The following is a 129,956-nucleotide window of genomic DNA, read 5'->3' on the forward strand; positions in this document are numbered from 1 at the left end:
CTCTCTCTCTCATACACAGACACATGCACACACTTACATACATGTATGTGCATCTGTATATCTGTGTGTATGTGTGAGTGGGTGTGTGTGTGTGTGTGTGTGTGTGTGTGTGTGTGTATATCTCCTGCATTCTACTGGTTCTGTTTCTCTGGTAGAATACTAATATAGATTTTAGTATCCTTATATATTGATATCACACTACAGTAAATAATTGAGACATTGAGTCAGCTCTAGAAAGTAATGAAACCCATAATCTGTTTCTAAAATGGTTTATTATCATTATCTCTTAAGTGCTTTGAACAAGTTGCCAATGGAGGTGATTCAAAAACTATCAGGGAATATGGCAAGATTTGTAATTTTGTGTTTTTCCAATCAACTAGAGCATAAAATGGTATAATATGTTTTGAAGGTGCTAGAAGCCCACAAAACAATCAGAGCCCTGACAGCTGCCATGCCTTGGATCCCCTGCTCAGATGGTATGATACTGATGCTCATTCACTGTGTGATATTAATTTTGTGATGTGATAAGCTATGACTTAAAGGTAGTGTTCCTTTCCCACATCAACATAAATTCCCGGTTCCTAAGTTTTAATCAAGATTTTTATCCTATAGGACCTAATCAGTAGGTAGGTACATAGATAGATAGATACAGATAGATAGATGATAGATAGATAGATAGATAGATAGATAGATAGATAGATAGATAGATAGATAGATAGATAGATAGATAGACAGATAGATACACACATACATACATACATAGGTACATACATACATAGTATAGAGAGATAGCTTTTAGCCTGGGGGCAGGTCTAGAACAATGATTTGAAAGCTCCCTACTGCTCATCAGGAAAAAATGGAGCCATAAGACAATGTAACAAGATCTTTAAAATGCTGAAAGATAAAAACTGCAAACCCAGACGAACACTCTATCCAATAAAAATATACTTTAAAAATTAAAGCAAAATAAAGACATTTTCATACAAAAGGAAACAAGATCATTTTTCAGCAGATTTACACTACTAGAAATTCTAAAAGTAGGGTTTTGTTTTTGTTTTGTAATTAATTTGTACAATCATTATATGTATATGTAAAAAAAAGAAATGATACCAGATGGAAACTCAGATCTTTAGAAGGAGGAACACTAGATATAGTAAATAAATGGGTAAATATAAAACATATTTTGCTTTTTTTATTTTGTTTTTAAATTTATTTTTAGTTTGTCTAAGTTTCAGGGTCCACGTGTAGGATGTGCAGGTTTGTTACATCGGTAAATGTGTGCCATGGTGGTTTGCTGCACAGACCGACCCATCACCTAGCTATTAAGCCCAGCAACCATTAGCTATTCTTCCTGATCGAGTCCCTCCCCCCACCCCAACAAGCCCCAGTGAAAAACACATTTTTCTTAATTTAAAATGAATAGAACTGTTTAAAACAAAAATTTATAACATTGTATTTTGGAGTCCAGAATCTTTGCAGATGTAATACATATGACAACTATTATACAAATGATTGAGGAGAGGGTAAATAGACCTGTACAATTACACGGTATATTTTATGCAACAGGTTACAATATTAACTCTCACTGGACTGAAAATTGAAGATTGTACAGTGAAATCCCTAGGGCAACCACTACAAAGATAACATAAAGAGGTACAGCTAAAAGGCAACAGATAAATTAAAATGGAATTCTAAAAAATATTCAATTATCCAAAAAGAAGGCAGGAAAAGAGGAGCAGAGGAATACAACCGGAAGGAACAAGCAGGAGAAAACTAAAATTATAGACTTAAAGCAACCATATTAATAACGAGCCAAACATACCATTTAGAAGGCTGGAATTGTCATAATAATTTTTTTTAAAGCAAGACTTGGCCCAGTGCAGTGGTGCACATCTATAATCCCAGCTACTCGGGAGGCTGAGGCAGGAGAATTGCTTGAACCTGGGAAGCAGAGGTTGCAGTGAGCTGAGTTCGTGCCACTGGACTCCAGCCTGGGTGACAGAGAGAGACTCCATTTCAAAAAAAAAAAAAAAGTTAAACTGAAGACTGTTAAAGTTGTTTTATAAAAATCAGATATCTGTGGATTAAAAAGGGGACAAAACCAAGATTATTATCAGGTAAAGCGGGACATTTCATTGGCCAACTCATGAGAAAGACATAACAATCATAAATCTGTACGCATCTAATAACAGAGTTTCCAGATGTATAAAGCAAAACTGGCCAAATTAAACAGAGAAATGTACAGTTTACAGTCATAGTCTGAGATTTTAATACCCCTTTCTCAGCAACTGATACGATTACCAGGCAAACAAAAACAAAACAAAAACATTAAAGATGCAGAACTTCTGAACAACACCAGCAACTACCAAGACCTCATCAATATTTGTAGAACATTCCACTCAGCAACTGTAGAATACACATTGTTTTCAAGTGCAAATGGCATATTCACCGAGATAGACCATATGCTGGGCTATAAAACAAGTCTTAATAAATTTAAAAGCTTTGGAATCTTACCATTTATGTTCTCCTACCACAATGAAATTAACCTAGAAAGTAATTTCAACCATATATTTTAAACCTCAAATATATGGAAATTAAACAATGCGCTTGTAAATAATTCATTGGCCATTGTCATTGCTCAAAATATTTCAAAGCCATTTAGCAGGTACAAGCTATGATGTGAAACAGGTTGTGATTTGAACAAAGCACTAGAGGCCATATTGGCAAAGTGAACAGTTTTTCTAAAATCCATGAAAAAACTTTAAGGTTGGTCCAAAGCAAGATAAATAATCAAATATTTCATATGTTATTTTATCCTCAGTATCAGAATTTTAAAATCCTTTGTTGCAAGCTAGTTAGCCTGGTACCCTCCTATCTAGACTGCTAGAAGCATATACACAGAAAATTCATCTTTCCCTACTCGGTAGCCTGTGTTACTCTCTATTCTCTGAAAGTTTTAGATATGTTGTAAATAGTCATCTCTTAGATTTTCTTGTATTTAGAAGTTGTTGTTTGGTACTACAACAAAAATTGTTGTTTAGTTGTAATTGTGAGCACACTGGAAAAAAGAAAAAAAGCTAAATACATTTTCACTTTATTGCTCACTAAGATAAAAAAATCAAGAAAGACCAGTTTTAGGACTATTACTTTTCGTAGTGTTCCCACACACTTGGGAATGAGTTCAGATTAGCTGTCATATAGCTACAGGGCACTGACGTCTTCTAACCTCTTACATCAGGTAAAACCCACTGAAGGATGCCAGGACATCTTGCCCCAAGAGATATTTGCCAGACTTTAATCAGCTTTCAGGAAAAATGAAATCTACTATCTCACTAATCCCTTATCCTGTGCCAAAGCCTGGTCCTGCTTGTCTTTATGTCTTGTCTGCTTGCCTTTATGTCTCCTTGGGAATGTGTTCCAAGATGTTTTGACACCTGAAGTTTGGGTTAGGTCAGTATTCTTAAGCCTAAGCTTGCATCCGAATCACCAGGAGGGCTTGTCAAAATAGATTGCTCGGTCCACCTCCAGAGTTTCTGATTTTGCATGTCTTGGGGGGATCCTGACAGTCTTCATGTCCAGCTAGCCCCCAGGGAATATCCGTGCTGCCAGTCTGGAGACTACACTCAGAAAACCATGAGGATTTCCTGCTAAAAAGAAAAGATAATGTTACAAAAAGGTCTAAGATTCCTCAAAGGATTTAGTTGGTTGTAAAACATCAAGGACTGCTTCTTCCCTGGGGACTAAAAAATTTTTTTAAAAAGTCAAGACTATTTGAATTGAGATATTTCCCACCCTCCTGTACCTCTTAAAATACTTTAAAATACTTTAAAAGTGTTTTGTTTTATTTTATTTTATTTTGAGACAGAGTCTGGCTCTGGCACTCAGACTGGAGTACAATGGCTCAATCTTGGCTCACTGCAACCTCTGCCTTCCGGGTTCAGGCTATTCTCCTGCCTCAGCCTCCCAAGTAGCTGGGACTACAGGTGTGAGCCACCACACCTGGCTAATTTTTGTATTTTTAGTAGAGATGGGGTTTCACCATGTTGGCCAGGCTGGTCTTGAACTCCTGACCGCAGGGGATCCACCCGCCTCAGCTTCCCAAAGTGCTGGGATTACAGGCGTGAGCCACTGCGCCTGGCTGAAAAGTATTTTTAAAAATACAAAATAAAAATACTTGAAAATACTTAAAAAGTAAAAAAAAAAAAAAACTTTAGGATTTTAGGGAAAAAAAAACCCCTCAGAAACAGAAAGTCAAATATCACATGTATTGACTTTCACAAGTGGGAGCTAAACAATGGGCACACATGGACATAGAGTGGAAGAATAGACACTGGAGACTACAAAAGGCAGGGGTGGGACTGAGGGGTGAGAAATTACCTGTCAGGTACAATGTATACTATTTGGGCGGTGAGTACACTAAAAGCCCAGACTTCACCAGTGTACAATCTATTCACCTAAGAAATCTGTACTTGTACTCCCTAAATATATAAAAATTTGAACAACTTTTAAAAAAGAATAAGTGGCATTGTTACAGAACCTGGTTAGACAATCCTCACAGTAAAGTTCTTTTGGCTCCGTTTGAAAACAAATAATAAAAGAAAGTGTCAGGAATATTTTGTAAATAAATTATGGGCCCACATTGTATTGGCTCTGTTCCAGAGAATGACACAATCAATAATGATGCGTTTTTATTTAGTGCATTAATCCAAATTCTCGTGAAGTAACAGCCAGGCTGTGGCTCCAATGCCGAAATTTTTAAAGAAGGTATAGGACAAATTTAGGATGAATTTATGATTAGCTCTTTAAAAAGGATTTCTTTTTTTTTTTTTTTTTTTTTTTTGAGATGGAGTCTCACTCTGTCTCGCAGGCTGGAGTGCAGTGGGGCAATCTCGGCTCGCTGCAAGCTCTGCCTCCTGGGTTCACACCATTCTTCTGCCTCAGTCTCCCGAGAAGCTGGGACCACAGGTGCCCGCCACCACGCCCGGCTAATTTTTTTATTTTTAGTAGACGTGGGGTTTCACCGTGTCAGCCAGGATGGTCTCGATCTCCTGACCTCATGATCCGCCCGCCTCAGCCTCCCAAAGTGCTGGGATTACAGGCGTGAGCCACACCACGCATGGCCTAAAAAGGAATTCTTAATACACATTCGCTCATTTAGACATTCAAACTTTATGGGACACCAACTTCCTGCCAAGCTATGTGCTACACTATAAGGCAATTGAAGATACAGAGTTGAACAAAATACATTTGTCTCCTTAATTGAAGACATAATGGACTTCAGAAAGTTAGCGCAGAAATGGAGCTTAGTAACCATTTGGCCCTGCGGTTCTCCAAATGTGGTTCTGACACAGAATAGTGTCATCTGGGGACTTGTTAGACATGCAAACCCTTTGACCCAGACCTACAGAGTCAGACACACGCTGGCAGGGGTGCAATCAACCGTAACAAACCCTTGGGTGATCCTGATGCATGCTGAAGTTTGAGGATGAGCAAGGTAGCCCCGTCATATTTTACTTTCCTTAAGTCACAGACCACTGACAATCTGATGAAAACAGAGTTTTGCAGATTACTTTGGGTGGCTCACACTATTGGTTTAAGGCTGAACCTTGTCCAAGCTCTTATTTTTACAATTAAGCAAAGTAAATACCAAGAGTTAAGTGGCTAATTAGTTTAACAGCAAATTAAGTGGCAGAATGGTGTCTACATGCTCAAGCCAATCAATTCCAAGTTCCTATCTCTACCTTTCTACTTACACAGCCACAAAAGCCAAAAGTGGAATGAAGTCCAGAGGACTGAAGTCACAGTAGTTTATGATTTCATTTAAAAAAATCTATCTTGTCCATAAAGATGTGACTACTCTTCCAGAGAAGACACGGATGATTTTTTTTTGTAATGAGGAAAAGCATGTGCTCCAAAGATTATCTCCGAAAAACAGGTATGTACCTAGAAATTATTCTCTGCCAAGAACATAGTGCAACATTCAGGCTCGTTAAAAAATAATGTTCTCATTTCACAGGTTTCTGCTGAAAGAGCTGGGCATTATTGTTGGTAGGTCAACTGTGTCTACTTAATCACACACCAGAAAACAACTAAACACAAAGAACAACAAAAAAGGTAAAACAAGGTTGAGTAAAAGAAGACATTAACAAAATAATATTAAATGCATCCATTTCAAACACAGGCAAAAAGAATCCAGGATCATGATTTCTCAGGTGGAGGCTGAGGTTGGGAGAGGCAGAAGGAGGCTAATGTTCCATTTCTTCATTGGATCGCTGATTATGCAGGTGTGCTATTTCCATTCAAGCCAAAGACTTAGATGCACTTTTCTAGATGCTGTATGTCAATAAAATAGTTAAAACACACATAAAAACAAGATGTAAAGGTTTCGATCATGCAAAGATTAGTTCTAAAAAGGTGTTTTATGTGGAAGAAGCATTTTACACCCATGTATTTCACAAGAAAAGGCATACCAGGGTATATATCAGGTGTAGGGTATACCAGGAGGGACTTCGAAGTCTATGATTCCTCAAAAGTAGAGACAGCAGAAAGGAAATGATCTCCATTAGTTCAGAGAAGATGAGGTCAGAAACACTGAATGAGCATGAGCTGGGAGGTGTTTTAGAATTAGTAATGGGACACACATTGTCTCAAGCCAAACAATTCTATGACTATGCAAGACATGATACGTTTCACGACTGTTGGTTTCTTGGTTTGAAAATGAAAGATTTTTATTTCCCTCTACCTACCCCAACAAAATTTTGCAAATTGGAAACTGCTGAATTCCAGAAGTTTCGAAGTGTAGTGTTCTATTTTTAGACAGTAACACATAATTTTTAATTTCTTATTGAAATGATATTGCCTTGAACTATGTCCAAAATGGGAGTAAAATGTATTTAAATGTATAAATGCAAATGCAGAAAGTGAGATCACATTGTGTTAAAATGTTCAAACCCTTTGACTCAAATTCCATGTTTTTTCTAAATAACCACACATGAACAGAAATTTATATAAAGGTATATTTTAAATGGTAATTTTTAAAAGCAAAAAGTTAAAGATACCTTATACAGAATTCTGGAATAATTAAATAAATTGTGACCCTTCTGGATGAAGAACACATGTTTTTGAAGAATAGTTATTGATATGGTAAAAATACAGAGTATGATTAAGGAGCAGGATATATAAATAATATAGAATGGACTTAATTTTTTAAAGAATTAAGCAAAACTGTATTTGCAAAAATATAAGAACATTAAAAGTTCTCATTTTTCTGATTGAATACTGTGTAATGTCTATTTTTTTCCTAAAGCTTTTTGATGTTTTCCAAAATAAACACATTAATTTTAAAATTATAAATGTATCAGATACTCTTTCTAAGGAAATCTAAATAGGTATGAAGAATAAAAAGAAAAATTATTCTTTCCCTTTCCTCATCCCATCACTGTCCAAGATACATGCAAAAATAACATTTATAACAATTATTAGATAGTATTTCTTTTCTCTTTTTATGTATTTATAAGGGTAAAGTATACATACACATAACTTTTTTGATGAAAAAACATTCTTTAAAACTTGCATTTTTCCTTGAATAATATATTATTAACATCTTTTTTAGTTTACCTTAACTTAAAATCACTATCTCAAGTTTTGTTTGGGAAAAATACTTTGTGCTAGAAAACGTCAAGCAGTATTCTAAAATTGTTGAGTCATAGATTGATAGAAATGCATATATGGGACCACCCTGCTAAGCTGCTTCCAGATTCCTGACCCACAGGAACTATGGCAGAAAAAATGTTTTAAAAATGTTCATTATTTAAAGCTGCTAAATGTTAGGATAATTTATTCCACAGGAAAAAAAAATTGTTCCATGATATAGACTCATGATATTTTTAAGGTAGTCATTTCCTTGCTTCCTTCCTTCCTTCCTTCCTTCCTTCCTTCCTTCCTTCCTTCCGTTCTTTCTTGAGGCAGTTTCTCTCTTGTTGCCCAGGCTGGGGTGCAATGGCACAATCTTGGCTCACCAGGCTGGTCTCAAACTCCTGATCTCAGGTGATCCACCTGCCTTGGCCTCCCAAAGTGCTGGGATTACAGGCGTGAGCCACCATGCACAGCCAGGTGGTTTTTTTCTTGTACACATTTTACATCTACCAGCCTATCACTAATACAGTGATCAGTGCACATAGGTCTTTGGGTACAACTGTGGAATGATTTCTAGAAATAGAGTGGTGGATCAATGGACATGCATTTAAAAAATCTTGACATTTATTGCCAGATTATAACTGTAAAGGCCATATGTGAAAATAACTCACTTTTCATACAACCAACGTTATTGATTTTAGTAATTTTTTTTCTGACTTTATTAAGTTGTACATCTCCAATTAACAGTAAGGTTGAGCATCTTTTCATTTTAATTATCCATTTGAATTGACTCATCATACTCTTTGTATATTTTCAGTTACATTCTTTTTCTTATTAATTTATAGAAGCTGTTTATATTGTATTAACTCTTGTTATTTTTATCCATCTGTTGAAGCTCTACTGATCTCATATGTATTTGGTGTTTATCATTCATATGCCTTTCAGTATAGACACATTTTAAACTTTCCATATTCAGAGCTTTTTATTTTTTGCTTTTGTGTCTTGTTTTCTTTATGTGAAGGCTATAAAGACATTTCTCTGTTTTTTTTTTTTTAGTGCTTTGTTTTACCATTAGGTGAAAATTTTAATTTTTAATTTTTTTTTTTTTAAAGACAGGGTCTCACTCTGTCACCCAAGCTGGAGTGCATAGCATGATCACACCTCATTGCAGCCTCGACCTCCAGGTCTCAAGCAAATCCTCCTGCCCCAGGCTCGAGAGTAGCTGGAACCACAGGTGGTGCCACCATGCCCAGGTTTGTTTGTTTAACTTTTGTAGATATGAGGTCTCACTGTGTTGCCCAGGCTGGTCTTGGACTCAAGGGATCAAGGGATCCTCCAGCCTCGGACACCTAAAGTGTTGGGATTACAGGTGTGAGCCACCATGCTGGCAAGGTGAACGTTTTTAATTTATCCAGAAATTATTTTTGTGTATGTACTAACTACTGTGGTAGCCAGTCTCCAGGTTGGCCTTAAATTATCCTGATGTCTTGGTATTCACACTCTCATTCAGTTCTCTTATACATTATATAGGGTTGGTCTATGTAACCAATAAAATATAGCAGAAGTGATGTTATGTCACTTCCAATATTAGGTTATTAAAGATGACTTCCTTCTTGGGCTCCTTGTCTCTCAGATCACTCAATCTGGAGGAAGTCAGCGATTATGTCATGAGGTCACTCAGGCAGTTGAGGTACTGGCTAAAAGTCAGCAAGAACTGAGGTCCACCAACAACCTTGTGAGTCCCCTGAAAGCAGATTCTACAGCCCTGGGAAGACAGTGGCTCCAGCCCATGGCCTGATGGCAACCTCATGAGGCTGAGCTGAAGCCACACAGCCAAGCCAGTCCCAGATTCCAGATTCCAGACCCACAGAAGCTGTGGCATCACATATGTTTATTGTTTAAAGCTGCCAAATGGCCAAATGTTAGGGTAATTTGTTCCACAGCAATGGATAACTAACTTAACTACTTTTAAAATAGAAACTGGTTTTACATAAAAACAAAAAACAGGAAATTGTCTTTCAGAGAAAGACAGGGCTTTTGGTTTGAGGATTCATTATTGAGTCCCTGCTGTTTGAGCATTCATCTCCCTTCCCGATGCGTGCTGACCTTACAATCGCTATCTCCAGTTTTGTTTGGGAAAAATACTCTGTGCTGGAAAATGTTAAGTAGTATTCCATAGACTTCTAGTTCCATGTTGGTTCCATTCTAAGCCCTTGGATGACTATGCTTTTTGGTTACCTTGGAAATGCTGGAGCCAACAAAGTTGTTGGCTCACATTTTTTACTCCTATTCTGCTAAAGTGGAGGAATAACTCTCTTACACATTGACATGTAAAAACACATAAAAGTTGACATAACATTTGTAGCATGTTGTCAATATTTCATCTTTAAATTTTGTCAATATATTAGATATGATATTTAACTTTTTCAATTTATAGAATATTCTAGCCATGTATCCTAACTGGCAGTCAGGATGTGTCAAATTAGTTGGCCAAGTTTATTTTTCAGTTAAAATTTTGCATTTTTTCATTTCAAATAAGCACATTAATAGACATACATGGTGTAATTACTATTTATCTTCAAAATTATAATTTTTAGATATATGGAAGGGGGCCAAGAACAGTGGCTCGCGCCTGTAATCCCAGCACTTTCAGAGGCCGAGGTGGGTGGATCACCTGAGGTCAGGAGTTCGAGACCAGTCTGGCCAACATGGTGAAACCCCCACCTCTACTAAAAACACAAAAATTAGCTGGGTGTGGTGGCTCCCGCCTGTATCCCAGCTACTCCGGAGGCTGAGGCAGGAAAATCGCTTGAGCCCAGGCAGAGGTTGCAGTGAGTCAAGGTAGTGCCACTGCACTACAGCCTGGGTCACAGAGCAAGACTCTGCCTCTAAAAAAAAAAAAAGATAGATGGAAGAGTAGACAGATAATGGGATAATGGAGACTTGCCACGAATTGATGGCCTGTTAGAAATCAGCCACCTCTCCCATCAGTTTCCAGCTTTTCTCTCAAGGGACTAGCCTAAAAGAGCCACACATTCTACAACTGTCCCTTTGTTTAGTGCCATCTGCCTGTCATCCTTGGGGCAGTGTACCATATTGGAACGGATGCATTAGTATTTTCTTTTATAAAATAGGAGGAAGGCAACCGTAAAGGAAAATCAGGATATAAAAAAGGGACATTATCTAGTAGGTCAATTTTAGGAAAGAAAACGTATGTTACCTCCAGGGCTATGCTAAGCACTCCAAGGTGACATAAGCTTTTTATTCTATGACTTTCTTCTTGACCACAGTTGTCCTGTCATTATTTCTTGTGCAATGAAAATAGCATTCTCACATATAGATGATTTTTCAAAGGGAGGCTGAGGCAGGAGAATCGCTTGAACCCAGGAGGTGGAGGTTGCAGTAAACCGGTATCACACCACTGCACTCCAGCCTGGGCAACAGAGCAAGACTCAGTCTCAAAAAAACAAAACAAAACAAAAACATATCTATTTAAACAGATATTACTTTGTCCATAGCTGGGACAGAGAACTTGACAGTGCTCTAACTACGCAGAAAGAAAGACATTTATCAAATGTTTAATATTTAAAAGATGGGAAGACTGGTCCAGTACAGTGGCTCATACCTGTAATCCTAGCACTTTGGGAGGCTGAGGTGGGCAGGTTGCTTGAGCTCAGGAGTTCAAGACCAGCCTGGGCAACATGGTGAAACCCCATTACTACAAAAAACTTAAAAATTAGTTGGGTGTGGTGGCACGTGCCTGTAGTCCCAGCTACTTGGTAGGCTGAAGTAGGATCGCTTGAGCCTGGGAGGTTGAGGCTGCGGTGAGCTGTGATCATGCCACTGCATTTCAGCCTGGACCACAGAGGGCGCCAGCCCCTCTCAAAAAAAGAGAAAATGATCTTCTATCATTTTATGGTTATAAATAGTGGTCAAGTCATAGGGAAAATATTTTTCTTTCCTGAAGACAAACAGGAAATCAGAAAACCCTCTTTAGATACAGGATGATGATGATACAATGACAATTTTCCTTTTGCTTATCTGAATGAGTACAAGGGTTACTGATGTATCATCCTTTTGCTTCTAGTCTTAGATAAAATGTTTCCTTCTTAAGAGATTACCATCAGGCTAGCACCAGGCAGTACCTTAAGCTTTTCAATAGTTAAAAAAAAGAAAAAAAAGACTTCTGTATAAAGTTTTCTGAAATGTTCAGATGTTTTGTACTGTTATTAATACTATTGAGAGAAGAATAACTTAAAGGATAAAATAACTTAGTCATAAATAAATATAAACAAAGACCTAAACCTATATACATAAATCTTTAGCTCTCCTCTAAGTGGGGAGAAAATAGTGCTGAGAAAAACATGAGCAATGTGGAACATATATTTATATGCTTAATTATTAATAATATAACCATGGTATTATTAATAAGACCAATGTGCATGTATTTTGGGGTTAATTTCTCCTTTGCCATGATGATAACTGAAATGTATTACTCATGAGATGAGAGAAATAGCACAGTTTTTTTTTTTTTTTTTTAATTTTTTTTTATTTGAGACAGAGTCTTGCTCTGTCTCCCAGGCTGGAGTTCAGTGGCGCGCTCTCGGCTCACTGCAAGCTCCGCCTTCCGGGTTCACGCCATTCTCCTACCTCGGCCTCCGGAGTAGCAGGGATTACAGGCGCCCGCCACCTCGCCCGGCTAATTTTTGTATTTTTAGTAGAGACGGGGTTTCATCGTGTTAGCCAGGATGGTCTCGATCTCCTGACCTCCTCGTGATCCGCCCGCCTCGGCCTCCCAAAGTGCTGGGATTACAGGCATGAGCAGAATAGTTTTTAATAGATGACAAGAAATATAACCATTCAATATTGTGGATGGGAAGAGAAAAAAACACCGAAATACCATCTGTGTAAGAAGTCACGTACAGGAAAGAAATTAAAGCTCTGACAATATAAGCCCAGATTTTTAAAAAGCCATTTATTTTAAAAAACTGGTTTGTCAAATCACATACATGAGCAGATACACAACTACCAAAGTGGCCTGTAATAGACACCAGTGGGGCGGGCACCACACAGTACCTGAAAAATACAGCTAAAAAAAGAGGAGTCTGTTGAGTATTTAATTTCAGATTCCTACTTGACTCCTTGTTGAATGGCTTTAAGTTAGCATATAGTGAGTGAGAGGTAGAGTCCCAAGTATAATAGGTGATGCCTCAGGGCTCCATTTAAAAACAAAACAAAAACAAAACCATTTCTCCCTCTGCACAAGAGAAGCCTATCCTATATTTTTTCCTTTGCGAAAACAGAAGCCAAGTTTCTCTTCTCAAATGGTTCAGCATTCCCAATCAAAAAGTGGTGTGTGGTAACCTAGGTATTGTGCTTGTTGAGCCATTTAATTTTCCTCACCCTCCGATTCAGATTCTAGGAGAGAAGAAAGAAAGAATTTAGGTATTTCCCCCGAGATTCCTCTAATAAAGGTCATAAATTACTACAGTCACCAACCCAGAACCCTGCCATTGCGCCAGCATACTTTTACCCGAGGCACCCATTATTAGGTAAAATAGTCACATGAAGGCAGATGGCAAACTCTTGCTCTTTTCTGCTTTCAGGTAAATTTTGCCTGTCTAAAAATGCAACATGCATATATATACGAATACTTATAAATGAATACATTATATATATATTAAATTTATACATATAAATTATATAAAAATTATATGTATATAAATTACATATAAATTATATAAAAATAAATTTATACATATAAATTATATAAAAATTACATAAAAATTTATACATATAAATTATATAAAAATATACAAACATATATACATATAAATTATATAAAAATTTGAATATATATAAAATTAAACAATACAACTTTTCTTCTTTGGATCACCTAAGATAAACTTTTTATTCTTTGTTTTTTTTTTTTGAGGCAGAGTCTTGCTCTGTTGCCCAAACTGGAGTGCAGTGGCACGATCTTGGCTCACTGCAAACTCTGCCTCCCAGGTTCACGCCATTCTCCTGCCTCAGCCTCCCGAGTAGCTAGGACTACAGGTGCCTGCCACCTCGCCTGGCTAATTTTTTATATTTTTAGTAGAGACGGGGTTTCATTGTGTTAGCCAAGATGGTCTCGATCTCCTGACCTCGTGATCCGCCTGCCTCGGCCTCCCAAAGTGCTGGGATTACAGGCATGAGTCACTGCGCCGGGTCTAAACTTTTTATTCTTAATTAAATTCACTCTATTTATTTATTTATTTATTGAGATGCAGTCTTGCTCTGTCATCCAGGCTGGAGTGCAGTGGCGCGATCTTGGCTCACTGCAACCTTCGCCTCCTGGTTCAAGCGATTCTCCTGCCTCAGCCTACCGAGTAGCTGGGACTACAGGCATGTGCCACCATACCTGGCTAATTTTTTTTGTATTTTTAATAGAGACAGGGTTTCATTATGTTGGCCAGGCTGCTCTCGAACTCCTGACCTCAGGTGATCCGCCCTCCTCAGCTTCCCAAAGCACTGGGATTACAGGTGTGAGCCACCACACCTGGCCTGAATTCACTCTTATCCATTATTATCCTTCCATCTTACATTTCCATTATTTAAAATTGCCAGTTAATTGGTAAAGGTGTCATAAAAATCTATAGAATTCCATAATGTGTGATTAAGCTAAATGTATTTTTCTCCTTTCACATCTACTGATCATTTCTTCTTTACTGTCCTCCATCAGAGTGGATAATTTAAGCCCTTCATTTCGTTCTTTGTTTTTACATGTAGAGATTTTTATTGCCGTGATTTCAGAAAGGAAAGCTAAGATGTCGGCAAAATGTTTGATACAAAAGATAACTCAAGAATTTTAGTTTTAGGAAAGCAAGTAAAATCTGTGGTAAATATTTTGACATATAATGAGACAGTGTTTAAAGGTCATCAAAATTTTTAAACAGAATCATACCTTCTTCTGCATTTTGTAACCACTCAACAAATTTCTTCATCTGGTCAAGAAAAACACTTTTGCCTTTAGCAACATGTGCTTCCTTATACCATTTCAGTATTGCTTCTTCGCTCAGAACATCAGCTGCAATTTGAAATCAAAGATTTCAAAGTTACTACACAAATGTCATGTTTCAAAACAACTTCATGTCTTACAGTTTAATAGAAAGCAATCGTTTTTAATATAAAGCATTCTGTTACTTATCAGAAGAGAGGAACCAAGTTGATTTTCATGTAGCACAGTGCCCTATTTTGATAGCTTACTAAAGGCTTAAGTAGGCATCTTAGGCATGATATAATGCAAGCCTATAGCTCACTACTAGGACTTGGAAATCTCTCACAGTGCTAATTTGCTGGTAGGAAATAGAATTATTTTGTAATTTGGCAAATGAATCAGCAATTCCAGCATTTTAGAACATTTTGTGTCCTGCCAAGTTCAACCATATCTTGATTAAAGAGCAACCTCAAATCACCAGTGTCTTTTAAGGGGATTGGGATTTTCTTTTTTAGGAGAAAAATGGCAAAGGAAAAAAATGTAGATAATATGCAATAATGTTAGCAATTAGATATAAAAAGGAACTTCTGGGTTGTGGGAGTAATACACACATAAACTGAAGTTCCACACTTTCTCCATCACTAAATCACGACTTATTTTCCCACAGTATATCAAATTACAAGAGTAATATTTTTCCTCTACTACATTAAGGGAAAACAGACACATTAGCTAGTTTCCTACAGGTTTCTGACAACAACAAAAAAATGTTAACTATCTTTTGTCTAAAACTCTAAATTCCACAAATGTGCCTTGATATTCTCAAGATACCATTAATTGAGAGTATTTAATGTTAAGAATGAGAATATAAAAATAAGTGTACATATTCTCCCAATGTTCTAATGTCCTAATGGGTTGTTGTTTGGGAATTTGTAGTGGGAAACGAGATAGAAAACAGGTACAAAGCATTTATTATTGTCCCCGAGATGTGCTCAATTCAGTACAAATACTGATAAAGCCATATAATGTTAATAAATTACTCGAATGATATATTTTCAGTTAAAATGTAATTTCAACTTATGAAAATGACAGAAACAGTTTAATACTGTTTTCATTTAAAACATCACTGATATTTTCATAACAAAAACACTGGCTTTTTATTTTTAAAGAATTATTGGCTCTTGGAAAATGTTCTTGGATTAAATTGAAGAGACTGACCTGACTAAAATGAACAAGATTTGTTTATGAAAATAAAAGTTGTTTTTTTTTTAAACTTGTTTATTATTATCACTAAAAACACTACATTTTGCAAAGGAAGCAAGAAGTCTGAATTTACTTATAGAGACTGGATGCAAGAGTTACAATCAGGGGTCCTATAGAATTACTCTTAGCTTCTAATTATTTTAGCTCTTTGTTTCCAGCTCTCCACTGAGATAAAAGAAATTTCTACCAGCCATCAGAGCCTAACTGTCATAGAGTTGAGGAGCAGGCAGTTGTGTCCCAAGGAATTGACCTGTTATTATGCAAGACTGCCTTGCAGAGACTTTTAAAGAACATTAACAGAGATTTTAAAAGTCCCTTTTACGTAATTTGTAATTTGTCTTTAAGATGCTTGTGATTAGATCCGTAATTATCAAACTGGATCATGTCTTCCTGTCTGTAGAATAATTTTGGGCATATACACCCAACGTATGTATATTTTTGAGTTTATAAATTATATTCATGCACTACTGAACTATCGTTATTAATGTTCTAAACAAACAATATAATTTTAAACTGTGACAAACATGGAAAGGAGAATTGATTTTTTTCTCCACACCTTACTGAACTGAGGATGATACAAAGTACAGGTTGGAAAGCTGATGTAGACTGCAGTTTAGTGATACTATTTGTCTGAGCTTTCCTTTTGAAGGTTGAGAGCTCATTCCTGTGTTTTATTGCCCCACAGAGGCTGAAAGAGACCATGCAACTACTGAAATGCTTGTCGACGTCAGTGCTTGTGAAAAGCACACTAAATGATAGGCAAAACCTATCAAATGCATTGTTTACTGCAAATCTTGTGCCTTGATATTCTTAAATTGCCATTAATTGAGAATATTTAATGTTAAGAATAGGAAGGAGAATTTAAAATAAGAGGAGTCTACATATTAATGGTGCAATGTTGAGTTCTTAGAAGAACCCAGTTTGGTAATAACTACTTGCTGAAAGATCAAACTTCTAGCACCGGAGAATTATTAACTAAAAGCTACTGAAGTATCTACATGGAACACCATAGAGGTAAAGCATTAACATCAAAGAGTGTAAGAAGAAATTCAACTTCTATTTAGTGAAAGGAAAGGTCTGAAAAGGAAAGAACTCCTTGAGGGATAAAGAATCAGACAATTTTTTCCCTCGCTAAGGATAAAGTGGGGAAAAGAGTTAATTAAAACTGAGAAATCATGTTTGGTGGGATATTCCACAAATGCCTCTTAGGAATACAGAATAACAGTAAAAGACAGTAAGAAAGGAAGACATTGTATGATGGCACATAGAGACTGGAATATATGTTTCCCCTTCTATCTGGCCAACTTCTTCACAATGTTTGGTGAGATGCATGCACCTCGAGAGCCTTCACTTCTCCCCCTCCAAATTAGCTTTAACAAGTTAGGTGCCCTTCCTCTGTGGTCCTATCCCTTCTGACACCCTCTGTGTGAGGCTTATTTCAGCAATTGACATGGTGACTGTAATTCTTTGTTTTCTTCTACATCCTGAAATTCAGGAAGTCAGGCACTATATTTTGTTCATCTCATTTCCAGCATTTAATGAAACACCTGCCCCATAGTATCTATTCAACACATGTATAAGGAATAAATTTGTTAACTTGATGAGGAAAAAAATAAATATTTCTCAATTTGTAGAGTTCTAATGTATTCATGAGGATCAAAGAGACAATATTGTAAAAGTGGCTTGAGAACTGCTAAATTTTAGATCATGTTAGTTATTTAGAAAGTTAGTCTAAAACTATGTCACTTGAAACTCTTGAAATTCAGAATTTTTTTATTAGGAATGTCACATAGGGACACAAGTCAAAAATAATTTACCCTAAGAATGCTGGGAATATATGCTGAGAAGGGCACTCACCCTTTTTTAGAACTAGAATAAAAAACTCCTTTTAGAAAAATTTGCATGCAGGATAGAATTTAACCTAAAAAACTTCTGCAAACAAGAAAACCCATGACAGAGATAATAACAGTACTTGACAAGGTAGTTTTATACGTTTTAGACCATGCTGAGTCTATGGGACTTATCTTCGGGGAAAAAAGAAGAGAAAATTATTTTTAAAAGTCAATAATGTGATGCTTGAAAGTTAGCAATGGATTTACTCTTTCTTACTGCCTGAAATATACAAATCTAGATTTTAATACAGAAAGAGAATCTTTGCAAAATGACCCATCACCACTTTTTTCTTTGCTGACTAGTATTATTTAATTTGCTTTTATTCCACTGTTATTTATATAAAAGATTCATAAATCTTTCAATAATGATATTCAATTAAGTAATTGGATTTGCCATGGCTAATCATATGCCCAAGTTTCTGTTATCCTCAAGTTCTGGACATGTTGGGAAAGGGGAGCTGTGTGTGTGTATGTCCATGTATGTGTTTGTGTGTGCTGTGTGTGTAAGAGAGAGATAAAAATGAAAATTAAAAAGGAGCAACGGTTTCCATTACATTTTAAAAACCACATTTTAAAAACTATGTTCCTTATGACAAACTAAAGGAATCCACAGAAACTTGGTAAAAGCAGCAGAGAAGACACTATTCCGTATTTGTAAGATGTGGATATGTACATGAAATCAAAGGTAAGTATAATCTTGAACATGTTACTGGAGTTCATAGCATCTGTTGCTTCTTGAATTCTATATACTTTACACCAGTGGTCCTGGTACAACAGTCAGAGCATCACTTTGGAAACTTGCTAAAATGAAAATTCTCAGGCCCAATCCTGGCCCTACTGAATCAGAATCTCTCGGGGAGCTGTGTTTTATACCAAGCTCTCTGGGTAATTCTTAGGCATATTAGGAAAAGAGTGCTTTAACACTCACTGTTTATTAAGTCTTTCTAGGCATATAAAACACAGAATGAGAGCATCAGATCTTTACAGAAACAAATCAAATACATGTCTCCTGGTGCACAAGTGTTTGGTGGACAAAATAAGGTGAAAGTAAAAATCTGGCAAAAAAGAGACAAGACGGTAAACATAGTTAACACAGTAATGCTCTTAACGTGGTATGGAACAATCATTCCTCAGGGATTCCATGTTCTCAAGAGAAAACATGGAATTATTTCACTTAGGAAAACAGACTATATATATCATTTTGTGGAAAATTACAAAATTACCTAGAAAATGGTATTTAAAATGTTAGTTCAGTGATGTATTTTAGGTTTCCACTTTTAAAAAAGTTTCCCAATTTCATTTCCAAAAATAACTAAGGCAGAATTAAAATTGATGTTGACACTCACCCTTCCTGTGTTCCCTGGGGCCAGGTCATACTTGCCACAGACCTAACTAATTTTAGGTTATTTAAATGCTGATTACCTAGTTAATCAATAAGCCTAAGAGCTCATGCCTCTTCTTTTTACTTCCCAGTGCTTACTTCTTGAGTTATTTTATAATTTCGGGTCATACTGACCCTTAGCATCTGGGGCTGATGAATGAGAAAAAACTCAAAGTAGCCAGTTTTACTACCTGTCAGTAGTTGTTATAAGAAGTCTAAAGGAAAAGGAGGTTGGCATTAGTGGTTAAAATAGAGAAATCTGCAGGATTTTAATAGTTCATATGCCACCTAGATGCCATTTCCCATAACAAGGGGTTTGCTGATTCTTTGTGATTTCATTGCAATAACAAGATAGGGTGCTCCTGAAGATGAGACTCAAACAATGATGTCTCAGTTAAAAAAAAAAATTTGGTGAGAAACACTGGTTGAGTTATCTTTTAAATGACAAGAAAGCAAACTATGTTCAAGTAACTAGTTTATGAATAGTTTGGTTTTCTGTAGTGGAAAAAATTTACCACCCTCAAAACAGTGAAACCTGTTCCATAAGTCTCTCTGCCAGTTTTACAAATGGAGCCAGCTGTGGCCACGGAAGGTTGGGCCCCACATCTCATTCTTGGCTGCTGGGTGCCATCTATGAGTTGGTAACACAGCTTGCAGGTTTGGTTCTGATGGGTAGATCGCTTTGGGTATCATTGGGTGGGGCCTAGTTTTAGGACACTGCTATCTTATGACTAAATCCAGGAAGACCCAACTCAGATCTGGTTGGAGAAAACACCAATTACTGAACCTCAAGTGGTAATGGGTGGCCATCATATTTTCCTACTGACTATTATAATTGTTGCTGAATACTTTGTGCTCTGAAAAAGTAAAATATCACCCAAACACCTGTGGACAAGATTCATTCATTTGAAGAATCTATGTGGCCAATTAAAATTCATTGTGAAATGCTATTAAGCATTTTTAAAAGAGCTATTATTTATGTAAAACTTTTATTTTCCAAATTCCCAAGATATAATTCAAAATAGACAAATTTAGGAACACATCAAAGAGAAAATAAACATTTGGCTGGTATTAACTTTTCTGATATCATGATATTTATGAATATAATAACATAAACATATTACAATGTTCAAAATGTATCATTTCTTAAGTGTTCCTTTTTCTCCCTCACAAAACTATACAAATTTAGGCCCAAAAAATAGCCTAGGACATTTTTGTATGCTGTAGGTATACAGATTGAGATCAGTTAAAACCTTTAGCATTCATTTTTTAGTGCCAGTTGTCATGGCAACCTAATCCTTATAAATACAATGAAAAGACAGTAAATGTGAAAACCTAAAAATAGCCATTCCCTTGGAAAATAGAAGAATGGCTGGGCCAAGTAACTAAAATACAAAGTAAAAAGGCTAATTACTTCAGTAATTTTAAAGTCAGATATATGGTACCTAAAAGGGTCTGAACATAATATATATAGCATTTTGATAATCATTGTTATTAGAGCTAATCCTTACAATTCAAAAACAGGCTCAATTTTATATAATTACATTTTTTTCCACCATCCCCAAGAAACAATTACCAGTTCATCTACCAATGAGAAGTGCCCAGGGGCCTAAGCAGGGTTTCCAAGCCAACGCATATGTGGCGTGTATGCCTCCTCTCTCTACGTGGTATGGTTGCCTCAATAAAACTTCCACAAATTAGCATCTTGCTGTCCATCTCTAAACAGAGCCCCACAACCTCCTCTGCCTCATTCCCTGCTCTGCCCCTCAAAGAGCTTCAGCAAAACACAGAAGCACAGCAGTGGCACATGGATGGATACCTTTGTAAAAGAGAACCACAATCTTCTGAAAGGCTTTCATGAAATGGATGTTGTCGTAGCAGTATTCCTGAACCTTCTGGAGGAGGATCAGCTCTGACTGGCCTTGGGAGCTGAACACGGCCAGCAGGGGAGCATATTGCTAGAACAGAAGTGGAGAGTAAAAGCCATCACTTGCGTGGGAGGTACACAGCTGACACTGCTGGAACCATAACAATAACCTGGAGGGTTGCTTAGAAAAGACTGACTTTAGGATTAATACCTTGTTATCATCATATTGTGTCCAACAGCGTGAGGGGAACAGAACAGTAGGAACAAAGCAGTATGGCAGACCTGTGAGGGAACTGGGAAGAAGATTCACACTTTCTCAATGGCAGAGCTACAGTCCAGTAATACAATGGATATTGTATGAGGATATGACTGCATTTTCACAATATCTCTTAGACATAGCAGGCATAGCAATTATCTTTAATATAGGCAGATTCTCATATTTGGACTCTTAGTGGGTACAGAGAAAGAATCTTGATGGGTTGCTGGGATAAAAAGCATTCATTTAGAAATATCCTTGACTTTCTGACACTGATGCACAGCCATTGTTTTTCTGAGACTTACTCAATTCAATACTTATCTCTTCTAAAGGGCCTTCCCTAATCAAAGTAACATGGATAGTTTATTCACTGCTATGTTCTCATGAACGGTGGGTGCAAACTTGAAAAAAATTAGAAAGTATATGTTTAGTCTGAGTCTGGGGTAATTGTAGTTGGAACCCATTTGCCATACTCTCAATTAAGACAAATGTGGGCCAGGGGTGATGGCTCATGCCTGCAATCCCAACATTTAGGGAGGCCGAAGCAGGAGGATAGCTTGAATGCAGGATTTCAGGACCAGCCTGGGCAACATAGCGAAACAACAAGTCTCTACCAAAAAATGAAGAAATTAGCCAGATGTGGTGGCAAGCACCTGTAGTCCCAGCTAGCTGGGAGGCTAAGGAGGGAGGATGGCTTGAGTCCAGGAGTTCAAAGTTGCAGTGAGCCCAGATTGTGCCACTGCACTCTAGCTGAGGCAACAGAATGAGACTCTGTCTCAATAAAAAAAAAAAAAAAAAAAGCTGCAGTTTGCCCTTGGCTGGGTCAGTTCCTTGCTAAGGGCTGTTACCTTCAGGTGCTTCAGAGCCTGCTCTGCAACAAGTTCTTCCTTCTTGTTCCACTCAACGGCGTTCATTATACAGGTCCACAGAAGACCAATCACTGCTGTTTCTGGAAGATCATTCCTCTTCATTTCTTCTTTGACATAAAGCACCACCTACATTTCATGGAAATGGGGTCAGAAAGTAACAGGCAGATGGAGAGCTCCCTCCTCCCTCCTAGCTGCCCAGTGAGTCAACGTTTTGGGGCAGCTAAGAAACAATCTGCTTGGTTTCTCCTTTCCTTGTCTGCATTCTCAGACTGGAAGAGGGAGAAAAAATACAATGATTTGTTCTCAAGCAGACTTATTTTTAGTACCAAAATTAATAGGCTTAGCTCTGGTCAGGAGCTGCTGGATAATGTGGAGTAAGAGAGGATTTTTGTTTCCTCATAGAGAAACCCCTTTGAGTCTAGTAGAGTAGGGATACTTGGGCCAGTTTGACTTTTTGGAGATTTAAAGAAGGCAATAGAGTTGTGAACTTTTATTTCCATCCCTAAACTTTAAAACCTCTTGATGGATACCATCTTGGGTTTGTACAGGTCCATTCTCCACAATTTATTCTTCAATCATTACTTTTGATGATCGTTATGCCCCATCTCAGTGAAAAGTTAATTTGTAAATAAATTGTAAAGTGCAAAGGTAATTTTTAGATTTCATATACATCAATTCAGCAGTATTCAGTAACTTATTTTCCCTTTTGAATTATGTATAAACATGCAAATTTATACTCAACCCTGACAGTATGGAATATAGGCTTGCCTAACAATGTATTTTATATCAAATTTATTTGAAAGGCTTTTTCCTTTTAAAATAAAATAATAAATAGAGGTTTGGGCCTCAGAAATGATTAAAAGTCATCATGATATCTCCAGTATACTAGTTTGCAAGTAGTAGTAAAACCTTTTTCTCCTCCCTTTTCTTGTTTAGTGGAAACACATTGCTTTCTTTACCTCTGGCCTGGTGTGCAGAAATGCCAGCAGTGACCTGAGTAGCCTTTGAAAGCAGAAGGAGCTGGGCAGTCCCAGTCCCTGTGCTGGCTGGAGGAAGCCACATGAAAGTGTGACATCCTGGCATCTACAAGCATCACAAGGCTTTTTATGTTTCCTTCTTTTCCCCATGGAAAATCATGTACAAATTCTTGCTTGGAGAAATATGACTGAATACACTGTTATCCTTAATATCATGAGACTTAAGAATATTTGTCATTCCAACACCTCCACCTGCTGGATAGTATCAGTCCTACATTCTCCAGCCTTCAACCACGTGAGGTGCCATGCAGGGCTTGGAGCATGGAAGTAGGTGCAGGTCAGGCATTTTGGAGCAGGTGGAAAAAAAGAAAGGATGCTTTATATTAATTTTTAGATTGTTGTGTGAAAGATTTGAAACTTCAAATAGAAAGCTTTCTCCAGATACATTAAAAATAAAAAAAGGATATAGTCATAGCTTTGTGAACTATAGCATGTATATATGAACTATGCATATGCATATTATAAAAAAGATAGCTTTTACATTATAGGGAAACACAGCTATTTCAAGTGTGAGTGGGATTAAACAAGTCACACATTCAACTAGTCTTTTCCCATGATAGGAATTCAAGCTTTTTTCAAATAAAAAGCCTACATATTCATACAGAGTGATGAACAAAAAATCCAGTGTTAATTCCAAACACTAGGCAGATGCTTAATCAGGTTAGATAATCTGCAACAAAATTTTAAAACTACCATATAATGGGCTATACTGATAGTGGATAGTCAAATCTATTTGACAGATGACATATTTTGAAAATCACAGCAGCCTGGTAAAATGTCATTTGTGTGAAAATCACTATTAATTTCTGGACCATCCTAGAGTATTAACAAAAATGGAGGATTCTAAATCTATACTTTGAAGCTGAGTTAATTTAAATGGTAGGAATAAGTGGATAAATTTACAGCAATAAGCATAGGGCAGACTTTTTAAGGAAAGCCTTTGCTACACAGCCCATGTAATTCCTCCCATTCATGTATATTGCAGTGATGCCTGCCCGTGTTCTCCCACCTCCTTGATCGGGCATTCCTGAGAAAGACGCTCCTGGAGCTCCTTCTGCAGTTCCTTCCTGGTGCCCAGGGACTGCTGGACTCGAAGGAAGTCGGAAAGCTCCTTAAGACCTGCGTCAGTGAAGTATTTAGCAAAATGATCCACACTCTGTCTGTTAACTGGAAAGAGTTCCTGAAAGAGAGAAAGGGAGACTGTTATACACAAAGCTATTCAAATTTCGGCAAGCATAAAGGACAAAATCTTCATTTCACTTAGAATATCTCGTATTTCGAAGAAAAGAATAAGACTGTTTTACAAAACAACAAATCACTGGTCTATTTATTGAGCTATTGAGCTAAACATCTTCTGAAATTAGGCAGTTTCACAAAGAAAAAGAAAAAAAGGTAAGCAATTGAGATAAATTTGGACTCTATTGTGCCAGTATTGAGAGGTGAGGCTTTTAAAGAGTTACTGGATTATAAGGGCTCTGCCCTCATGAATGGATTAATCCATTCATGGATTAATAGGTTATGTTGGGAGGGGACCTGGTGGCTTTAAAAAAGAGGAGGGGAGACCTGAGCTAGTACACTCAGCCCTCTCGCCACGTGATACTCTGAGCCTTCGTGGGACACTGCAGAGTCCCCACCAGCAAGAAGGCTCTCACCAGATGCAACCCCTTGACATGGGACTCCATAACTGTAAGAAATAAGTTCCTTTTCTGTATAAATAACCCAGTTTCAGGTGTTCTGTTGTAAGTAATAAAAAAGGTCTAAGACACCCACCATACCAATTCTAGTTTATTACATAATTCTGATGGAAATTTTCAAAAAGAGCAATATACCATAGCTGCTCTCATATTTTCACCTCATTTCCATTTTACCCTACACAGTTTGGCAGAATCTCAGTAACACTTAGTCACGATCTAATCCTGGGTGAGTTCAACACCCATCTATGAAATTAAGATGATTTTCAAAGCTCTCACATTTTTCAGACTGCTGCAGTGTCTAAAAAATATATACAGGCTTTTGTATTGGTTAGATTTGCATACATATGGCCAATGGCTATGTGGTTCCAGGAAAAGCCTCAGTAGATCTGTAATGGGTTTGCCACCACCTATAGGAACACAGCTGGAGGGCTCCTATGTCAGGATTCAAATTTCAATGTTCTATCATCCTATTAATTTCCCCTGTTGAGTCATATGTTTCAAAATGTCAGAAGAGAGCTGGTGGGAGCAGCTATCAAACATGCATTCATAATAAAGCAAACATTTTATACCACACTGAAACTGCATCACTGATATTTCCTCTACCACTCCACATCTTCCAAATCTCCAGGGCAGGGAACTAATGTACTTTTATTGAGTTTCTTCTATGAATCAAAATGTACTGGCACTTTCCTCATAACAACTGGGTAAAGCAGACATTTTTTGTAGATGATAAACTAAGTTTCAACAAGGTTAAGCAGCTTGACCCAATTTATGCTGCCAAAAATATTTAAGAATAGAGCTGTGTGCCCCAAAGTCAATACTTATTCCATTACTCTGTGCTAGCACTCAATATTCTATTTAGGAAGAGTGTGACTGCAAAGTTTGATTTAAAGTTATGTTCATATCACTCATACATATCACTTATGAACTACATTCCAAATTCTTATGAATAGTATAGAATATATTGAAAATTATTATTCAGATTAAGTTGAGGGGAAGCCAGTCTGAATCATACCATGTCATTTTTTGACTTGGAACATGGTTTGTATTTATTAGAGAAACCCTACCGTGGTACAAATCTCTATCATCTCATCCCTAGATTAAGGTCTCCCTGCTTTTGCTCTTGCTCCTGAGTCTATTCCCAAAGTGACAGCAAGAGTGATCCTGTTGAGACTCAAAATCACATTACACACCATTCTGCAGAGAATTTCCAAAAGCTTTCTATCTCATTTGGAATACAAGCCAAAGCCCTAGATGATACGGGCCTTGCTACTTCTCTGAGCTTATCTAAACTTTCGCTCTTACCTGCTCTCCCCTTGCTGTCCCCAACGTGGGCCTTCCCATTCCCTATTCCCTTTGCCTGGAATGCTCTATGTGGAGATACTTAAACAGTTCGCTCCACACCTCCCTCAAGTCTTTACACCAATGTCATCTTATCACAGAGAGCTTTCCACCACTGAAAATCACAGCCCACATTTGGAAGCTCTCTAACTCTTTCCTACTTAATTTTGTTTTGAGATGGAGTCTTGCTCTGTCATCCAGGCTGGAGTGAAGTGGCGTGATCTTAGCTCACTGCAACCTCCACCTCCCGGGTTCAAGCAACTCTCCCGCCTCAGCCTCCCGAGGAACTGGGATTACAGGTGTGCACCATCATGCCCAACTAATTTTTTGTATTTTCAGTAGAGATAAGGTTTCACCATGTTGGTCAGGCTGGTCTTGAACTCCTGATTTCAAGTGATCCACCTGCCTCTGCCTCCTAAGGTGCTGGGATTACAGGTGTGAGCCACCACACTGGGCCCCTACTTAATTTTTACCTTTATTATAATACATGTTTTACGGGTTTTAGTTTATGGCCCACTCTCCTGAAATAGAATATAAGCTTCATGAAGGAAAGGGTCTGTTCGTTTGGTTCCTTTCAATCTCCCCAGCTCTTGGAAGTTTCCGGCATATAATATAATCAATACATACTTATTGAATAAATAAAGGAAGAGAGCAATATCTTTAATTTCTTAATCACTACTTGCTTTGTCAGTAATAAGGGTTGTTTTTTCCCATTCCCTCTCCTCTCTGAGTTGCTATAAATTGTTCTTTCTTCTGTGTTATAATAGTGGGTGAGAGCTAAAGTCTGGTAATACACTAATTTTCCTAAAATGTAGTAGTTCAGAGTTAAAGAGAATTTTGTTGTATATGTTCATGAAACAAAATTTCCTCCTAAAGAGTGGGAACTGACTCACTAGTTCCTCATTCTCTTATTGATTCAACAAATATCAGGCAGGCATAGTGCATAGGTAACTACCCTGTTCTCACCCAGTTTATGTGTTTCTCGCAGAAACCACCACCTATGTTCCACGTATACACACAAACACACACAAACCTAGTAAAAACAGCTAGATGGCATGTGTTTCCAAAAAGAAAATGAATTTTCTAAATGAAGCCACCTAATTAAGCTAACCGGGCTATAGTTGTGAATATCTTTAAGAAAATTACTGCTTTAAGAAATAACCGGATAGACTGTATCTTTTTTCCCAATCATCCACCTCCTCTGCTTCAAAAGAGTATTAAGAGAACCCCCTCCTTGCTATGTCTATCTGCAGAGGTGGAGATGCAGCCTATTAGTGGACTGGATTTTCCCAGTCTATTGCCAGGCATGGCAGCATCCATAGGTGAGTTTTTAAGATACTTGAGAGGTTCAGTTCAGTCTCTGTGTTCTGGTACTCTGCTGTGAAGACAGAATGGGCCAGATGGGAGCTGCTCCCTCAGCCTGTGCCCGAATGAAAAGGCATGTGGAACTAAGTCAGGCTTAGCCAAGATAGAGCTAACCTATAGACAACCCACAGCCTCATGGACAACAAATATGTTCCCTCTGTATGAACCTCCACCTTCCTCAGCAACCTATTCACTTATCTTCTATGACTTTTGCTTCTGTTTACAGGGATTTGCCCTAAGTCCACTAGAAAGTAGGTTTCACAAGGGCAGGCAACTTTTCTGTCCTGTTCTCTACTGGCTCTGCAGCTTGTCGTACCATGCCCAGCACAGGGTAGGCATTCAGTAAACATATGAGGAATGAAAATTATTATGAGCTAGAACCTAGACTTTTACCATAATGTAAAAACTGTAAACACACAAATCTATTTAAGGTAAACGTCAAGAAACAAAGTATTCTTAAGTGATTTAAATTGCAAGTATTTACATTTAAAATTACTTTCATGTGTTCTTGAGGAAGAGAGAGAGTCTTAGAAATATCTCATGGGATTGGACCCTTGCACACTGAAACACACTGGAAGAGAACAACAGAGAAAAGGCCAGGTGAAAAGAAGATGGCAGGGATGTGTCTTATTTTTACACTTTATCCTAGAACTGTAAAAGCAATTCCACCTGGAAAAATCTTGGCATTTCACAGCTGCTGCATCAAGAAGAAAGAAATTGTAGGGAGCACATAGAAAATAATAATAAAATGAGATATTGCGTGGCAAAAAAAAAAAAGACATTATAAAAACAAAACATTTTTCTGGATTTTCTTAGAAATACACAAAGATGGAGAAATAAAAATATAATCAAGCAACTGTGACACAATTAACTTGTTTACTTTCTGTAACAGCTTAAGTATTTCCAAGGCAATCTTGTTTAAACTTTTTTTTTTAAGCAAACTATTTAACACACATTTGAGATGAGCACAGTCTGACTGCTACTCAAAATAGAGATCACAAGTATTTGATTAAGTGAGATTGATGAAATTTTTATCATATTAAAACCTTAAAATGTCTAGAAGGTTATGTCTATAGGCTGGGTGCGGTGGCTCACACCTGTAATCCCAGCACTTTGGGAGGCTGAGGTGGGCGGATCACTTGAGGTCAGGAGTTTGAGACTAACCTGGCCAACATGGTGAGACCCCACCTCTACTAAAAAAATCCCAAAATTTGCTGGGTGTGGTGGAGAACGCCTGTAATCCCACCTACTCAGGAGACTGAGGCAGGAGAATCGTTTGAACCCAGGAGGCAGAGGCTGCAGTGAGTGAGATTGTGCCACTGCACTCCAGCCTGGGTGACAGAGCCAGACTCTGTCTCCAAAAAAAAAAGTTATGGCTATAAAAGAAAGTCTTAATTCTGATTAAATATTAACATTATGTCAACAAGCTTACAAATTTGGAAGTCTATATTCCTCACAATTCTTTAATTTTATTGTGCCATTTGGTGACAAAACAAAGATTAAAATGAAATCAGTTTCTATTAACAATTACACAGAAATAAAAGGAACAGTGCTCCAAGTCAACATAGATCCAGGGATATTACTCATATACTACATTGCAGGCATTGCTTAAGCTCCAAGAAAGGCATCATACATACAACCCTTTCACCAGAAAACACTTACAAGCAGCCTCTTGTCTAAGTTGGCTTTTCTCAAAGACGAGGTAACAGAGTTGGCATCTTTTTCTGCCATCCATGCTTTGAAAAGCTTGACAGCAAATGAGGCCGCAATGCCTGTTCAAAAACAAAAGAGAATTTCATTCCTTTTATGAGCAAAACCAATTGTGATGGTGTGCAAAGCACCCAGGTTTCCTGAAGTGGGTAAATAACTAAAAGACTAAATTTGGTACAAAGGAAAAGTCAATAGACCTCTAGGCAAATTCTCCTCTTCTCGTTACTCAAAATAGAACATTTTCAGGAAAAGGAAAATAAATTAAAATATTTTTCAAATTTGGACTCTTTGAATCCAACCTGGTCTAACTGTAAGTTATTTTACCTTGGTCAAAAACATATTTAACACCCAGTATCTTCGGTGTTATTGCCTTTATTTCACCCTCTGGTTCATATGTATTTCATGTTTATAACAGTGATCTTGAGGCACAAGAAAATTAGGAGACACAAAACTGTAATGTCACCTTTATCAAGTAATTTGCTAATCAAGGATGCCAGTACAAGAACACTGATAGTGATAGATATAATAAGTACTGCTACGAATAGATGAACACATATCATGTACCTTAGTTTTACTTTTTATAAAAAGCATTTTATTTATTTATTTATTCCTATTTTTATTTTTGGGGGGATGGAGTCTCACTCTGTTGCCCAGGCTGGAGCGCAGTGGCACGAGCTCAGCTCATTGCAATCTTCACCTCCTGGGGTCAAGTGATTCTCCTGCCTCAGCCTCCCAAGTAGCTGGGATTACAGGCATGCACCACCAAACTCAGCTAATTGCTGTATTTTTAGTAGAGACAGGGTTTTGCCATGTTGGGCAGGCTAGTCCTGAACCCTTGACCTCAGGTGATCCACCTGTGCTGGCCTCCCAAATTGCTGGGATTACAGGAATGAGGCATTGCGCCCAGCCATAAAAAGCATTTTAAAATACTCTTGAGTTAAGCTATAAAAATATCAAGGCTGTTTCAAGTTAAACTTTTCTGGATTTAAAAAAAATCGTTATTAAGCTAGTTATGTTAAATCAGGAAACCATTCAATCACATGTCCACATTTACATTACCACTTATTTCCAAATAGAAATAATCAGATAATAAGAAGACAGTTCTATGAACACTTCAAATTTCTAAATTTATGTTGTGGTTATTTAATGAAGAGTTAAGATGTAGTTGAAACATTTAACTGAGTTTTCTAAACTGAAGGTTCTACTATTGTTATGAGCTAATGATAATGTGGCCTAAGCAGCCTCTATTCTCTTTACCTCTTTCCTAAAAGAGGTCCCATTTTATCCAGTCCAGGTGACTACTCATTAGCCTAAGTTCTGGTACCACCTCTTTCTGATGATTAATTTAGTGACCTCGCTCAAGCTCATCTGCCCAAGGCACCCCCCTGGCAATTGCTACTGGACCTGTACTGGTCATGCAGTCTGTGTCAGCCAATCGGCTGAAGGAAAGATAAATTATCCTGTGTTCAGGAGAAGTGTTCTTTCACTGAACCGGAACCAGGAAGAATATGCCATAACTGTACCAGCAGACATTTATAACAAGAGGGGGCAGCATCCTTGGGATGAAGTTAATGCTATGAATGATAACAGGAGAAAAAAACTTAAGTTCTGAACGATATTGCTGTTCAGCCTGAAGTCTGTCCTAATTTTCCATTTATTGTTACATAAGAAATACATGTCCTTATATACCAATTTGACCCAGGTCTTCCAGTAACTGGAGAGGCAAAGCATTTAATTCGTCTATCATTCATACAGACACCAACTAAACCTGATTTTCTTCCCTTGAATAAGCAGAGAAACTAATTTAAAAAAAAAATGGCCATGACAACAAAACATGCATTACATCTTAACTGAAAGTTCATGTTAAACAACTTGTTAAGATGAATTTTTAGCATTATCATTAGCTCATACAACCAATATAAAATTTAATATAAATTAATACTAGGCTGGAATCTGTATTGTAAGTAAAGAAAAACTATGCTTGAAACGAGGAGCCTAAAATTGAGATTTAACTTTCTTTATAGTTACTCCTCTACTGAGTAGGATAATCCCATCTCCCTTGGTCATGTATTGGATGAGTTGGGGAAAATGATTAATTTCTTAACTGTTTTCGTTATTTCTTTTTTTTTTTTTTTTTTTTAATCTTAGATAGTCTTTCTCTGTTGCCCAGGCTGTAGTAAGATGATGTGATCATAGCTCACCGTAGCCTCAAACTCCTGGGCTCAAGTAATCCTCTTGCCTTAGTCTCCTGAGCAGCTGGGATTGCATGGTGTGCCAACACACCTGGCTAGTTTTTATTTATTTATTTATTTTTTTTGGTAGAGAAGAAGAGTCTTGCTATGTTTCCCAAACTGGTCTCAAACGCCTGGCCTCAAGTAATTTTCTTACCTCAGCTTCCCAAAGTGTTAGGATTTCAGGCATGAGTTACCATACCCAGCCATTTTCTCAATGCTTTTCCAATTAGGAAGCAAGAGTTTAAACCTCTAGTTTGTAAAAGATGGCAGAGTTTAAGGAAAAGCCATATAACAGAGGCACTATACTTCTTCCATAGCAAAGTTATTTTTCTCCTCACCATCCCCCAAACATTTTACTATAATAATTTCCAGACATACAGAAAAGCTGAACAAACTGAACAATGACCACTCACATGCCCACCATCTAGTTTCTATAACTAATATTTTGCCGTATTTGCTTTATCACATATCTATCCATCTAATAATGTAATATTTGGATATATTACAAAGGAAGTTACAGACATCATTTAGATTTTTAAAATAACTAGAAAGGCAATAATTTTCTGTTATGTTGGCTAGGATAATTTAAAATAATTAATGGTTACCATTTATATACTATGTTGATTTTCTGTGTGCAAAATGGCTAACAGCAAAAATAAGATGTGTGTTGTACTGTGAATTTTCTTCAGGGAAATACTTTAAAATGTCATAATACTAATAACATACAACAATTACAGAGTCTGAATTGTCATAAATCTGAGTGATTTTAAGCTAAAAACTAGAGTCTTTGAATAAGACCGATTGACTCTCAATTTACTATTCTTTTCTTAGCTACAAGAAAACTATAACCCCTTTCACTATAGGCATGAATGAGGCTAGGACTTCATATACGTAGGAGGAAAACTTTTTAAGTTCTCAGAAGAAACAGATGTTCGCACAAAAGCTCTTTTAATTTGTTTTTAAGGAAAAATAACTGTTTTGTGTTGCATTGTAATTTGACTATCATTATCCTCCTACAAGTAAACAGCCCACTTTTGTTTTATTCTATAACCAAATCATGGTATGCATGCCTATCCAACTCTTAATGCCTTAAAATTAAAACAAGACTCCTTCTATTGCAGCAGACTTAAAACTCTTTTCTAAAATTGAGACAATGAATATCTTAAAAAGTGCAATCAAAATGAGTATCTGAGCATCAGTTTCTCTAGACCTTGAGAGGGGAACAGTTTTTGTTCTTACAATAGGGGTGAGAGTTAAAGGCTGCCATTTTGTATTGAAGGGCAAAAAGGTCACCAAATCGATTTCAGGGTATTTGACCTAGGCATCAAGTCTTCCATGAGATTTTAATTGGCTATTAGTCTTTCTTAATATGTCTTTATATAGGTGTGCATATGTTTTTCCTTCAAATGTCCTACAATTAACATGTCCACTCCTTTTATTATTTGAAAGGCAATATACACACATACACAGATATTCTCTTATGTGAAGAATGAGTAGTAGAGGACACCAAAAGGAGCAACTGGCATTTTTATAACTATCTGTGGCTTTTTTTTCCCCTTTGTTGTCTGACAGGCGAGAAAACAGGAGCCTCGTTACCTTCTTTGACTAAGCTGTCGGTGAAGAGACTGGTGAGGATGGTGGCGGGCAGGGTGCCGTTGCCCAGCAGAATCCCTGACAGCATCGCCAACTTTGTCTGCTCTGTTTCGGAAAAGGCTTTAAGGAAGAGGAGAAGCTGTGGGTCAAAAAAAAAAAAAAAAAAAAAAGAAAAAGAAAAGAAAAAAAAAAGGAACCATGTCTATGAAGCAAAGGACTGAAGTGGGAAGATAAACAGTGTGAACATCCATGGCTACGTGGCACACACACAGAAGGTTATATGTAAAGCATAGTAATTCATTTCATGATAAATTGGATGCTGTGGAAAGTGACTTGAGCAGGCAGGTTCCTTTCTTCTCAGTTCATTTACTCACAGCTGTAGATAACATTCACGGAAAGGAAAAGAGATATTTGGATGATATGTAAACAGATGGATTTATGTTTGACTATGTGCATGCAAAAGGGTTAAGTATACACGATGGACATGTTTTCTGAAATGTATTGTTTTTCAAGTTTTTCCACTTCTTTGGGTGACTACCTCTTCCCCTGCTACATATGCCCGTTTTCTCTGAATAGAATTTTTACGGCAAAAACAGAAACAAATAAAAAGCCCCACAAAAACAAAAAACCAGGAAAGAGTCGAAGTTAAGCTTTTGACATTTAATATATACTTTTCTGAGCTCACAGAATACAACAGTCTTCAAAACAAGACTGTTCAGGGAGAAAGGGGTTTTCTAGGTTCTTGATGTTTTTTGGGTACACTTTTAGATTCTCTTGTCCCCGAGGCAGGGAACTGAAAAAGTAGCAACCCTAGAAAAATATGAATGTAAGCTCAAAGCAAACAAAACAAAAAACCCACTTCCTATATTATATTTTCCTATAGTAGTCAGCCCTGTGGGATGTCCTTCTCTCTCCTAACTCTCCTCTGCTTTGTGCTTTGACTACATTCTACTGTTACTTTCTCCATTTCACCAGTTATTAGGCTTGCCATGGAAATTCCTCAGGGGCCACTATCACTACAGGAGCCTTGCTGATTTTCCATTATTTTGTGCCAATGCAAAATTCACTGGCATTGATAGAGACTTAAGTGTCTCCATCCTGATGACGTGATTATTCCACTAGTTGCATAGGGGGTAAGAAAATATTAACTTACTATTCCCCAATAATTTAAGGATTATTACATTATAGACAATTTACATTATGTGAAAGTGGCAGAACTGGAACCAAACCAGTCCATTCGCCTCTCAATGTATACCTATTAAATTCTCAACAAATTAAAAAGAAGTTAACATCTAAGTAAGTGCCAGGGAGTGAGGGAATGAGGGTTTCAAAGGCTTAAGCTCCAAGGAGCATCAAGAATGGGGAAGAATGAAAGAACTAACATAAGTACAGACAGTTCATGTCAATTTGTCCTTTTTCTCCATTATAAAAGTAACATTTAAATGAGAATAATAAAAAATAGCCTCTAAAATAAAATTTTAACACCACTTCTTCAAGTTCACGCATATGACCAGATTCATTTAAAATATACTTAATCACATAGAAATGGCACAAAAATTAGGTCATCATAAAAATAATAACCACATTGCTCAATTATATTAATCAACATTAAAACATAATTACATGTATACACCCATATTATTTTTCACTGCATTACATGCTAATGATAGCTAAAACTTGTGGAGTGGGTCAGACAACTCTTCTGATCACTTTATGTGTATTAATAAGTACAACAGGCTCCATCTCCAATTACAAAAAAGAATACTAAGGTACAAAGATATTAAGTAATTTGCCTGCCCCAGGTCAAACTGCTACCAAATGGTTGCTTTGCACCTCGCATTTCCATTTAATTTGTCATGGGCATTTTCCCTTATACATGTAGTTATGCCTACATGTATAAAAGACTGCATAGTATTCCACTGTATAGATTGTAAATTAATTAACCAGTCTTCATCTCCTACCAATGAACATTTAGGCTATTTTTCAATACTGTGGTGACATCTTTATACATACAGCTTTATATATCCATGCTAATGGATTCTTATAAATCCATGAAGGCCAGGGCATGGGTTATATAAGAAACATTTCTTTTAATGACTATTGTCAACTTGCTCTTCAATATTATACATGGAACTACTTTAAACTGGGTGGGGTGGGGGGCAGTTAGTGTGGGGAGGAGTGGGGAGAGTAAGTAAGTAGGGAAGAAGTAAGTATATGTTATGGTTACTTTTTTCACTTGGTGTTTTACTTTTAGATAGATATCTAAAACTGGAAGCAATGACAAAGTAACGAACAAATCTGAAACAGGTAAAGGTAGTGGGTGCTATATATAAATACAGGAGTTACAAACTGGAAGAGGGAACGTGCAATTACTCTAAAGAGGACATCTTTAAGGAGATGCTACTGTTGATTTGACTAGAGACCAACTACTACACTGAGCTCCTTATATGTTATTTCATATATTCCCACAGCAACCATAAGGTATATCCTCTTACTACAGCTATTTCACTGATGAGAAAGACTACTGAGATTTACACCCATACACTCTATCTCCAAAGAGGTGCTTCGATTCCCTTTGCTAAACTGCATAGAATTAAAGAATTTTGCTGAACATTAGCTGCTGTGCTATGTTCTTTCATAGGCTTTAACTACTTAAACCACTTTATCTTGATTCTAGTTTTCATTTTAACCTCTGCATGGTCAGAGATTATACCCCATAAAACTATTCTTACTGAACAAAGCACACTGTCTTACATTAAATATTAATGGAAAAAGTCCAGAATAATCACATATTTCTTCCTATAGCTATTAGCTAATGATCTTTCATACTCATTTATTTACCAAACATTTATTAAAAACTCACTACATGTTACCATGTATATGGCACTTTTGGAATATCATTGTGCATGTAAAATTTTATTTTATTTTATTATTATTTTTTCTGAGATGGAGTCTTGCTCTGTCGCCCAGGCTGGAGTGCAGTGGAGCAATCTTGGCTCACTGAAGCCTCTGCCGCCTGGGTTCAAGCGATTCTCCTGCCTCAGCCTCCCGATTAGCTGGGATTATAGGCCACCATGCCTGGGTAATTTTTGTGTTTTTAGTAGAGACGGGATTTCAGCATCTTGGTCAGGCTGGTCTTGAACTCCTGACCTTGTGATCCACCCATCTCGGCCTCCTAAAATGTTGGGATTACAGATGTGAGCCACCACACCTGGCCACTTATAAAATTTTTATACACCTCCATTTCATTACTATAAAACAGATAGGCATTATATTTGAATTTTTACCTTTTTCATTTCATCTTCAAATGCCTTCTCCAAATACTTATATCTCCTGATGAGTTTATTGAAGACCTAAACATAAAACAGAACCATTAAATATTAGGTCAACCAAAAAGACACAGAAGGAGGGTATAGAAACTCACCGTAACGACACCATAGAGCTACAATAAAAAAAGTGTATAGTTAAACAGGCTCACACTGTAATATAAAAACTATAAGCATTTCAAAGATGCTACCATGACCTAGGGGAACAAATACGATCAAAATGTATATGTAAGATAAAACAAATTCATTCATTATAAAGATATAACCACTCAGATAATGATGTATGGGGAGGAGAGCAAAGTGCAGGACAGATTCTACTCTAGGTAAACAACAAACATGTTTCTAGCAGATGAGCAAAAAATGTTATAATTTACTGGCAATAAAGGATGACTGGCCCCTATGGTTGTGTTAGAACTGTGAAGCAGAGTTTGCCACTGTATTAGGATCTAGACAGTCTTAAGTGGAATGATGTTTTTAAATGGGGATTTTGTAAATATTGGTTATTTTAATAACTGTGGAAATGATTTCTTAATCTAGTTCCTTTTTCTCCTACACACAGGCTATACTCCTACTTACAACTCTTGGTGTATTCGTTTCCTAATGTAATCAAGATGGAGTCCAAGAGTAAAACTAATAATTGCCCTTTATGGGGAAAGAATGACCCAGGCAGGGAATTAACACACGATAAGCAAAAGAAATAAATTACATTAAAATCCCATAAATTTTATTTCCAATTTACACTAATACTCACATATTCTTTAACATGTATACAAGAAAAACGAATTCTCCTGATCCAAGAATAAATTCCCATGAGAGGTTAACAAAAAAAAAAAAAAAAAAGAAAGAAAAGAAAAAGCATTATATTATTGTAGTTCTTTTTGTTTTGTTTTGAGATGGAGTCTCACTCTGTCATCCAGGTTGAGCAGTGGCAAGATCTCGGCTCACTGTAACCTCTGTCTTCTGGGTTCAAGTGATTCTCCTGCCTCAGCCTCCCAAGTAGCTGGGATTACAGGCACACACCACCACACCCAGCTAATTTTTGTATTTTTTAGTAGAGATGGGTTTTCACCATGTTGACCAGGCTGGTCACAAACTCCTGACCTCAAGTGATCCACCCACCATGGCCAAAGTGCTGGGATTATAAGCTCAAGCCACTCTGCTAGGCCTATTTTTGTAGTTTTAATGCCCATTATTTTCATATGTTTAAAGGCTTTTTCTAAAATTCCTATTTAAAAAGTGGGTGGGCTGTAGAGCTTCTATAGAGTTTTCCTCAATCCTCTTCAAATGCTTCCCTTCTGACTCAAGGGCAATCTCTCAAATAGGCTCTACCTGAGCATAGTTTCGGATGGTTTCATGATCTTCATTTGCTGAAAACACACAGTGGTTGGTCATCTTGGTCTTGTCACCATCATCTATGCGTGTTCCTCCAGGGGCTGAAAAGAGAAAGGTAATTATAGTTAGGATAATACTGAAATTGAGAACAGCATTTGCAGAACAGATCGATTCTGGCAAATGAAAGAAAATAATGAAAGTAGATGTAAAATCTAAGAGTCACATAAAATGTCAAAGAATGACACACATAGATGTACACATGTTGCTGTATATTTTTTCCTTTTCTTTGAGACGGAGTCTTGCTCTGTCATCCAGGCTAGAGTGCAGTGGCACAATCTTGGCTCACTGCAACCTCCACCTCCCGGGTTCAAGCAATTCTCCTGCCTCAGCCTCCTGAGTAGCTGGGATTACAGGCATGCACCACCATGCCCAACTAATTTTTATAGTATTAGTAGAGACGGGATTTCACCATGTTGGTCAGGCTGGTTTCGAACTCCTGACCTTGTGATCCGCCCACCTCAGCCTCCCAAAACGCTGGGATTACAGGCTTAAGCCACTGTACTTGGCCTTGTATACTTCATGTTTCCAATATAATATAAATTAGTTGTTTCATTTCATGCTCCCACCATAGTGTACTTCATTTTAGTTCCACATCCTCAACTTCACTATATTCTATCACTATAAGTCTGGTTCTTTCCAAAGTATATTCTTAATCATGGAAGCAAAGAACAACCTTTATTCAGTAAATTTAATTTCATTATTCTCAATGCAACTCCAGATACTTCCCACTCCAGGACATAGTTGTTTCTTCAGGCTTGCTAACATTTTGCAGGTATTTTGTGGATACTCTACCTAGATATCACCAACTACAGAACTGACCAGACCTGACTCAGAGATCTTTTTGCTTTCTACTTGAGTAGCTATTACAATTGCTTCCTCCTTCGCTAACCCAGTTATCCATGACTGGTTGAATAGCATGGACTCTGATGCTCGCTATTTGAATTTAATCACCCAGCAGCTATGTTGGCTAGAAGAAATTATTTTATTCTCTCTCATTTTCTTTTTCCCCATGGACTCAATAGATTAGATGCCTTTTTCTTCAATTAACTTTCCATATTCAAAGGGTCCTCCTATAAGTTTCAGTGGTAGCCATTAGAAGCATTAGTTGATTAGAAGAGCAGAATGAGAACATTAGGAATTTCTGTTTTCTAATTTAGGTAGAAGGTTTCTAATTTCTGTTTGTAATTAAGGTAGAAGGTTTGAGCAGTTAGCTTAATATCTTTCATATACACAACAAATGTTTGTAGTGTATATACTTACACCAGCTACTGTGCTAGGCACCGAGGATACAATAATGGTCAAAGCTGAAAAGACAAACACTCTCTACTCATTAGCCACTCCCTTTATTTGTTTGTGTATTAGTGTATAATCACCTTGATTTAACTTGTGATTTCAGATCTCTGGATTAAAAGGGCCACCCATAGTCACCTTTTTTAGCAGACATAGGCAAATGAGAATTCAATTGAGTTATACTTTCCTTAGCTTATCATCCCCTCTATGGGCTTCAGACTTCAGCATACGGTTTAGTAAGTAAATTAGTTTTTGGAGAAGTCAGCCCCTTTAGGAGTCTATTTTCACTCAATTAATTTATGCATGAGATTTAATTAGCCCTTTTAAATGAATATAACCATCTGGAACTGTTGCGGGAAGACAGGGAACCCGAATGGAGGGACCGGCTGAAGCCACGGCAGAAGAACATAAATTGTGAAGATTTCATGGACATTTGTTAGTTCCCCAAATTAATACTTTTAAAATTTCTTACGCCTGTCTTTACTGCAGTCTCTGAACATAAATTGTGAAGATTTCATGGAAATTTATCACTTCCCCAATCAATACTCTTATAATTTCCCATGCCTGTCTTTATTTTAATCTCTTAATCCCGTCATCTTCATAAGCTGAGGATGTATGTCGCCTCAGGACCCTGTGATGATTGCGTTATCTGCACAAATTGTTTGTGAAGCATGTGTGTTTGAACAATATGAAATCTGGGCACCTTGAAAAGAACAGGACAACAGTGATTTTCAGGAAACAAGAGAGATAACCATAAAGTCAGACTGCCTGCAGGGCTGGGCAGAACAGAGTCATATTTCTCTTCTTTCAGAAAGCGAATAGGAGAAATATTGCTGAATTCTTTTCTCAGCAAGGAATAACCCTGGGAAAATTAATGCATTCCCAGGGGAAGGTCTCTAAAATGGCCACTCTGGGAGTGTCTGTCTTATGCAGTTGTAGATAAGGGATGAAATAAGCCCTGGTCTCCTGCAGTGCCACCAGGCTTGTTAGGTTTGGGAAATTCCAGCCTGGCGAAATTCTAGTTAGACTGGTTGTCTGCTCTCGAACCCTGTTTCCTGTTAAGATGTTTATCAATGACAATGTGTCCCCAGCAGGACATGGGCCTTCATCAGTAATTCTAAGTTCGCCCTGGCCTTGTGATCTTGCTCTGTCCCCATTTGCCTTGTGATATTTTATTGCCTTTGAAGCATGTGATCTCTGTGATCCACACCCTATTTGTACACTCCCTGCCCTTTGAAAATCGCTAATAAAAACTTGCTGGTTTTGCAGCTCAGGCCAACATGTGATGTCACTCCCAGAGACTCAGCTGTAAAATTTCTTTCTTTTGTACTCTTTCTCTTTATTTCTCAGACCAGCCAACACTTAGGGAAAATAGAAAAGAACCTACGTTGAAATATTGGGGGCTCACGAGGTCAGGAGATCGAGACCATCCTGGCTAACACGGTGAAACCCCGTCTCTACTAAAAAATAAAAAAAAATTAGCCGGGCGAGGTGGCGGGCGCCTGTAGTCCCAGCTACTCGGGAGGCTGAGGCAGGAGAATGGCGGGAACCCGGGAGGCGGAGCTTGCAGTGAGCTGAGATCCGGCCACTGCACTCCAGCCCGGGCGACAGAGCGAGACTCCGTCTCAAAAAAAAAAAAAAAAAAAAACGAAATATTGGGGGCTGGTTCCCCTGATATGGAACAAACTTAGATATAATCTTCTAAAACCTCTGGGCTAATTATTGCTATTGCTTTTGATAGAAATTACAAAACTGAAGTTTGATATTGAAACTACAGACTTTTGAGAGGTATGTTTTTAAAGTTACATTGTTTAATGAAAGAAAACACTTATTATATATTAATAATATTGCTACAGCTTGCATTAAAATTTTTGCTGCTATTAGGACCAAGTATTGTTTGCCATTTCTAATGTTTTTGGAGTGCCTGCTGTTTTTCTCAAGGTAGAAGTAAACTTAATATATTTATTGTATTTACTATACACAAGGTAATATTGAAAGACCAAGATAGCTGCTGTTTTAAGAACAATGGGGCTGGGCGTGGTGGCCCATGCTTGTAATCTCAGCACTTTGGGACAGATCACCTGAGGTCAGGAGTTTGAGACCAGCCTAGTCAACATGGTGGAAACCCCGTCTCTACTAAAAATACAAAATTAGCTGGACATGCTGACACATGCCTGTAATCCCTGCTACTCAAGAGAATTGCCTGATCCCAGGAGGCAGAAGTTGCAGTGAGCCAACTCTCCAGCCTGGACAACATCAAAAAAAACAAAAACAAAAACAAAAGAACAATGGAAGAAGATAAATTGTGAGTGTCAAGAAAATTTCTACATAATAATTAAACAAAGTATTTATATAAGAAGAATGCACCTAGCAGGCTTCAGTCCTTACGTTACGTGTCCGGACTCAGCAGTCATCTGGTGTTGTACAGCTTATGCTAGCAAGTCATACCAAACATTTGGCCCTATGTTCTTCTTGAATGTATAGACATGGAGTGAAGAAGTGAAATCTGGGCTGCACTAACCAATGGAAATTGCTTAAAACCCTTCACCAAACCTTTCACTTAGGCATTGATAGCACCCATCAGATGGCCAAATTATTATTTACTGGACCAGGCCTTTTCAAAACTATCAAGCAGATAGTCAGGGCCTGTGAAGTGTACCAAAGAAATAATTCTCTGCACTGCGGTCCATACATTTCAATCCCTGTATCTTTAACCTCCTTGTTAATTCTGTCTCTTCCAGAATCGAAGCTGTAAAACTACAAATGGTTCTTAAATACAAATGGAGCCCCAGATGCAGTCCATGACTAAGATCTACCAAGAACCCCTGGACTGGCCTGCTAGCTCATGTTCTGATGTTAATGACATAGAAGGCACCCCTCCCAAGGAAATCTCAACTGCACAACACCTACTATACCCCAGTTCAGCAGGAAGTAGTTAGAGCAGTCGTCGGCCAACCTCCCCAATAGCACTTGGGTTTTCCTGTTGAGAGTGGGGACTGAGAGACAGGACTAGCTGGATTTCCTAGGCCGACTAAGAATCCCTAAGCCTAGCTGGGAGGTGACCACATCCACCTTTAAACACGGGGCTTGCAATTTAGCTCACACCCGACCAATCAGGTAGTAGAGAGCTCAGTAAAATGCTAATTAGGCAAAAACAGGAGGTAAAGAAAGCCAATCATCTATCGCCTGAGAGCACAGTAGAAGGGACAATGATTGGGATATAAACCCAGGCATTCAAGCCAGCAACGGCTACCCTCTTTGGGTCCCCTCCCTTTGTATGAGAGCTCTGTTTTCACTCTATTAAATCTTGTAACTGCAAAAAAAAAAAAAAAAAAAAAAAAAAGAAATCTGGGCTGCAGATATAAATCTGCTGATCATGGTAAATGAAATTTTAAGAAACTCAATACAAAGTACACAGATAATTTTATATGGGGAGGTGGTTAACGACGGAAGCCAGGAGTAATGTAAGAAGTGGCATCCAGAGAGGTAGGAGGAGGTCTAAGTGGTCTCGTGTAAGGGAAGAAAATAAAAGAGTTCAAGAATGACAAAAGGCCCAACAGTGCTGCCTGGAGGTCACTCAGTCTGAAAAGGGTCCATATAAGCGACTACTACAATCACGTGACTTTGACAAGAACCAAAACTCGCTGAAAATCACTCTGATAAAAATATATCATAATTAATGAAATACTAAAAGTCAATAATATGTTAGGAAATATTCAACTCCACTATTAAAGTTTTAAAATGAAAATACTTATCACTTACCTAATTTCAGATATCTAGAAAACTGATGAAATTGGGTAGCTAACATTGTTAAAGGTGTATGTAAATAGGAACTCATAATTTTTGATAAAATATTAAACATAATGTTCCTTTTGAAGACTTTTTCTCTCTCAGCTAGGTAAATGGAGATAGATATAGATAAAAATGTCTCCATCTTTTATTTAATCCATTAATCCCTTGCTAAGTAGATAAAGATGTAATCAGGTAAAAGCACAAAGATAGGTTCATACAGACACTCATAACTGTTGTTTATAATAGCAACAACTGCAAACAGCCTAAATATTCTTTTTTTTTCTTTTCCCGAGAGTTTCACTCTTGTCGCCTAGGTTGGAATGCAATGGCGCGATCTAGGCTCACTGCAGCCTCTGACTCCCAGGTTCAAGGAATTCTCCTGCCTCAGCCTCCTGAGTAGCTGGGATTATAGGCACCCACCACCATGTCCAGCTAATTTTGTATTTTTAGTAGAGACGGGGCTTCTCCACATTGGTCAGGCTAGTCTTGAACTCCAGAACTCAGGTGATCTGCCCACCTCAGCCTCCCAAAGTGCTGGAATTACAAGCGTGAGCCACCACCCCCGGCCTCTAAATATTCTTTAACATCCGTTCAGCTTTAATTCTTTTTAGAATCATCCAGTATAACACTCAGGGTGTGCAAGGCAGCAACATATTGCTGAATAAATACAAATCAGCATGCATAATATCATATTTGCATAATATCATCCATTCTCCAAAGTTTATGAGGTAAAGATAGTTCCTTTTTTTTTTTTTTTTGAGACAGGGTCTCGCTGTGTCACCCAGGTTGGAGTGCAGTGGCTCGATCTCAGCTTACTGCAACGTCTGCCTCCTGGGTTCAAGTGATTCTCCTGCCTCAGCCTCTCTAGTAGCTGGGATTGTTATAGGCAGCCACCACCACGTTCTGTCAATTTTTGTATTTTTTTTTATAGAGACAGGGTTTCACCATGTTGGCCAACCTGGTCTCGAACTCCTGACCTCAGGTGATCCACCCGCCTCAGCCTCCCAAAGTGTTGGTATTACAGGCGTGAGCCACCACGCCCGGCTGCTAAAGAGATTTCTAGAAGGGAAATAACCAAAATGTTAACAATGATTATTTTCGGGTAATAGGATTTGAGTTCAATATAGGTAGCTGTTGTACTTGAATTATCTACAGTCACAATGTAAGCTCTTCATAACAATAAGAACAACAAAACTAATTCATTATGTGGTGAAAACTAGCAATGCAGAATGACAGAAGGCCTAGTAGTCAATTGGGCCATGTACCAAACAGATTGCTTGAAATAAGAGCTCAGAGAAAAAGGAATTAATGGGCAGTTCCACCTCAAGACGGAGGAATGTATGCACATTCTTTTTCAAAGCCAAGGTAGGCTGGCTTAAGCAGTGTTTTCTCAAGGAAAGACAATGATGGCACTTTGGGCAAGGCAATCTTTCATGATGTTGCATGTTCTTTGCATAGCAGAGTAGACACATACCTGCCCTCCCCTCTCAAGTCTTTTTAACAACTGAAACACCTGCACACATTTGCAAACTAAAAATTCCTGGCCTAGGAAATTCGACCATCTCTAGTGATTTACAGCTACCACAGGAACTAACTATAAGAACTCAGATCTAAAAATGACTATGAGAGGAAAAATGGGTGGTTGTTATACTTAATAAATATTAGAATCATCTACTTAATAAATAGTATTCTGAAGCCTTCTTTCCTGATGCCTCTGTTCTAAAAGGTATAGCTTTTATTTTGTTTTTACCTATCTTTAACAATTTCTAATCTTCTATCTTTAATTTTTCTACCTATACTTACAATTTAAATGATTTTTCAAAAACCAGGTTTAAACTATATTTCTTGTAAGTTTTATTTATGGATGAAATGTCATTAATTAAACCTTGGAAATTTACACACTAAGTTACAGTCTTTTGCAGAAATTACCCCTTTTGTGGCCCCTCCAAAAACACTGACAGATTATGGACACATGAGAAAGGTGGCTTTTAGGAAAAGCAAAGCGGCCGACTTCATTGTAACGTTAACCAAAGTCCTCCGTCCTATGCCTCTATTAACCAATCATTACTTCACATCCGCATTAATACCATTCCAAATCATAAATCAGGTAAAAATTATAGGCTTCCATTTGTATTTCTATCCACTCTAATAAACATAAACTTATAAAGACTCTATCTTATAAGGAAATACCTCAATAGAATTAAAAATACATAAATATACTACAAGAAGCAATAATGCATGGTTTACCAAGCATACTGCCAGCCACCAGGATATCGAAGAGTGTGTCTGCATAGCGACGATAATCTAATCTTGAGCCTGTAGAGTCCAGAAATTTGGCTACAGCTTCAAGGTCATCACCAGCCTCATTAAGCCCCTGGACAAGTGTATCCCTGAAGACTGTGGGTTCGAATTTCTCTTTTTCATCTAAAATAAAACAATTCAAAATAACAGTCAAATAAATAAATAAATACAGAGAGTATAACAATCAAAACTTAAATTCTATTTTATCTAAGATAGGAAAAAACATCCACAGAGCATCGCCAAAGAATGTAGGAGAATATACAAATATAAACAAACAAATAAAGATGGTGGAGGGGAATAAGAAGGGATGTCTCTTTTAAAATAAGTTACTGCAGGCCAAGTGTGCTAGCTCATGCCTGTAATCTCAGCACTTTGGGAGGCAAAGGTGGGTGGATCACCTGAGGTTAGGAATTCGAGACCAGCCTTGCCAAAACAATGAAACCCCGTCTCTATTAAAAATATAAAAAATTAGCTGGGCATGGTGGCGGGTGCCTGTAATCCCAGTTACTTGGGAGGCTGAGGTAATCACTTGAACCCGGGAGGTGGAGGTTGCGGTGAGCAGAGATCATGCCATTGTACCCCAGCCTGGGGGACAAGAGTGAAACGTTGTCTCAAAAAAATAAAAATAAATAAAAAAGAATTTATTGCAGAGTATTTAAATATTTAATAGATGCAATGAGCCATATATGTATATCTACAGCTTCAGGACACATGTGCTAAACTTTTTGGTCTCATGATCTCTTGACACTTAAAATGTACATTTGTAATTAGGATCCCAAACGTTGGAACTCTAATTCCAAAGTTTTGGATCCTAATCCAAAAACTCTTTGGAATCCTAATTCCCAAGCATTCCAAAGGGAGTTTTTGTTTATGGAGGTTCAATCTATGGATACTTATTTTAAGAAATTAAAACAAAACATCTTATGTATTTATTTAACAAAAAAATTAGTGAGAAGGAGAGTATTGTTTTATACTCTTGCAAATCTCTTTAATGATCGTACATCTTTAAACTCTAGAAAACTCTTCTGTAAAATTATGAGAGAATGTATGAAAGATGTGAATAATATATTGGTATCATTATAAAAATGGTTTTGATTTTGTGGGGCTTCAGAGGACTGACAGGGATATAGATATGATACAGCTTTTTTTCCTTAGCAAAGTGGATAAGACAAATACAGAGCAATCACAAAGGCACACGTGAAAAGCATAAATGAGCTGTCACAGTGAAATGGACACATGAACCTACAGAAGTAGTTTGGTGTGGTGACTGGAAGTTTGGGTTTGGAAGGAGTTTTGGTCTAGACTCTAGCAAAACTTTGTGGAAGGTCGACTTGGAGCCAGGTCTTGAACAAAGCAGGGATCATACACTGTTGATAAGAAGTGAAGATCACAAACTACATGTCAGATTTGGTGGAAAAAAATTAGTGGATTAAAGGTAAAGTGTCTGTAGTTCAACTCAAAGGACATCACCTTTTTTGCCCACACGCATGGAGAATAACTCTGGATGTGAGGAGAGAGGAGCAAAGGATAAACCCAAAACTTCAAAAGAAAAAATCGCATCATAGATATCTCTAGTGGTGAAAGATACTGCAACAGAAGTGGGAGGGAGGGAAGAGAATATTACAAAAATATTTCATAAATAAAGAGTTCTTAGAAATAAAAAATATGATAGAAAAAGTAAACAACTCAATGGAAGCATTAAGAGAAAGCTAAGATTATCTTTCAGAAACTAGAAAAAAGGTCAAAGACCTAGAAAATAGTAGCAAAAAGAGTAGAAAAAGGGCAGACCTGTCAAATATCCAAAAAAAAAAATACATCTAACAGAATGAGAAAACAAAGGAAAGGAAATTTTTTGAAAAATCTCAATAAACCTCATAGAAATGAAAGATTGTTTCCAAGTACATGGCTGTCTGGGAACCCAGCACAAAGATTGAAAGTGGATTCACACAAGGTACATTGATTACTGTGAGATTTCAGAATACTGGGAACAAAGCAATTATCTGAAGTTTCCGGGGCAAAAAAAAAAAACAAAAACAAGTGATATGTAAAAAGTATCAAGCAACTCAATTGCTCGACAGAAATACGAGACACAGAAGACATTTCTTCAGAGTTCTTAGGGAAAAGTATTTCCAGCCCAGAGTTCTTGTCAATGTTCAGCCAAAAGAAAAACATTTTTTTTTTTTTTTGAGACAGAGTCTCACTCTGTCACCCAGGCTGGAGGGCAGTGGCGCAATCTTGGCTCACCATAACCTCCACCTCCTGGGGTCATGTGATTTTCCTGCTTCAGTTTCCCAAGCGGCTGGGACTACAGGTACTAGATTTGTATCTTCAGTACAGACAGGATCTTGCCATGTTGCACAGGCCGGTCTCAAACTCTTGGCCTCAAAAGATCCACCGGCCTTGGTCTCCCAAAGTATTGGGGTTACAGGCATGAGCCACTGTGCCTGGCCCAGCCAAACTACTAATCAAGGGTAAGAGCAATATGAACATACATATACTGAAACACCCAAGGCCTCAAAAATAGATAATAACTGAAGAGTAAGTCATGAGACCCCAGGCAAGAGGGGAAAAACAAGACAGGCAATAGTACTCTTGTGGATAATGGTGAAAGGACATTTAAAGCTTTTCCTTAAGTGTTTTGTATTAAGAGATTTATACAACAAAGGGAAAGGTTAGAGTTGTCTAATTTTAAGGCACAGAAAACTAAGCCCCACCCCACTCAAGAGATAATTACATTTATTAAATCAGGCGATAACAAAATAATGTTATTTTTTAAAAATGCAGTCATGTCATAGTTCAGCTGTGAATAGCATGTACAAAGTCACAAAAATATAAACCCTAAACATTGGTGTAGCTGAAACTATGATACAATGAAAGAATAGAGAAGGACAGGAAGTATGGGGGTGGGGAAAAGTGAGCAATGAAAGAGAGCGGAATCATCATTTTCCATAGTAGAAAACGTGTATTTAATATCTCCAACAGAAAAATCAACAACTAGCCATACTATGTGCATGCATAACTTTGACACAATTAAAAGCTACATTTTAAAACCATACAGCAACTGCCTAGTTTGTACTGCTTGTAAGTGGTCTCACAGAAGGGCTGGGTTGTAAGTGGTTAACCCTAGTCACATCAGCATGAGAACGAGAGAAGAATGGCATTCCCAGTACCAGTCAGAGTCACGCAGCGTGAGATACCATAAAGACACACATAAATTAACTGGGACAATATTCATCATGAACAAGAGATAAAAAGTCCTTTTGATGCTGTAAGCAAAACATTATGCAGTCAAGAACATGCAAATGGTGACTGCAGAAAAAATATAATTAGGGTCTTGTTGTGTAGAGGGGCAGGAAAACGGATAGGAATTCTAGAGGAATACATTAGGTGGAGCAGGAGGAGGGGATAACTGTGTTTCTACACAAAAGGAACCCACTGACAAGCACAGAAAACTTCATCTCCCACTCAGGGTCTAGCCAACAGGCAATTCTCCTTCCTTGTTGAAGAAAGATATTTTCTTTCCTATAATATGAGAATGGTAGAAGTAAAACAACTACATACTGTTATATTAAGTCTTGTGACCAGTTTCCAAAATCAAATAAGGTCATTCCCACAAAGGCCCTACAACATGGTTGGATGTTGATTCAGGTGGTAGAACAGATTTTGATGATTTGAAAATTACAAATGGAGGTACTGGGAAATGTAAATGGATAAATGAGGAAAAACCCAGACTATGCCAAGAATCCAAGCAGAGGACTTTGTTTTCAATTTAAGACACAACTTGAAAACTTGTTTGTAAAAGGATCTTCATCCTCCCATTCCAAAAGAATTACCAGCAAAGAGAAAAAGGAAGATAGCATACTACAGCCAAGGATATTTCAACAGTGAGCAATAAGGGTGGTAGGTCAAAATGATTACTTACAGCTTGGGAATCTTAAAAACTTATGATGGACCGATACGACTAATAATTGTTTTGCAGGCTGAAAAAAGCTCCCAGCTGCTAAAACAAACTGCCCATCAAAAGGACTAGAAAATTCCCATATAAGAAAATGGAAAGAACACTAATGGAAACTTGAGAAACAAGACAACATTGGACCTAAAGAGTCTTTTTCATCTGAAAGGACAGTAAATGTAGTTTGTATTTTATTAGAGGACAGTCTAGCAGAAATACTAACAAAATTCGAATGAAAATATGCCATTGCTTCCTTGGATTTCCATTTGGCAGTTCAAGTCTCCCTTGAAGTGAGAAGGATATAATTAGGGGTCTCCAATTTAAACTGTGCTGGTGAATCATAATTGTGATACTCAAGAGTTAGTCATAATAACCCTGTACTGACACAGAGAAGAAATGGGCCTAATTCTGACACTCAAATATGCCTATACGTTAACTAACTTGCTTATTGTGGGAACTACAGCAACTAGTTAAAAACACATTAGTGAAGTAATGTAACAGCAGAACCTATATCCCTTTCTGAATGTCACTGAGATGTAGCAATGAATTTTAAAATCACATATTTTCTTTTTTTCCTGTAAAATCAAATGTATTTTCTAATTATATATATATATACATATACTCATATTTGCACATATATTTCAAGATTTAAAGGTTTACTCATTTAGTTATTAACACCACTTACTATAAAGCTAAAAGTGATTTAAAACCAATATTACATGGCTGGGCACAGTGGCTCACCATGCCCAGCCTGTAATTCCAGCACTTTCGGAGTGCTGGAATTCCAGCACTTTGGGAGGCCAAGGTGGATGGATCACTTGAGGCCAGGAGTTCTGAGACGAGCCCGAGCAACATGATGAAACTTCATGTCTACTAAAAATTACAAAAATTAGCTGGCTGTGGTGGTGCACGCCTGTAATTCCAGCTACTTGGGAGGCTGAGGCACAAGAATCACTTGAATCCGGGAGGCAGAGGCTGCAGTGAGCTGAGATTGTGCCACTGAACTCCAGCCTAGATGACAGAGTCTAGATGACTCTGTCTCCAGCAACAACAACAAAAAACATTATTACAGAGCTAAAGTCTCAGGGAGAAACCTGAGCGCATGGTCATGCTGAATGCCTGCAGTTTGACCTTTTTTTCTCTCTCTTGTTTTTGCTAATTGTAATCCAATTTTTCTAAAAATGTGCAGAAACACCAGTTCGATTATTAAATGTTTCATTTAGCAAAGCATAATCCAATTGCTCACGGGAGAAATTTTCATCCTTTCAGATTTCCACAAGCCACAGTAAAAAACATAATTACTTTGGAGAATATATCATAAGCGAGATGTATTTCATAAAGGAAAAGAGAATCTGATTAGAGTTCTATTACATAATGTGTCCTGCCATGACGTTTGTATTTTACTGCTAAGCAATAACGACAATGCAATAAGAAATACACTGTCATATTAACTTGGCATGCAGGAGCATTCGCTTTGCTAGGAAATGTTTCAAAGTGAAGACATATCTTCAGAAAACAGCCTATCACAAGGATCTTGAAATATCCTCAGTAGTAATTTTCCCCAGCTCTACAAAATTGCTAACCACTTATTTGATGTCAGCCCCTTCATAATAGCAAAGAAAAGTTAAGGATGAGAAATCATCAGGAGGCATTTCACTATTAAGAGGAGCAGAAAATGAGGTTGACTCCATTTTTATTCCCCCATCAGGAGTGTGGCACAAAATGGCTCAAGTGTTGCTTAAATCCCCAAGAGATATGAGTTATATAAATCCAGATCAACTGGCAAATAATATATATTTCTCAGTGGCTCTCCCTGAGTACTCCAACAGCACAATCTTGACCACCAAGTGATTCAGAGGCAAACCGGTTCTGAAGGAGAGGAAACTTTCCGGTTCTAAACTGAAGACAAACTGTAAGGGCCAGTTTACTCGCTGACTCACGTCTGCTGTTGTGCAATACATTCTGAGGCCCTCTCTTGAGCTCAGTTCCAGTGGATTAGCGTCACACTAATAAAGATGCTTGAGCTGGAGATCCAGCTCTGAGATTAACACGATCCCCCAGGGGCAGGCAATAGCAAACGTTTCTGTGCCTCATAGCTGGGCATATATTGGCTATTATCACAGGTTTCTGAACCATACTGTTCATTACTGATAAATCCTTTTAAAATCATCCATGTCCTTTTTTCCAAGACTGCTTTGAACAATAAGACAATGAATTCTGGTTAGCACTTTGTGTTTGATATCCGCTTCCAGATGGCAAGGGGCAATGCAGTGGGGCACAATTTGAAAGACTAAGATGAGGACTAAATAGAGAAGTGGCTCAGGTTATACTTGCACTTACTCTTTTTATGGGGATAGGCCAGAAATGAAAAAAATAGAAAAGGGAGAGTGCAAAACAGAAAAACTGTACAAAGTATTTTTTGGTTAATTAATTTTTTTATTTTTATTTTTATATTTTACTTTGAACATGAAGCTTCCCAGCAGACAGCACACAGTTAAATTCAGTCTTACTGCTTCCTAGTGACTCTTACAAACACTTTTGATCCAAATGATCTATTATATTGCAATTTCTTTTCTGTCTACATGACTAGACTTGTTACTTAAATGGACATAGCATTGCAAGACAACACAGGCTGCTTAGCAGTGACTGCCAAAGGCATATAAAGTCAGTTATCAATGAAATAATTTAGTCCTCCAAGATCATTACATGGGATTCTGCTCCAACATCTTTTATCTTTATACATACTACCTTAAATACTTTTCAGTAATTCCTTTCAACTTTATTTAACTTAATCACTCATATCATCTTTCCTCTTTGAAAAAGTTTCCCTATTGAGTTTCAGTTCAGCATTTTTTTTTTTTTTTGAGATGGAGTTTTGCTTGTTGCCCAGGCTGGAGTTCAATGGCGCGATGTTGGCTCACTGCAACCTCTGCCTCACGGATTCAAGCAATTCTCCTGCCTCCGCCTCCAGAGAAGCTGGGATTACAGGCATGTGCCACTACGCCCGGCTAATTTTGTACTTTTAGTAGAGACTGGGTTTCACCATGTTGGTCAGGCTGGTCTCAAACTCCCAACCTCAGGTGATCCACCTGCCTCGGCCTCCAAAAGCGTGGGATTACAGGTGTGAGCCAACAAGCCTGGCCCCAGTTCAGCTATTCTTATATCCAAGAGGACCTCTATATAATTATGCAAAACTGACTAAATATGAAATCATGTTTAAAATATTCTTGGCTTGGTGTGGTGGCTCATGCCTATAATCCCATCACTCTGGGAAGCTGAGACAGGAACACTGCTTGAGCCCAGCTTCAACAACATAGCAAGACCTTGTCTCCGCAAAAAAGTGGTTTCTTGGGTGGCTGAAGTGGGAGAAGCACTTGAGCCCAGGAGGTCAAGTCTGCAGTAGCTGTGATGGCACCACTATATTCCAGCCTGGGTGTCAGAGCAAGACCCTATCTCAAAAAAAAATAAGCCAATAATTAATTTAAAATAAATAGGTGGATCACAAGGTCAGGAGATCGAGACCAACCTGGCCAATATGGCGAAACCCTGTCTCTACTAAAAATACAAAAATTAGCTGTGCATGATGGTGGGCGCCCGTAACCCCAGCGACTTGGGAGGCTGAGGCAGGAGAACTGCTTGAACACAGGAGGCGGAGGTTGCAGTGAGCCGAGATGGTGCCACTGCACTGCAGCCTGATGACAGAGTGAGACTCCGTCTCTAAATAAATACATACATACATACATACATAAATGTCTTTATACAGGCCAGGTACAGTGGCTCACATCCACAATCTCAGCACTTTGGGAGGCCAAGGGAGGAGGACTGCTTGAGGCCAGGAGTTCAAGACCGTGTCTGTACAATTTTTTTTTTTTTAATTAGCCAGGTGCGGTGGTGTGCACCTATAGTCCCAGCTACTTGGGAGGCTGAGGTGTAAGGACCACTTGAGCCCAGGTGTTTGAGGCTGCAGTGAGTTATCATCACACCACTGCACTCCAACCTGGGTGACAGTCAAGACCCTGTCTCTAAAAAAATGTATAAAATATTATTTACACAAAAAGAATGCTAAGATGAACGTTATAAAAGAAAAAAGTCACTCACACAAATAGAAATTTCACCAATCATCATCAACATGGGTCTATAACTACCCTTACGACAATGAAAGACACTTGAAAATATGGTTTTTAAGGGGGAATTTAGGGCAGTAGATTTATTTTGACTTCCTCATTTCTGAAAAATTAAGAAACTCTTCAATATCTCACTTCCTAATTTACTTTTTATTTTATCATCTTTGCCATCAACGTTTTCATAAAACGACAAAGAAAGCAAAAATCCAATACAATGCTAACGTCAAAACCAGTGAAATTCACCAATTGCCTTCATAACCTCACATGAAAGTAAGACAACCTGAACAGAGATATCTATCCCATTCTGTAGCGTAGGCCAATTAAATAACTTGTCCAACAAGTAACTAGAAGTTCTATGGTTTCACTAAAGCACGTCAGATTCTACACTCAGAGCTCAAATGAGTAGAATCAGTGAGGATGGGGGAAACAGGAATCATTCAGCTTCTTCTCCAATCTTACATTTTGGTTACAACTTTAAACACACACACACACAACCTACCCCTTTTCCGAGTTTTGAACCGCTGGCCTGTTAGCACTGGCTTCTGATGCTTATTCATAAAATTTCTGAAAACAAAGAAAATAAAGATTATGTATTTCAAATAAGCAGTTTATATGAAAAAAATATGGGCAATAAATTTGGTTGAACATATGTTTAACCTCTCTCATTACTGAATATGCCTTTTATTTTTTAAATTGAGACAGAGTCTCGCTGTCACCCAGGTGGGAGTGCAATGGTGTGATCTCAGCTCACTGCAACCTCCGCGTCCCGGGTTCAAGTGATTCTCCTGCCTCAGCCTCCTGAGTAGCTGGGACTACAAACGTGAGACAACACGCCTGGCTAATTTTTGTATTTTTAGTACAGACGGGGTTTCACCATGGTGGCCAGGTCTTGAACTCCTGACCTCGTGATCCANGTACAGACGGGGTTTCACCATGGTGGCCAGGTCTTGAACTCCTGACCTCGTGATCCACCTGCCTTGGCCTCCTGAAGTGCTGGGATTACAGGCGTGAGCCACGGAGCCCAGCATAAATACACTTTTAAAAATGAGATCTAATTTTAACTCAGACTAGCCAAAATTTTAAAGTTTACCAATACTCAGTGTTGGCAAAGGACATAGGAAAAACCACCACAGACACCAACTTTGATGTAAAGGTTAAATTCCATGAAATACTTTGAGGAAAATTTCGGAGAGTATCTATAAATATTTACAGGGGCATAACCTTGGTCCAGCAATACCTTATCAGGAATTTATCCTATAGTTATGTTCACACAAGAATGCAAATATACTTGTATATGTAAAAGGATTTAGTTGCAGCATTGTTTTCAGTTGCAGCATTGTTGTATACATAAAAATGGAACACGAAATGTCCTCAAATAAGCTATAATGTAGCCACCAAGTGGGACACCATGAAGCTTATGAAAGCATGAATTAGATCTAACTGTACTACATTTCTGATCCTGGCTACCTTTCTGACTATATATGTATATTCAATACACATCTTGTCTCATCGCTCATTGAGTTCCAGTCACATTGATCTCTTTGTTGTTCTTCCAATAGGCCAGATAAGGTGTGGCTTCTGAGGCTCTGTTCCTGCCTCTCTTTCAGGAAAGATCTTCCCCAGCTGTCCACATGGCTATCTCCTTGCAATCATTCAAATGTATCCCTGAAAAGGGAGGTCTTCTCTGACCATCTCCACCAAAGTGGCCCGTTGTCAATAGCTCTCCTTACCTAGCTTTATTTTAGTGCCTGTCATTTTATTATTATCTCTTTGTCTAGGGTCTATACCCCCAATGAGTGTAACCTCCACTAGGACAGGAACCTTGTAGGTTTTTATTCCATAGAGCTCCTTCAGCTCCTCCATTCTGTACCTTTTACATTGAGCAAAGTATAAACATATAATAAATACTTTTCAAATAAGTTGCTGGACTGATATGGAAAGATGCTCAAGGGATAATGATAGTGGAAAAAAGCAAGCTGAATAAAAGAATGTAAAGTATTTGGTTATAAGGAGGGTGTATAGAATATATGGTTTTCTATGACACAACAATTTAAGAAGGATAAAGAAACTATTAATAAATTTTTTATTTTTTGGTTTACCTTAATGGACAGGGATTTGAGTACTTCATACTATTTTACTGGATTTAATACACAATTTAAAAAATGTAATATTATCTCTGAAAAAATGTAAGGCCTGCTCCACAAGACTTCTTAAAAATTGAGAATATGCTTGTTGATATACATATCATAAACTGAAAGTATGTCTAGATTGCTTCAATTATGAAGGCCAAACATTCAATATAACATGCATTACTCAAGCAAATTATTTAATTACCTTCCAAAGATTTTAGCATTCATTTGAAAATGTCTAGATTTCCTTAATTACTTATGCCAGCAAACAATAACAAATTTACATTATTCAAGTAATTTAATTACTCCTGAAAGTTTGTTTAAATCCTTAAGAACATGAAAAAACTATTTATGTACCAAATTTTCCTTCTTACTGCATAAAAGAGAAACTTGTAGCTTCACATAATAAAAAATCTGTTTATTATTGAAAACTTCAAGTTAATCATTATTTTAGAAGGGAAACTAATTAAAAGTCACATAAAAACACAAAAAGTAATTACATGGTTTGAGAAATAATTTTTATCAACCCTATAAAATAAAATGAACTTAATACATCACGCTTGGAGATACAAAGGTTATTAAGCCAGAATCCATGCCCTCGAGAAACTCATTGGGAGGGATAAAATTCAAACATTTGCAACACAATGTGATAGTTCAAACAGTAGAAACACAGACCAGTGCAAGAATAAAGTGATTGCTTATGTGTATGGGGCAACAGCAACATATTGAAATCATTACAAATTCTATAAACTTAATCAATGAATTCCCATTTCATTTGATGGATGTTGAAAACAGAGCTTCTAATGCATCATTTATATTCACTGCAAAAGTTTCATTCAGAAACTTTCCTGCTGGCATTATAAACAGATTCACTCTGGATCAGCCAATACTTTATTGTTGCAAAAGTGATGATGATATACATATTATTGTCTCCATATCTTCCAAACACAAATATTATACAAAATGTATTTGTGTTAGCAAAGAAAAATATGTGTCAAAGAATTTGGGTGTTGGGTCTTGTACCAAGATGCAAAAAGAATGTAGCTCAACTAGACAGAAATCTCTCCAGCAGATTTCTCTACCAAAGATGTTTTTCTTCTTTCTTTCCGTCCTTCCTTTTTCTTTCTCTCTCCTTCCTTCCTTTTTTTTTTCTCTCTCTACTTCCTTAGAGATGAGAGTGTTACTATGTTGACTAGGGTGACTTCAAACTCCTGGACTCAAGCAATTCTCTCATCTCAGCCTCTTGAGCAACTGGGATTACAGGCACACACCACTGTTCCAGGCTAAAAATGGTTTTTAATTTGTAATTTCAAAAATTCTAAAGTGTGAGTCCCTCCTAAAAGTTTTATTTTGGGGTTTAGAATACAAACTCATGGAATTCCCTAATTAACTCTTTGCACCTTGTTTCTATTATTTCTGTTAATGGAGAAGTACCACCAAACACAGCATATGAAAGAATTACTCTATTTTCAAAATCTTTAGCTTTTATACTTACTTCCTTTCTAAGCATAAAAGTTTGTTTCTTTATAACCCAGCTATGTGGGCTTACTTTTCATACCCTCGATATGTTCCATGTGCACAAACACATAATAACATGCAAACATAAAAATGTACGCAAAGACTTTGATATAACAACCAAAATTAGAACAAACAAACAAAAACTCACCCACTGGTGGTGACAGACTAAATGAAGATATTCTGCTCTCCAAGAGTGTCTATCCTTTAGCTGTTACTATTTGGAGCAGAGGCCCCGCTTCCCTCTAAATTTAGCTCTTCATGCTACACTATAATCTGCTCCAGTAAGGGTCAGCCTTTATAAGGTACTCACTGAGCCCTTATAAAAGCCCTGGCCTAAGAGAAGCAAGGACACTTTGAATAAGAAATTGTTAGCTTCAACCTAGGAAAATAACAAAGAAACAGTAACACTGACAGTTCTATTAGGCCAATGTCAAAGGCTGTTAGTACACTGCCCTACAATGTAGTTTCAAATCTAATAACTAAAAATACATAAGTTTAAAAAAAAAAAAGTTTAACAGTATCCTCAGAGAGAAATCCCTGTGGGGTACAACCTATGCATCAAGACAATTTGGATTCTGTTTTAAAAACTATAAGCCACACACAAAATACGCACATATTCTACCAAAATGGAACAGTTCCATGGTTTAAAATAATATTAAAATTGTATGTAAAATGGTAAACAAAATGGACTTAAGTATTTCACATGTCATCTAAGAGACTACATTTCTTAGATAGTCCATATAAACAGTAAAAGAAGGTTATAAGAATACTAAAATGATCCAATCAATCAAATATTTAGAAACTTGGTACTATATTAATGAATTGAACACTTTTGCAAAAATTCCCATTTTAAGTGTAAATTGAGAGGTTTTTAGGTCTAACCTATTACATCTATTTCTGTTACCTACCTCACTCTGTTAATCTTCTAACTGTCCTAGCATCTTTTTCAAATTCGGTCCCTTAACTCTGGGCTCAGGTGTAACAATGAGCCACACTGGCACAGGTGCATCTCATGGCAACTGTGCACTAATCCTTCCAGTTGCCCACCCCACCTTAAGTGGATTAACACCTTCGATGTAAACTGATCAGTCTTACCTGGGACTCTTCTTTACTTCTCTCCATTTTGGAAAGGAACTGATCTACCAGAAGACTTACCTTCTAGTTGTCCCTACAAGGGAATGACTGCTCCTGTCTAATTATCCAGCACTTTGGTCTTAGATTCTATTTTTGACTGTTCTTGTCTGACTCATCTTTGAACTATGATAACCTGCCTTACGTAACATGCTATATTACTAACATGTGCTATGCATATGTTATTCAAACAACTTTAACTTTATGAGCATATATACTCTAAAGCAGGGAATACAACATTTTTTGTAAAGAAAATATTTTACTCTCTCTGTGGGATATAAGGTTTCTGTTCCAACCACTCAATTCTGCTGTTACAGTGTGAAAGTAGCAATGGACAATGTGCAAACAAATGGTCATGGCCGTATTCCAATAAAACTTCATATTAACTCAAGTCGTGGACCAGATTGGACTCCCAGGAGGTCCTTTGTGAACTCCTATTCTAGAGCAGTGTATCCAATAGAAGTGACTGTGATGATGGAAATGTTCTATATCAGCACTATCTAATACGGTAGCCACTACTGATCCCTTGAAATGTGGCTAGTGACTAGAGAAATAAATGTTTAATTTTATTTTATTTCCATTAACTAAATTTAAACAGTATGGCTAATAGTTACTTATGTTGGGCCATGCAATTCTTATGTCCCAAAACGCTTAAATTTGATACAAAGGTAAAAATAAATCTAAAGAATAGAAATTTTTAATTAATATTTTTCAAATAAAGTAGCTCTAAGAGTATTCTGCACATACTTCAAAGCCAGGTGGCCATAGTGAGGAAAAAAGAAAAATTACCGCATTTCAAAGTAATATTCTGTGTGCAGTCAATATTGTTTAAGACTTGAGGGGAAAAAGACTTTTTTTTTTTTTTTTAATATGGAGTCTCGCTCTGTCACCCGGGCTAACAGGCAGGGGTGTGATCTCTGCTTACTGCAACCCTAACCACCTGGGCTCAAGAGATCCTCCCAAGTAGCTGGGACTACAGGCATGCCAGCAGGCCCAGCTAACTTTTTATATAGTTTGGTAGAGAAGGAGTTTCCCCATGTTGCCCGAGATGGAAAAAAAAGACTTTGGAGTCTAAAAATTATAGGGCAACAGTATCATTCCCAAAGTATAAAATGTTTCATAAAGATATAACAACAACACACAAAACTCAGTAAAATTGAGATACTTCACTGCAGTGTTCTCATGAAGTACTTTGTATTTAATAACAAGTTTCAAGAATTACCTTTCATTCTATATTTTAAATGAGTAAAATTATCTACTATTAAAATAAACTTTAAAAATTACCCATATCTATACAGCATTTTCCTTTCCATTAATGCTAAAATTAAAAGAACAAGCAATATAAAATCCTTTACAGAAAATAAAGGAATCCAGGAGTCTTTTGGGTTGATAACATTGTATTATCATTTTCTCCAAAGAAACAAAAAATAATTAAATTGGTTTTAAAAGTTTAAATTATTGATACTCTAAGCAATAAACTAACTATATGCCTATAATAATAACACTAACAATTCGTTGCCTGAAATAACATTAGCTTGTTTAATATCCTTATCATGATTTTGTAACAGGCTCTGCCTACTCAAAATCACTCAGCCAGTACAAAAAGCTTAATTACCAACAAATACTATGAAAGTTGTAGTATTTACAACAATTTTAAAAAATTAAAATTCAAAAATAGCTGATAGTCCAGCTCTAAGGGAAAAATAAAGTCAAATGCTCTTTTTTCTAATATAAAAATATTGCTGTTGGCCAGGAGCAGTGGCTCATGCCTGTAATCCCAGCACTTTGGGAAGCCAAGGAGGATAGATCATGAGGTCAGGAGATCGAGACCAACCTGTCCAACATAGTGAAACCCTGTCTCTACTAAAAATACAAAAATTAGCCAGACATGGTGGCGCACTACTTGGGAGGCTGAGGCAGGAGAATCACTTGAACCCAGGAGGTGGAGGTTGTAGTGAGCCGAGATCGCACCACTGCATTCCAGCCTGGGCAACAAAGCAAGACTCCGTCTCAGAAAAAAAGAAAAAAAAAAAAAAAAATATATATATATATATATATATATATATAGTTATCATATCCCTATTCCTTTCATTCTTATCCTGAATAATATAAAAGAACAAAAATAACTTTTAAAAAAAAGCATTAAACAGGGTCAGGCGAGGAATTCCAGCAATTTGGGAGGCTGAGGCAGGAGGATTGCTTGAGCTCAAGAGTTGGAGACCAGCCCAGGCAACATGGCGAAGCTTGGTCTCTTAAAAAATAATAAAAAAAAAAATTTTTCAAGTATAGTCTCCTCAAAAATGTATATATTTTCCAGTGACGAACTTTAATGGTGGACTCTTTACTTGCACCAACTATCTACCTTATGAAGCGTTATTAAAGCCCAAATAACTTGTGTCCTGTGAAGAGAGCACTTCAAGTTAAATGTTAATGTAAGTCTCCTTTAATAAAACATAAAGGCACCATGATAAAGTTTTCATTTTATTATACTTCCAAAACCACTTTACACCTTAAACTAATTAGTAGACCTAAGTTGTAAATGCTTGTTTTTAAAATTTCCTTTTAAATAAAAATAATAATACTACAAAAATTACATTTTAAATATCCGTGTAGAAACAATTTATGGCAACTACACAATGTCACTTACTTTATCTCAGTGAAGCTTTTTTCAAAAACTTTTAAGAAGTATAAATTAATTCCTAAAATCCTTCCGCTCTAGGAGTCACTTCCTGGTCTCTAGTTAATGCAACTCTACTTTTCTAAGAGGCCCCTTAAGGCATGTGCATTCCTTCCTCTGGGCCCTTGCACTTTCCCCAGATGAGTTATCTCCCAGGCCCTGCCCTTCCCCCAACAGCTGGCCAGCTCATTCAATCTTCCAGATGGTCTAATTTTGCTGATGTCATTCTTATGTCTTTCAACACTCAGAAAGACATAAACACATCTACACTACCCACATCGTAGCATACTTTGGCTTTTAGAAAACCCATCCCTCAAATATAATGTTTCAGGGTACTTTAACAAAATGCCCTAAAACCTCTGCCCTCGATAAGTTAAGACCCTTAAGTCTGAAATTTCAATGAAGTGCTGAGGTTGAGAAACCCTACTGTAGAGAGAAAACAATGGTGAGCAAAGCCAGAGATGGTCCCTGCTCTCAAGGGCTGAAAATTCTGCACCCAGGTCTAAACACACCCGTGGCAACTAAGTATGTTTTAATTGAACTACTTACTCGTATTTGCCAAACACTGGTGTCACATTTTAGAAAAAACAAAGTTTATCACTGAATAGATAGTCATATCTCAAACCAAAAGTACAGTTAGAATGTACAAAATACATGTTTCCCAGTCTCTGATACTAACAATTTATTTCTGAAATTGGTAATTTTACATCTTATGCAATTCAGTGGGAGGGCAGAGGATAGGCAAGAATATGGGCTTTAAAGAGAGCAGAGAAAGAAGCTCAATACCAGCAAACTTTTTCTACTTTAGGGTATTGCATCAATGGAAACAAAAACAAGAAGGAAAAGCGAAATTTTAATATACAATGTGTGACTTAAAAATGAAATTGTCTAATTTCTATGACTTTGAGAAAACAATGACATGCTATGTAGATACAGCAAAATGCAATATTCCATATACATGATGTGATCTTGGCTATGTAAAACACACTCACATCCAGTGATGGTCAACATGAGTAGTGGGTTCAAGGCACCTTTTATTCTTCTTACCTATTCTTTTCCATATTTTCTGTAATATAAATACATATCCTTTTTATAATTAGAAAAATGTATATACTTAAGTGAAAAGGTTTTAAACTCTTTTGACGTTCAAACCAATTCTCAAGGAGTCACAAGCAATAATAACATTTTTGCATAAAAAGATATGTGCCACAGGATCTAAATATCACTCCCTACTGAGAGAAACCAAGGTTCGTTGGATAAATGGCTGATTCCAAGGTTGGAGCAGGGGAGATTCACTACGATCCTGGGATGTCTTGTGTCAGAAAATTCACAAGTGCCTTAAAAAAAATCAAGCTAAAACAAAACAAGAGCAGTCTTGAGGACAATTCCACTGGCCTAGCCCGGGGCAATTTGAGGACCCAAATAACTAAGGACAATAGCTAATAACCCATTCAACAAAATACAAATCCACAGGTCCATGCTCATAACTTTTTGGTTCATTTGAAAGAAAACAAATTTTTCAGTACACAAGGAAAGGGAAGGAGGTGAAAGATTTTCTTTCAGTAGAATGTCAACTAATAAACAGAGAATGAAATATTGAATTAGAAAATCACCATTTTGCAACAATTAAATAAAAAATTGATTCATGCAAGAGTAATCAATGTATGCTAAACCTATATGGGTGGGTAGGTGGGTGGGGGTGTGTGTGTGTGTGTGTGTGTCTGTGCTGCGGAGTGCTTGATGATCAACAGGATACTTACATAGCCTTCAAGCATCTTCACATAAAATTTTTAAAAAATATATAACTACACATTGGAGAAACAAGACAACACCTTAACCAAAGGACAACATACAATCACTACAACTTCAGATGTTTTACACTTAGAAGGACATATTGCTCATGCGGTACTCTAGACAAAAACACATGATCTGAAGAACTAATCATGAGGAAATAGATGTATATCTAGGAACATTCTCCAAAACAACTGGTCTGTATTCTTCATAAATGGCAACATCTTTCCAAAACAAAGGCTTAAGAACTGTTCCAGGAGAATTAAAGGGGCGTTGCCAAATGCAATACACATTCCTCGACTGAATGCTGTACTGGGAAAAAATATTTATGTGTATATATAGTGGTTCATATATATATATACACACACACACACACACATATATACATACAAATATATGACACTATTGCGACAACCTAAGAAGTTGGAGTATAGAGATAAAATTATGGTATCTATGTTAAAATTTACTGAATTTTTTTTTGCACTGTGGTTCTGTAAGAAAAGTATCTTACTTTTACAGAATAAATACTGAAGAAATAAGGGATAAAGGCAGAAAGTGTATGCAACCTACTCTCAAATGATTAAGAAATAAAATTGATTATGTATACATAGAACCCTGAAGCAATGGCAAACACAGGAAGCCATATGTATTTAGGGCTGGGCATGGTGGCTCAGGTCTATAATCCCAGCACTTTGGGAGGCAAATATCATATGATCTCACTCATGTAGAAACTAAAGGTATCATAGAAGTAGAGAGTAGAATAGTAGTTTCCCGGAGACAGAGGAGAATAGGAGTGAGGTGGGGATGGGAAAAGACTGGTGAACAGGTACAGAGTTACAGTTAGGAAGAATAAGCTCTAGTGTTCCATTGCACAATAGAGTTATTATAGTTAACAATAATGTATCATATGCTACAAAAGAGCTAGAAGAAAGGATTTTGATTGTTCTTACCACAAAGAAATGACATGCTCGATGTAATGAATATGCTAATCACCCTGATTTAATTATTACACAATGTATATGTGTATGGAAACACCACACTGTACCCCATATATAAACAATTACTATATGTCAGTTAAAAACAAAACTTTAAGAAACTATTCAAAAAATTATTTTTTCTACAAAGTATTTTAAATACATTTATCAAAGCAATACACATAAACACAAAATGTTATATAGTATCTTAAAGTAATTTAAAAAAACATTTTCCAGCATTTACCCATCAAAGTAATTTCTTCCTTCAATAAAGAAAGACTACAAACTAATAATGCTTCCATTAATCAAAACCCCTTTTAATTAACAGATTTATGAACCTGTTCTAGAATTTCCTCTAGAGTCTATAGAGCATTCTTTTGATTATCCTCAATGATGAGAAATTTCCTTGTTTGATAGAGGATTTAATTTTAGAAAATTGCCAGAGATCATTCAGAGTCTAATCCATTGAAAAAAGTAGGTGGCCACTTTGAAGCTATCTGGTGTGTCTAACCAGGTTTTTATAACAAAATACTGAAAAGAAGCAAAAAAGTAGGTGATTAAGCTGAGAAATAACAGCATCTTTAATTGAAAGTGAGAGGTAACCTTTAAAAATGACTGATTATAAGGTTAGCTTATCATGTATATTATAGAATATTTAAGGAAAAATTAGAAAAAAACCTATCAGCCTAACTTTCAGTAACGACCACTGTTCACATTTAAACATAGTATATATAGGCTGGGCACGGTGGCGCATGCCTGCAATCCCAGCACTTTGGGAGGCTGAGACTGGTGGATCACCTGAGGTCAGGAGTTTGAGACAAGCCTGGGCAACATGGTGAAACCGTGTATCTACTGAAAAAAAAAAAAAAAAAAATTAGCCAGGCATGGTGGTGCACGCCTGTAATCCCAGCTACTTGGGAGGCTGAGGCACGAGAATCACTCGAACCCTGGAGGCAGAGGTTGCAGTGAGCCAAGATCGTGCCACTGTACCACAGCCTGGATGACAGAGCCAAGACTCCGTCTCATAAATAAATACATATCCTCCGTTTTTGGTTTCTTTTTTTTTTTGGTGGGGAGGGTTACGTACAGAAAAATATTAAAATTCAGTTCTACCATCATTTCTCATATTATGCTAAAGTACAATTTAAAAAATGATTTGCATTTGGACTTGGAGTTATATAAGTTGATTCAGTGATATCCTCTAGAATTTTTATTTTAAAAGTCATGCGTTCCACTGCATCACTTTAGGAAAAGCCGAAACTCTAATAGAGAGGGAAATGTCCTTGAAATTTGTTAATAATATTATAATTTTAAGCTTAGAAAAAAAAGCAAGATTGTCTCTATATTACTATTATTACTTTTTGAGACAGAGTCTTACTCTGTCTCCCAGGCTGGAGTGCAGCAGCACAATCTTGGCTCACTGCAAACTCCGCCTCCCTTGGATTCTCGTGCCTCAATCTCTCAAGTAATTAATTTTTGTATTTTTTTTTAGTAGAGATGGGGTTTCGTCATGTTGGCCAGGCTGGTCTGGAACTCCTGGCCTCAAGTGATCTGCCCACCTCAGCCACCCAAAGTGATGGGATTACAGGCATGAGCCACCATGCTCGGCCAGTCTCTATATTATTTTAACAAGTCTTTTAAAACTATAAAGTAATAATACACTGACGGCAAAAACAAAACAAAATCAATCAATCAAACAAACAAAAAACCCCAACACAGTACAGAAGGGTAGTGCTCCACCCAATCTTTCACTCCTGACCTTATATCCCAGCCCCACTCCATGGAGATAATAATTTAAACCCTTTAACATCATCCTATGTAACCTTTTAGAAAATGCCTATGCATTCGAGATTTTCACCTCCACTGAAGACAAAAGTAATATTAATGAGTCTCCTCATCTCCAATGTTCCTTCCTCCAGAAAAGTGCTTTCTCATTGGAAGATGTGTAACTATATGTTGAGCTTTATGTAGTAGAGGAGAAAGATGATTTTATATGAGATTTACTTTCCACCTAGAGGAAAGGAGCTATGGACAGCACACACAACACCGGCCTTGCTAACTGAGGCAAGGAAAACCAGGAGATGAAAATCAGCAAGGAGTGGAGTGGCAATGCCAGAGAGCAAGTTAGTTTATGAAAAACATAAAACTGATAGGAGTGTTGGTGACTATTAGTCCAATGGGAAGTCAGAAGAAAAGTTACTAGAGTAAAAGGGTGTTGAAGTGTTTGCCTCTCTTCAGAGGATTTTTAATCAAGGAAAAGGGGAAAATAAAATCTTCGGAAAAAATAAATAAATAAAAAGAAAAGAAAGGCCTAGACTGGTAACCAGCGAGAGAATTTTGTTTGGAGCAATTGCTTAAAAACCGTAATAATGGGCCTTCAGGAAGTTCAAAGGTGGTGGTGGGCATGAGTCCAAATATTTGCTCACTTACTAGTTCTCTCAACCAAGGAACTCCCATCCTCCCAGAAGGAGACCTGCCCAAGCCTGTCTAGCAGGTGAAGCCTTATTTGAAGGGCTACACACACACACAAAGTTACTTTCCATATGCATGCTTATTACACAATGAGAGCATGAACTGGCTAGAAATGCCAAGCCATGATATCGGACTGTATTCCCTGACACAACTTTATAGAAGTGGACCATACAAAGTCAAATTAAAGGAAATAAAAAAGAACTAGGACAGAGCTACAAGTTCTCTCAATTATACATTTTAAAAAGGTTTAAGTGAGGTATGGTGGCTCACGCCTGTAATCCCAGCACTTTGGGATGCCAAGGTGGGTGAATTACCTGAAGTCAGGTGTTCAAGACCAGCCTGGCCAACATGGTGAAACCCCGTCTCTACTAAAAAATACAAAAATTAGCCAGGCGTGGTGGCAGGCGCCTGTAATCCCAGCTACTCAGGAGGCTGAGACAGGAGAATCACTTGAACCCAGGAAGTGGAGGTTGCAGTCAGCTGAGATCACACCATTGCACTCCAGATTGGGCAACAAGAGCAAGACTCCGTCTCAAAAAAAAAGGTTTAAACCTACAGAGAATCATTCATTTATTTGTTTACCAAATATAGTAGGTCTGGTACTAGTCAGTAGGGATGCAGCAAGCACTAAATCAGGCAAGTTTCATGGAGGTCACTTTCTAGCAGGTGGAGCTTTGTTTCAAGTATTGCACAATCGGGCAGAACAAGTTAGCAAGCACGGATGGTCTCCAGTATGTTTAAAGACAACAAACGATGCATTTGAGTTGCAGTTGTGTTTATTAACGTTTTAATAATTAAGTGCGTTTTTTTTTTTGTTTTTGTTTTCGTTTTTTACTTTTTAACTTACAAGTGGCATTCATGCAGAACGGAATACTTTGAAAACCATGGATTTAAGCCCAGTCCCTAAGCTAACCCTCAGATAAGGCACTGAGATGTCAAACCACTTGGCTGAGGTCAGGAATTCCATTTTAGCATTGGTAAGACAGTGGAGATCAAAGCAGAGAGATCCCTGCCCATCTGGAGCTTATGTACATGGAAGAGTTGGGGCCAGAACCTGATCCACTGTCTCCACTCAGTGCATTTTCCAGGGAGCCAACTAAAGCTGCTGCAATGTCTTAGAGAATTATTTATATGATTCTCGAAGGCAGCTTTTTCATTATTTGCCTCATAAATTTTATAGTTTAGAATTAGATGGAGTAGAGCATAAATATTAAAGTTGGGTTCACCACTTGGATAAATTGAATTAGCATATGTTACTTCCAAAATACCAAAGAGTTCTCCAAAGAGTTCTATTAAGGGGGGGAAAAAGGTATTTATCTTTAGAGAGAGAATTTAACAATACTGCCTCTTAGGGACACACAAATATTAGAAAATTTATGGCACCATAATTTCTAACACTATAGGATACAGTTTTTAAATTGTTTCCTGCAGAAGCTCAACTCTAACAAAAACACAATCTTCACACTCCCAAATACTAACACCGCATCCTTTTCCTCCAGCCAGCAGTTTCCTCTGCACCAACAACCAGGGGTTCTCTTTCCTGTTTATAATAGTACCATTCAATTACCTTGTACACTGAGAAAAACATATAACATTTTTTTTCTTCTTAGAAATGACTATAAATCCAGGTTAGTTTGAAAAGCATTAAAGTCTTCTGTGCGGATTATAAAAAGGATGACAGTAAAATATCATCCAATAGTAGCTTATGATATATTCTCTACAGTGCTGTTATCCCTTATTATTCATCTCTGCCCCAGGGCTTTTCTTGAGACTTATTTAGAAGTCCTCAAAAATAACAGTACACCTGTTATATTTTTTACAGTTCTCATCTAGCATAAAAATAAGTTGAGATGTGAAAAGAAGATATAATTCTACATCTGACACAAAAAATAATTCTACATCTTAAGTTACTGTTTTCCTGCTAAAATATTAATATTTTCAGAATTAAAAGGATTAAAGATAGCCAAAGGATTATACTATCTTAAATATTAATACAGCACTTTATTCTTTCTTATTGTCATTATACTTTTTTCCTTTCATTTTTGACATAAACTTAAAAAACATCAATGGAAACACCTATTGCTAAAAATCAAGACAGAATAATGAAAACATCTTTTTGGCATTTAACAAAGAATGGTTCATTCAATGAATATCCAAACCTTTATTTTCAAAATAGTTTACAAATATGACTATCTGAACATTTTTGCAACTCTTCACTTAATACATGCCAAATTTAGAACAGGGCAAATCATTCCATTTGGCACCTAACTGTCCAAAAGATACTTGCTGAAGAGTGCCATGGCCTCCATACACAGACATGAGTGAGTTAAGAATGAAAAGTATTCTTGTTTATGACCTGCTAATATTGGTGGATTTCATATTAATTAAATATTCTTTTAAAATCCCAAAGTCTAGGATGACATGCTATAAAGGACATTTAATATATCTAAAACACAATAAAAAAATTTAAACATCAAAAAGTAAGTTTAAAAAATTGCACAAATTATAAAGTAGGTGTCAGAGTAAGTACTCAGCTAAGCAAACATTGAGTAAGAACCTACCAGTCACACCCTATCCTGGGCCTGCTCCTGATTTTCCTAGACTAATATACTTATCCTAACAGTGCTGACATTGCTTAAAACAGTTTTGGTACTCTTTTTTTTTTTGAATGCCTTCTGAGTTGGATTATGACACACAGAAGAATGTCAGTATCTCCACTTCATTCACCTCTTGATTTTCTCAGTTAAACTAAATATATCTGTACCCCTTCTTCAAAATTTTCTGAAAATTACTTGGTCAATTTTCAAAAAAGATGAGGATTAACTACCAGTAAGATATTCATCAATTTGTTCTACAAGCACTGAGTAATGCCACCAACCTTTCATTTTTTGGAGAAGTTAAAATGTGATCTGAAATGTTTATGGAAATGCATTGTTCACAAGACAGTTCTTTGCAGATTTAGGTGTAACTGTTTTAACACTTAAACGAATAATCACATAAGCGAAACTCTAAGTATAGAAAAAAGAACATTTGTATTCATATTACTTTCTTATGTTGTGTTAAAAAAAAAAAAAAGATTTCTTAGAGGCTGTAATACTTCCAAATTTTCTTTTTAAAAACTTCATTATGGAAAATCTCAAATATATCCAAAAGTAGAGAGAACAGTATAATCAAGTGAATGTACTCATCACCCATCTTCAACTGTTAACATAGTCAATTTTATCTCATTTATATTCTCATTCAGTCTCTCTTCCTTTCTGTCACAGAATTATATTAAAGCAAATCTCAGCTGTCTTCTCATCCAGTTCTGCAATAAATCTGTTCCTATCTCTAAAAGATAAGTAATCTTTTAAAAATACAACCATAATCTACTTCAAACTTTAAAAAAATCAAAACTTCTTAATAAAGATACCTAAGTCTAAGGAAAAAAAGTCAAATGTCAAGCAAAACAGTACCCTGAAAGATGTAATACTCAAACATGCAATTAACAGGCAGCATTCTCTTAGAGAGCTGGAAATCAGGGTCTTTAATGGGGAAATCTAAGAATGGCATGCCAAATTTGCAACATGTGCATAGGAACAATTTTTCTTGGTTGACAGCATTCATCAGAATGTCAAGAAGCCTGAGATCCAAAACATTTAAAGACTTTCTGCCTCTGGTTATGATTGTGCGTGCTTAGTGCCACCTCACCTCACATTGCCAGGAAGGATTAGTCAAGTAGGAAAACAAATCCACCTAAAATAACTTAGAGATCAAACTGAATTCAACTCAGCTTGTACTGAGCATACACTAGGTGCAAGACACTGGGTTAAACCTTTAGAAACAAAGATAAATTTGACCTAGTTAATGTATACTCTAGAATGAGAAGGGACCAAACAGATTAATAATAATAAGTATAATAGAATGTGATGAGAAAGTGCTTGCTTTAGGTGTTTTCATGGAGATTCAGATGAAGAAGCAATGATGTCAATTTAGGCGGGGGGGTGGTAAAAGAGGGTTCGCTAGAATCCATAAGAAGAGAGAATTAAAGGCTGCCAGCAGTGATACCAGTAGCCATGTTGCATATCAATATCCTCCACATACAAAGATTTTACTTATAAACCTTGCCAAGAGACATGAATAAATGTATTTACTAGCACGTATATTTCCCTTACTGGACAGAGAGAGACAGAGATGAACACAAAAGCTGAAGAAAAGAGTTTTTGTTTAAATTGTGTCTGAAAAGTTGAATAGTTCATCAGATCTGGAGAGGAGATTCAGTGAAAAGGGAAGGGAAGTCATTCGGAGAAGGAGAAAAGCAGGAACAAAGGGGTGGAAATTACCGGCAGGTTGGGGAACCAGCAGAGTGGTGACCTTAGAGCTCAGTGTGTGGGAGGGCCCAGATGACTGGAAATGCCTGCTGAGACCATGGATGGATGGGAACCTTCCAGGCCAGACCCAGCCCTCTATTCTGTGGCCAGAGGAGAGCCATTCACAGAATGATGGGTGCTCAATGTTTATTGAACTGGTAGTTCCCTGAATTAGCTAGATGGAGACAGGTGAGAGAGAAGCAGGCTACTTAAGATGCGTTGCAATAGGTCTAGAGTGGTAGTAGTAGAAAAAGATATGAGAGGACACATACAACATTTCACACATTTCAGAAATCATTATTCCAATTCTGACTCTGACACTTCCTAATATGGGGTTGTGGACAAACTATTTCCCTTAGTTTCTGTCCTCTTATTTGCAGAAGTGGGGATAAAATTGGCTAATTCCTGAGTTGTCATAACAATAGAATAATTATATGCAAAGCATCTGGTAGAATATCTAGCACAGACTAAATACTCAATATGAAGTAGCCATCTTATTATCAATAAAACTTCTTTGATGTGAATCTATTTTAATATGCTCATTATCTAATCTTATTCCTACATTAAATATTTACACCATACAACTACTAATGTGATCAATCCATCTAATGAACAGTACCCATTATGAATCTGTTTCTAGAAATGTAAACTGAACATGATTTATCTGCATTTCTAGGTAGATGTTAGATTCTCTTTCAATGTTATTGTCTCTAAATTCATTGGTCATGTATTCAGAGAGCACTAAATACCAAACAAGTGTCATAAGGCATCAAGAAAATAGTTAGTTGCTATCCTCGAGGAACTGACAACCCCAGTGAGACAAACAGGTGTGACCTTCAAGTAACCATGGCCCAGATTTGGCACAAGAGATGGAAATACTAGCAATGAAGTACCCAATTCTGTGTATGCATCTGCTGGTAAGATGCTAAATCACATGTTCCAGGAGGTTACTACTCAAGCGTTTTTTTAGGTTTGTGGGTTTCTTCCGCATGATACTGTATTATAAATCAATTGTAACTCTGGAACTAACAGCATTACAAAAGATCGGTCACTCTCAGAAGCCTTACTACTTGCCTGAACAGCCACATCATTATTAAAGCATCATCCAACAAAAGTATCTTTGTTATACACTGAGATGAATAATTTCAAACCATTTTCATGTAAGATGTTCTGGCTCAGATCTGTCCCAGCCTTTGAAGCTGAAGCTTTAGGGGGCAAAAACAGCTGGAGTTTAGGAAAGATTTTTGCTAAAGGCAGGAAATAATGATAAACATATTCCAGGAGATTTCAGATGTGTTAGTGAAAGCTTCACACAAAATAAACGCCTAAGGCCAGAGGAAAATGGATTTCGCTTTTTGTATGGCACTATGAGAAAAAACAGTGGTCCTGGGGATGCTTAACAAAAACCACCTACATAATTATTCAAATATTTCTCTTTGACACATACATGTCTCTTTGACACACATATTGAGAGAAACATCAATACTACTCTGTAGGGAAACAAGAGTAAAACATAAACACTAATTTTCAAAGAAACTTTCATTGATGATGTAAATATAAATGTGTACCCTGGAGAAATCACTGATTCCCACATTTTAGCAAGCAAATCTTATTTCTAAGTACACACTTGTATTTACCCCCATCTACCTATGGTTGAAGCTCCAGGCTACATATTACAGTTGAATGAAGGTTGGATTAAGAGGCTAATCTAAGGCTATATATAGGCAGCAACACCAATTTAATCTCCGCCCTCTCCAACCTCCCCACCCTCCACTCCCTATTTCCATAAATCTCAAGATCTGAGTTACAAAGAGAACCAAGAACTCTAGCAGAGCAAAGAAGCCCTTCCCTCCCCCAGGCTGTCTCTCATAAACGAAGTATTAGTGCAAGTGTAAATTGTTTCCAAACATCCTTAACAAGCAACATTAGGCGATCAGGTCCGGTTTTCTTCTACAGCTTCCACAGAGGCCAAAGAGATGACAAGTAGTGGGGAGGGCGAGGATTACCAACGTAAAAACTACCTTCTCCCGAGTCTGTCCTCACTGACTCGCTAGTAATGGGGCGCTCTCCTCCCGACCCTTAGCCCAGAGCCCTGGCCCCAGCCTCCCCGGGAGCCGCGTCTGGCGGTGCCACGCACGAGACCATGTGCACCCGCCACTTCTCACCGCGTGGCTGGCCCCCACCCGCCCGCCTGCGGTCCCAGGGTCTCCCGGGGCGGCCAAACGTTGCGAGTCGGAGGTCTTCATCCCAGGTCACTGACACCCCGTAAGCGCGGTGATGATGAGGTGGAGCGGGGGCTTCTCCACCGCGAGGCAGGAAGCCGCCCCAGGAGGCACATGCTTCCTCCCCGCCAGCTCCGGCCCGATAGAAGCCCCGGCGGGGCGGCACTCGCTGCTCTCGCAACCCTCCCGGCACCCCTTGTCTCACCTGGGCTGCTTCTCACCTGTCCGAGGAGGTAGCGACGACGCGCAAGGCTGGGGGCTGCGGCGATTCGTGCAGCGGCAGCGGCAGCAGCGGCAGCAGCGGCAGCAGACAATGGAGGAGTGAAGGACAGACACATTGACATAGACACACGGAACCCGGCGCAGCCCCGCCTCCCGTACCGCCCCCGCCTCCCAGACCGCCCCTGCCCAGACCGCGCCACTCCTGGGGGTATAGTGGGGGTACGGCGACAACTGGGAACCTCTGCACGCCCCAAAAAGCCGTCGCTGAGCACAGAACTGCCAGCTGTAGCATTTTCAATATTGCCTGTGGCGAAATATTCGAACCGGACAGGATAGGGGTGCGGAACGTATAAGAGCAATTTAATTCCCCCCTCCAGCTTTCTGCATTTGGTTTTTCCCTCCCCGGTTTCTCCAATGGCGATCTCTTGCTGCCACCTCCTGCGGCTCCTCCTCCTCGGCCGGGCCAATGACAGGCGGCGGGCGGTGACTGCCGCTGGGCCTGCAGAGACCGCCAGCCTGGCTCGCCCGAGCTCGCCCGCTGTCCGCCAGCCCGCGGGAGGGAGGAGAGAAGCGCAGCGTTTTCGCGGTTGGCTACTCAGTGTCTTGGTCTCAAGTTGCCTCATTGCGGCTGGCGTTCCCAATACAGACGCATCTTTTCTTTTTTAATACTTCCTAAGAAACAGAATAACCTTCAAGCTGGCGGGAGCAATGGTTCACATAAAGAAAGGCGAGCTGACCCAGGAGGAGAAGGAGCTGCTGGAAGTCATCGGGAAAGGTACGGGTGCTGGGCTGCGACGCCGACGCGGCCAGCCTGGCCGGGGGGCGTGGCAGATCCGGGGGGGCGCCCCTGGCCTGCGTGACCTTTGGCTGCGGTTCTGCAAGGTTGGCAGCCTGGAACCGGGAAAGAGCGTTTCTCCCTTTGGTCTGGGAAGGGTTGCAGGGGCGGAGAGGTGGGGAGGTAGAAGCAGTGCTGGGACAGGAGAGGTAGTTACAGAGGCTCGGCCTCTAAATCCGCTTTTGGTAACGTAAGGATTTCCACGCCCCGCCTTAGATTAATGCGAGCGTCCCGAGGTGTGGGCCCCAGTGTGTGAATTCTTCACTGCTCCCCAGGGATTTTGACTGCGTTCGGTCCTGGTAGTTTCAGGTTCTTAGGCGGGTGTCTAAATGGCACTTTAGACTTCCGCAGGCCGAATGATCTGGATCCTTTGCCGATCCCCGCCCCCGCTTGGGAGTGGAGGGCGCCCTTAGGGAGAGGGGTGCTTCATAAGGGCACAGAACTAGGTCTGTAATTTGCTGCATTGAGACTTCCGCATCCAGGGCCTCCCTGGCTTCCAGAAGCTCCGACAGCCTCAGGAACCCTAGAGAGACAAGGAAATTGGCGAGGCCTCCACACCCACCCCTCGGCCCACGTTGCACAGATGCGACCTTCTAATCGCGCTCCTTCGCGCTTTCTTGTCCACTCTCCCAGTGCGTGCCCCACTTCCGCTGTGCTGAGTCCCAGCGGGGAGCCCCGAGGACGAGCCAGAAGCCATATTTCCCCGGAGTCCCCGAGTGGAAGTCCTAGAGGAGTTCCCTGCCGAGTCCCGTTACCTGGCAGGTGACATCAGCGTGACTGCATACTTCTCCTGCACCCTCACGGTGCGGGAATGGGGATGTGTGGGACTCCGGGCAATTAATGTGGTGATTTTAAACTCCATAATAGGATGGCTATGTTTGTCCTCGAATGGCAGAGGTGCCAGTCATTGCAGCATAAGGCTTCCCAGTTTCCAGTTTTATTTACTTAGTAGCCAGGCCGAAATGTGAGATCCTAGAGAATAAGGCAGATTTATTCTTCATAGCGACAAGGAGATTCTACAGGCGAAGGAGAAAAAATTCAGGTTTGAACTCAACAGGTGCTGATGAGCTGAGCCCACTCGATCTGATCTCAACTATTCTAAGTCAGTCACAGCTATGTATATCAATGATGTGTTCTTTGCCTGGAATTTGGGGATTTGGGTTAGAGTTTATATTGTTGTACTGCATGGTTCTCGCTGACCTATTTGGCATTTCAGTCTTTCAGTTCTTCCTGTCTCTGGGTAATTTCTCCCTGCCTTTGATGGCTCCGGGATTCAATTAAGCAAACATGTAAGTTCTCGCTGTTTGCCAGGTACTGTGTTGGCACAAAGGAGACAAAGGATCAATCCACCAGGGACAAAAATTATTTTAAGCAGTACAGAGCTAGTACATGTCCTCTCTCTCTCTCTCTCTCTCTCTCACTCACTCTCCCTCTGTCTCTCTCGTTTGTTTGAGACAGGATCTCACTCTTCACCCAGGCTGGAGTTGCAGCTCTCTGCAGCCTCCGCCTCCCTAGTGGCTGGGACTATAGGTGTGAGCCACTATGATAGCTACTTTAAAAAGATTTTTTTTTGTAGAGATGGGGGTCAGCGGGGGGCGGTTCTCCCTATGTTGCCCATAGGGAGGTCTGGTCTCGAACTCCTGGGCTCAAGTGATCCTCCTGCCTCGGCCTCCCTAAGTGCTGGGATTACAGGCATGAGCCACTGGGCCTGGCCCATCCTGTGATCTCTTAAAAGTGAAAAATAATGAGCAGTTTTATAAATTGAGTCTTTGAGAGGGGAGAAAGGATTCCTTGGATATATTCTCAGGTGTCCACCAGTATTTATTTTAAAGATTATATAAACCTAAATTAATGGGCATTTATTTTGGTTAGTGTGGTGATATTTCTGGGCTCATATGGTGCATCAAGTTGCATGAGTGCACTGATGCTTTCATCACTTTAATTGGACCATGCCAGTGAGAAAAGAACTGATGTGGACCTAGTATGTGATGCATTCTTGCCAAATGAAGGTCTATGGGACATCACTTGCACTCATAAAGAAAAGTAATGGGAGATATGAGAAAAACAATCATAGCCAGCATTTATTGACTGTTACTGCAAGCCACACATAATTTTAAGTACTTTACATATATTAATGCATTTAATTTTGATGAGCTATTTTAAGCTATGACAGTATGAGAGACGGCATGAGATAGTGGTTAACCATGCAGGTCTGGTTTGAAATTCTAACTCGTTTACTGGTAATGTGGCCTTTGGGCAAGTGACTTTTCCTGAGCCTCAAGTACTCTGTGTGAAAAATAGGAATAATAATAATAATAGCCACCTCACAATGTTGTTACAGGGATGAAAGTAGTTAGTATAGTTAAAGCATTTAAAACACTGCTTGTGTTTGTGATAAATATGGTAATCTTCACTTTATAGGCAAGGAAACTGAGGGACTGGGAAGTTAGGAAACAGTGTCAAATAGGTAAGTGGCAGAGAAGAGGTATCACAGGGCCCATAGGTAATAAATAGGCTATACTTAAAAACAAACTAAACGAAACATGAAACCAGTGCCATAGCAGTCCATACAATATTCACTTTGAGAGGCCATTTAGTTTTAGCAAAACAGCATCTGTCAAGTTAACTCAGTTTTAAATGTTACTGATTTTGTAGTTCTGTGTGCATTAAATTTAAATTTTTGTTTTATAGTTGAAGAAAGGTCATAAGCAAAGTTTATATTTGTGCCGAAGAGAGGCATTTTTTTTAAAGTGGGTGAAGTGAGGAGTTTTTTTTTTTTTTTCTTTCATAGATTTTTCAACTTTGAAAAACTCTAGACTAGACAGTAAGTTCTAGTACTTTGAACTAACAATAACTTTTCAACAAAGTCTGGCCTGGCACCTTGGCCAATCTGAAATAAACTTGGCAAACATTTAAGTGATTTCCATCTGCCAGCCACTGCTCTCCAGAAATTACCAGACTGTAAGTGGGGCTTTTTATTTATTAGAATGCCAAGAAGTTCCAGATGAAAATGAAAATCTGTTTCCAACATACCCATTTAAATCATAGTTAATGACAGCATTCATTTAACAATATATAAGAGAAAACTGAACTGTGTTTAACTGGCTTATATTACTTGTAGAGTGACCCATTCTTCTAAGCTTTGATACCTTTTTCATTAATCTCCAAGCAAGCACTATTATGAAATAAATTAAACCTTTTTTAAGGCTATGAGCTAGATAATTTTCCCATTACTTCTCTTATTTAGTACCTGAAATTCCTGGGCTCACTGTTGCTAACAAGAAAGTATTATACTTCCTATTTTTTTTTTTTTTTTCTTATCTGTGTAAAGGAGCTATGAAACAGGTTTGGATAATAAGGCTTTTTCTTACCAACTTTATTGAGATACAATAAATTGCACATATTACAGGTACACACTTTTTTTTTATCAGTTTTGATTTAAATATACATCTGTGAAACCATCACTAAGATCAACACAATGAACATCTTCATCACCCCCTAAAAAGGCCTTATGCCTCTTTGTGATTTGTCACTACCTTCACCCCTATCTGCAGGCAACCACTAACAGATCTCTGCCTCTGTTGATTAGATTTCTCTATTCTACAGTTTTATATTGGTGAAATCATACAATAAGTATCCTTTTTTGAGGGGGGCTGGCTTCTTTCATTCAACAGTATGATTTTCGGGTTCGTATTTATTGTGTATATCAATAGTACGTAGATTATTTTCTTCTTTCATTCCCACTGGAAGGATATACTACTATTTGTGCATCCATTCACATTGATGCCCAATTGTTGTTTCCAATTTGGGACTATTGAAATAAGATCCTATTCTAAGGTCCTGTGTCATTAATAATGCTTCTAGTGTCGTTATGGTTGAGAAACATTCGAGTCTGCTTATAACCAATTATAATACAGCTTTCAGAGAAAAAAATTAACTTAAAATATATGGTTACCATTCGTTGGATGACTGAACAGGTTATGCAGCCTATATGGGCTTCATTATCTTCATTATGTTCATTTTCACAACAACAGCTCTTTTAGCTACTCTCAATTTTATACAGTGCTCCGTAATACTAATTTAAGATCATTTTGTTACAAAGTCTAAAAATAGGTATGAGTAGGAGACCTTTTAGAAACATCACACAAATTCACGATTTCAAAATGCATGTTATACTTAGAGGTCTCCACTTTGTGTGTGTGTGTGTGTGTGTGTGTGTGTGTGTGTGTGTGTCACGGAGTCTCACTCTGTCACCCAGGCTGGAGTACAGTGGTGCACTCTCGGCTCACTGCAACCTCCATCTCCCAGGTTCAAGCAATTCTCCTACCTCAGCCTACTGAGTAGCTGGGATTACAGGTGTGTGCCACCACGCCCGGCTAATTTTTGTATTTTTAGTAGAGATGGAGTTTCACTTTTAAAATATATTTACAGCTTTATATCTATGATTATATCAAAATCTATATCCATATGTTCTTGTTTTAAAATTAAGGCACTTTAAACATTTTTATATGATTTTACTTATACATAAACACTCTAACAACTAACAAAGCCAAATAGATTTCTAAATCCTTACCTCGATTATATATTCCATAAAATATCCGTTTTCATGGATTCCAATAAATAATGATTGCTGTCCAGCTGGGCACAGTGGCTCATGCCTGTAGAGTGACCCCTCTGCACTTTGGGAGGCAGAGGCAGGAGGATCACTTGGACCCACGAGTTTGCAACCAGCCTGAGTCTCAACATAGTGAGACCCACTGTTATAAAAAAATGTAAAAATTAGCTGGGTGTGGTGGCATGCACCTGTAGTCCTAGCTACTCAAGTGGTTGAGGAAGGAGGATTGCTTGAACCCAGGAATTCAAGACTGCAGTGAGCTGTGATCATGCCACTGCACTCCAGCTTGGGCGATGGAGTAAGGCCCTGTATCTATAAAAAATTAAAATAATAATAATGAATAATGATTGAAATCTATACGTGTTTGAATCTCATGGCTGTGTGATGAATTGCCGAAAATAGAATGTTTGTTTCTCCTGTTCTGTTTGTTTTGGCTACATCTGCTTGTCTTTGGTAGAAACCCGTGTTCCCGATCTAGATATTAGAAATGTCACAATGAATTATATTGTGCTGCTCTGAATACAAAATAAAAAGATCTAATAAAGGCTTATATGTGCTCCACTGTTATCCCTCAGATAACTGTGGGATGGATATTATTATCTTTATTTTGTAGGTAAGGAAACAGAGTTTTACAGGTCTTTTTATTTATTTACTTACTTATTTTTTTGAGACAGAGTCTCGCTCTTGTCACCCAGGCTGGAGTGCAGTGGCGTGATCTTGACTCACTGCAACCTCCACCTCCTGGGTTCAAGCAATTCTCCTGTCTCACCCTCCTGAGTAGCTGGGACTACAAGCACGTGCCACTACGCCCAGCTAATTTTTGTATTTTTTTTTTTTTTAGTAGACATGGGGTTTCACCATGTTTGCCAGGCTGTTCTCGAACTCCTGACCTCAGGTGATCCACCTGCCTTGGCTCCCAAAGTGCTGGGATTACAGGCATGAGCCACCACGCCTGACCAAGTTTTGCAGGTCTTGTTCCATTTTATAGTATTCCTGAAAAAGCTATAATGTAGTAGAAGAGAGAGCAGTAACACTAAGAATATTCTTTTTTGAGACAGGGTCTCACTTTGTTGCCTAGGCTGGATTACAGTGGCATGATCATAGCTCACTGCAGCCTCGACCTCCTGGGCTCAAGTAATCCTCCCACCTCAGCCTCCTGAGTAGCTGGGACTACAGGTGCATGCCACCACACCTGGCTAATTTTTTAGAAATTTTTTTGTAGAAATGGGGTCTCACTATGTTGTCCATGCTGGGAGAATATTATGTACGTAATCTCTTCTCTCCTAAAATGCTTGTTCATCCAGATAAAGTGATCAATTCCACCCTAATGAGGCAGGTTATGCTGTATTTTCTTCTTTGGTTTGAGCAGTTGGAGAAATTCTCTAAAGTGAAATAAATCACTAATTATTACTTTCATTAGTTTAGGTCTGTTGTTTCTTATCTCCAATGAAGGTAAATGTTGGCTCCTTGCACATCCCTTCTTATGGTACTCTATCTTCCACTCCCAGTAGTTTGTTAAATCAGATTTAACACATTTATTTCCCAGAATAAAGCAATTAATCTTTTACACTTACTTGTAAAATATTATTTAAGTCTACTATGGACAGTAGGAATGACATAAAGTAAAAATCCTTCTGTGTGAGCCATGTGTTTCACATTTCTATGCTATTCTGGACCTTCTATAATTTCCGACCAATGTCATTACATTGTGAACACCAAACTGGAAATCAACACAGTCTTTCCTCTTGGAGTGTTTTGCTCATTCATGTTCCAAATCTATTTTTATTCTCTAGAAGCCCAATCTGTTTCAGATTATTTTTCTCATTCCAGTCCCTGCATTTCAAAAGGCTAACCTTAACCTGTTGAGTGGTGCATGTGTGATTGTGGATGTGTGTACGTGTGTGATATAATAAGAAATATCTATTTGGTCTCTGCCCCTGGCTCCTAACACAGAGCTCCTAAAACCCATATAATCTCCTGAGTAATAGGGGTGCTGGGTGCATCTATTGTTCTAATATTTGGTCTTTGAACCTGCTACCTGACACAGAGTTTCTAATCCCTTGGAATTTCCTGGGCGTTAGAAATGTGTTTTGTTCTAATGAGGTGACTGTTGGATAGCTTCAGGATGGGGGCTGGTCATGAGAAAGTTCAAGCCATGATTAGAAGGTTGAAATTTTCAACTCCACCCCTCCCCCCATCTTTAGGAAAGGGAGAGGAGTTGAAGACTGACTTAATAATAGGTCACGCCTATGTGATCAAGCTTGCATAAATATTATTGAACTACCAGTTGCTGAGAGCTTCCAGATTGCTGAACTCATGGAAGTTCTTGGAAGAATGGGTGCCTGGAAAGAGCGTGGAATCTCTGTGCCCCGTGCCACATACCTTGCTCTTTGTCCCTCTTCTATCTGGCTGTTCATCTTTTTCCTTTGTAATATTATTTGCAATTGATGGGTAAATGTAAGTAGTGTTTCCCTGAGTTCTGTGAGCTGTCCTAGCAAATTATGGAACATGAGGAGGGGATCATGGGAACCCTGACTTATAGCCAGTCAGAAGTACAGAGGCTTATGATTGGCATCTGAAGTGGGGACAGTCTTGTAGACTGAGCCCTTTACCTATTAGTTGTGACTCTAACTTCAGGTAAACAGTGTTAGAAATGAGTTAAATTATAGGATACCCATTGGTGTCCAGTGGAGAATTGCTTTGTGTATATGGGGGAAACCCCCATATATCTGGTGTCAGAAGTGAAGGATTGAGACTATTGAATGAGAGTTTAGCAGGAGAGAACAGTTTGTTTTCCATTATATATACATCATCTTTAAAATGTATTGTTCCCTTACAGAGTATATTAACTTAGATTGTTGGCTGTTGGGCAAACATCTTAGAGAATTATCATCCTGTTCTCTAATGAGAACCAAATGTTTATGGTCTTAATCCCCATTCTACTCTTCACATGTAGTAGGCTTTGACATGCTCATAATCCCTGTAGTATTCTCCTTTTCTTGCAAAAACATCTCCTGGGCAGATAGAAAAAGATAGAAAATAACTTTGGTTCTCCGTGGAGAATGGGATTTGGATGAAGCATCTTCCTCAAGAGAAAGTGGGGTGCAGGGTTTTTTGCTCTGCTTTTATTCTTCTATAAAGATTTTTGAGAAAGTCTCTGATGAGAAGCCACAGGTATGAATACGGTTTCATGCAGAACTGGCTTGCATGCTCACACACACAAGAGCTTGGCCCTCTCATAGCCATTCAGCCAGTGATACTAACTGCTTTCAGATGGAATACAGGGTCAGAAAAATGCACTATTTATATATATATATAAAAAAAAATAGCTGCCATCATACTCCAGGGACATGTAGATCATTCACTTGACGTTTTCCCAACAGAGCTATTTCTCTGTCTATCTAGGAGACATTTCTGTTTCTCCTCTGTTGGTGAGGGGAACTCGGGTGACTTGCTTAAGAAGTGGGTCAGAGAGAAAGAAGCATGCTCATCTTTACTTTGCATTTCATCTTTAACTCTAGAAGGCTAGCAGAGTTTAGCACATTCTCACACTACAAGTCTAAATTTAAAGAGAGGAAATAACCTGGTTGGGAGATTTACCTATTCTTTTATATTCTTTTATAGGGGAGGCTTATCTTAGCCTTTCTCCCTCAGCACATTCAATTTCATTGTTCTCTTCCCAGTAAATCAGAAATTTCTTGGCAAAATGTGTGGCTGACTTGTGCTAATGATAATAGCAACATTCTCTCCTGCAAGTATGCTTCTGTCATTATGCCTTGTAGAAGACTGGAAAAACCTGACAACTGTGGCCCAATTATAGCTTCTTTCCAAATTTACAGAGGAGTGACCTTCAGGTTTACATTAGTTGACTTTCGGGGTGGTGAGTACTGATCACAGAGCACTTTTATATAGTACAAGACATTAAAGATATGTTTCACCTAAGTATTTCCAAACCAAGCATTCTATTATAAATATGCCATCAATTCACCAGATGTGGTGCTGACAAATTATATAAATACTGACTGCATTTTGAATTCCAAGTATTACATTGACTGGAATTTAAGCTTCAGATGGTGATTTGGATTAGATGCCCTTTAAGATTTTTTTCAGTATTAAATCTTATGCTTTGTGCTTATTGTATTACTGCCAAAAGGAAAATGTGGCCAATGTAATATACTTTAAGGTCAGTGAAAATAAAAACAAGATGAAGCTATTTTTAGTTTCTGTAAATCTATTCTACTGGACAATTAATTTGTAAAATAAATAGTTTGTGATTGGATGTTTCATTTCTTAGCAACTACACTGACTAGACTTACTTTTACAGGTAACTCCTTAAAGTTTATTTCCTTGATGTTAGATTTTTCTCTTATTCTAGTGATAAATAACCTTACTTTTCTTTTTTTTTTTTTTTCAAGGTACTGTCCAAGAAGCTGGAACATTATTATCCAGCAAGAATGTTCGTGTCAACTGTTTGGATGAGGTAAGATTTTGGAAGTTTAATAAAGGATTTTACTTCCTAAAAGAAGAAATAATATATCAATTTTTTTTTTTGAGATGGACTTTTGCTCTTTCGCCCAGGCTGGAGTGCAGTGGCACAATCTCGGCTCACTGCAACCTCCGCCTTCCGCTTTCAAGTGATTCTCCTGCCTCAGCCGCCCGAGTAGCTGGGATTACAGGCACCCACCACCACTCCCAGCTAATTTTTGTATTTTTAGTAGAGATAGGGTTTCACTATGTTGACCTGGCTGGCCTCAAACACTGACCTCATGATCCTCCTACCTTGGCCTCCCAAAGTGCTGGGATTACAGGCATGAGCTGCTGCACCCAGCCTTCAAATTTGTTAATACAAGTTTTTTTTTCTAGCATTTTTGCTCATATTATCCTAATAATTCCTAAACTAAATGTAAACAAATAGGTCACAAAAGACAAATAAGCATGTAAAAATAGTTTAGTCTTATAAAATAAGACTAAATAAGTGCAAATAAAGTCAAAATCATATTATTTCTTGTCAAGCATGGGGAAAAATGGACTTTTAAATGCTAATGGTTAAGTGTAAATTGATGTACTATTCTGTAGAAACTTTTGGAATATGTATCAATTTTAACTGAGTATATTATTTGATCCAGCAACTTCACTTCTAGGTAAAGTTAAGTGAATGTAAACTCAATTTCCTAGGATAGTGGCTTCTAAAATAAGTTTTGGAAATGATGGTAACATCTGAGCATTACAGTAGCCATTGGCCATGTGTGACCATTAAACACTTCAAATAAGGAAAGTTTGACTGAGGAACTGGATATTTAGATTCCTTCATGTCTTTCAGTTATTAGCAGCTTTATGGAGGTATAATTAATATACAATAAGCTATACATATTTAAGGTACAAAATTTGTTAAGCTTTGACATATGTATATACCTGTAAAACCATCACTATAATCAAGATAATGAAGATATCCATCACCTCAAAGGTTTCCTCATACCCCTTTGTAATCTCTCCTTCCTGCCCTTCCCCACCCACTCCTGCAGAAAGCATTAATTTGCTTTTAGTCACAATATATTAGTTTGCATTTCCAAGAATTTCGTATGAATGAAATCACACAATAGGTACTCTTTTTTTAATCTAGCATCTTTTATTTAGCATAGAGATTCACCTGTGCTGTAGCATATCTTATTCCTTTTTCTTGCTGAGTAATTTTTTTTATTGTATGTGTATACCATAGTCTTTTTATCCATTCAAGGCTGATAGAGTTTTGGGATGTTTCCCGTTTGGGGACTATTACTGTAAAGCTTCTATGAACATTTATATACAAATGTTGGGATGGACATATGTTTTTATTTCTTTTGAATGATTTATCTCCTCTTTATGGGTTGTATGTTTTTATTCTTTCCATGTTCGATTGTTTTTTATTGGGTGCTAGACATTGTAAATTTTACCTTATTGGGTGCTGTATGATTCTGTATTTTGATAAATACTCCTGAGCTTTTTTTCATGAACACAGTTAAGTTACTCGGAAGCAGTTGGATTATTTCAGTTCTAGTTTTTCATGTTTGTTAGGTGGAACTAGCAAAATGCTCAGTGAAGGATTTTTTTCCTGGTGTTGAACTAAGGTACTTCCTTGTCCTCTATGCAATGTTCTCAGATGCTCGAGGTTTTTCAGCCTGGCTGGTCGAACAGGCACTCTTCCTGGCCCTGTGTGAGCTCTGGATGCTGTTCCTTGTAATGCTGTCAGCTAGTTCTTTGCCCAGGCTTGCGTAGTTTCCACATATGCATGTGTTGATCAGTACTCCAGCCAAACACTCTGAAGAAACCCTCTGCAGATCTTTAGAATTCTCTTTCTGTGCAGCTCTCTTCTCTCTTTTACTCTTCCTGGGAACTTAAGTCAACTTGGTGACCCTGGATGCTCAACTCCATTGCCTCAATGCAGTCTGCCAGGCTCAGTCTGGCTGACCTCTCCATATACTGTAACCTAGAAACCCTCTTAAGGTGATAAGCTAGGCAATTGTAGGAGCCAATTCAGTTGCTCTCCCTTTCTCAGGGATCACGTGTTTTATTGCCTAACCGACAGTGTCTTGCAAATTGTTACTTCATCTGTTTTTCTGTTACTCTGGGAAGACGATAACTCTGGTTTTCGTTACTAATCTTGGCTAGAAGTACCAGTTTCTAATTTTGTTTAATTTTAATTAATTAGAAGTTAAATTTTAATAGCCATATGTGGCTAGTGGCGACTATATTATATAGCACAGTCTAGTGCTAAAAAGTTCATTGAACTTCAATTTCTCATGCAGAAGGGAAAGGGGTTCTGTTAACTCTTTACCCACACATGGGTAGCAAAATTAATATCAGACAAAATAAAGTTTAAAGCAAAAAATAATTATATGGACATTCTGTCTTATATGTTAAATTAATCATCCACCAAGAACATAAAAGCCTTAAACCTTTTCTTATAAACTTATCAACTGTAAGCATTGAGGTTCATAAAGAAAAAAATGATGGTGCTCCAAGAAGAAATCTGTAAGACCGCAATAGCACCTTTTAGAAACTAACAGATTAAGTAGAAAAAAAGTAACGTAGGATGTAGAAAATTTGGATAACCCAATTAACAGTACGTGGACTGTATATTAGCAGAAAAAAATAGTATATCTTCTTCTTTACATGTAACATTGATAAAAATTAATCCATGTATTATACTATTTTATAAAGGAAATTGTAGCTTATTTCAGACAGCTTTGCTAAATGTACTATAATACATTTGAAAAGAAACAAAAATATAATCCAAATAATGAAGCACATATCTTGGAATTTGTATTTTTGACTCAAAATAATTCTTAGGTTAATGAAGATAAAGAAATAAAAATTGCCGACTGTTTACACCTGAAAATACAACATTTATCAAAAGCTTTGTTTGCTGGCCAAAGTGATACTAAAAAGAAATTTTGTAGTGTTTATCATTGCACTTGTAATCTTCGTGGTGTTCTGAGCTTTCAATTCATGAAATTATTTAAAAAGTAAGTATACTAAGAAAAATAGAAATGATTTAGAAAAAAACAGAAATAAATTGTAAAGCAAATAAACATAAGCAACAATATAAAAATAGATAAACTGGAAATAATCAAAATTAAAAACTATTGTGTTTCAAAGCATATCACCGAGAAAGCGAAAAGACAATCTATAAAATGGGACAAAAATTTTACAAATTGTATCTGATAAGGGACTTGTAACTAGAAAATATTAAGAACTTCTACAACTCAATAATAAAACAATATATAACTCAATTAAAAAATGAGCCAAGGATCTAGATAGATATTGCTCCAAAGAAGATATATAAATGATCAATACATAATGAAAAGAGGCTCAACATCATTAACCATCAGGGAAATGCAAATAAAAAGTACAGTGAAATACCACTTCATATCCACCAGGATAGCTATAATCAAAAAGGTGGGATAGCAGGTATTAGCGAGGATGTAAAGAAATTGGAGCCCTCATACATTGCTGGTGGGAATGTAAAATTGTGTAGCCACTTTGGAAAATAGTCTCTAAGTTCCTCACATGATTAAACATGGAGTTACCATATGACCCAGAAATCCCACATACATACTTAAGAGAAATGAAAACATATATCCACACAAAATTTTGCATATGCAAATGCATGTTTATAACAACATTATTCATAATAGCCAAAGGTAGATACAACCCAAATGTTCAACTGATGAATACATCAACAAAATGTAGTATAATCCTACAATGGGTATTATTCAGTTACAAAGATGAAAGAAATGCTGATATTTGCTACAATGTGCTTGAACCTTGAAAATATTAATGCTAAGTGAAAGAAGTCACTCACAAAAGACTGCATATTTTAGGGTTCCATTTATACAAAATACCAAAAATAGGCAAATTCATAGGGACAGAAAGTAAATTAGTGGATGACTAGGGCTGAGTAAGGGAGTGGGGTGAAGTGGGAAATGACTGCTAATGGGTATGGAGTTTCTTTCAGGGATTATGAAAATATTCAAAAATTGATTGTGGTGATGGCTGCACAACTCTGTGAGTATATTAAACCCATTTATTTGTACAAATTAATTGAGTAAATTGTATTCTGTATGAATTGTATCTCAATAAAACGGGAAATAAAAAATAGTAAAAATTATCAACTTAAAACCGAAATATAGATACAGCTTGGGAAGTACAAGAAAGAAAACAATATGTATAAACAGTAAGGAGGAAGGAAGGAAAGGAGAAAGGGAGGGAGAGAGGAAGGAAGGAAAGATGGGTGGAAGGAAATGAGAAAGGGAAGGAGGGAGGGAGGGAGAAAGAAAAACATAACTACAATTATAAAGAAGATTGTCATAACTTTTTTATTAAGCCAACACATTTGGAAACCCATATGATCTTTGTAGAAAATTAAAATGGATATATTCATCTCATACAGAAGTAGAAAAACTGGGCCCCGCGCAGTGGCTCACGCCTATAATCCCAGCACTTTGGGAGGCCGAGGTGGGTGGATCACCTGAGGTCAGGAGTTGGAGACCAGCCTGGCCAATACGGTGAAACCCCTTCTCTACTAAAAATACAAAAATTGGCTAGGCGTAGTGGCGGGCGCCTGTACTCCTAACTACTTGGGAGGCTGAGGCAGGAGAATTGCTTGAACCCCGGAGGCGGAGGTTGCAGTGCGCTGAGATCGCACTATTGCACTCCAGCCTGAGTGACAGAGTGAGACTGTCTTAAAAAAAAAAAAAAAGGTAGAAAAACTGGAATAATCAATAATTGAGGAAAATTTGTATAAATATTTTTAAATCTCCTACCGCCTTCAAAAGCTGCAAACCAGAGTAAGCTTTACCAAACTCTAAGGACCTGTTAATTCTCATTTTACACTAATTATACCATTAGTTTAGAAAAAGATGAGAAGATATTCATTTATTTGATAAGGCTAGCATAATGCTGATGCCAAATAGTAAGAAGTTCCACAAAACTATGGACCCGGGTCACTTTATAAATACAGAGGCAAAAATTCTAAAAATGTTAGCAGGTTGATGCAGCCATCTATTAAAAGGATTATAAGACATGATAGCCAAGTAAGGTTTTTCCAAGAATGTTACGATAGTTCAGTTTTAGAAAACCTTTCAGTGTAATTCACTATATTACAGAATAGAACAGAAACAAATAGGATCATCTCAACAGATGCTAAAATGTATATTATAAGATATAATAACCTTTGATGGTATAAACTAACAAATTAGGATAGAATGACTCTTCTGTAACCCAATAGAAGGTTTGCAGAAACCTTCCACAAACTTTAGCATCATACTTAATATTCAAATAGAAGTACCAGAATCAAGACAAGAAACTTCCTGCGTGTTCCTGAAGATTGAGTGGGCTGCAGACAGACTTGGCCTCTGTGATCATCCTTGAACACAGCACAGAGTTTTTTGCACTTTCATTCCCTTTCCCTGGAGCATTCTTCCAGTAGTTATTTGCATTCCTAGCCTCCCTAACTTCTTTCAGGGCTTTGTTCAAGTGCCACCTTTTCAGAGGGACATTCCTTGAATGTCCTCTTTAAAATAATAGTCTTCGCTTTCCCTCTGGCACTGCTCCCCTTTACTTAATGTTATTTTCTTCTAGCACTTGTATCACTATCCATCTAGTCACCTGTACTGTAAGTCCCAGGGACTTAGACTGTGGGAGGCATGAAGTTTGCTTATTGCTACCTCCAATGTATAGATCAGTGCCTGACATATATTAAGCACTCATTAAATATTTGCTGAATGGATGCTGCATTTAATGACAGAATTCCAGTGTAATAGCCTAATGTTGATTAATTCTTTGACTTAAGAATTATGGGAGAGGAACTTTATATTTAAGGTGATTGTATCTAAAGAATTGTAGAAGCTCGTTTCTCATGCAGTTCAGTTAAGCAGACTACCTGCAAGGTTATCTTTGGGAAATGACAAGGATGTGAGGATTTTTACTCGTGCATATCATTGAATCAGAGATGCCATCGATTAAAAAGCCATCTAGATATTTTTTAAATGAGGGGAGTGGAAACTGATGGTAATTTGTGAGACTTTAGTAAAGTGACAATTCTGGAGATTTTAAATATAAAAGTGAGATGCATCTTAGAATTGATGAATTACAGTATGATAACATTTTATGAAATCTTATCACTACCTTTCTAGTTTGAGGTGGACATTTATTTTAATATTCTGTCTGATGCTAAGTTATTTCATCTTTACAACTGTAATATAACATTTTAAATTAAGTTGCATCATGTATTTTGAACATAGGAATATTCTCTTCTACTTCTGGTAGATAAGCAGTATTGTTTCAAATTATTTCCTTTTCTGGATATTTACACTGAAATACTATAAAAACACTAGAATAAATAGAAAATTTATAGCATGGTGGGTTTATATCTCTATGGAGCATCAAAATTTATTAATATTACTTCTTTTTTCTTTGCCCATGGAAAAGTTTTTATGAACAACATGGTACTAGAACCAAGATAATGCATAGTAATCATTGCAGTCAAAATTTATAATTTTCCTTCGCACTGTTCTAAATTCTCATAACACAAAATTGAACTAAGATAGGAAAGTATATGTGATATCCACTTCTTTGAAAAATAAGTGTAAATTTGTTACTTATCAGTAGTTTTTTTTGTTTTTTTTGTTTTTTTTTTTAATACCCAGGCCCATCTACCACAGCACTGAAATTTGATATGGGAAAATCATATACTGAATTATAAACATGACAAAAGGAGCAGGTTCGGAGATTGCACAGCAGATGATATGATTGGGATATTTACCTTTTCTTTTTTCTTTTTTTTTTTTTGGAGACAGAGTCTCGCTCTGTCACCCAGGCTGGAGTGCAGTGGTGCCATCTTGGCTCACTGCAACCTCCAACTCCCCGGTTCAAGTGATCCTCCTTCTCCAGCTTCCTGAGTAGTTGGGACTACAGGTGCCCACCACCACACCTGGCTAATGTTTGTATTTTTAGTAGAGACAGGGTTTCACCATGTTGGCCAGGCTAGTCTTGAACTCCTGACCTCAAGTGATCCCCCCACCTTTGCCTACCAAAGTGCTGGGATTACAGGTGTGAGCCACCTTGCCCGGCCGATATTTACCTTTCTGGAAAGAAACTTCTCTCATTGGGTTGCTCTAAAAACCAGTTCCAGCTAAGGTGACAGCTGGTGAACAAAAAACAACAAGTGAGAAAGAGAAAAGAGACAGGAAATTTTTTTTTTAAATGAGAGGAAAGGGAGTAGTAGGAGACAGGTAAATGGGCAGAATTGATTAACACAGATGACAGTGAAAACACAAACACAAGAAAATAAAGACAGTTGGTGATGTGAGATTCAAAAGCTTTGCATATCTCTTTTGCTCTTAAGCAGATCATCACATTCTGTTGAAAGCTTTGTGTTTTGTTTTGTTTTGTTTTGTTTTGTTTTTTTAAACTATAGGTCAGTCTGTAGTCTGGGGATTATTCATTCTCAGAGCTAGATAACCTCTTGTTGTAGGATTGGATTGCTGGGTGATTGACTGCCCACCTGTTCTGGATAAACAGAAAAAACTAACTCCATGGTGAAGTCTGGTCCTAAAATCTGCAAAAGAAACAGCTGTTTGCTTCTTTGTGGTGGCCTTTCTGATGGTCCTGTGTCCTTCCCCTACCACCCCTCAGGCTACACGCTAGCTTCTTATGGACAGATTCTATCATCCTTTAGGAGATATCACCCAAGTCATGCTCGCGATATGGTTTTGCCTTATTGAAAAGCTAAAGGCCATGCAGTCCATTCCTACTCCCTTAAAGCACTCCATTGGCTGCCTCTGTACGAGATTTACCCATACCCACCCACCCACTCCCAGCATGCTAACATTCCATCTCTGTAGAGACTCTTAGCTAAGGGAGTCTTCAAAGTTATCATCTGCTTATATTTTTTCCATTCTTACTCTCAAGCAATGTCCATTGCTTCCATGGAGTTTTCTCTTTTTGCAATGAAAGGTCCCAGCCTCTCTATCATTCTCGTCTCCACAGCCCTCTGAACATAGTGTGTACTGCATTAACAAGATGATGGCTTATGTTCATAATAATAATTTGGAAGCATCAAGAATAATTCACATTATGTTAGCATTCTAAGCTTCACTAAGGTAACGGATTATATGTTTTACAGAGCTTTTCACCCAAAACAACTTTGCTGTTTTGGTACTTACAGCGTTTCGCCTACATTACTGAGAAAATTCACTCACAGTAACAGCTCATCCATGAATCTACCAAATAATAGTAGTAGCTAGTACATAAAAGGTTGGATGTTTCGTTGAATATGCACAAAGCATATGGAGACCAAACAGTGTAGCCTAGCGTAAATACTACCAACCATTTCTCCATATATGTACAATCACATATAATCAAATCATATGTATGATCAAAATACACGTGTGATTTGACCAAACAATGTAGCCTAAATACTACCAACCATTTCTCCATATTTATATAATCATATATAATCAAATCATATGTATAATCAAAATATATGTGTGATTTAGGGAATCATGGTTTTAAAAAATGATACCACTGTAATATGCATTTCCTGCACCTTTTCTTATTGACAATAATTTGTGAAAAATGTTCCATTCTGTACATACAGATGAAGTCATTCATTTAAATATCCCATGTTATGCATATGCCATACTTTATTCAACTTTCCTCTTGAGAGGCACTGTTTGAGATTTTTCTTCTTTTTAAAAAATGTGTTTGTATCTGTTTGTTCATTTGCTTTCTGAGAAAGTAAGTATGTTTGGAAAATTTGGGTTTCAGTCCCTCCCACCACTATTAGTCATGTGAGGTTGAGCAAGTCCTCTCTGAATCTGTTTGCTAATCTGTAAAAACATCTCCAGTAATAAAACCATCTCTTCCTCAGAAGTTTATGGAAGATCCAAATGTGGAAGTAAATATACAAATACATATTATAAAGATCATTTTACTTAATTCATATTTGTTTTATATTTCTAATTGCAGAAATTGTTCATAGGTACAAAAAAAACAGTAAAATGAATACTTTTTCCCTCTTTCTATTAAAGAATGGAATGACTCCTCTAATGCATGCAGCATATAAAGGAAAACTCGATATGTGCAAATTACTACTGCGACATGGAGCCGATGTAAATTGCCATCAGCATGAACATGGATACACAGCCCTCATGTTTGCTGCACTTTCTGGTGAAGTTTTAGTATTTATAAATATTAGTTACCTATACAAACTTGTTATAAGTGCATATATACTAGAAGATTAAATGCATTTTGATTTTATTAATTTTATGATCAAGTTTTATGGAAAGGAATGATGGCAATTGGTTTTTGAAAAGCTATAATGCAGGAAATAAATTATATAGTTAATTTGGTGATCTGTTTCTTTTGTTATTTAAATCAATTGATTCTTTATGTGGACAACATTTTGATGGAATTGAGGAACTGGATCTGTTTTTCTTTCAAGTTACCGCCTTTGATATTCTATATCTTTATATTTTCAAGTGATATGAAAACTTCTTTGTTCTCTTGAACAAACAGTCGCTGTGATAGAGCTATCTGTTTGCCTCACTGGCACTTATGTGCTAAATATGATGATCCATTTAGAAACTTAATCGGATTTGTATTGTTTATTATTTGCTGAATAAGGACAATTTAGAAACACTGTCTAAAATTAAGCGGGGTTATCTGTAATTGGTGTAGCTCTTTGAAAAATACAGAAGTAATATAATATCCTTGTACTTTGAAGATAATAATCTATATTTTCATAATCCTGGAATCCAGAAGCATTTCTAAGCACTGTATAAACCACAGAATCCAAAAAGAACAATATTGATAAAAATTTAACATTTTCATTTGTAGGATATACCATAAATAGAGTTAAAATACAAATGAAAAACTAAAAATATTTATTATATACCTTAAAGGATTATATTGTTAAATGTAAGAAGTTCTTTTAGCTGGGCACAGTGGCGCACACCTGTAATCCCAGCACTTTGGGAGGCCAAGGCAGGCCGATTGCTTGAGCCCAGGAGTTCGAGAACATCCTAGGCAACATGGTGAGACCTTGTCTCTACCAAAAATACAACTATTAGTCAGGCACGGTGGTGCACGTCTGTGGTCCCAGCTACTCAGGAGGCTGAGGAGGAGGATTTTTGAGCCTGGGAGGCAGAGGTTGCAGTGAACCGAGATCATGCCCTGGCACTCCAGCCTGGGTGACAGAGTGAGACTCTGTCTCAAAAAAAAAAAAAAAAAAAGTTATTATAAATCAATTATAAAAAGAAAAATACTGCAGTAGAAAATTGGATGGAAAACTTGGCTGGGCATGGTGGCTCACGCCTGTGATCCCAGCACTTTGGGAGGCCGAGGCGGGCGGATCACGAGGTCAGGAGATCTAGACCTTCCTGGCTAACACGGTGAAACCCCGTCTCGACTAAAAGTACAAAAAATTAGCTGGGCATCATGGCGGGCGCCTGTAGTCCCAGCTACTCCAGAGACTGAGGCAGGAGAATGGCCTGAACCCGGGAGGCGGAGCTTGCAGTGAGCCGTGACCGCACCACTGCACTCCAGCCTGGGCAACAGAGCGAGACTCAGCCTCAAAAAAAAAAAAAAGAAAATTGGATGGAAAACAAAAGAAATACAACTGGCTGATCAAAATATAAAACATTTTGCACAGTAATCAAATAAATGCAAATTAGAACAATAAATTTTATTTTTTAGCTTATTATACTGGCAAATGTTAAGAAAGAGCTATAATGCTCAGGAACTTCTTTACACTATTTTGGGGAGTGCATGTCAGTCCAACCTTGCTGGATGGCAGCCTGGCAAAATGCATTCAAAATATGCATAACCTTTGATCTGGCAATATTTCCCAGGAGCTGTTCCTAAGCAAATAATAATTCAAACTTGTGAAAATGAATGGAAAATACTTTTCACTGAGTATAGTTCATAATAGCAAAATACCCATAATGACTACTTTAGTAGAAGAATGTGAATAGAATAGCATGTGTATGTTTAGATAGAAAAAAGGTGTAGAAAGATAGATACCCCAGTGGTTAATAGTTATTCCAGAGCCTGTAAGTGTGAGGAATGGGATGGGTTAGCTGATATTAAAGAGGAGCCCTATTCATTTTATCTCTTTTTTAAAAATGTTTTTGTATGTGTATTTTGATTTTATTCTAAGCGTTACCTCTAGGAAAACATATTTCATTTTGTTTAAAAAAGCAATATTCAATTCCATACTGCTTTTGCATTGCTTGATTTGTTTTCCAGAAAATAAGGTTAATTTCCAAGTAGGTTCTATAGCATTTTATTCTTTACTGTAGTTATGATTCATGTTTTAAAAGAATGAAAATATCCATATGACCGAAACCTAAAACGAACTGGGGGGAAGAAAGGTATAAAGAGTTTAGAAAAGGGATGTTTAAATTGTGTCCTCCTTAACATTAACAAATATATTCCCTTTAAAACTCTAGGTAATAAAGACATCACGTGGGTAATGTTGGAAGCTGGTGCTGAGACAGATGTTGTCAACTCTGTGGGAAGAACAGCAGCTCAGATGGCAGCCTTTGTGGGTGAGATTTTGCTGCAGTTTTACATTAGATTATACCCAAAATTTCCCTTGTGGAAAAAAAAAACACTTTGCTTCTCTTGGTGGAAATATTATCATGTTGCTTTAAAAAACATAAGTATTTACAGTCCACTGTAACTTAATGAAATACCTAGTGACTCTGGAGAAAAACGGCTATTTCGAATTTCCAGTTTTGGGAATACAAAGAGTAGTGGGGCCATTTTAATTGCTCACAAATGCTTATAACATGTATATTTACGTCTCTAATGAAAGTAGCTAACCCTACTGTTTAAGAATATGAAGAGTGAAGTCAGTAATCTCAAGTTAAATTTTGGCTGTGCCACGTGATAGCAAAGTACTTAATAATTCTGACCTTCACTTTCCTCATGGTAAAATGTTACTGGGTTATTGTGAGGATTAAAAGAGGTGATAGACTTGAGCTTTCCATGTAACACTAAATAAATGGTATTAGTGTTGTTAATAATTATTACAACAATGACGTAACTCTTAGGAAAGAGTACTTGATAATAATATACAACTACTTTATTATCATTCTTATCAACCACAGACATTTATTTTGTGTGCCCAATAATTCTTGGCGTGTTAATCCTATTACTTGACATAATATAAGGAAAGAGTGGGAGTGAATTCTTGTTCTTTGGTATTGTGACGCCATTGAATTGGTGGTGAAGAGACTCCACTGAGAGAAAAGCAAAGATAGCAACGTCTGATTTATTGGGAGTGCAGTAAGTGGCCTTATAGGGACTAATAATTCATTAAACAAATAATGTTCATAACCTATAAAGCAAGCATCACTGTAGGTGTCTTGGTTATAGTGATAAGACAGGCTGTTCATACTTTCATGGCACTTAAAGGGTAATAGGAATGACAAATGGTGCGAAAATATATACTCCAAGGTAGAACTTCAGAGCTCCATAAAAATACCTAGAAGAGGAGGATCTATCCCATTCAAGGAGGTTTTGAGAGAAGTCAAGTTCAGATACAGTGGAAATTAGGTATGGAGGATGGTAACTGAATATTATGTTAAATTTTATTATAATATTTTCTTGAAACTACTAATAGAAGCTGCCATTGATTAAGCCAGACACTCAGTTGCTTTATGACAGCTTTTTGTGTTAGAAGAAATATCCTTATTTTAATTTCAGAAGGACTTGAGAAAGGTGTGGCCTTGTGTAAGCTTCAGAGAAATATTTTAATTCCCATACGTACAGGCCCCAAGTTGCCCCCATCTCAGTTCTAAGCTAATTTTGAGGGTATCACTGCAGGGGGAAAGAACACTACAGTAGGAATCTGGAGACTTGAACTTGAGTTCATGTGTGCTGATGATTAGTTATAGGATCATGGGCAAATTCCTTTACCTCCATAGGCCTCAGTTTTCTGATCTGGATGCAGAGAAGCAGGGGAATTACGTGATCTCTGAAGTTCTATTTAACTGTACAAGTTTTCTTTATATCCACAATGTAACAAAATATTGCTCAGATAGAGGTAAAATAATTATCCCAAGATCACAGGTCTGGAAATGGAGGAGTCTCTTCTTTCAGGCATTAATACAATGCTCCTTTCTTTTTCTTAACACTACAATACTAACAAAATTTTTACTACGGTAAAAATTGTTTGCAATCCTATCCTAACATAAGAGTAATGTTTTCATTCCTTTTTAATCTATTTAATTTCACAGACAGAAAATTACATTGCACCCTTCCAGTTGTTACTGTATTTTCCAAATAATTAGCCTTTAAAAAAGCTCATTCTCCCCTTTTTGTTTCCTTCAAGTGGATCAGTATGTATACATGTGTACATACATACATAAGATTTTTGTCATTTTTTTAAAATGCCATCCATCACACAGCAGATATTCCTTGTAACTTGTTTTCTTCACTTAGTAATATATCATGGAAGTTCCTCCCATCTCAGTAGGCATAATTCATTTCCTTCAACAGCTACGTGATATTCCATGATACAGATGTTCCACAGTTCAGTAAGCTCTCCCTTATTGACCAATTTTACAGGTTTTTAACCACTTTTCCACAAATAAGGTAATAATCATCCTTGATTTTCTATTTTTTATAAGTTAGTGTTTGAATATTTTTTACATGTTAGAACTTTAGTATCTCTAAAGTATTTCCTAGAAGTAAAATTGCTGAGACAGAGGATATAGACTTTTTATTTTTTTATTTATTTACTTATTTACTTATTTATTTATTTTTGAGACAGAGTCTTGCCCTGTCGCCCATGCTGGAGTGTGGTGGCGCAACCTCGGCTCACTGCAACCTCGGCCTCCCAGGTTCAAGTGATTCTCCTGCCTCAGCCTCCCAACTAGCTGGAATTACAGGCATGCGCCACCACACCTAGCTAATTTTTTTTGTATTTTTAGTAGAGACAGGGTTTCACCATGTGGTCAGGCTGGTCTCGAACTCCTGACCTCGTGATCTGCCTACCTTGGCCTCCCAAAGTGCTGGGATTATAGCCACCATGCCCGGCCTAGAGTTTTAATTTTAATGTAAGTCTAGATTCCTTTCCAAAAGGGCATAGTAATTCACAGTAATGTCCTCACCAGAGCTGGGTATTATCATTCTTTCATTTTTTCCAGTCTGATAGTTAAAAAGATGGTACGTACTTTCCCCTCATTATTCATGAAATTAAGCACTTCTGTTGTTGGTAGTTTGTATTTTCACTTTTGTGGATTACCCACTTATACTATTTTTTCATTTTTTTGTGGGGGGATGCCCTTTGTTATTGCTTTGAGGAGCTTTATGCATACAAATCCATTATCTAACAAATGTGTTTCAAATATTTTATGCCAGTCCTACTCCTCCTCCTCCCCCTCCTTCTTTTTATTCCTTTTCCTCTTCCTCCTCCTCTTCCTCCTCTTCTTCTTCTTCCTTCTTTCTTCTTCTTCTTTTTTAACTTTATGGAGACCTTTGCCATAGGAAATTTATTTATTTATTTATTTAATTAATTTATTTTTTTTTTTTGAGATGGAGTCTCACTCTGTCACCCAGGCTGGAGTGCAGTGGTGTAATCTCGGCTCACTGCAACCTCCACCTCCTGGGTTCAAGCGATTCTCCTGCCTCAGCCTCCCATGTAGCTGGGACTATAGGTATGTGCCACCACACCCAGCTAATTTTTGTATTTTTCATAGAGCTGGGGTTTCGCCATGTTGGCCAGGCTGGTCTCGAACGCCTGACCTCAGGTCCTTCCCAAAGTCCTAGGATTACAGGCATGAACCACTGTGCCCATCAGGAAATTTACTTTTAAGTGGTCATATTTTTTCTTTTATAGCTTCTGTGTTTCTTGTTTTGCTAAAAGTGGGCCTCTTGACCAGAAGTTATATAAGTATTCTCCTAAATATCCTTCAGTTATTTTTTATGATTTTTTTGGTACCTCTAGAATTTGTTTAGAGTTCATTTCTCCCCAGATATATAGCTAATTGTGATGGTACCATTTATTACACCAGCTAACATTATCCTACTGAATTGAAATACCACCTTTGTGGTAAGTTAAATTATCTTTTACTAAATGATTATATAATTATTTGCAGAGAATTAACATTTGTATGATGCTAGGACTTTCCATCCAGTTACACAGTATGCCTTTACGTTTCTTTTAGGGGAGGGGACTGACTTTTGGTCTTTCGATAATATTTAATAGGTTCCTTCATCTCAATCCTTTCTTTCAAAATTTATTTCTTAGTAATTTGTGGTTACTGTTCATATGGTAAGAATTTGCACTACCACCTCCACACTCAATCCCTTCCAGCTGGTTATGGATAATAAAGAGAAAAGTTATTGATTTCTGTATTTTTTTCTTATTTTTATTACAGTTTAATGGATTTTCTAGCTATTAAATTTTATCTTGTTTTCTATTTGAATTTGCTTTGGGCTTCAAAGTTAGAAAAAGTAATAGTGATAATTGACATGTCTTTTTCCTGTTTTTAATGAAAATATTTTTAGCTTTTCACTTTTAATTTGATATTGCTATTGGTTTTATCATTGTATCATTTCACTCTTTTTCTTGTTGAATTCTTTTAGTTCTACTTTTACTGATATTACAACTATTCCTAATTCCTTTTTTTGTCAATAAGCTGTTTGCTCATCTGTTATTTTCAATCTTTATCATTTCATTTAAGTAGTATAACTTACAAATGTATAGATGGGTTCTGTTTTATAACCCAAAATGATAGTTTCCCTCTCCTAACAGGTATTTAGCTTATGTATATTTAATGTAATTACTGATATATGTGGTTGCATTCCTCTTCTTTGACCTCATTTTTACTCCTTATATTACTTGACATTGTGCACGCGCGTGTGTGTGTGGGTGCACGCGTGTGCACACATGTATTTCCGTAAAGTGATTGGCCGGTCAAAACTGTACAGTACCACATCCCCCATCCCCAAGGCCCCGTATTTACCCATTTAGCAACCTTATAAGATGAAATCCTTATACTTCATTTATTTCTCCACATTCTCTGTTTTTGCCTTGTCAGGCCACAGGTCTTTCCTTTCTGCCTCCTCTGATACTTCCTCAAAACCTGTGCCATCATACCTGTAGCTGTGGACTTTGCTGAGAGAGTCTAGTATTTTTAGTACCAGCTGTAGTGAGAGTGTCATTGACAGGGTGTTGCTTCTTTTTCAGTAATCCACACCACCAGCTGTATGATTTGCCTGTCATCTATCTTCACCCACTCATATGAACTCCCTCTCTTACTGTCCTCTCTCTCCTCCCCTTTGTCTCCATTTTTGTCTTTAGATCTCTGTTCTCATTTAGATTTTGGTTATAGACCTTTTCAAATGGGTTACGTAGGTTGTATATTCTTTGAAACCCATCATGACAAAACTATTAATACCTTTCTCTCTGAAATGTGAGTCATATTTTGCCTAGCTTTCTGACTCATATCACAGTTCTTTTCTCTGAGACATATAGAAGTTATTCTACAGTTTTCTAAGTTCTGGTTTTGCAAATGAGAATTCAACTTACTTTCCATTGTAAACTTTACATTTCTCATTCTGGAAGAGCGTTTGATTTTCAGCTTATCCTTGAAAATAAAAAATTTGAATAGGATAAGTCTTGTTGTATGTGTGTGTTCCTATGAATCACACTCAGTGAGCCCTGTAAGTCTAGAGGACTCAAATCTAGTGATTGTAATATGGGAGCAACATGATGTACTGGCTTTTCCACCCGCAGCATTTATTTTCTATATTAATAGTATTATTTTATTTATGTATATTCAGAATTTATGAATTTAAAACCAGTAAAATATTTAAGAATTTCAATTACAAAAATTTAAATTTAAACGATTAAGTATTTACAAAGATAAACTTTAAACATATTATTCAAATATGTTATTAGCAGATTAATGAAAATATCAAAATAAGCACTACCTAAAATAAAAAAGCTTAATCTGGGAAAAAAGGTAAAGTAATATTATTTTTTCTCTTTAAAAAGGTATAATTAGGCTGGGCGCAGTGGCTCACGCCTGTAATCCCAGCACTTTCGGAGGCCGAGGCAGGTGGATCACCTGAGGTCGGGAGTTAGAGACTACCCTGATCAACATGGAGAAACCCCGCCTCTACTAAAAAATACAAAATTAGCTGGGCGTGGTGGCTCATGCCTGTAATCCCAGCTACTCAGGAGTCTGAGGCAGGAGTATTGCTGGAGTCTAGGAGGCGGAGGTTGCCGTGAGCTGAGATCGCGCCATTGCACTCTAGCCTGGGCAACAAGAGCAAAACTCCGTCTCAAAAAAAAAAAGGTATAATTAAGAAATCCCTGACTGTACTAATTGGAGGACTGACAAGAAGATATAGTTGTAAGCTAATTCCATATTTTTCTCTGACTACTTTATCTTCAGGTCTTCCTATGTCCGGTTCAGTACTTTTGATGAGCTACTTTAGAACTTTTTTTTTTTTTTTTTTTTTTTGGTGGGAACACCTATCATTTTATTGAAGCTGGATATAGATTTTGTTTTAAGGAAGCATATGCAGTTTGTCTTCATCTTCTCTGGTTTCTTCATATACAGTTGTAAATTTCCTCACAGTTACTTGGGTTGATTTTGATGCTGTGTTCATAATCCACTTGCATTAGATTTGCTTGGTTGAATGTCATTTTTCTCTCTTGAAGATTCTGGGAGAGGTGTTCATTTTCTAAACGGAGCACCTTGGCTCATTTCACATTTTTAATATAGATTGCTACTGTTTGACTTCTTAAGACGTATATACTGGGGAAAGAAATAAAAGAAATACCCACCTCCCCCAATCCTCCCAAAAAGAAAGAAATTGGGTGTTCTGGTACTTAATAAAAGCACGGAGTACCAAAAATGGTATTGTGATCACTATTAATTTCTCTTTTCAAATCAGGGAGGTTTTCTTTTATCATTTGTTTAATTCTCCATCTATTCCTTTTTTTCCTTTGAGATTTCTGTTAATTTTCACTATTAGATTTCATGGATTTGTTCTTTAGCTCTTTCATCTCTTGCATAATGATTTCTATATGTGAATTTTTCTGTTTTGAGATATTTCATCCACTCGATCTTTTTGGTTTGTTTATTTTGTTGAGACAGGATGTCTCTTACCCAGGCTTGAATGCAGTGGTGTGATCAAAACTCACTGCAGCTTTGACTGGGCATGGTGGCTCACGCCTGTAATCCCAGCACTTTGGGAGGCTAAGGCAGGCAGATCACCTGAGGTCAGGAGTTTGAGACCAGCCTGGCCAACATGGTGAAACCCCATCTGAAAATACAAAATAGATTAGCTGGGTGTGGTGGTACACACCTGTAGTCTTAGCTACTTGGGAAGCTGAGGCAGGAGAATTGCTTGAACCCAGGAGGCAGAGGTTGCAGTGAGCCATGAGCCAAGATCACACCACTGCACTCTAGCCTGGGCGACAGAGCCAGACTCTCTCACCAAAAAAACAAAAAAACAAAAAAAAAACACCCTCACTGCAGTCTCCAACTCCTGGCCCCAAGCAATCCTCCTGCCTCAGTCTCCCAAGTAGCTGGGACGACAGGCACGTACAACTGTACCCAGCTAATTTTTTAAATTATTTGTAAAGAAGGGGTTGTGCTATGTTACCGAGGGTGGTCTGCACCTCCCAGGCTTAAGCAGTCCTCTTGCCTCAGCCTCCCAAAGTGCTGGGATTATAGGCATGAGCCACCATGACTGGCCTTGATCCTCTGTGTTACTAATTTAGTTCTCAATAGTCACCAGGATCGCCTCTTTCAGTTTGCCTGTTAATTTTTAAAATTTAAATCTCTCTGCGGTTCTTGAAAGTCTATTTATATATTATAATTGAATCTGCTTAACTTAAATGCTCTTATTAGCTGTAGTTATAGTGGTTATTGTTAGGGTAAATGTTATCCATACACTTCCAACCCAAGAAGCCCTCTGTTGGAGGCATTGCATAATCTTCAGAATTGCTGGATCCCCATAGGTACTTTGTTCTGTACCTCCCAGGCAGTCAGGTAAAGCTGATAGGGTCCTGGATCAGTGGAAGAAGAAAGTTTAATGTCTCAATTAAGACATTAATTAGTTAGTTTAGAAAATGATAACCCGTCCTTCCAGAATCTTTAAGAAGAGAGAAAAATGACATTCAACCAAGCAAATCTAATGCAAATGGGTTATGAACACCGCATCAAAATCAACCCAGGTAACTGTGTGGAAATTTACATCTGTGTATGAAGAAACCAGAGAAGATGAAGACAAACTGCATATGCTTCCTTAAAACAAAATCTTATATCCAGCTGCAATAAAAAGATAGCTGTTCCCATTTAAAAAAAAAAAAAAAAAAAGTTCTAAAATATCTCATCGAAAGTGTTCAACCATTTCATTGAGACATTAAGCTGGTTTGGTCAGCAAACCAGCTGAGGCACAAGGATGAAGCCCGCCACTCCCGGGTTCTTCCAGGAACTTTCAGGGACAAGCAGAGCCCTCTGCCAGCCTCAAGCACCAGGGTCCAGGCGGCCCACAGTGCTGTCCCCACGCAGGTCACCTGTTGTCGGCAGGATCAAGCAGACACTCCCAGGACCAAGCACAAGCAGGCAGGGGCCACGCAGACTGCCCCAGGGGGACCACTTTCCGGGAGCGGGGACCATGGCGTCTGCACACTCTGCCCAGGCACGCCTCCGCTGGTCCCCCAGCCCTCATCCGTCAGAATGGAGGAAGAAGTCTCTCCTCCGGAGATCCAGGCAGAGCCTGCGCCCTCCTGTGTGCCCTGTGGGTTCTGCCTGCTTGCCCAGAGTGGCCACTGCTTTGCTACAGAGAGGTAGTGGAGAGGGAGCTAGGGACGGGAGGCCACAGGAGCACACTTGCAGGCCAGCAGCTTCCCCGGGGAAGAGTTTGCTTTCGTAGAACCATTTTTAATTAGAGATGCCTTAGAGAAGTGGCTTGGAATTCTGTGCAAAGCCACGATATGGATTCCAAGCTTATGGAAGCAAAAGCCTTTTCTCTACATTTCACAAAGAGGGCAAGCTTTTCTCAAATTCGGGGGGTAGGGGGTAAGGGGGAGAGGGTTTCAGTTTAATATTATCATTATAATAAGAACAATACTTTATATGGAGTAAATTTAAATTTTGTGTAAATACAACCGGATGTGATTAGAGAAACATGAGCGTCATTTGTGTAGGCTGAGAAGAGGAGACATTTAACTTACAAGCAACTTATGAAATACTTAGGGTCTCTTACAAGTTGAACAGTGCTTTCTTTTGTAATCCACATAATCTTCATATGTGTTTTGGATTCTGTGTCTTTCAAAGATTGTTTATCAACTTTACAAGGAATGTTTATAAATGTTATCTAAAATATTTTACCTGTCCTCCTCCTCTACTCTCCTTTCCTGAAAAATAAAGATATTGCTGCATGTTTACATCACAAAAATGGCAACATAATTAATTTTAAAATCCAGATGTGTTATTTTTAATACTAAAACACAACTTTTCTATTTTTCTATGAAAAGGTCAACATGATTGTGTGACCATAATCAACAATTTCTTTCCTCGAGAGAGACTGGATTATTACACTAAGCCCCAGGGACTGGATAAAGAGCCAAAACTGCCCCCAAAGTTGGCAGGCCCACTGCACAAAATCATCACCACAACGAATCTTCATCCTGTCAAGGTAGTGTGCTGTCTACTGTATTTACTTTTTATGTAAATATTGCTTCAGAGCTTAAACTGCTTTTATTATACAGGATCATAATTGTCTTGGGTTGGGTTTTGTAGATGTAGAGCTTGCAGTGGGCTCTTTTGGCCTGTTGATTTATTGAAGGAGCACTCTCCGTTGAAACCTGGAAGTGAGTGAGCGAGAGAGAAACAGACTAAAGCATCAGGAAAAGCCACGCAAAGAGATGGGTTCGCTGAAGCCTAGCTTCCACCTCATCCCACCGGGAGCTCTGGAGTGTGAGTGGCTCCAGAGAAGCAAGGGAGTCCAGCTTTTGTATTCATCAGTCTGTTGTTGGATGGGGCCTGTCTCCAGAGGGAAAGGACAGCCTCCCAAATAGTACCAAGGGAGGTGGCTCCCTTTCAATGAGGGCAGTCTTCTGGAGAAAAGACCATAGTAGCTGACCCTGAGAGCCTCTGAGGCCTGGTATACAGGCCTGGTAAAAAGGATGTAGGTGGGGCACTAACAGCATCTGTTACAATAATTGCCTTTTTAAGAAAGATTCTGAAATGTAATCATGGGCACGTTTTTAAGGTAAGTGGCTATTTGATGCCTTTAAATAACATAGTTTTTCCAGTAATTCATCAAATCAAACAGATTGTCAAATTTCGTAGATGAACACATAAGTTCAAATGGCTTAACTGGGAAATTTCAAGAGCCATTCTGAAATATTTCAGTGCTATTGTCTTCTAGATTTTAAAAATATGGGCTTTTACTGTTTTTACAGCATAATTAAAAAAAAATCCAGCTAAACAAGTATAATTTCCTCAATAATCATCATGGAAAACTACACAGCTACATGTGTGCTACAGTGATGAGGTCCTATTTCAATTTCAGTATCTGTCACATGCTTTTACTCACAGGGTAAAGATTTGATAGTAGTTCAGAGCTGTTTAAGTGAGCAAGATAGTAAGTTGGGTCAAAAGTTAAGGTTCTTCCTTAACATAAGGAGTTATTATCATGTAGAAAATAGATTTTCCCAGAAGTTTATTACAAAAGAAGAATCTGTGGAGTCTGCTGAGCATCGTGAAAATGAGTGGACAGTTCTTATAAGTAACTCTGTTGAAGAGTGACCCTCATTCAAAGATATAAGATCCAAAATGTATATAATCTTATTGCTTTGTTGATGCATCCCTGTACATCTTTCTTGAGTATTTGAAGGTTGAGAAACAAACCAAATTTACTCATTGTGTGTTCCTCCACCCAAATTAATTTTCTAGGTCCTTAAGAGAGATGACAAACTAGTAGATACCTTTCCCATCAGACAGAAAAGTGAAATCTGCTGTTTTTATTTTAGAAAACTCAAGAGTTTTTCTTAATATTCTGGAAGAACTGCCAGAGGCAACACTAGTGATACTAAGTGGGCAAATTCAGCTGTGAATTGCATACTCATGTTTTTAGTGGAGACTACAGAGGGCTTAGAATTTAACCTTTAAAAAATATGTATTTTCTTCTTTGTTAGTGGTTCTCTGCCTCCCAGCACACCTAGAGAAAAGAGAACTCCCTAGAGAAGCATTGGCTCCTCTCCATGGTGCTGTCTCAGGCATGGGCTGGCGGGGATGGGGAGACAGGTTTCTGTCAGGGGACGGTATTTCTCAATGTAGAGAATGTGTGTGGTTCTGTAAGACCCTTGTTCCTCCACTGCCTGAGCAATACAGGATATTCTGGCTTATATTGATTTGAAGAAGTTCCCTGTATTTTTCTGATTCACTGTCTTTCATATCTAGGTTTCTACCCCTTCAGATTGCAGTAAGGGTTTGTGGATTTTTTTTTTTTTTTTTTTTTTTTTTTTTGAAATAGGGTCTTGCTCTGTCGCCCAGACTGGAGTACAGTGGTGCAGATCTTGGCTCACTGCAGCCTCTGCCCTCCGGGTTAAAGCAATTCTCCTGCCTCAGCCTCCTGAGTGACTGGGATTACAGGTGCCTGCCGTCATGCCTGGCTAATTTTTGTATTTTGGGTAGAGATGGGGTTTCTCCATGTTGGCCAGGCTTCTGGAATATTTTTTTATGTTTACTTGGAACCCAGTCTTTCAGGGTTAAGTGTCCTAAGAATTATTAATACTTTCTTTTCAGTTATCTTTGAAGGTGTATATTTTAAGTAAATTAGATTGAGGGCATATTTATGCAGACAATAATTTGTAAAGGTGTATAGTCTGAAATAGACTACATAATATTTTTTAGAGTATAAAGGGGACTATCCTATTATATACCTTCCTCCAGCCCAGACCTTGCTTTTTGTAGGTTTAAATGATCTATTCACTCGAAAGCTTTTCTTTTATCCATCCTTTGGATATAAAAGCCACCCAGTTGCTTTTGTTGTTGTGGCCTGTTTTTATTGCTCTACCCCTTTCTAAGCTAGCATGGCCTTTCCTATGGAGTATTATTTAAAAAGTAATAACCACTGTATAATGTCAAACAGCTTTTAAAACAAACTCAGAAATTCTCCCCAGTACACACCTCACATTTCATTACAGTGCACCTAACATAGCTATATTTGTGTCTAGGCTAAGTGGCTGCCATAGCAATAAGGATGCATTTGTTTTCAAAAGGGACTTGGAGGATTGTGCTGATGCCCAGAATATGAAGGTTATCTAGGAGAAAAACCAAATCACAGGAAAAAATGTCAGCAGAGCAGGGTCTATGAGTGGACAGGAGGCAGATGTGCACACAGCAATCCTGTCTTTGATTACTGTGATTTTCAAGCCTGGTATTGTAGATTTAGCAGTTTTTAAAAATGGGATTTAAAAACTAAAAGGAATTCAAAATGCCACTACATGAACATATTCTCAGGTAGCAATCCTTTGAATGGTAAAAATTTATCTAGTTTTTAATGCCAGTAGAAATATATTTATTAAATGCTCCTCCTCATTAATTAATAAAAAGGATTTCCTTTGTAATATATTACTTCATAATGCTGCAGAGATTAAGAAAACAAGTACAAATATTATTCTTTTGTGTGTAGCTACGTAATTGTTTCATTAAGCTCATGTTAATGATGTGGTTATTTGTCATTTTTCTTGGTGTATATTTGTGCTGTGTATTAAAAAATAGATAAGGTTTAATGTCTCCAAACAAAAAATTATTAATCTGGGTTCTGTTTGAAATTTTTTGAAAGAATTTCACTTGTAAGTTTAAGATTCTATAGTTGATTATAAATGCCACATATAAAAATACTGATCAAACAATTTTAAATGATCACAATTAGCAGAAGTATAAACAGATGATTACTGAGTCTTTTCTTCTCTACCATAAATTGTCAAAGTATGTTTTGGTAGAGAGAGTTATCAAGAAATTTACCAATAAGGATTCTGATTATACTTGCTTCATTAAGTCTAATAACTTATTATTAAGTGCTGGATTTTTGTAAAACACTAGATTGTATATAAATCTAATAAGGTCAAAAAGTGAAAATCATTTAATTTTACAGGGACATTTCATCTGTGTTAAATTTCTAATTAGAGGGCTAGCTATGGGCTTTACTAATAGATGATCTTTTTTCATGCCTAAAGAAAAGAAACTAATTCAGGAAACTCTACCTGTTGTTCCCTGACATGTACAGTCCCTGGGATATTGATTTAGCTGTAACAGGTAGGTTAGCAAGTACTGAGTGGCTCTCTGCTCTGTGCATACAGTTGTGACCCTGTTACATTTATTGTGGTCTTTGTGCTCCTTAGTTCAGCTAGATCCGAGTTCTTGTCTTACAACCAGGAAGAATTAGACGTGGACACTGGAGAGTGAGTGGAGTAGAATTTATTAAGTGAAAGGAGAGCTCTCAGCAAAGAGGGGATGCAGGGAGGTGGTTCCCCTACCCGAAGGTGGGAAAGTCCCCCGTGTGCCTGGGTCCAGGTCCTTTTATGGACTCAGAATGGGGAGTGCATGCTGATTGGTTTGTGAGTATGTGAAAAAGGTTAAAGCGAAGACACCACTCAGTGGTGGGCACGACAGTGTAGAAAACCAGTTAGGAAAGGGTAGGTGTATGTAAAATAGGTGAAGGGTAAGGATCAGTCAGAAGAAATTGAGCCAAACAGGAAGACAAGTTCTCAATCCAGTTCGAGGATTTAATTTGTAGCTTGCCTTTCAGGCTTTAAACTGTCTTTGGCTTGGAAATGGCGCTTCATCGAGGACCCACCCCATCTGCCTAGGCATTTGGCTGCCTCCTGCCACACTCACATTCATGTTTACATTACTATTATACCACCATGGATGTTTACAGCAGTCCTGTGCAGACCCACTTCAAATAATCTACCCTACAACAATGCTAATACAAAAATACTCCTTATTACACTAAATTTGACTTATTACACTAAATTACACTTAATCTGTGCGTACATAGGAAATGTGGTACTCATAATGTGTAAGATTTGATCATTCTAATATTTCCCCCTTAAAGTTATTTATGGCTTCCTCTTTGACCTATTCTCATGACTGTAGATGATCGGAAGCATCTTCAGGAAAATTTCCGCAGAGAAATGTAGTTAATTGGAAAGTAAAGCATATTTCATTTTTAGACTTCATTCTGAAAAAATCTCATTTTCTTATGCTTAATAAGAATTAATGAGAATTGTAGCTCTCCTAGCCATGAAATTCTAGAGCTGAGTAATGTTAACTAAAAGTGGTTATTGCTCAATGATTTGATTCTTTATGTAAAATGTTCAAATTTGCCATGTTTATCTTTAGTCAAAGCGCACTTAACAGAGACTGTAAAATCATGTACTCTTGAGTGGCATACTGGCACTCTGGCATAGGTAGATGGCAGATCACATTATAACTTTGATATACAGAGTTTAAGAGATTCCACTATTTTACGGTCATTCTATATTGTTCTATATGTTTGTTCCGGGTAATCTGCATTCTAACAAATAGCATAATAACTTCATGATCCTAAGGAAGGCTTTCTTTGGCAATCTTTTGAAATCAACTAAATGGACTACCTAATTTGTACATGGAAAAGTCTCTCCTTTAATACCTGAGTACACTGGGATTTCCTCTAGATCGTGATGCTTGTAAATGAGAATCCTCTGCTGACAGAAGAAGCAGCCCTGAATAAATGCTACAGAGTGATGGATTTGATTTGTGAGAAATGTATGAAGCAAAGAGACATGAATGAAGTATTGGCTATGAAAATGCATTACATAAGCTGTATCTTTCAGAAATGCATTAACTTCTTGAAAGATGGAGAGAATAAACTGGACACCTTGATCAAAAGGTACTCTTTTTACTACGTCGTTTATAAAATACACTCAACTGGATTTTTTTTTTTATATGAAGCCTGATTATTATGGGTTTCAAAATTAAACATTTTGGCAGCAATTGCTGTTGTTGGAATCACATTTAGTCTTTGACAAACAGACAATAATGTTATACTTACATTGAGTGATTATTCAGTTCTGTATTCTTTACTGTGATGTTTTTGTTGTTACCAGCGATTTACAGATGAGGAATCTGAGGTTTGGAGAGGTTAAATAGCATGTGTAAGATCACACAGTGAGAAAGTGGCCCAAGTCTAAATTTGAGCATATTTCATGCCCTAGGTTGCAGCTCTGGATTTATAATGGCATCCAGGGTGTCTCTGTTACTGTACCTTGGAGAGCTGTGTTTTATGCTGGTTCTCTGACCACCAGAGATCAAATTCTCTTGCATACTTACCTAAAAAAGGGAACTAAGTCTGAAGGGTGTGGCCCTATGAGAGTTTTTATTCTTAGTACAAATAACTGACATGGTAATAAGTAACTAGCTAATCTGATAACAGTGTTTAACGTGTTTTATGGTGATAGTCACCTTTCCATATTCATTTAATGGGCCTGAAAACCTTATAAGGCCTAGCGTGACATATAGGTTGAAGAGCAATTTGAATTGAGCCCGTCATCATGATTTGAAGAGACAAAGGAAATCCTAAGTAACAGAAGATACTACTAAAAACTGTTGGGTTCAGCTAGGAGAGAGTGCTTAGTGATTCAACTCCAATTACTCTTTAAAAAATATCTTTCAGCTTGTTAAAAGGCCGAGCTTCTGATGGCTTTCCAGTGTATCAAGAAAAGATCATTAGAGAAAGTATCAGAAAATTTCCTTACTGCGAAGCTACACTCCTCCAGCAGCTGGTTCGAAGCATTGCTCCTGTTGAAATTGTAAGGCTCCTCTTACCTAAGTTGACTCTATCAGTAAGACCTAATTACCACATATTGTATTGTTAAAGGCAAGTTCTCTTTAGTATTTATTTTTATTATTTCAGAATATTTTTAGGAACAAAGGTGGAGATAGGTTTGCCTGCCAAACCTGTCCCTGTTGATTTATTTCCCATCTCACGATCTTCTTCTTACCTTATTATAGTTCATAGTTTAATAATCAGGACGTCCCTATGTTGAAATGTAGATAGTTAGGGTAGGAACTTACATTTTATATACATCCACTGTGTAATATAGGTACACACTTACACTTGTAGCTATATGAATTACCAGCACAAAGTCATACACTAGATGCAAGTATGAATTGATTGCCTAGGGTGATAGTATCCAGGCAGTGGGGATGTAGTGGGATAAGCCATGGGAAGGCTCCCTGTGGTTCCTGATAACAATCTCAAAGTATGCTCCAGCTTCCCATAATCCTCCTTAATGCCTCTGATTAGAAAATGTCCATACTAAAACCTGTTTATACTTACCCACTATATAAGTGCGTTTTGTTAACTTTATCTGTTATTTAAATTACTTGCTATTCATTTGTCATGTATTTTAATTTATTTGGCCTTTTCTATTTTGAGACAGAGTCTCTTTCTGTTGCCCAGGCTGGAGTGCAGTGGCACAATCTCAGCTCACTGCAACCTCCGCCTCCCAGGTTCAAGCGATTCTCCTGCCTCAGCCTCCTGAGTAGCTGGGACTATAGGTGCGCGCCACCACACCCAGCTAATTCTTGTATTTTTAGTAGAGATGGGGTTTCACCACGTTGACCAGGTTGGTCTCAAACTCCTGACTCAGGTGATCTACCCACCTCGGTTTCCCAAAGTGCTGGGATTACAGGCATGAGCCACTGTGCCCAGCCACCTTTTCTATTTTGAATACATTTTTGTTTACCCTATCTATACCCATTCATGCTTTTATACGTTTCAACCAAAAACTTGATCAGCTTTTGTCTATCAGGCAAGAAATTGATCCTAAGACCAGTCCCACCCATGGCTTCCTCCCTCCCTCTGGCAAATCTGGTTCCCTTCTCTATGCTTTCTCTCTGGGTTGTTATGTCATCCTCAGTGTAGAACATCAGGGCTCAAAGTGGGCTCCAGATGCTCCTTTGTACGTTAATAATTTACCTAGTCTGAACCATAAAATAAACAAGAAAGACCTGAGCAGGCAAGACCATCTCATAAAGTTCGTGTATTGATTTATTCATGTGTGCTCCCCCTACTTTCAAGGGTTTCTTTACTCATACTTTTTAACATAGTTGGCTATTTAGTGGTTATGCTTTTGGAAGAATAAAGTTAGCAAATTATGATTTGTCAATTACAAATGTGTCTTAGCAGCACATATCAAAGCCCAACCAACCATGAATTAAATAGATAAGGGTTTATGTATTCACATATACATAGATGCCCAAAGGTAGCAGACTAGGTCTGGTATAGTGACTTAAAAATAGTTTGGGGACCCAAACACTTTCTCATCTTTCCCTTCCAATATTCCTTAGCTATGTAGGTTCTTATACACATACTTACGACCTCATGGTTACGAGGCATTTAATGTTCCTCCTCCAGCTCATATTCCTATCCCAGGCAGGCAGGAAGAGCAAAGGGGTCCATATCTGGAAAACATAAGCTCTCCCAGAAGCCCTCTGCCTGTGTCACATGACTTTCCTTAGCTACACAGGAGTCTGGGGAAATAAGTATTTTTGGCTTTTCTAAACACTGCTGCTTTGAACAAAATTACACTTCTGTTAGTGAGGAAGCTGGGAGAATTGATATCACAGAAGCAACTAGCAGTACCTGTTATGTGGGATTTCCAGCACTCACAAATGGTTGCTGACCTTTTACCTTCATGAGAAAAAACAGAAAAACTAAAACAGCAAGCCAGAGTTCTTTAAAAAAAAAAAAAAAAAAAGGCAGGTCAATATCATGGTCAACAAGTTATCTTAGCTCCATGTAATAGAATAATGTAATTAGAATTTATAGAGTATAATTATTATTTTTATTTATTTATTTATTGAGGGGGAGTCTTGCTTGTTAACCAGGCTAGAGTGCAGTGGCGTGATCTCGGCTCATTACAACCTCAACCTTCCAGGTTCAAGCGATTCTCATGTCTCAGCCTCCTGAGTAGCTGGGACTACAGGCACACGCCACCATGCCTGACTAATTTTTTTGCATTTTTAGTAAAGACGGGGTTTCACCATGTTGGCCAGGCTGGTCTTGAACTCCTGACTTCAGGTGATCTGCCCACCTTGGCCTCCCAAAGTGCTGGGATTACAGGCGTGAACCACCATACCTGGCCTAGAGTATAATGATTATTGTTTACCCCAGTGATCTGAGTCATCAAGAAAAGGTTTATAATAAAGTTAGGATAGTATTTCATGCATTTTGGAAAGACTTTTCTTTAAAAATTTTTGTTCTTGGAAGTTTTATGTTCTACTCTCTGGAAAACTTGATCCCAAATGCTTGTGATTGTGCATATCACAGCTATTGTTTACTGCCTAATGGGTTTTCATATTCTGCAAGTTCTAAGCCTCTGAAGTGATGCCCACCTTTTCCCGGCACACCATGGTTCCCAGGGCTGGCTGCTGTGAGCTTCACTGTGTTGTTTTCTGACAGTGCTAATGCCTGGGCCCTCTGCTCAGCTTTTGGTTCCCTCTGCCTACTGTGGAACTCTGGCTTCTGCCTGTCTCAAGGCTCAGCAGGAAGTGTGAGGCATGGCTAAGTTTAGAAAGATTGCTCCAGCATCATAGCAGATCATACCGTTAAAGATAATTTTGCTTTATCTATTGACACTATGTATTTTAACTTCTGGAAGTTAAAATGTCTGTGATTTTATAGCATACATTGAATAAAGCATCCTGTTTGTTTTTAGGCTGAGTATCTTTCTATGGGAGGAGCTCTGACACCCAAGCAGATTCTTATCTAACAAAATAGATGACAAGATTTTGTATAACAAGGGATTTATTGTCACAACACCAGTACCAAGAAAGATTCTACATGGTTACTCATCTGTACCACTGTTACTTTTCTTTGTCAGCCATAGTTCACATAACAGGTGTGCTCCTAGCAAAATATTCTTCAGTTTTCTCTTGAGTTACATCTGTGAGAATGTCAGTGTGTGGTATGACTCCCACAACTGTCCCATTTCGTGGGAGATTTTGAACACGTCTCAAGCAGTTTTGTGAAGAAATTTGAACATGAAAATATAATTGTCATAATGTCTGTTGAATATATCATATTCTGTTGATTTGTGGAGCAGACTGCTCCACGATTCAGGACTCTACTTTTGAGGCAAAAGAATGATACAGATTTGTAAACTTTCAGTGTTATATTAAGAACCAGTAATTCTCAAACTTTTAGTATGTCTTAGAATTACCTGGGAATATTGGTAATAATGCAGGTACCTAGACCACATCCTTAGAAATTCTAAGTTACAAGGTATGGGGCAGTGGGAGGGATCTGCATTTTTAACAGGTTCTCTGATGCAGTCCAGCATTTGAGGACAACTAAAATAGACATTCATTCCTGATGGAATTATTAACTGAAGTGTCTAATATCTGAAACTTGATTTCACCTAATTTTTCCTCATTATACTATCTTTATTCCAAAACAGAATTCATAGCACTTTCATGTGAAAGCAAACCCAGTCATTATTATTTGTATTCAAGAAGAACATGGCAGTTCCAAAATGAGTGCTACTTTTAAAATGCTTCTTGAATCTTTGAATATTTTCTTTGACTATCTTGAGTATACAGAACAGTGAAGGACATTGCTCCTGGGTGATATTTTTAAATTTCTGTTATGTACAATTGGTAAGATAATATAAAGCAAATATTCTTAGGAAGAAAAAGCAAATACTCAAAATGAAAATTATAAAGTGTCAAAATTCTGGTTTGGAATAAATGAAGAAATTTGAAAAACTCAGAACAAAGAACTGTTAGGAACAGGTAAGAAAAATAGATACTGTGTAAATATTTTTTGCTAAATAAGTTTTAGTAGCATCGTCTCAGACAGATAAATACTTACCCTTATAATTTTTTTTTTTTTTTTTTAAATAAAAGATCTTGCACCGTCACCAAGGCTGGAGTGCAGTGGCATGATCTCAGCTCACTGCAACCTCTGCCTCCCGGGCTCAGGTGATCCTTCTGCCTCAGACTCCCAAGTAGCTGGGACTACAGGCGTGCCACCATGCCTGGCTAATTTTTGTATTTTCAGTAGAGTCAGGGCTTCACCAAGTTGGTCAGGCTGCTCTCAAACTCCTAACCTCAAATGATCTGCCTGCCTTGGCCTCCCAAAATACTGGGATTACCGGCTTGAGCCACTGCTCCCAGCCCCTTATAATTTTCTTTGTAAAAAAAATACATAGACCAGGTGCAGTGGTTCACGCCTGTAATCCCAGCACTTTGGGAGGCCAAGGTGGGTGAATCATGAGGTCAGGAGTTCGAGACCAGTCTGGCCAACATGGTGAAATCTCGTCTCTACTGAAAATACAGAAAATTATCTGGGCGTAGGCGGGCACCTGCAATCCCACCTGCTCAGAAGGCTGAGGCAGGAGAATCGCTTGAACCTGGGAGACGGAGGTTGCAGTGAGCCGAAATCAAGCCACTGCACCTCCAGCCCGGGTGACAGAGTGAGACTCCATCTCAAAAAAAAAAAAAAAAAAAAAAAAAATTTATAAATGTTTTTTAACAACCTTTTTAAATTTTCCATTGCCCACTAGTAATAAGTTTCACACATTTGGTTTTTCTTAATAGTTTGATTCAACTGCATGTGTGTTTCTTAACAAATTTGGAACATACCAATTATAATGGTGATAATTTATTTGAACTGCAAGCCAACATAAAGCAAATGAGTTTAAATATATTGCCTTTAAAATACTTATACTATACTTTTTGGAATTAAGATAAACATTTTTGATGTGCCCTATAATTGTTTCAAGGAATATGGACATTTTCTGGATGTCAGTTCTCAGAAAAAGAAATTCCTCTCTGGAGTCATTGTCCTAAATCTGAATCGCTATGGGCTTACTGAATTATCCTCACTGGAAAAATACTTTTATCCTAGATTAAGGGTGTATTTTTCTCTTTAATTATCTGGACCTGTGACTGACTTTTCATATGTTTTGTACAGAAAATGGTATATTCTAAAAGATTTTTGTCATTTTGTCTTAAAGCCTGTGTAATCTATAGCCTTAATGATTTCTTCCTTTTTGTGTCAATATTGTAGGACAGCAGTGTCCATGGGCTGATACCTCTGTAGTGTTTCCATGGTGATTTCAGAGTTTGTTTTTTCTCCTCTTCATGCCCACTCTAGGGTTCGGATCCCACTGCATTCTCTGTCCTTACCCAAGCCATCACTGGCCAGGTGGGTTTTGTGGATGTGGAATTTTGCACGACCTGTGGAGAAAAGGGAGCAAGTAAAAGATGTTCAGTTTGCAAAATGGTAAGAATGGAGTTCTTTTTAGTTCATTGACCTCTGGTTTAGATGCAGCCAAGCTGATGATTGAGTTTTAATATTCCGTAAGAGTGGACATTAGTTTTCTAATAAATTGTAGCAATGAAAATATTTTATTTAATACTTAAAAAGTAGTTTTGGAAGAGAATTGATAGGATCAGTATAGTTATTTACTGTGTCTTCTGCTACACTGCCACTCTTCCTTTGCCCCTTTGTTGGTCACCTCATGAAAAGAAAGGATATGAATGAATGAATATGAGAAAATAAGAGAAAGATTATCTGTGGTGCAAGGAGACCAAGGCTGCTGCAGATATGAAACCTAGAATAGGACAGTTCATAAATACACATTCTTTACTCTTCTGATGTTGACTTTAATGACAGTGTCTTCATCAACATATCCTTGTAAAACTACAATTTCTGACTGTTGCCAGTCTTTAATCCCTATGGGCTGTACTGCCCCCTTCTGCCAGAATTGACTTTGTAAAAGGCATATCTGATTGTGTTCTCACATCCAGATACTGAGCACATGCATGTGTCTGTACATTCACTTAATCCCATGGGTAGCGTCAACTGCCTATTGACTTTAAAAGTTGAAATTCTTCAGCATGTTGTATGAAACCCATTATAATCTACTGTAACCTACTTCTTCAGCTTCATCTTGTTTAATGACTTACTTCTCTGAACCTCAGTTTCCTGAATTAAATGAAATTCCAGAATTAAATCAAACTATTCATATTGGTTAACTATTACTGCTTATAAAAACACACTGAAACTCAGTGCTTAAAACAATAATCATTTAGTCTTTCTCTCACAGTTATGGTTGGCTATTCTCAGCTGGGGCAGTTGTGCTCCATGTGACTCTCATCCTTCTTGTACTAGCAGACTAGGCTGAGCATGTTGTCTTAGCAATAGCAAAGGAACACATGGGCAGGTAGAAACACAGAAGGCCTCTCAAGGACTAGCCTTGAAATTGCCATGTTGTGTCATGCTATTGGCCATAACAAATCACATGGCCCAATATGAAGTCAAGTCTCCTCCTTTCAGTGCAGAGAACTTTGAAATCATATGAGAAAGTGTATGAATGCAAGGATGAATGAAGCATTGGGGTCAATAATACAATATATGTATAAGGGCCTAGCACAGTGCTTGGCATATAATAAGTGTTTAATAACGTTCATTCCCATCTCCTTTCCACCCCTACTTGCAAAAATATAAGGCCATTTACAAAAACTTCTTGCTGTTTTTGAACATAGCATTTACTTCCCTGTTCCTGCATTTTTGTACTAGATATTTTCTCCAGTCGGAATTCTTCTTTCCCATTTTTCTGTCTAGCTTGACTCACCACAGCTAGAGTGAGTTGCTGCTTCCTCTATGCCTCCATCACTTACATCCTGTACTATGTTTTAAAATTATGTATTTAGGTGCCTGCCTCTCTCCCTTCCTCCGTATCTTTCTTTTTCTTGACCCTAGCTACCTTTGGGACAACAACTCTATCTTCCTTGTCATTGTGCTGTACCAATTCTGGCACATGGCGGGTTCATAATAAGCTATTTGCTAAAGTCTTTGGTAGACTGTTTGTTATATATTCATTATTGTTTTAAAGTAAAGCTACACACTATAAATCTAAATGAATACACAGATACTGTGTTGGGCTGTTCTTACATTGCATAAAGAAATACTTGAGACTGGGTTTCTTTTATATTTCTAAAGAAATTACATTTATAAAGAAAAGAGGTTTAATGGGCTCACGGTTCTGGAGGTGTACAGGAAGCATGGCATGGGCATCTGCTCAGCTTCTGGTGAGGTCTCAGGAAGCCTTCAATTCTGGTGGAAGGTGAAGGGGGAGCAGGCATGTCACATGGCAGGAGCTAGAGCAAGAGGAGGTGGGGGAGTTGCCACATGCTTTTGAACAACCAGATGTTGTGAGAACTCACTCACTATTGTGAGGACAGCACCAAGGGAAGGGTGCTAAACCGTTCATGAGAAAACCGCCCCCATGATCCTATCACCTCCCACTAGGCCCCACCTCCAACATTTGGGATCACAATTCACTATGAGATTTAGAGGGGACAACATCCAAACTGTATCAACCACATATTACGGTTTTAAAATAAAGTATGGAAAATGACATTTTTATAGCTTAGTCATAGTTGGGAAATCTTACAACCCGAGCTCTGGAAATGAAAATAAACCAACAATTGCTTTCAGGTGATATATTGTGATCAAGCCTGCCAGAAAACACACTGGTTTACTCATAAGAAAATCTGTAAGAATCTGAAGGACATTTACGAAAAGCAACAATTGGAGGCTGCCAAAGAAAAGAAACAAGAGGAAAACCGTACGTATATAAAAACCGAGTTCACCCTGCTTCTTAGTGGAGAGAGAGATAATAGGTGATCTTAACACACTGGAACTGAGTCTTCTCTGGAAGCCATAGGAGCTCAGGAGTGACCAATGAAAGAATCACATTTAAATTTAAATGTGTCCCTTTTTTAAGTTCTTGGGATATAGTCAGCCTAGACATCACTGGAAAACAGAGACGTTAAATTCTGAGGGATGTAGTTTATTTCATATTCCACATTCTAGCTTAGGTGACTGCCCTGGAACAATGGGATTCTTAATGGGTATTAACTTATATTCTGCTCATGAAGGATTTTAAAGTCTTTGAATAAGAGAATTAATTAAATTTCCACTAATGGCTACCAGAAGATTCTAAGGGTGGAAACCTTTAAATTCCTTAATTAAATTTCAGAACTATAGGTGAAATTACAGAGTACATTTATAAATCATTCATTAAATTGCAGATCAATATACAGATAAAATGTCTACAAGTGTCGGAGCAGTGAATTTTGTATTATTTTTTTTCTCCATCCCTCTTGAGGTTTTGTGACCCATTTTCATCAGAAATAGTGAGTTGCTTCAGCAGTGATTATCAGACTGGAGAGGAGAACCGCCCCCACCCTCATGCCTCATTCCAGAGAATATGTCGTATGTTCTGGGGGAGTGCATATAGTTTGAAAAAGATGCCTCGGTTACTCTGATACCAGGCATTTCTGCCTCCACCTCTCAAGGAACCATATCCCCTTTACTACTGGGTTGAGAAATACTCTCAGTGGAATTAAATGATTTGTACACAATTAAACCATTTATCCTTAATAGTCAGGCTTTCTGACTGCCATGCCTTCTCTTGTTTTCTTGACCAGACTTTTTTATTCTATGTGCTAAGGACAGAAAGTAACAAATGTTCATTACTAACACACCACTGAGGGAGAAGATTGTCAGTAGAATGGGCACTCCCATTTGTTAAGCATCATTCATGCGCCAAACACTGCTCTAAATATTACAGACACTTTTATCTTCACCAATGGAGGCTAGCCTTTATTACCTACATATTATAGACAAGGGAAACAACTGCATGCAGGCAATTACCTCTCCAAGGACATCAAACGAATTCACAGAAAAGCTGTATTCAAATACAGGCTTTGTCAAGTCCCAAGCAACAATCCTGATTTAGAGATGGCTTTGGAACCAGAGGCCTGAGTTCAAATGCTGGTTCTGCTGTTTCACTAGCTAGGAAACTTGTAGCAAGTTACCAAACCTCGCTCTTCTCAGTTTTCTCATTTGTAAAATAATGTTAGCGATGATAGTAGAGATAATAATATACCTCATGTAGTTGATATGAAGATTAAATAATACATGTAAAGCATTGAGAAGAGTGTCTGACACATGTTGGGAACAAAATAACAACTTCTTCTTTTTTTAATCAGATGGCAAACTTGATGTCAATTCTAACTGTGTTAATGAAGAGCAACCAGAGGCTGAAGTGGGTATCTCCCAAAAAGATTCCAATCCTGAAGATTCCAGGGAAGGAAAGAAAGAATCTCTTGAAAGTGAAGCTGAGTTGGAAGGCTTACAGGATGCTCCTGCAGGGCCACAGGTGTCGGAGGAGTAAAAGCCAGAGCAAGTGCCAGTGGGGATGGTCCTCACCCTGCAAGAAGCTGGAAAACTCATGGGAATGCATTGTCCTCGCCTCGTTATACCTGCATGGCACCATGGCAGGATTCCACATTTCATAGAATAGAGGTTTTCAAGGAAACCCCTGTTGACCATGCCCTAATTTCCTATTGATTTCTGTTCTATAATTGAACAGATAATCCTATGGAAATTTTTTTGTTTCAAAATACAGGAAAAACATTCCTATTCCCTTTCTGAGGCTGGCTTTCCAGCAGTTGTTTCAAAGGAAAATAGATCCCCTTAAAGAAAAAATATAGGCTTTAGGGAACAAAGGGACAAGCAGAACAGATGTGGAAGAGAGATTTTCAGGAAAGAAAAAATTGATAGCTACAGAGATGGGTAGTTAGAAAAATCGTAACTTATATGTGAATAAAATACATAGAAACAGCATTTACTGTAGTGGCGTTCTACTTATTAAGATGCAATGAAATGAAGAAAAGCTTCATGTCCAAGGACCTTTGCCACAGTTCAGCTAATTGTAGTTTTATACAGAAATGATCCTGAACACTCTGAACTTGACCTAGTCCTGCGGTGATACTCTATCTGCAGTATTTGTACCTCCAGAATGGCAGATCCCTCAGCAGGAACAAAGGCGTATTGACGGTTCTCTCAGCATGTGCAAAAAAGGTACTTCCTGAAACTTTTGATTCAATAATGGCTAAACATACTATGTACACAATTATTGTAAGGCTAATTCACGTGCCATACTCCACCTGAAAGCCTGAGTTATCTTGCTATAAGCTTTTCATGGAGCACTTCCTTTCCAGAAACTGATTTGTAACTCTATTAGAGAATGTCCTGGTGTCAGTTTTTAGCATATGTAGTATTTAAACAGAGCTAGAATGTGATGTCTGAAGATAGTGCTGCATTTCTAAGTTTCTTGTGTGGATTTTAAAATAAATTGTGCCTACAAATATAAACAACTCATCTTGTTTTATAACTTATTGTTGGGGAGTGGCAAATATTGAAGAAATATTAGAGAACTTAAAAAATAATAGGGAACTTGACAAATATTGGAGAACAGCAAAGTAACAATTATTTTAATATGTACAATGGCAGAACAAAATGACTAGAATTCTCACCTCACTTTGCTGATCAAATTCTATCTTGTGGATTTTGTTTGTTTTTTTGTTTTTGTTTTGAGACAGAGTTTGGCTCTTGTCGCCCACACAGGAGTGAAATGGCACTATCTCAGCTCACTGAGACCTCCGCCTCTCAGGTTCAAGTGACTCTTCTGCCTCAGCCTCCTGAGTAGCTGGGATTACAGGTGCCTACCACCACACCCAGCTAAATTTTGTACTTTTTTTTTTTTTTTGAGACGGAGTCTCACTCTGTTGCCTAGGCTGGAGTGCAGTGGCGCAATCTCGGCTCACTGCAAGCTCCACCTCCCAGGTTCACACCAGCTAATTTTTTGTATTTTTAGTAGAGACGGGGTTTCACCATGTAAGCCAGGATGGTCTTGATCTCCTGACCTCGTGATCCGCCCGCCTCGGCCTCCCAAAGTGCTGGGATTACAGGCATGAGCCACTACGCCCGGCCATTTTTGTATTTTTAGTGGAAACGGGGTTTCACCATGTTGGCCAGGCTAGTCTCAAACTCCTGACCTCAGGTGATCCACCTGCCTTGGCTTCCCAAAATGCTGGGAATACAGGCGTGAGCCACTGCACCCAGCCTATCTTGTGGATTTTTATCTTCCTTACACTCTATTTTTTTCCTAGCCCTAGCATATACCCTATACCACACAGACCCTGTACCATGCTGGTTCTAGGATGACTTTGAGTAAATGTTGAGGGTTAACTGGTTAGGAATTCAGCAGGTGAATTTAGACTGAATTTGTTAATCATGACAAGCCTCCCTTGGAAAAAAATAAAATCGTTCATCCAAGTACTTCATCTATACACACACTGATGAACATTTATCTTTAGGTAGTAAAGGAGCCCTCCCAGTCATTCCTCTCCCACTGACATGCTTTTTACCTGAGTTTCCGGGATTTTCGTGATTTTTTGTAATGTTTGTGTTACCATCAATTCTCCTTTTCTTCACCCCACGCTGTCACATACTGTGGAGGACTCTGGCAAGAGGACGTGGCCCTTGTCTTTGCATACCATGAGGGTTGTGGAAAAGCAGAAGAAATTGTCACCCAGTAAACTGAGTTATTTCCCTGCTCTGCATTAGCTGCAAAAAAAGAACATACAATTGGGGGAAAAAGGCAGGCAGGTTTTATTCCTGGCCAGGAATGGAAAAGGAGAGAGCTCTTGCTCTAAAGACACCTACCTCCCAAGCTGTGGGAAGCTGGGGAACTTCAAGGAGTTAGGTGTTGGGTGGAAGATAGGTAAGCATATTCAGAGAGGAACTCCAGATGCACAAGCATAGATCATAAATGTGTCTCCATACACCCCACGTTCAGCAAAGGCAGCGATTCTCCTCTGGGTGAGAAGCTTAGCATTATAACGATATGCTAATGATCTAAAGGTAGCAAGGAGTCTCTGCTTCTGGTTTGCTGAGTTTCACTCAGGCCTTATCTTCCTGTAGTCACTGGGGAAGGATCCTGAAACTCCTGGACCACATGGAGTCCTTTTAAGCAGACTTACTTAAAGAGACTAGGGAAAAAAAAAAAAAGCTGTTTAAGAAAATAATGAGCTGCTTCAGCTTTATCTCCTGGACTGCCCTGGTAACAGAATTAGGCAAATAAAGAGCAGAGGCAACAGAGAGGTACTTTTCTCCTTTATTGCCATGAATTACTAAATGAATCAGAACTAACAGATAGAGCTGGCATAAATAGGAACTTTAACATTGGACAAAGAGAAATTCAAGCATAAGCCATTTCAATATCAAAAATTTCCTTAGATGTATGTTAGGAAAGGGGTGGTCAGAAAATGGGGTTGATTCTGATTACCATAAATTATCTAAAACAGCATTTTCCATTATACCAACAGAACACACAGTCATCTTGATTGTTTTTTTCCCATGTTGAATTGTTTTCAATATGCTATCAAAAACTCTTCTCGAACAAAAATAGGACCTAAAGGATTTTGAATACTCTTACTATTCCAATACTTCTTGTACCTAGAGCTGATGTAATACAGTATTGAATTGACCAGTTGGTTTAAGAAATCAGATTCTGCTTTTTAATTCAGTAGATAATAATAGCTGACAGTGAAAGTTACTCTATCCCTGAAATAATTTTGTTTAATATTCACAATGACCCTGTGAATTAGACTTTATCCAGTAGCACAGATGAGGAACTTTAAAGAGGTTGCCTACTTTATCCGAAATTGTAGAGCTGGAACTTGGCGAGGTCTGCAGTTTTAACTAGTACATTATACATTCTTAACATGTTAACCTCACTGTCGTATCCCTGCAGCCAGAAGATCATACAGGGTTGAAGACAAGCTGTTATTTTACAGTAATGGATATTCACAAGGTCCTGAAAAAAAAAATCACTGTTTTTGGTCATCTTTCATATATATGAGTTTACTTGAGTTTTAATGTTAATGCGTATAAAACATCATAGAAATTCTCTGTCTCTCTCTCTCTCTCTCTCTTTTTTTTTTTTTTTTTTTTAGACAAAGTCTCACTCTGTCCCCCAGGCTGGAGTGCAGTGGTGCAATCTCAACTCACTGCAACCTCTGTCTCCTGGGTTCAAGAGATTCTCCTGCTTCAGCCTCCTGAGTAGCTGGGACTATAGATGCCTGCCATCATGATGGGATAATTCATGTATTTTTTTTAGTAGAGAAGGGGTTTCCCCATGTTGGCCAGGCTGGTCTCAAACTCCTGACCTCAGGCGATCCGCCTCCCTCGGCCTCCCAAAGTGCTGGGATTACAGGTATGAGCCACCGCACCCAGCCAGAAATTCTTATACTGGATATTCTTACAGTGTTTTCATCTTCTCAGGATCCTGTCTCCCCCACTTCTGAAGAAAATTAGTGCCCTTCTTGAGTGGAAACTGACTGTTCCGATTAGGTGGTTTTATGGTTGTTGCCAGTAGTGATTGGCCTCCTTGGTCACAATGAGGACAATCAGAGCAATTCCTAGAGATTTTTTTCATTCCTGAAGTTGAAGAAGGGAGGCTTTTATTATTTTTTTTTTTGTCCTCTCCTTTAGAGAGTTGTAAAGTACAAGGATTTGGCTCCAGAACTGAGGCCATGACCCCTGACATGTTAAGGCACCTGAAAATGCAGTTATTAAATGGACACCAGTGAGACAGGGATAGAGACAGGAAACGCTATTTGAGTTGTCGAATCTAGTGGGCTCTGACAGAGTCCACACTTGGGTTTACAAGGTCCGCTTACATAAGCAAATACATTCCCATTTGGATTTCTGTCACTTAGAACCAAAGAATCCTTATTAATAACATCTTGTGGCAACTAGAAAACAAAAGCAAATTTCAAAAGTTAAATACATGCAAATATAGGTAAAAGAAAATTGAAGGCATAGAACTTGAATTTTATGATTATATTCTCTTAGAAAATTAACAATGGCAGTTCAAATTTCAAATTAGATTTAAGAACTAACCTCTGATTATTTATCTTGTCCATATTCCTACCCATGGGGTCTAGGGGGTCATGCCCTACAAACCATGGATTCTCATCAGATGGGTGTTATTTGACCCTGTATATTGTGACTTGCTTTTCAATCTGACTGTGGCATAACATTATGAGACAAGGAAAAAATATTTCACTGCAAAATATATTTCCTTGCCATGCCTTGAAATTGCCCTGCAAAGTGTTTTGTGGAAAGGATCCACATTCTATAGAGAATCCCCTTCCCCCTTTGTTTTCCTTCTTTTTTTTTTTTTTTTTGCAGATCCAGGAGATAATCAGCTAAGAACCAGGCACCCTTTAGGTCTGATAAGAAACATTTTACAACCTACTCTCTCTCTCTGAAGTCTGCTATCTGAGAGATTCCTCTTCACAGCACAATAAAACTTGGTCTCCACAATCCTTTATCTTTAACCTGAACATTCCCTTCTGTGGATCCCAGGTCTTTAGACAAACTCAACCAATTGTCAACCAGAAAATGTTTAAGTTTACCTATAACCTAGAAGTCCCCCGCTTTGAGTTGTCCCACCTTTCTGAACCAAGCCAATGTATTTCTTAAATGTATTTGATTGATGTCTCATGCCTCTCTAAAATATATAAAACCAAGCTGTGCCCCAACCACCTTGGGCATGTGGTCTCAGGACCTCCTGAGGGCTGTGTCACAGGCCATGTTCACTCATATTTGGCTTAGAATAAATCTCTTTGAATATTTTACAGAGTTTAACTCTTTTGGTGGACAGATTGAAGTTATTTTTGTTGGAAAGAAAACCAACACAAAATGTTTTTGCATCTATTTACTAATGTTTATTTTGAAGAAGAAAAAAACTTGTATTTATTTAAAATTGGAATAGGGCATGTTTATGTAAACTTTGATAATATCAGTGCATCATTTCTATGAACAAAGACAATATCTTAATTTAGTAAAAAGAAATTTTCTTCTCATGATTATTTCAGTAGATGAGCAGAGTTTACCCCCAAAGGTAGCTCTAGCCTTGTTGGTAATGCTGGTTGTATATATCCTTTAAAGTCTTAGTTTTATAAATAGCCAAAGGCAAATGGTGATCATACTTTGCATAGAATAAATCAGGTAGCTGTGTAATGGACCATTTCAGAGCAATGTAGCTAGCTAATTCAAGTACTCACACAAAACCACTTTATCTGATGATTCCAAATGGTTAAGATTTTAATGTGAAAAAAATATATATCCCAGGAGAAACCATGAGAGAATTATTTATGACTTTAGCATGAAGGAGGCCTTCATAAATATACTAAACCCAGAAACCACAAAAGGAAACAAATTCAGCTACATTTAAAACATAATCTGAATACTTCTGCTCCTGGGAAGGTGGAGTAGACATACTTTTCACTATTCTTCCCACTAAGGAAAGCTAAAAACCCCGAAGAAGAAGACTGTGAAAGTTGGAGAGGAGGTAGACTGGCTTGGGATCCTGGACCCAGGGTTCCGCGTAGCAATACCTGCTGAGTTCTCTGGGTTTTCTTCTTGCCTGATGTAGCCCTGACTTGGAGCTGAAGAAGCTGGAAACATGGAAATACCAACAGCTACAGATCAAAAAAAGTCCCAACAAAGGCCTGCCAGTCTGCCAGCCTGTCCTGTGTATTTCCAACTCAAGATTGCAGCATCAACTCACACCTGAAGCTCTGGCTTCCTTCCAAACTTTGAACTTGCCACTCCCCCCAATGGCATAAGCCAATTCCTTAAAATGAATGTCTAGTTCTATATATGCATGTATTCTATGGGTTCTGTTTCTCTGGAGAAGCCTACTAATAGATCATTTGTCTTAGGCAATTCAAGCTGCTGTCACAGATTACCATAGACTGGGTGGTTAAAACTACAGATACTTACTACTCACAGTTTTGGAGGCTGGAAGTCTGAGATCAGGTTTCCAGCAGGACTGAGTTCTTGGTGAGCATCCTCTTCCTGGTCTACAGAGTACTGTATTACTTAAGTGGAAAAAGTAGGGTGAGCTGGTTCTCTGGCCTCTTCTATTAGGGGACTAATCCCATTCATGAGGGCTCTACCTTCATGACCTACTTACCTCCCAAAGGCTACATCTCCAAATACCATCACAATGGGGATTAGATTTCAACATAGGAATTTTGGGAGGACACAAACATTCAGTCCATAACACCAAGTATAGTCCATAAGGAGCACAACTGCCCTTGGGATAAGAATAATAGTAATAACTAACATATACGGAGCACTTACTTTAAGAAAGACACTCTACCTAGCACTTAACATACATTATCTAACTTAATCTCTGAGACTCTATGAGGTAACTACTATTATTGTTTTAAATAAAAGGATATCAAAACCTTGACAGGTCAACTAACTTTTCCAAGAAACATCTAGTAAGTGGAACAGCTAAGCTAGATTTGTTGGATTCCAAAGCCCCAGCTTTTAGCCAAACCCTCTGTAGATCTACATATCATTATTGTTTGTTTCCCAGTCATGAGAAATTCCACTGGATCCTAAAATAAATATACTTCCACTTGAGACAGTTTGAATGGTCATCTTGTTATGTTGTTGTTATTGTTTTTTTGTTTTTTCTTTTCTCTGTTTCTCTGGTTTTTTTGGTTTTTGGTTTTTTTGGGTTTTTTTGGTTTTTTTTGTGAGAAAAGGTTTAGCTTTGTCACCCAGGCTGGAGTGCAATGGCACAATCTCAGCTCACTGCAACTTCTGCTTCCCAGGCTCAAGCAATCCTTCCACCTCAGTCTCCCAAGTAGTTGGAACAACAGGTGCATGCCACCATTCCCGGATTTAAATTTTTTTTTTTTTTTTTTTTGACAGAGACAGGGTTTTGCCATGTTACCCAGGCTGGTCTCAAACTCCGGGGCTCAAGCAATCCACCTGCCTTGGTCTCCCAAAGTGCTGAGATTACAGGCGTGAGCCACCCATCCGGTCTCTTGTTTAAAGCAAAGAACTTAATTTAAAATACCCTCTCAATAATGATGTATTCCATTTTGGCAGAGGTTTAGGTAACTTAAAGATCATGTCTTCTATTTTGTGTTTCTCCTGAAATGGTATTTCATACAATGTTTCCCATTCACAATAATGAAGGGCCACTCATTAGCTCTTTATTGTTGAATAACATATCCAGTATTAAGGAGTGCATTCTAAAGCACATCTTTTTTTTTTTTCATGCAGGTGACACAGTTTTGTAAAAAGAAAAATAATTTCTACCTCTTACCAGATTAAGTAAAATGTTTTAGACATTTTAAAATTGGAGTAAATGTTTTATTTTCAGTCATTGTGGAATTACGAATATAATGTCAAAGGCTACACATTTGAAAATGATTCTTTTAGTGGTTAACCAAGAGATTACATTAGCCCATCCTTAACTTACTTCAATCTGATTAAAAATTAATACTTCTTATGCAACTATGGGCCACTTTAAACCTGATGCCAAATATACTATTTCCATCATGAAATGGCTTGTTGCCACCCAATGTTACTGCTTGGTAGACCTGATAGTACTCAGTTCATGATGAGTGGCTTTGGTCAAACAGCTACTTGGTCAAGGGTCGGACTCTCAGTTAGTAGTAGAATCTATGCAGCAGCATGCCTGGACGTGCTATTTAAACAATAGTTCTCTGCTGCAGATGGTATGGCCTTGTTCAAGAACCCTTGAAACTGCACTGTGACTCTCCTCTCAGTGCTAGCTGGAGACTCCACTGAAGGACCGTGGATTACAGTGGGATATTGTATTAGTTATCTGTTGCTGTGGAACGAATTATCCCTAAATGTATCAGCTTGAAACAATGGTAAGCATTATCTTATATGATTTCTGCAGTCCAGAAATCCAGAAGCAGCTTAACTGGGTGGTTCCGGTTTCAGATTTCTTTGGCTTGAAGGTACAGTGAAGCTTTCAGATAGGGCTGTAGTCATCTGCGAGTTTAACTGGGTCTGCAGTATAAATTGGCAGAAGGCCTTGCACTGTACTGGCTTTTGGAAAAAGGCATCAGTTCCTCAGAATATGGACCACTCCAGAGGGCTGCTTGAATGTTATAATGACATGGCAGTTGGATTCCCCCAATATAAGTGATCCAGGAGAGACAGTAAGAGCAGTGCCAACCATAATTCCCAAAGATACAATCCCGAATGCCATAATCCCAAACGTTATTACCTCTAAAGATCAAAATCCCTAAAGTTAAAAATCCCTAACATTGAACCCCCCCATCACAATTAGTGCATTTACAGTTGTACACAGGATAGTGCAGCATATTAGACAGAACTATTACCTTGTTATTGTCGTTATTTGGAAATAAAATATGGTTTAAGGAGATGCATATGGATGCCAAGCTGACAAGGGGTAGACTTGTGGACTTAACCATAAGTGTCAATTTAACTGGATTAAGGAATGCCTGGAGATCTGGTAAAACATTGTTTTCAGTGTGCCTGGGTATTTCCAGAGATGAGTGTCTGAGTCTTAGTGGATTGGGTGGGGAAGATCTGCCTTCAATATTTCTAGTTTTTCAAAGGTCATCAAAGAAATGAAAATGCAAGCAAAAAATATAAAAGGCCGGGTGCGGTGGCTCACTCCTGTAATCCCAGCACTTTGGGAGGCCGAGGCCGACAGATCACTTGAGGTTAGCGGTTTGAGGCCAGCCTGGCCAACATGGTAAAACTCTATCTCTACTAAAAATACAAAAAGTAGCCAGGTGTGGGGCTGCATGCCTGTAATCCCAGCTTCTTGGAAGCCTGAGGCAGGAGAATCACTTGAACCTGGGAGGCAGAGGTTGCAGTGAGCTGACATTGGGCTACTACACTCCAGCCTGGACAATAGAGCAAGACTCCATCTCAAAAAAAAAAAAAGAAAGAAAAAGAAATCTCTCCTGCCAGATTATTCAGTTGTGTACTACTCCTGCCCCTTCACACATAACACCATGCTTGCCTTTTAAAAATATGCCCTTCATCAGAGAACAAAAAAAGTTCAAGTTCAGAGATCTTCTGAACCAAAGATGTTTGCTGGTTTTGAGATTCCTCCAGCGTTACAAAAAATTAAGTGGTGACCTATTCTTGGTAAGGGAGTTAACTATTGAAGAAGACAGACTTTTTCTATTGAAAATATAACATAGAAAAGCTAGCAGATGCTTCACTTTGGCTCATGGATGTGTTGACCGAAATTAAGGCTATTGAGGCAGTAATAATTTGATAAAAATTTATTGGAAACTGAATGTGAGGATGGACATGGGAAGACACCAACAAAGTTAGGCATGTTCCAAAGTCTGTTACAAGTTGGAATGCTTTTATAAGGAAGTTTAGGAGAAGGGAGAAGGACTTCTCATATTGGACTTGTCCTTTTTCTTTGGAGGGTACAATATAGAGGTTATCATCATTGGCTACAATACAGGTTTAAATGTTTTAAGTGCAAGACAATCAATACAACTTCATGATTCAGAAACAAATCAGTGTCCTTGTCAATGTCAGTAAGTTATGTATTAATCAGTATATCAGCAGTTTGAGGAACTCATGATAAGATTTGAGGGACTCACATGAATCACAAGACTTTCCTCAGGCAGGTAATTTGGAAGCCTGCCAAATGTGACCTGTAAGTTAGCAAATGGCATATTCAAAACTGTCCTCACTGTTTTTTAATCAGCTAGGTACTATTCATGCCCCTATTGGATCTGAAAATTACAGAGCCTATCCATTCATTTATGTATTAATGACTGCAAAAAGTGAACCACTTTACAAATGTTTATTTGAAGATTTGGTGGAGTTTGCAAAAAAACAAACAAACAAACAAAAAGGATTCCAACTAAATCCTCAAACCATAATGACAGATTTGGAATTAGGTATGAGCAAGCCTTCTAAAAGTGACTTTCAAGGTGTTATCAATAAAGCGTATGTTTTCCAATCAGCCCAATGCTTTCGGCAAAAAAAAAAAAAAAATCAGATAAGTGGATTGGTCGCATAATACAGCAATGACAAAAACTGGAGTTTAGAAATTTGTCTGCATTGGCATTCTTTCCAACTGTGAAATTCTAGGAGCTTTTAATAGCTTTCTCTGCATTTGCCTGGAGAAGCCAGTAAAATTACTGACTGGTTCGAAAATAATTATGTGCACAGTAGGACAGGAAAACACTTACACAACAGTTTTCCTGTTCCATCACCAATATCATTTCTGCCAAATTAGTGGTCTGTCTATAAGTGCATACAGAACAGATTCTGAGCACTCCAAACAACATAGAAGCATGGTACAGAAGATGGGAAAATTTAAAAGGCAATGTTCCTGTGAATGTATATTAAACCACAGAAGAATTTCAAAAAGAGCAGCA

General features: G+C 37.9%; 2 protein-coding genes across 10 annotated transcripts; one reads left to right on the forward strand and one right to left on the reverse strand.

Annotated features, from left to right (window-relative positions):
- Positions 1–12,590: 12,590 nt before the first annotated feature.
- On the reverse strand, positions 12,591–73,218 carry BZW2 (basic leucine zipper and W2 domains 2). 8 transcript variants are annotated; one of them, XM_025378346.1, is made up of 12 exons: positions 72,775–73,218; positions 53,790–53,854; positions 45,161–45,337; positions 37,769–37,872; positions 36,401–36,466; positions 33,117–33,252; positions 29,239–29,348; positions 24,186–24,356; positions 22,119–22,265; positions 20,967–21,105; positions 14,582–14,704; positions 12,591–13,053 (listed from the first exon to the last, which is right to left on the reverse strand). In XM_025378346.1, the coding sequence occupies exons 1-12, from the start codon at positions 73,065–73,067 to the stop codon at positions 13,025–13,027; spliced, it is 1,560 nt and encodes a 519-aa protein (XP_025234131.1). In that variant the 5' UTR covers positions 73,068–73,218; the 3' UTR covers positions 12,591–13,024. The 8 variants fall into 8 exon arrangements, with proteins under 8 accessions (XP_025234131.1, XP_025234133.1, XP_025234134.1 ...); XM_025378348.1 differs by having other exon boundaries at positions 72,759–72,919; XM_025378349.1 differs by lacking the exon at positions 72,775–73,218 and adding an exon at positions 58,093–58,126.
- Positions 73,219–73,239: 21 nt separating this feature from the next.
- ANKMY2 (ankyrin repeat and MYND domain containing 2) lies at positions 73,240–120,038 on the forward strand. Of its 2 annotated transcripts, none has more exons than XM_025378354.1 (10): positions 73,240–73,550; positions 82,641–82,705; positions 91,797–91,935; positions 94,218–94,316; positions 103,280–103,443; positions 108,473–108,687; positions 109,471–109,606; positions 114,961–115,089; positions 117,310–117,439; positions 118,869–120,038. In XM_025378354.1, exons 1-10 carry the CDS (start codon positions 73,484–73,486, stop codon positions 119,051–119,053), a joined length of 1,329 nt encoding a protein of 442 aa, XP_025234139.1. In that variant the 5' UTR covers positions 73,240–73,483; the 3' UTR covers positions 119,054–120,038. The 2 variants fall into 2 exon arrangements, with proteins under 2 accessions (XP_025234139.1, XP_025234140.1); XM_025378355.1 differs by having other exon boundaries at positions 103,280–103,440.
- The last annotated feature ends 9,918 nt before the right edge of the window (positions 120,039–129,956 follow it).

The sequence above is a fragment of the Theropithecus gelada genome, chromosome 3 (assembly GCF_003255815.1).
Source record: "Theropithecus gelada isolate Dixy chromosome 3, Tgel_1.0, whole genome shotgun sequence".
In the NCBI taxonomy this organism is placed as follows: domain Eukaryota; kingdom Metazoa; phylum Chordata; class Mammalia; order Primates; family Cercopithecidae; genus Theropithecus; species Theropithecus gelada.

Excerpts from the sequence above, each read along its gene's own strand:
- BZW2 (XM_025378345.1), bottom strand. The coding sequence starts at position 73,067 with ATGCTACAGCTGGCAGTTCTGTGCTCAGCGACGGCTTTTTGGGGCGTG. Across the intron at positions 29,349-33,116 it reads CGACAGCTTAGTCAAAGAAG|GCATTGCGGCCTCATTTGCT; the intron begins GTAACGAGGCTC and ends GTTTTTGAACAG. Across the intron at positions 22,266-24,185 it reads AGGAATGCCCGATCAAGGAG|GTGGTGCTTTATGTCAAAGA; the intron begins GTGGGAGAACAC and ends CATGAAATGTAG.
- ANKMY2 (XM_025378354.1), top strand. The coding sequence starts at position 73,484 with ATGGTTCACATAAAGAAAGGCGAGCTGACCCAGGAGGAGAAGGAGCTG. Across the intron at positions 82,706-91,796 it reads GTGTCAACTGTTTGGATGAG|AATGGAATGACTCCTCTAAT; the intron begins GTAAGATTTTGG and ends TTTCTATTAAAG. Across the intron at positions 108,688-109,470 it reads CTGGACACCTTGATCAAAAG|CTTGTTAAAAGGCCGAGCTT; the intron begins GTACTCTTTTTA and ends AATATCTTTCAG.